This window comes from Haemaphysalis longicornis, unplaced genomic scaffold, assembly GCF_048455015.1.
Source record: "Haemaphysalis longicornis isolate Haplotype H1 unplaced genomic scaffold, Haemaphysalis longicornis Haplotype H1 scaffold_103, whole genome shotgun sequence".
Lineage (NCBI taxonomy): Eukaryota > Metazoa > Arthropoda > Arachnida > Ixodida > Ixodidae > Haemaphysalis > Haemaphysalis longicornis.
In genome coordinates, this window is record NW_027526207.1 from 2,516 (window position 1) to 146,694 (window position 144,179).

General features: G+C 46.3%; 2 protein-coding genes across 2 annotated transcripts; both read right to left on the reverse strand.

Moving 5' to 3' along the window:
* Positions 1 to 6,480: 6,480 nt before the first annotated feature.
* LOC144160529 (venom metalloproteinase antarease TserMP_A-like) lies at positions 6,481 to 86,728 on the reverse strand (the record flags this gene model as incomplete). Its single annotated transcript, XM_077691798.1, is given in 10 exon segments — positions 6,481 to 6,589; positions 9,247 to 9,296; positions 53,286 to 53,428; positions 61,238 to 61,309; positions 63,925 to 64,058; positions 64,136 to 64,210; positions 68,876 to 69,002; positions 70,281 to 70,370; positions 70,453 to 70,616; positions 86,517 to 86,728. Coding segments are annotated over 10 exon segments (1,046 nt in total), but the record flags the coding sequence as incomplete, so codon positions are not given.
* A 50,507-nt stretch (positions 86,729 to 137,235) lies between these two features.
* Positions 137,236 to 140,654, reverse strand: LOC144160533 (uncharacterized). The gene is made up of 4 exons (XM_077691801.1): positions 140,594 to 140,654; positions 139,680 to 139,980; positions 139,410 to 139,539; positions 137,236 to 137,280 (listed from the first exon to the last, which is right to left on the reverse strand). The coding sequence occupies exons 2-4, from the start codon at positions 139,976 to 139,978 to the stop codon at positions 137,236 to 137,238; spliced, it is 474 nt and encodes a 157-aa protein (XP_077547927.1). The 5' UTR covers positions 139,979 to 139,980; positions 140,594 to 140,654.
* Between the last annotated feature and the right edge of the window lie 3,525 nt (positions 140,655 to 144,179).

Sequence of the window (144,179 nt, forward strand, 5' to 3'; positions counted from 1 at the left end):
TCCCCAACATGGCGTCGTAACATTTTTCAGTCTTCTTGTAAGCCTACCACTCATGATGGAATAGTCCGCTCCGGTATCCACCAACGCACTCACTGTATGACCGTCGATTAGCACTGGTATATCTAAAGACAACCGACCATTATCATCAGGTTTCGCCGTCGCCGTTACTGCGTGCTGCGTTGGAGCCGTCGGTGGAAGCGGTTCAGCAACTCTTCCTTCAGCGACCTCGCCTCCAAAGGCCGCTGCCCCTAGTTTTTCTGAGGAGGGCTTGGGGAGGGTCCCCTTGGGGCACTTGTGTAACTTGAACGCCTTGGAGAGACCCGGCGTGGAGACGGCGACCTTGATTGATGGCGCTGCGGTGAGTGTACGGGGCGCTGTTGTGCAATGTACACTGCAATGGCGTGGAGTCTTTGGCCGGGACGCGGACGACGAGAGTCGATTGCAAAGCCTCGCAGTCCGAGTCGTCGGTAACGACACTCCCTGTACAAGTGTCCGGCTTCGCCACAATGGTAGCAGAGAGGATGCAAATCCGGAGTGCGCCACACATCCGTCTTCCTTCGTCGATCTCCAGCATACGCAACCGACTGCGCTGACTGTAAAGGCATGCGGGGTCCGGGTCCAGAGTACACACAAGGAGCTGCTGCGGAGTTCGCCGACTGCATGGGGATGATGGGTCCGGGGTACACAAGAGGAGCTGCTGCGGTAACAGGACGCCGGAGGGCGTCTGCATAGCTCATGTGCAGAGGGTCGGGAACCATCACTGGCGGATCAGGATGGACAGGAGGCGCTCGCAAGGCGAGTTGCACCTCGTCACGAACGACGATAGCAATAGAACCAATCGAGGGGTGGTGGATGTCGCGAAGTTTTTGTAGTTCCTCGCTCACTATTGAGCGAATCAGCTCTCGAAGTGCATCAGGGTTCTCGAGCGCGTTGGCCAAGCCACCGGAGTGCGACACGAAATTAGCTTGGCGCTCATACAGGCTTGCACGCTGCCGTAGCGTTCTTTCTATCATACTAGCTTCGGTAATAAATTCGCGCACAGTCTTTGGCGGGCTTCGAACAAGGCCTCCAGCTGTTGTTTTACCCCGCGCATGAGGTGTCGTACCTTTTTCTCTTCGGCCATGGCGGGATCAGCTCTTCTGAAGAGGCGTTCCATGTCTTCCGCGTACATGGTCACGCTTTCGTTCGGGAGCTGAACCCGGGATTGTAGCTTGCGGTCGGCCTTCTCTCGGCGGTCGCTATTTCCATGGGCTTGCAGACACTCGCTTCGAAATTCCGTCCACGTCTGTAACCTCCGTTCATTATTCTCAAACCACGTGCGCGCACCATTTTCTAGGCTGAAGTACACGTGTCTTGACTTCGCCGCGTCGTCCCACTGATTAAAGGCAGCTACTCGTTCAAACTGGTCTAGCCAGTCTTCCGCGCCTTCAAATATTTCGCCATGGAACGATTTCGGGTTCCGAGGTTTCTGGAAACTGATGATGGGGGTTGCCATACCTTGCTGCTGGGTTTGCCATGCACCGGTCCTGGCTCTGGTTTCGTGGAGAAGTCAAAACTCTGGCGACGCTCCTTGAAGCCGCCGGCTCGCCCGGTGAACGGGAGTGTCCACAAGTTGAGGCTTCGAAGGGCTGGCATTGCGGCTCTTCGATGGCGTTTGAAGCATGGGATAGGATTACCCCGCACATCCACCAGTTTGTCGCGTAGACAAAGGCGAATAGGCCCAATCAAACTGATTTTTTTGGGGGCGAACTTGGGCCCGCAGACAAGAGAACAAAAGGTGACCTTGCTCGCTGCTCGGCGTCTCCCACACCCACGCGCCCAGCGTCTTGGTCAACCTGCGTCCCGCACGACGCAGTCACGCACGACGCGGTCCAGCCCACTTGGCGATCATGCGAGTGGTGGCCGGGTGTATAACCGATGGTTAGCGCGTCGCGGCAACACCGGCGTGTGCGTGTGGACGAGCGTAGCTCTGAGGCGATAGGCGAGCATGCGGCAATATGTTGAATGCACTGCGGGCTGACATCTAAAAGCTGCTCACCAAAAATCAATAACTCCGCTCGAAAACGTGAAGAAGCAGGTATTTTTGGAACAACCAGAGAACATCCCAGTCTATTTATACAAGTCTCCTCAGTTCTCATACTCTACCGAGAAGTAGCAAGATCACCAAACCTACCCCTCAAGTCGAAACCGTCCATTGAATCTCTCTTCCAGTTAGCTCTTCAAACAGCCCGCACACAATTAACCATGAACTTTAAACACCCCAAGAGGACCACAGGAAACATAAAAAATAATTGAGCGATCAACTGTACAAATAAGGTTCTCTATTCAGTGCCTCATAATGGAGCTGCCCTCGCCTCACGATTCCAATGCACCGCTTGGACAAGTACCGTTATATGCCTTCGATAAGCTGCAATGAGCAAATCACCAAAAGCCCTGTTTAAAAAATGCAGACGTTTTTTAATAACCGCTAACTATTCTCAAACAGAACATAAATAAACAGAGACATTATACCTTCTGCTGTACGAAGCCCGGCGAAAAAGTCAGCTGCCAGGATATACACATACGTTACCCCGTTAATCCGGCACTGAACTCGCCGCAGCATCACAGCAATCACGACAGCGTATAATTTAGCCAGCTATGCAGTGGAAGTAGTGCACTCATCCTCGAGCGGCCATTGAGTGTGCTTCGTAGATTACTACTCAAACATCAAAGAAGTTGTTGCAGCGCACGCGCACCTCCACATGATTAAAAAATCCTTTGTGGCGACGGTTCGTTACAAGCAGTCAGGCCATTGAAAAAGCAATTCGACTTTAATTGGCGTTCCACTGCAACTTCCCATTTTGCTGGCTATCCGATTTTACTAAATGATGCCTTCTATGAACGAAGCACCACGTGGGACTACTCATCACCTCACCCGCGAGAGAAACCGCTGAGGACGCTGCTGGCGCTTCTAATGTACCGCTAATCAAAGATTTCTACATCAACATAGCGTCACCGTGTGGGCTTCGCAACCAATGAGGCCACCTCTGAATCCCATCACCAGAAAATAGATGCCATGTTCTACAACATGGGGCAGCGCTAAGCTACGCATCATATTTAAACTACTTTGAAAGCAGCTCTGTCAACGGAAAAAAGTGAAGAAAGTAGATTGGAGCACGTTGCGATAAACCCTTCTCGGCTCGTCTCTCCCGCCTTTACCCAAATATTTTTGTTACAATGTTTCTATTCATAATTCCGAGCATAGGAAAAACTCAATTGTGCCTCAAAAAGTCCGTTATGAACAACCATGAGGCAAGCCTCTTAAAGCGAGTTGACGAGCTCGTCCACACTCACCGGAGCAAAGGTAAACGGCACAACGACTACAGGAAATGCGGAAGCAATCCGACAAATTACAGCTTACCAAAAGAAGGATCAACATTTGGGCGAGTTGGTACTGGTTATGTATCATCTTGACGAAACAGCGTAAAAAACGTAAAAAAGACAACAGCGTCGTCCTGTTGTCTTTCTCTCCTAGTGTCCCCGTTTTTTACGCTGTTTCGTCAAGATGATACATTACCAAAAGAAGTTGGTCAGGCATGTTCGAGGACTCTGTATGCTAACCTGCCTGATGAGAGACGCATTCGGGCACTACGGAAACTTCGCGGGAGCGTCAACCTTTGAAGCAAATAAACGAATTCCAGCTATTTCGCTTTGACGTGAACGCACAAGGCAACCTCTAGCGCGTGAGCCGTCATCAACCTATGATACCACGAAAGAGGAGACAACTGTTGTCATGGCCGTTGAGAAAGGCGTTTGATTACGGTAGCCAAAAATCGAATATAGAGAAACTCCTTAAGGCGCATCCCTGTGATAACAAACGGCGCGACTTCCACTAGTGATGCAAAACTGTAAAAACAGAAGAGCTGGCAGCCCCTCTCTGTTTTTTGGCGTCCGGGCTGTTGCACGGTACATAGATTTTGGAACTTGGCGCTTAATGTTCTCTGCTACTGGCAGGCCCGCATGGTTTTGTCAGCAGGCTTTTATATACCTCCAAAGATGGACCGCATTTGCCCTCACTAGAACCCACGGAAACTCGGCATATTTGCTCCTCACTGGATTTGCGAACGCACGTGAACTGGCTAAAAGAACAGTACGCAAGAGGTCACGCCACAAGACGCTGGACAGAGTTTTCTGGAAGGCCTAGCTGGCCGACGCCGGGCGCTTCTCACGAAGCCGACGCTCCTCTGCCCCTGGTGTTTTTCTTGGTAATTGTTGGGACCTCCTCTCGTGGCGGAAGCCCATGACCAGGCCTAAACGACGCTGGGCACTCCTTACGAGGCGCACACTCACGTGCACTCGGCTGGGGTAAGTTGGCGGGTCATGCTCCATGGCGAAACTGGAAGCTTAAACAGCTGTGCTGTTAAAAGATCAAAAGATAGATACGAGCTTTCCTACGGGCTTTGCTAGCGCACGCCCTGGCTGGCGACTCACTGCTTATCACATAGCGTGGTGCCTAATGGCTCTATTTTGAGGCGGGTGCTGCTTTGTATAGCCATGACTATAGTAGGGTGACAATTGGAATTCTACACGGCTGCCCGCATTACCATTTGTGCGGACAATGTCGCAGTATATGCTGAAGGAGCTGACTCTGATTCCCTTGAGCCTAAGCACTAGAACTGCAAGCCGTGGCATATGGCCCAAGGTGATTGTGCCCGACCGGGGATTTCATTTTTCTCAGAAAAAGATCCATCTCTTGTGGGTACACGTCTGAAGAACACAATCTCAATTTGATGTCATACGATGTCCCATCGAAGATGATTAATCTAAGATGATCAATCGGAGATTATTCAAAAGGTCACTACAGAACCCACTACCCCACTAGGCATACCAATCTGAAAAAGAACAGTGCCGGAATATGCTACAGATAGTAAAGCTTAAGTGGTAAAGTCTGCTCCACACCACCCGCAGCCTGTGTAAAAAAACAATACAGTGCCTCTCAAGGCCACCCGACTATGATCAGATATCTCACAGTCGGCATTCTGATGTACGGGGCTGGTGCCTACTGACTCAACACAACTCACACAAGAGCCCTCAAACTGTTGCACAGGGCAATTCGTCTAACCATCAGTTATCTCCCCGAGGCCACATCTAAGCCAGAACTGGAACATACAGTCCCCCTTCCTGTCATTGATGACACCATCAACTTAGCCAAGGAGTAGAGTGAATAAAACGTTAGCACCCCACGGACATGGCCTCGCTGCAAAGAAAAAGCGCAATCCACGAACTCCCTGCTTTTCCCCACCCATACTGATCCAGGGGATTGACCGGAAATGGAATACACTGCACAAAGCAAGCCAATTGGGCGCATCAATCGTGCATTCCACCCACCATTTATCCGACGCCTTCAGTGAGGACGACTCAAAAAGGAAGTTGGTACATAAATACCCGAACGTAAGCTGAAATACCATCGAGCTTTCTATGACGTGCCCGGACGTCTTCGCTCTTTTGGGGTATCACACCATGTGCAACAGCCAAGCCACGAGCCTCGAAGCAGAACTGCATGCCGCTAACAATTTCATGTCGTTTTATGCCTGTGATACAGATTACACTCGGCTCCCGGTATCATTACGGGCTCGTACCAAGCATTGCAGAATTTGAACGTTTACATCACCGCAAATCCCTGTGCCCATAGGGTACAATACCAAACGCAAATTCAACAGCGGACAAAACAGAAGTCCGCATTGACTAGGTTCCGCGCATTGAATCCTCTTTCTCGGGCATCCAGGATGCCCGCGAGGATGCTCAGGAGAGGAAACATTTTCAACCTTTTCTGGGTAACCATGAACAGTCGACACGGCCACCTACACTCCACCAGCGACGCGACTACATCAGTAAAATAAGGGCCGGCGGAAAAACAAGTCTGCGGAGGGCATTCAACCACTTTTATAGCGCTGCCATGCTCCACGGAATCTTTATGTACAAATCTTTCACAGGCACCGACTACTTAAGGGAAATGCATTATAAATGGCAGAGCCCACATTTGACCACAGGATGCTTATACTGTAACACAATTATCCTAGCAAATAGCACCCAGATACCGAGGTCCTGTCTGAATTTTTGAAGCACCGAACATCCACGGCACCACAACTGCACCATTAAACCGACCAACTTGGTTCTGGATAACCCCACCAAATAGCACTTTGCTCCTGCAAGAGCGGCTAGGCACGAATTGCCTAAGCTGTAGCCTCACCGGTCGCACTCGCGGTGGACTATTTCGCTGGGACACCAGTTGGCATGCGCTAATGCCAAGAATTGGGCTGAAAAGAATTGCTGATCAGCGCTACAAGATGTAAAGCAATGAAATCCAATCACTCCCTGTTTGCCTTAGGGCTTAAACTGTTCTCTTCCGTTTCCCTTCTAGATTTTATGCCCTTCATCACCGTTTAATGAAATGTTTTACTGCTACTATTCCCTTAAAAAAGAAAAAAATGGTTGGCTCACATGTGACCCATCTCATGCGCCATTACATGTACGCCTTTGAACGTCGGAGGCGTATCTTCTCCAACACCGACCTTTAAGGGTGTGCATGCACCTCGAAGGTAAGCTTGGCCTGAAAACAAAGAGAATAATTCCAATAAAACACAAACTGCGCTCATTATGTTCTTTTATTACCACATGTTTGGGAGTTCGTTCTGTAAGTATGGCAACCACACACAGGCTCCGGGGCTCACTTTAGAAAATCTACCGAATGGTTCAACAAGGTTCTTGGCTTTTGGTTAAAAGATTTCTTGCGCTGCACTTCAAGTACATATAAGATTTGCGCAACATGTATTTGCAGTGACGGCGGCGCAAAACTCGTATGTTGTTTTAGCATAATTTCCGAGATGTATGTGCGCATTCGCTATGCTCTCGGTAACACGACAAAATACTTATTTCCTTTAATTTTTATAAGAACAATAAAGAAATCTGAAACTGTTACCTTTGAAACCGGTTTCTTCCACAGACGCATGAGGTGCAGAGGCCTTTATATCTGTATTACAATTGTGTTTGCCGTGTTCGTACTATGACAAATGAATATCGACGTTCAAATCCTCCGCCTTAAATGAAGTATTCCGCGAGGAGGTTTTCAGTTTTGTGACGCCATCCTTATTCGCGCGCTTGTCGCCGAGTTAAATGTCGTATCCCGGGGCATGGAGACGCGGAAAATTGCCGTGGAAGTACCAAGTTTCTCGGTATATTAAACAAAAAAAGTATTTTTTGCGGGCATACAAGTGCTCACTGAAGTCATATCCGCCGTGTAAACGACATCAGTAAAACGAATACGTACGAACGCCAAAAAAAGTTCTGTGGTCACGGTTGCGCTCGGACTTGAACCCACTATCCGTCTCGCCGCATTTTCTTTTTTGCTGGGCTTCGACAGTAAGACAAGACGTGAACTCAAGAGTAAACGTACATAGCTCTACGAAGGCGTATTGGCACTTCCCCTACCAACCTAACTATTAAGACGGTGCTGCCGTCTAGTAGACGTGAACGAAGTAGCAAATCATGACGCTGACAAAGTTCGACAACCGGCGCCCCGCACACAGCATATAATAGGGCGGAGCCATCTATTGAACGCTGTCATGCCTCCCATGTTGTGCCAAAATGCTCACCTCACAGTTGTCTACGTTTCCCACAAAACCAAGCAAGTAGAAAAGCGCGAGTGAATCTTCGCGAGTACACCTCGTCGCTGCGAAAACTATACTGCAGTCTTACTACAGTGACTTGCTGCGTCGGTGCATAAGCGACGCCAAATGGCAAAGCCTGCGTATACGCATGTCCACCATGGTAGCGAAGCAGCACGAATCGACGCAACCTAGCCGACGTAATCTTTTGTGTCTGTCTGATCGTTTTTTCTTAAACCATGGCAGTTCGAGTAACGTATCTCTGCTTGTCGACGCCAGTCACCTTCAGTGCTCCTTTTTCGGTCCAGGTAGGCGGTTGCCAACTACACCTCGCCAATTTTCAAGCATTGCCGCCCATGTTTGATCGCAGATAAGACCTCAAATGCCAGGCTTCTGGTGGGGAACACAAGCAATGTGACCTTACAACAAATTTTGTAGTTTTTGGTTTGTTGTTGTTGTTAAAAAAGGTTATTTTGAGCTTGTATATGTGGGAACGCTTCCTCATTCCAAGAGACCCTGCGACAACCCTGCTGTCTCAAGGCTGGAAACCACAACCAGCTGGGCATCCAAGCCAGCGATGTTCATTAGGCTCTTCCACAGCGTATGTGGACGAAGCCTTGTGCAAACTGACGGTGAAGAAGGTGAATCACACTTTCTTACAGTCATCAGTGAGCTATGAGACAGTCTTATCACTCTTATAGCCTCTCAGGTATTCATTGCAGAAAATACACGCCAGAGGGAAGAGCGTGTCATAAGGTTGAAATTATGCGTTTCTCACGCAGATTATATATAAAGCCAGCATGGAGAAAAACCCCGACTAGTTTGCTCATGACCTGACTCAAGGATGCTCGTTTATCTATTTAAGTAGAAGCGTAGTACAATAAGGGTTCGAAGGTGAACGAATTCCCAACAGGGTCAAAGAACACAGCCGAAAACGCGGAAGCCCAGGCACTTAGAAGACAAAAGAGTGGTGGTGCGACTTGGAATACATACATTTAGTAGAAAATATGACAACAAACCGCCAACCATTTCCTAGTCGAACAAACAGTCTAGTAGTTTCCAACAATAGATTATTTTATTGGTCAGCGGTTGGATTAGTATGTGATGACATATGTCCTTCATTACAGTCTCGCTGTTAAAGACCACGTGAACACGATAACGTGACCTGAGCTTTAAATTCGTATTCGTAATTCTTTAAATATTTCTCTCTTTACAATTAAAAGTTACCAGGCATTGCCGTAAACGTTGCTGTAAGTATAATGAATCTACAATAATATATTTAAACAATCTTCGTATACATTTCTTTAACAGTGTTTTTTACGAAAAGAGGTGTTATGAGCTCCGCAACATAACCAGAAAATTTTTAAACGCACGGTGTTTCACCTGATGACTTTGTATATTTGTTATGAGCCAGCCTAACAATTATGCTAAAGAGAATGAGTTTGAGGTCACAACACATGCGAATGATTCTTCATATAGTGCATTTGCGTTCGCTTTGATCCGGAAGGTGTAAGTACGGCCGTAATATTTCCGACTTTTATTTATGTAATGTACCAATAAGTCATGTCTGGAATGAAAGTAATCCGGCATAAAAGGTCCTTACCGGCATTTTTATACACGATTTCGTGAGGATCCACTCTTGCTAAGTCTTTCCTACAGAGGAGAAAAGTAATGCTGAGAATCATTTCGAAACAGTTTGACCATTGGAGATATGATGCTATTTTGGTACTTTTAAAGGACTCACTGTGAAGGAATTTTAACACTGGAATTTTGCGCAGGGAATGTTATGGCTGCTTTTGCATTTGGTACAAATAAATTGGGGTAAAGTGTTCCTAGAAGTCTGAACTTTATAGGCTCAGTCGCAAAATATATTTACCTGAGCAACACTTTTAGTAATGCGCACGGTAATAATATTTGAACACTAAGAAAAGCGCATGATACTTCTGCGTTACAATGCTGCAGTTCCTATAATTCATGACGCGCAAGTTTTGCTGAGGTCTACAAAATGTTTCTTTAATAACGGTCACCATGCCTTGTAGGAATATTCATCTTTTCCCATGAACTGGCCACTACCAATCGTCGCTCTGTAGCAATAAAAACGCTGTCTGTTCGCTTTTTTTTCAGTTTAAAACCTATAGGCGTACTTAAATTCGTACTTGATCATATCTATCCCGGTGTAGGACAAAAAGTTGGTACGTACATTGGATACCGAGAGCTCCTAAAATAAACATAATAAACAACCTTATCATGTGTTCTCAGTAACCACCGCAGCCGAAATGTGCAAATTAACTTCTGTTTTATCTAATAGACAACGAAAGTCTGCCAAATAAGTACTTACAAAATTTACCACAGCCGCAACTTCTTCAGCAAACGTGACTGATTTCTACAAAATACCGTCTTTAGATTCACATGGCAGGTGGCATTTTATAGCAGCATAGCGTCATATTTCATAAATTGTAGCACTGTTTAGAATAACCTGGTCACGCAAAAGCAATGGAGCAGGTACCATTGGACGTAGCAAAGTACAAATGCAGCGTTGACAGTTAAAGGGGAGCCGGCGGCGGAAAAGCGAGTTTAACGGCAACTGCCAGGAACTAGTTACGTTATGCGGCATATATTTTGAGGTTCACCCATACTTCAGGCATTATTTATCTTTATTTATTTGTTTGATACCAAGAGCACGAATATGGCAGCAAAGTGGGGCCTTACCAGAGAACCCAACCTCAAATTGCAACAGGTACAGTACTGTCAAAACAGACCGTGCCGTGCTTACTCAATACAACAATAAACTCAGGTTGACAGTAATTTCATTACTTTTATTGAGGAAAATCCAGTAACTTTAAAACCTAATAGAATACACATCCTACATTCATTATAGTAGGTTTTATTTCTATTCAGACAACTTGATTTGTTTTCATGATTATTTGTGTTCAGCTCAGATACACACATTTTGAAATAGATGGTTCTTGAGCCATCCTTGCTTTTTTATCGCCCTTCGCCCCTCACGCGGACCCCAGGACCAACGCTCGCCAGGCAATGTAGGGCATGCACCGCCATGCTTTTAAGCACTAAAACAACCAAACACGAGGCCCGGGAACCGGCGTTGGGCGTCTGAAGTCAGGGTGCCGCGGTGTGCAGGTTCGGCACACAACTCCGGGGCTTGTCCGGGTTCGAGGTTTCAACCACTCTTAGAAGTAGGGGCGGTCGATTTGAGCCTCTGATTCTTGCGGATGCCATGAAGATTGTGTAAAAGAAAGCTGAAAACAGCGGCTTCGATACAGAGTAGTGTCGCTCCACCAATGCAAATGCGAGTTGTGGCGCTCGCGCAGAAAATATCCGCTTGTTTATTCTTCGTCATCGTGTTGGTTCATTTTAAACCTATTTTGCCACCGCTTCAGCGCCAAGGAACATCGTTAACGGTCGCATAATGTTCCCTGCAAATGTGGACGAGAACTTCGCGGATAATTGATATAGAATATTGTCTAAACTAGGTTAAAGTGGTCAAATCATGGCATACCAATGCTATATTGAGGCAACTTGTTTTCTGGCCCCTTATTGTCAAACAATATAAAGACGCAGCTTGGCGTTTGCCGCTGTTAGCGAATTTCAAAGTATACAAGATTGCATTACGTTCCCGACCAATAAGTTAGTACGTTCTTCGCGCCCACTTAAACGCCAATTAGGTTACTTTGCAGCATGGGCGACCACGAGCAGCTTTAGAGTTCTTGACATCGCACAGTGGTGTCTTAAAGGGAAACGGTGAGCGCGTGTATGCTGCGCTCCACGAAGCGCCGGCGCCGAGACGTTGCGAGACTCGGAGACAGCCGGCACATGCGCACTGACCACACGAGACGGGATAACCCGCTCTGCCGACTGCTACAGCGCTCCGCTGCGCCACTAACATCTAGTGCGCAATCCCTCAGCTGTTTCAAGCTGAGCGGTGCAGCGGAGCGCCGTAGCACACGACAGAGCGGGTTCTCCCGCCTCGTGCGGTCAGTGCGCATGTGCCGGCTGCCTCCGAGTCTCGCCACTTCTCGGCGCCGGCGCTTCGCGGAGCGCAGAATACACGCGATCGCCGTTTCCCTTTAACAGTGAACCCCACTCTACCTTCAAGCGTAACAGCGTAAGTGCATGTAGAATACGGTTTTTTCTACGTATCGTCCTACCGTATCCACATTTCATCTTAACCTGAAGTATAATAATTGTATACAAGCTTTAAAATGTTCTTGTAAATATTAACGCCACACACGTTCACGCGTATAATTTCGCTACCGTTTTTGCGGCGGTAAACGCAGCTACATGCACGTAGCCCAGAAAGGCAAATTTAGGACAATGGCGCTAGCTATCTTATTCATGCTTATGTTTGATGCAAGAAAAGTAGTCCCTGGTTGTTTTTTACATTATTGCAGAAAACGTGCAAACCAGCTATGCCTAAATTACATAATGTGTTCACCGATTGTTGTACCAAGAAAGATAAGTACACTTCTCAATTGAGACTTACAAGATTATCGCGCCTTTATTGTAGGGCGCAAATAAAACGCTTCCTTATCATCGCGGTACAGAAGCCACAAACATAAGTCATAGTTACTCATCTCGTTACAAAAGAGAGCATTTCAGAAGTAATTATCTATCAGCTAAGATACATACTTTTTCAGTAAGCGTAAGACCTCCAGAACACTCTTTGACGTCCTTTTTCTTTAATTAACACGTTTTGTTCGTTACGATGTGTAAGAAGTGACGTCTGTACATGTGCACACCATAAAGGCAGAAGGATTACAATTCTTTCAAAGTGGGAAACGGTTAGTCGCTGCCCCTGTGTTCAGGCCGAGAATGCCAGGAAGACTGTCAACAGTAAAGTTACCACTTGGCTTATAACTCGTATTAACAAATATCACGACCACACATTACGACAAACCTTAACCAACATCACGACCAAAGCAAGCTGGGAGTGAACTACACCGTATTTTACGGGAGGAATCATTTGCTACTTCCTTATAGGTATGTTGCGCTCGCATATGCCAGATAAAACAGACGTTCACATATGCATTGAAATATATAGCAAGTATGTACGATAGGTGTCAAGTGCGGGACCATGATATTCGCAATAAAACATGCGTTCTATTCCAACATTTTATTCCATCCTATCTGCTGCCCATTGAGGAATGCTACGAACACCTACTACCCCACCGCTGCGAAATACTCCGAAATACTGCGAAAGACCGCCCCTACGAAATACAGCGCCCATTCCGCGGGAATTTATAATTTGGCTTTTACTAAAACAAAACATACAATGAACCATTGAATGAAGTCATACTTTGGGTGGAGTTGCTCTTCGAAGTACGTTTTCGAAGTTACACTTGTGTCCATAGCCACAAGAAATTCTCAAGCTGGCACAGAATAGCTTTTGAGCGAATGTAAAAACCTGTTGGGTCTGTTTAAGTTAGGAGTACAACTAAATATGTTGCGAATGTCCAACATCGTTGTAGACGTACCCACAGGGGTTTATTGTTGAACCAATTTCAACGCTCACCAGAACGTACAAAACGTGTGCTCGTCTGTCTGTTGGATGTTTTTTGATTGAGGAATTTGTTTGCACCAGACAATCTTTCTGACATTATGATGCGCCCCTGGAATTTTACATTGTTTCAGGGAAATTCGAATTCTCGTCTGCTGATGTCCGATGGATTTTCGATGGATATCTGAGTTCAAAGAGCCAAGAAGAAGCTTGCCTTGACCTTTTCTTTTGTTTTCTGCACTGGCGCTTTGTACGAGGAAAAAAAAACGGCCGGTAATACTGAGTGCGAGGGCCTTTTCACCACAATGCATGATACTCGTTTTCATGGTAAAGAGGACCGGAATGGTGTTTTGAGTAACAACTAACTTTTCAGAGCGCAGTCGTTAAGGTTTGTGGTAAAAACCAGCTGTCCCAAGTATAACTTTGATACGTGGAGCGGAACGCTCATCCTTTCATCGTAGTTTCTGGCCCGTTGCTCATCCTTCTCTGCATGTGTGTTAGGATTATGCCGTTTAAATGCACGTACGTCATCGATTCTGCAGTTTGCATCACAAAGCAGAGACCCTGCTACTGGACGGCCTTTTTCTCAGAACTCCAGCGAAGAGAAGAGTCCTCTGTTCAGCGTCAGTTGGTTGCCGCAGTACCTGTGGCAAGTTTGCTCTTACCGAAACATGCTTACATGCTGTATTGATGGTCTATATTTACCTTTTTTTATTTATCACGGCGCTTCGTGTTACCAGACAGTTTGTCAAAACACACGCGTACCCTGCCTAATGGCGCCGCAGGTTTGCTCTGCGCATTACGATTAAGGCGGTACATCGTGGCGGATAAAACGGCCTGAACCTGCGCGTTTCCTGCCTGCTTTTTATGCCGCTTTGATGTGTATTTTGTACATACTGCCGCCAGAAATTACCGACACATTGCAAAAGAAGGCCGTACAAAGGTGTGGCAGTATGTGCAACGGCATTTTTGGATAAACAGGGCATGCGTTGCGGGAAAGGGAAAGAGACAAGTACGATCGTTTCCGTGCGGCAGATAAAGAATTGCTAACCGGCACATACATAATCACGAATTGCCCCTCCCCCGCATTAAACTGTCATTTCGACGTACCACCGATAGCAACCACCGCAACAGCAAGAAGAATGGGGTTAAGAGGAAGAAATGCGCCGCGGCAACAATTTGCGGTTCCAGGTTTACAGTATCTCAATATTAGTCTCCACTTCACGAAAATGCTCAAAGGGCATTTTATTACATTGCTTTATGAGGTTCTAGGTGCATCCATGTATCGGTGGGGGGTATTTAGGTACCCCTCTAATAAGGCTAAAAACGCTTTGTGTTCATGAAATGGTGACCGTGATCCCGGAGACGCTCCCTTAGTAATGCAAAACAATTGGGGTTGTTTTGCATCATTTCTCTGTACCTTACAGTGTAGTGCACTGAATTGGGTGACTTTGAAGACACTCAAGGTGACCAGGCAAAAAGAAACACGGTAAATGCAGCTTATTCGTCCCCACTTTTCTTGTCATTTGTTTTTTCTCGCGCTGGGCATCACTGGTGATTCGCATTACCATCTTTACGCATTTTGGATTTTTGCTTGGTTTGAGTGTGTTCTGAAGACTTCTTTTTAAAAACACAAAACATTACAAGTAGCATTACCAAAAATTTACAAGCACCGGAATACTAAAAGCTATCATTTATTACATAGTAGGGAGCCAGATATCTAATCATTGACATGTAAAGCAGCGGCGAAATAATCCGAAGTGTCTACAAAATCAGCTCAATAATGTGTTGTATTTGAAGGCAATAATGTATAACTGCAAACGGTATACCGACACAACAGCACGCGACGAAAGGGCACGCGACAAAACAGCACGGCTACAACAACACGGCGTCAAAAGGGCACGCGACAAAACAGCACGCGACAGAACAGCGCAGCGTCAGAAGGGCAGAGCGTCAAAAGCGCACACGTCAAAAAAGCACAGCGACAAATAAGCACAGCGGCAAAAGCGCACGTGACAAAATAGCACGGCGTCAAAAAAGCACACGACAAAACACTAAAATAGTTTGGTGCGATGGTGCAGCTAGGTATTCTGACGTAGTGCACTGGCAGGGCGGGCTCGGGCCGGGTAGCACGCATTTTCTCGGGCCCGGGCCGGGCTCGGTTTTGGATCAAAATATTTTCCGGCCGTGCCAGCCCGAGCCGCCCGGGTCATCCCTGAGGCCGGGCAATCCTGTGCCGCAAATTATAAATTGTTGACAACAAAAACATTTTTGTTCATCTTTCAGGTTAAGTGAGAATAAAAATAGGTGAAGTGTAAATTCATTACGGCACTGTTAAAAGATATGATAAAAGACGATGGCACTTAGAAAACCTTCACATCAATAAAATATCTGGGACCCATCAGTATAGTGGGAGAGAGTGGGCCAGAGAACGACGGCCCTCTAGCCACACAGTACAACGTGATTGTCTTTTCCCTTTTCTTTTCAAACAAACACAAACAGAACAAACGCGACCTACAGTTTGCACTATGGGCAGAATTTGAAGGACCAATTTTTCAAGCAGAGCTAGCCCATGATTTCTTACGGGAAGAATTTTTTTTAAGCCATGAAGAAAGGGAAAAAGGAACCGAAGCGCCGATAAAATATTGCTACCAACGTAACTAGACGAAAATACTAAAATGAAGAGGTGAAACCGGACGCATCGTCGGCACAAATTTCAGTCAGTAATGAAACAGCGAAAGCTGCAGTATCTGCTGAAGGATTGCAACATTACCAAAATCATCCACTTGCTCCGAATCATTTAAAGTATCATCGGTGTGTCTTGATTTCGAAGACTGGCAAATGAAGTGGCAAATGGAGTTCACAACTATACTGAAAACCAGTTTCTAAGTAAGGATATTGAAGTTGTACAAAGTTCGGTCCAAGTTTAATCGAAATTTAAATCGAAATTAGTCGTATTCGCTTTGTGCTTACGCTTTTTAAGCGAACAGCAAACTTTTTCGAGCTCATGTTTATAGCCTGTCGGATTAGGGAGGGCATTTAACAACAGTCTGGTGGGCTCAGCCTTATTTTATAAAATTTGCCGGGCTCGGTTCTTGTTCGGGCCCACATTTTAGAAGTTTGCCAGGGCCGGGCTGGGCCTAGGCCCGGGCCATGTCTCTATTGGGCAGGTTCGGGCCGGGCCTAGAAATTGCGGCCCGGGTAGTGCTCTAGTTAGGGCGCAGCTCGGGCCCGGGACGGTCCAAAAGGCCGCGCCCGGTCCGGCCCGGCCCGGGGGCCGTGCCCAGGGCGGGTAGTACGCATTTTCACGTGCCCGCGCCAGGCTTGGGCTTGAAAAAATTTGGGCTTGAAGAAATTCAGGGTTTTGGGCCGAGCCGGCCCGGGCAAACCCTTAATCCTGGCAGTCGTGTGCCGCAAATTTAGAATCTTGACAACAAAAATTCGGCTGATTGATCGTTTGGGTGAAAGTAAAAAAAACAAAAAGCGGAGTGCTGTCAGTCTGTCGCGTGGCGATGCTAAAAAAATAACAAAATGCCGTATTGTACTTAGGAAGCCTTCAAGCCAACAAAAGAAACCGCACGGTCTTCATCAGCATAGTGGGAGAGAAATGGCCAGAAAACGAGAGCACTCTGGTAGTAGAGTACATGATTGTCTCTTTCCTCTGTTTTTCAAACTAAAACAAAAGGAACAAGTATGACTTGGACATGGCACTTTGTGCAGACTGTACCACCAAAGATAAGCAACGCACCCTTGGGTCTTTCTTAAAGCTTTTTATACCCATACCTTTTTGCCCATAAAGCGACTTTTTGAGTAGAAAACTTTGTGAGCATGGGAGGAACAAAGGTCTACTTGGAAAGACACCAGGTGCAAACCGACAACGAACCTTGGCAAATTAAATTGAGAGAAGTACAAGTTAAACTAGCTCTTGGCAGAGTGTGTTAGCGTCAAAAACAAGTAGAAAAAAGAGAGTTCTTTAGGAAACGAATGGAATGAAATAACGAAACGTGGAATATCTCTCTAAGAAATGCATAAATAAAAATATCCACTTTTCTCAGCATCATCCTCATTGCGCTTTAAGTTCGAAGACTGTCGCAAATGCAGCGCGTGTTTTACCAAAATTTTCCGTGAAGATACATTTTGTAAGTCAGGATATTTATGTTGTACACATATAGGTCTAAGTATTGAACAAGTGTAAATTCAATATACTCCCTGTATGCTTATTTTAGGCTAAAATGAACAAACATTGAGGGCTCATGTTTCGAGTCTGGCAGACTCGGGCTGAGCTTAAAAAACATTGCGCGGGCTCGGGTTTCTTTTATAAAATGCCTTCGTGCTCGGGCCGGGCTCGGGCTTTTATCTTAATGATTTGTCGGGCTCGGGCTTGCAGCATTGGCCGTGTCTCTACCAGGCGGGGTTGGGCCGGGCCTAGAAATTCCGGCCCCCGCCCTGCTATAGTCTCTATCATTCAAAGATTGCTGCCCTCTACCACTCGACCAGCGAATTACGCGGTCGTTTGGGGCACGCGTTCGCTCAATTTGTTTTTTGTTTTTTTCAACACTTCAATTCACGGGTATGACTGGGGCACGCGCGCCGGCTCAAACAGCGGCCGTGTTGATTTTCTCGCACCATACGTCCACCGGTAATACACCACGCCCAGTCGCGGAAAAAATGGTCCCGGAAGAAATGGCCCCGGAACTAATGGTCCCGGAACAAATAGTCCAGGAACAAGTGGTCCGAACTTCAAAGTATACGAAAAAAAGGTCCCACCACTACTCCACCTATGCGTGAGCGCCTCTATAAGAGAAGGAGGGAGGGGGTCAGTGTATTTATATTTATATGTTGGTATTTGTGCACAATGTATTTTGCATCTGTCTATTAAGTTAAGTCGACATTTATTTTGAAAGACGCTTAGATGCACGTGAAGACCTGCGCTACAGTGAGGTTATGCGCCAAGGGGGGCACACAGTAAGGTCGTAACTATAGATCTCCGTGGCTTAATTAACCTAAATTGATTAATTAACTTTTTAGCGGCTGCAGTAAGCAGGCATGTTTGTATTGAAAATTTAGAGGCAAGCGTGTTTCCACGCAGTTCCATTTGGCAGAATTCTTTTAGCGCATTCGTACTCTGAGATGTCGAAACGTGAAGTTTAATTGCCGTTCGCATTATTACGAATGCAAGACAGTAAAGACCAGCGCAAAGCTCCTCCCTTTTGTGACGCGCCTGCTTTGTACGGTGTTTAGTTCGACAACGAGGTGGAGGCATAAGAAAAAGTGATAACTGGTACCCTCTCAGTCTTGGCTGGCGTTATCGCAATCTGCAGTACTCAGCTAGAACCGCAATTGAAACAGAAGAAATGGGAGGAGCTTTGCGCCGGTCGTCTCTGTCTAGCATGCGTAATCATGCGAACGGTAATTAAATTTCGCAGTTCGATATCTCGGAGTACGGATGCGCTAGAAGAATTGTGCCAAACAAAACTACATAGAACTTCTCAATACAAACATTCCTACTTACTTCAGCCACAAAAAAATAATTATTCAATTTTAGTAATTAGGCCACCAGCATCAATATTTAGCACCTCATTCTGTGTCCCCCTGGACGCATAACCTCACTGTAGAGGTGGTATTGACGTAAAATTAAACGCCTAATTTAAAAAAAAACCTATCGACTTAACTTTGATCACCCTATATAATAAATTTGGTAAGGCTGAAGTTACTTGAGTTAAATGCTGCATACAAATTTGTCGTGGTACGTGTATGTTCTCCCGCGCTTCCTTTGCTTTTTTCTCTTTATTAAAGCTTGTGAAGCGAGTCCTACTTGAGCCTTTGCGGGGAGCCCCTATCCCAAAAGGCAGTAAATTTCAGCGCCATTTTTGTGCTGAAATCCGCTGAAAGCGATGGTTTGCGCTGCTATCCCCGCTGAAAACCGCTTGTGCTGCTTAGCAGCGTTTCAGCCACGCTGTCAAGCAGCGTCACGCGCGCCGGAGTGGCGTAAATGTGCTGAAATGTGCTGCAGGCGCTCGAACCTCACTTGTGAACAGCGCACAGCGCCTTCATGCTGCAATTGACGTGTCGCTGGCGGGCGGTACGCTGGACCCAAGCGGTGCTGCCACTGCAGTGTGCGCGCGCGTGCTGTGCGGTGAAGCAAAGAAAAGCTTTGCGTGCGGAGGAGGAGGAAAAAACTTTATTTATGCGAGACTTAGGTGCTGATGTCTGGGCACCCGCCTGGTGGGGGGTTTCCTCTAGGCCGGGATACCTTCGCCTAGCTGCGCTAACTTTGGAAAAATGCGTTATTACAAAATCAAGGCGCCTAACTGACCAACATTTTCAACTTTGCCCTTTTTGCTGTCACAGAAACACCAACCGCTTACCACATAGTATTCGCGCGTGCGTAGGTGCGTGATTACGATCGAGACAGTGGGGTTTGAGGCACTTCGTACGGTTGTACCCCTATCCATATATTTGGTATTGCTAGAACTAAAATTATTCGCTGCAATCAAATGAGAGCGCGTCCGCCGCCATACAACGCGCGATGATCAATAAGCAATGATTATACCCTAGTTACACGGGCACTGTTTAACCACGGTTAAGCAAAGCCACAGTTTGCTACGTTAAACGACAGACGAAACTGCGGTTACCCCGCTAACCATAATTAGCGCAAACTGAGCTTGTCCACCTCAGTTCGGTCACACTATGCGCAGTTTCCGCAGCCGCAGTGTTCAAAATCGCACAAGTCAGTTCGGACGTGGCGGCCCGCATCAGCGGAGGCGAGAAAAATAACAAAAAAATTCCCCCGCATTTCCCCGAGGGGGAGAATGTGAAAGTGCGAATGCACGGTTGTCGGCCCGCTTGCGGCGCTTGCGCTCGGCCCCCGCAGCCCACCGCCTCGCCGCCTTCTCTTCCATCTCTTCCATCGAGTTTGTAGTATCACGTGTACACCACGCAGTTATCAAGCCGCTATAACACCGCTGAGTCGCCAACGCACGCCGCTGACGACGTAGTTTGAATGCGTTAAAGATATAAGGCGCGTCACTAACACTGATATCAGCGTCGTGTCCGTGGCTTGGTCGGTAGAGCGTCGCGCTGCGGCCGCAAAGTCCTCGGATCGAAACCTGGCGCCGGATGCTGTTTCTTTTTTAAATATAGAGGAGCACTGCGGACGCCGCCGCCGCCGCCGGCGGTGGATGATTTGGGGTCGCTTATAAAGTGCATTCGCACTTAAAAATTCACCTGGCGTTCGGAGCCTAGGAGGCGAAGGCACTCAAATAACCGGCGTCCCAAAGCTGCCCCCAAGAGGTGCTTGCGTTGTTTGCGTCGCTCTCGCAATCAGCGCGACTGCCCGTCAGCAGCGGCTCGTTTCGCGATCCATCATCCACCCGATCAACTACGACCAAAGCCGTGCTAAATTTGTAAATTCCGCGCGTCGTCCGCCAAAACAATGGATGAAGCAGGCAATCGTAAAGCATTTTCAGCATTCGGAAACGGTCGGCGCGCACGTCGGCCGTGCCTGCAAATACGCCGGCCCGACCAACGTTGGCCCGACTGCCCGCACGGCACTGCAAGCGGTTCGAACCGGCCCAGACCACGGCAGCAACAGCGTGTCGCCGCTGTTTGATGTCAATCTGATCGCGGAAAAAACTTCCACATGTCAGAAAGTGGATGTTAGTGTGGTGAAAAATTGTGCTATGGATTGTAATTCACAATTGCAGAGATAGCGGCTATCAAATATCCGCAGCGATGCTAAGCCTAAAGTTCCCAACACCGATCAGACGCGAGCAAACCAAGCCGGTAGCGAGCTGTTGGGGAGGCCCCTCTCCTCGCCGCGCGCGAGTGTGTTTGGGTCTGAAGCAACTTTCTTAACAATATTTCCTTTTGTCTACACTGCTTCTCTGTTGTTTTTCATCGTGAGATGAAAAGTTGGTCAATTAATTTTTGTTACGCTCACAACCAAGTGACCGCTGTCGACACTTGTAATTTCGCGTGCAACAGCCAAAACCGTTGTTTACGATAGCCGCGATTAAACGTAATTACTAGGAAGAGGGGAACCGGGCAAGCGTAGGCGAGCGACCAGATATTGCCACAATGAAAAGAGGACTTAAAAACTGAAGTCCGTAGCTGCGACGGCGAAGCTTAAGGTGGGGGTAGCGGCACCCTGATGGACGAAATGATAGCTGCCACAATTCATTACTGGGCTGCGCAGTGAAGTGCAAGAACGCGGCGGCCGCACAATTATTCGCCAAGCGCTTGTCACGTTGCCTGGCTGCGCTAGGAAGCGGCGTTTCCCCTCCTGTCTTGTTCGTGCTCCGTGTTTTAAACAAAGTTGTTGCATATCACAATGAGTCACGCACAACAGCTTCAGCATTTACTCCATCATATCCACATCACACAAAGTCTGGTTTCCAGTCAAGCGCCTGTGGGAACTACTGCATGGCCTGTGAGTGCACGGCGAACACGAGAAGCCAGAGAATAAAAATGGATCAGAATGATGAAAACTTACAATTTTCTTGCTTAACGGAATGTTCTGAAGGTTTGAACAAGAATTATGTCCTTGTTTGTAGAACCCACCTGCTGAATATATGTAACGACAAATGTAACAATGTCCTACATAGTTGAAAAGTTATGCAATGTGTACTGTAATACCATCACACAACATACCGATGAAGCCGGTGTACCATGTAGCACGCACCATGCAATGCGTACCGCAAGAAATATGTAGATATTGTAGCATACATGATGTCAGGAAGAAGAAAACGCAACATAGAGCACACCAAGCATACGGCAGATTTTTTGAACGATCAAAACAGCAGTCTGAATGATTTTGGCATGCAACAAGTGAGCCTTGAACATTTTACTTGCTATTAATACCTGCCTACTCCACGTGATTGATCATACTGGATTTATGATATCGTACAAACTTTCCAGGTAATGAACTTTATTATGGCATTCTTGAAATCTTCTATGTCAACACATTCAAGATTGTGCAAGATAGAGTAAAAATGTGAAGCATTTTTTTTTTGTTTTTGGGACAAAACATTAAAGGTACCGGGCTACCATACGTGTTGCTCTTAACTGCAGTCTGCAACACAGGTATGTGAATGTAGTGCAGGCACTTCATTTGCTTCACAGAACTGGAAACAGGCCTTGCAAACACCTGTCTGCTGCTTCTTCAAAGGTGGGGACAAGCTTTTTATGCATCTAGGTTGTAGACACCTGTAGCCCAGAAGTTACTAGAAAAGTTCTTATATGTTAGAAGGAAGTTGTTACTACAGGAGACCAAGTCTTAACTGGCAACTTTTTCAAGATGCCATACAGTAAAAACCTATAACTTGTAGTTTTATTTATTTTAAAAAAAATCAAAATTTTCATTTTTAGCCTGCTTCTACTCATTCAATGTATTGAAAGGCTACATAATATGAACTCAGTCATTCAGATGATTCATACTTTTCACTTGTCCACATTGGAAAATATCTGCTGGTTTTGCACCACCAGATAAATATTTGGGTCCATTTATCATTATGAGAGTAGTAAAACTTAGTATTCAAAAAAGAAATGATTTGCGGGTGGTAAACACACATTACAAATCAAGAAAAATCTTAGTGTAGATCAACTGTCTGAACCATAATTAGTATTCAGAGGAGACCGTATTCAGAGTTTGGCCATTTTTAAAACATTCATTTTTGACGTCACTTCATAGGTTGAAAATGACCAGTCATGTCATACCGGCACCTGCTTGCTGGTTTTGAATCAGCAGTAGTCTACCAATAAACTAGTTGTGGACTTTTCACCTCTGCTCTGTCTATTTTGTGTAGTTCAAGTGTAAAAGTGTTTAAAAATGTGATTCACATCCATGCCCAACCATAACGTGCATTGTCTCCTTGCCTGGAGTCGTATAAATCAGAACTTCTGGTCATTCAAACATACTCTCCAGGTCCCCTCAAGTTGTAAATAATGTGAGTAGACTGTACGTGCAAGGCAGAATCGACAAGAAGAGCATTTTTTTCCATGAGCAAAAGTTAAGGAAACTGAGCAGCTGCATTTGTTAGTTACCTTCAACAGTAGCCTCATCAGCTATTCGCAGCACGGGCTTGGTATTAAACTGCAATGTGCAAGTCCCCTACATCTTTTTAATGTGGTTATAGGGTACGTCTTCTTTTGGGGTGTTGCTGTAATTGTCAGCTGACAGCTGCAAGCGGATTGCTTGTAAACAGCTACATGTGTGCGTGTGTTCCCCTGAATTTCTTCCAGTCGCATCTCTAGGATGTATCTTCTGTGTACTTCTGTGTGCATCATCTTCCATTAGTGTTACTGTGCTTAATGCACTCTGCATGCAACTATTGCTTGGAAATTTCTGAGTTTTAGACATCTTTTCGTTTTTTATAGCATCACCGATAAACCACACCGGTGCTCACCTGGACGCACTGGTGCATCTTTTTATCCTCGACAAACCGCACCACTGTGCACCATCTGTCCACTATAAACCGGGGTGCATCGCTGTGGGGCAATTTTTGGTTGTCCCGTCGCGCACCGAGAGAGGCGACGGAGTGCCAGGGTGCAATCCCAACAGGCATCGCAAACAACGTTGGCAAAGTGGCCTCGTCCACCGTCTGCTGCACTGACAGTGCATCAGCGCACTTGTGTGAAGGCGGAATCAGCTGTATATTGCTGACACGGATGAGTTGCTTATGAATTCATCAGACAATGATGCATTGTACTCAGTACGGGATGCTAATAACAGCCAGAGATTGCAAATGAGCACGCCAACATACTGTACCATGTAGGAACTTTTTGTACTGCAAGGAAGGCTGCAGTAAAAGTACTTTTGCAGCTTTACATGTTTTCTTCGATTGAATTATCACGAACAGTAACTGTAGTGCCTTGACCATGAATGGCCCAAATGCTTTGCCGTAGCGGAAGGGGGGAACGTGTAATAACAGGCACTCACGTTCTGGCTCGCAGAAAAAAGACGAGAAGAGTGGAATTACCTTGTTGCATATGAGTGAGGGATATAAGTTGTATGTATATATCATTGTTAGCTGTTGTCATCTGGCGTCATTTTACATTTTTTTACAAATGCTTTTATGAGTTGCTCTAACAGCCCTAGAGCTGGCGCTAGGGTAGAACCAGTCAGTTTGTTTTCGATCACTACTCAGTGCCGGTGCACACCATCATGGGGTACTGTTCACCCCGCCGGTCCTAGGGGCAACCCCAGTGCATGTTTATCAAGGATGCTATTAGTCAACATTTGTGTGTTGAGTCCTCTACTTTCTCAGTCAGTTACCCCTCTCCTCACCTTACCACACTTGGAAGCACACCGGTACTCATCCTAGGGCATGACACATTACGCGTGCTGGCACTTGGACAATTTCGTCGACCATTCAGTGAACCATTCTTAAACCTTAAACATACTCGGAGACATACACATATAGCTCTCGCGCGCCCCGACGAGGGCCTACGTCATCTTCAGGGTTACCGTTGCTCGGCACGGGCCCCTGCTTTTCGAGCGCCCGTTGACCTGCTGGACGGCTCAAAGTTGTTGGTCTTGGTCGTGGCTCTTCGCAGCTGCCTGAAGCCGCGGCAGATCGTTTTTGATCTTGCTTCCTCTGGGTATGTGATGCAGTCCCACAAGATGTGCCTGTGGTCTGCTGGCTCCCTCTGACAGACCTTGCACTGGTCAGTCAGGTATGCCTCGCGGTACATGCGATGCATCAGTGCTGGGCTCGGTAGCGATCTCGTCTGGAGCTGTCTCGGTAGTACCGCCTCCGCTCGACTGAGCCTTGGGTGTGGGGATGGGAGAGTCCTGCGAGCCATGCGGTAGGCCTTCGTGATGTCATTGTAGTTCGTTATGTGGTCCTTGGCTTCGAACCACGTCGGACGGTCAGTCGCCGGGGCGCGGTTTGTTAGCACTCACGCCGTTGCGTGTGCCATCTCCTTGTGCGTTGCAATTTGACGCATTCGCCACGTGCGTCGGGAACCACTTTATACGCACTTTTCTGTCTTGCAGTTTGGCCGCTTGCAATACGCGCTCGGCCTCCCTGCAGATTTGGCCTTTGGTGACGTTTCGAACTGCCCGTCTCCAGTCACTCAGCACCGTGTGGCAGTCTGTGTTGGCGATGGCCACCTCCCCACTTGTTCTGCTCCGGTGCTTATCACGCTCGTTGCCACCCTCAAAGCACCAGTCGACACCTCGATGACGACTGTCGCGAAGGCGTTCGTGTCGCAGCCATCTGTGGTAGGCTGCAATGTACATGATGTGGCTGATGATGAAGGATTTTACGAGCCTGATTAGGCTCTCCTCTTTCATGCCTGCCTTGGGGACGAGACTCGTTTGAGAAGTCGCATCGCGTTGGCCGCTTTTGCTGTGAGACGGGCAATGGTTACGCCGTTTCTTCCGCGCTTTTTTTATGACCATGCCTAGGATCCTGATTTTGTTGACCTATGGGATCACGTTGCCGGATTTGGTCACGATTCGGATCTTTCATATTTGCATTGCCTGGCCTTGCCTCTGCTGTTGGCGGGTGGGAGTATTAGTAGCTCCGATTTGCTGGTGTTCTATCGCATCGACAACGGCTTGCAGCGCGCCCTGCGCAGTGTTCCCTGTGAAATATTTGACTGCATACCACAGCATTCAGTGACATATCCAACAACGTATAAGAAGAGGCTGGACGTAGACGTTTCGGTTCTGAGTATTCACACCGCCATTTCAAGATATGTTTTGGCTCATACCCCAGCAAGCACGGTTGTTCATTGCTTCAGCCTTTAATGCTTTTCGTTGATGACAAACTGAATTGACGATACAGATGTCTTAGAGGACAAGCTTTAAGCAGACAGGACTTTTTTCAATGAGGCCATTTGTTTTTGCTTTTTTTATATTGCAAGCATGCCTAGGTTTTTTGTACAGGGCTCTTGCTGTGATGGTGGTCAATATTGTTACAGGGAGCATATATAGTCATGGTCACATAGTCAATAATGTCACGGAGCATAGTGGTGGGCAATACCACTATGCTCCGTGACAATATACTTGTCTATTTATTATTTTCCACGTGGTCAAATGGTACCTGGTAACATCAGTAGATTACCTCGTGCATCTTCCATTTCAATTTCGTTATTATAACTAAGCAGTAATTGCTTCAGTCACGGCTGTAGAAGGCACTGCACGTTGTTTGGATCACACTTCTTCATATAGTTGCCAAATGCAACAACGGTATTGTTAAAAGTAGCTGCTTGTTTGGGGGCTGCAGCTAAGTAATTATTTGTTAGGCGGCGTGTGAATCAGGTGCAGCAATTAAGACAAGTCCCACGGCAACAAATTGGCAAAAAGCCGGAAACAAAAGCAAGAATTCTGGCACTTGCGGCTGCCCTTGTTGGAGTTGAACCATCGAGAACGGCTTTGGTGGCCTTTGCAACATCCCCACACATCTCGCAGGATATCACAGGTTTGCACTGCTGTCAGCGGTCGTCTTGCACAACGAGTTTGCTGCGCTTGACGTGTCAGGAGTGACATCGCTTGTAATAATAATTAGCATGATGCGGCTTGTCTGTAAGATGGGTGCGTGACAAACAAGCGTTATCAAAGCCAGCGACGCATATTCCATTTAAAACGTGGCTTTCGTGGCTTGCAGAGAAGTCGGAGATGATCTGCGAAAGCTTTTCTTGAGTACATACGGTAGTTTTCGCGAAATCACTTGTAGCACAGTATATGTGGCCTCGGGTGCAAGATCGGTGCGTGACAAACAAGCGTGATAATTGCCATAATTTCTCAAATGCGGGCGAAACTAAACACAAGCGACAACAATCACTGAGGATGAAAGTAACTGTATAAACGTCTCGCTTAAAAGCGTGTTCTGCGCGGTAGCTCAGTGGTTAAACGCTCGACTATCACCGTATCGCCTAGAGCGCCTGTGGTTCGAATCCCCGCAAGGCAATTCTTTTTTTTTTCGCACTGAGTGTTTTATTATTTCTCCCCTCTTCTTTTACAACAGCAAGCGCTTGCCACCCCCTACCTGATCTTAGAGTTAAAAGTTATCTCCCACAAAAAACTACCATGAACTAATTAAACAAAGAAAGTCAACTTTTTTATTACCATCAGCGCAAATTTCTCAGGGTAATTTCATGCGTATTTACTTTTGCTTCTAAAAATCTCAAATGGGATATTTAAACTTATTATATCTGTTAAAAACAGAAGGATTATTACCAATATTAGCGTACAAACATGACTTTCGTTATAAAGAGAGCTGTTATTACTGCAGTCTCGCAACTACCTCTAACTTTGTCTATGTTTGTTTGTATGTATGTGAGCTGCCTGGTGCTGGGGCTCGTTTTGTTCAGTTTTATAGTTAGATTTCTCGTTTATGTTAAGTCATCTTTATAGAATTTTCACAAGGTTATGTCTGCTCTTCCGACACACGCGCGTGTTGGACACGCGGGGCCGGGTAGAACGCAGGTGTTACGATCATCGCCGTCTGCTTCACGCGTCAGTGATGGATAACGTTGCATCCGAACCAAGTGTGCTGTTCGCAAGCTGAAGACTGCAGTAAAGAAGGATTTTGCGTTGGAAACGTCGTTTGTAGTACGGTAAGTACTACGCGTTTTTTGCAATGAGTACTTGTTTGGAAGTTATGTTTGTTATTTGTGGATCAGAGTTCACTAGACCCTGACCCGCCGCCGTGGCTCACTGGCTACAGCGTTGCGCTGCTGAGCACGAGGTAGCGGATTCAATTCTGGCCGCGGCGGCCGCTTTTCTGATGGAGGTGAAAAGCAAAAAACGCTCGTGCGTACGAGATTTCGGCGCACGTTAAAGATCCCCAGGTGGTCAAAATTAATCCGGAGCTCTCCACACGGCGCGCCTCATCGCCTGCGTTGCGTCGGCGCGTGAAACCCTACCATCACAGTTCACTAGAACCCCCCCTCATTTGCTCTGAAGGCTTAGGTGAGCCTGCTGGATTTACCGGTTCAGTTATCGCGACAGTCAGCATCAAATCATGCTGAAGCTGGACCTTAACTACGATAATGGCGCTGTAGTACAGGTCTACACTTTATTTGGCATCACGCGATGCTTTTTAACACCGGGGCATGTGTGTGTGTAGCCTGTCTATCCAGGATTGACCGCGGCTGCGGATCGAAGTATAAATTTAGCGTGGGCTGCGCAACGCCGTGGCCACTACACCCGGGTGGACAGCCACGTTAGATTAAAAAAATAACTTGGACAGGAGGTGCCCCAGAAATATTTGCGAAAAAGCTACACTTGATTCCGTCGGAAGTAGCTTGCGGGGAGTGTGGGGTTTGTTTTTAGAGGCACCTGTATCGTTGTAAACTAGTGCAGAAAGTTAAGCGAGTTTGCAAGGTACCATTATCCGAAAACCGCGGGCCACCCAGAAACTAACAAGGAATACTATAGGCGGTCACTCAACTCAAGATTTATTGTTAATTATTATTCGAACTTAACAAGACAGGGAATGCAATGGAGGAGCCTCTACCAGCACACCCCAGCCCCTAACGAAGGCTAGTGATACCGATGGATGGACTGCGTGTGTCAGGTGGGCTCGTGCACTATTGGGTGAATAAGGCCCACCTAGTCAAGGCTGTCAGCTATGAAGTGCTCAAATTTTGGCTGTGCAAAGAAAAAATAATACTAACTGATGCCCAAGCACTTCCTGCTGTGGCACGCTGGCTTCACTCAACAGTGCACGAGTTCAGCGCAGCTGTTTCTCTCCAATTGCAGTGTGCTTCTTGGTGGGTCGTTCATAACGCGCTACCCAGCACGGATCCTTCAATGCGGCAGTGTGCGTAGCTGGAGCCAACGGTTTGACAGATATGTGAGCACGAAGGAACCGCTTATGTGTCAACAGTCGTCAAGTGCTGCATCGAAGTTGCTCACCACAGGATTTCGTGGAATGCAAAATTTTGTCAGCAGTTCCGCATATTCGAAAAGACACTTAACCCTTTCACTGCCATGGTTTTCTTATAAGTGGTCAATTATGGGAAATTTTACAGTAATGCAGTATGATTCTTTGCAAAACGTGAACAATCTATTCAAGGTTGCACTCAACTAGTTACCGAATAATTACCTGTTAATTAGGATGTCAAGATATTTGGAAAACTTTTTAGTGTAATGTTAGAAACATTGCACCACACTAAGCGGAAGCTGGCAGCTGACACACAGATAGCAAGGCTCCCTTTGGTGTTTTGGTCGTACCTGACTCGCCATGGCCAGTGCGGCCATGCCACTGAGATAAGACAAAGTAATATCCGTGCTACACGAGCGTTTCGAAGGCTTTTGAGTCGAATGTCATTTGACTCAAATGACACCTTTGAGCTGCTACACAACGTTTTTCAGTCATTTGGTTAAAATGGCATTTGAGTCAAAGGAGCACAACAACTACATTTGAGAGTCTCAAAGGCCTTTGAAACACGAACGGTCGTACCCTCGGGCTCAGTTTCTGCAAGCCGTAATAACAAAACCAATTATTTACGAGTAAAACTTGGGTGTTTGAAGTGCAAGATCTTCACAATTTTTCACTTGTTTTCATTCATTGTCACCCGCTCTACCATTACGAGGTAACTTAGTACTCTCAATACCAGAAGTGCGAAAAAAGACAAAAACTGGCTGCATTGTGCATGCTTTGTGCGTGCTTGTAGATTGCTATAAATTTAATCACGAATAATTGCTTTTTTGCCCATTTTAACTCTAAAATTACATTTTCGCCAACGAGACATGGCAACAGTGGCGACACCAAAACATGGCGGGCAAACGCGGAAACTTTCAACTGCCTTTGAGAATGGTCGTGTAGATCGACAGAACTCCTTCCAGTTCGAATGACATTTGAAATTTTGAAGGTCATTCGACTGAAATGTCCTTCAAAACGCTCGTGTAGTACAGGTATAACTCGGGTGAAGAAACATCCGATGCAGTTGTTGTCTGAACTTTACCTGACACGGTTTAAGAATTTCTGTGGCATATCAATGGATGGCACGGCACACCCACAATATTTTTTAAACGAGTTGTATAGAAGTGGCAGGGAGTTAGGTAAAGAGGCAACGCAGATACACGGGTGTACGTGTGTGTTTGCCGTAATTATCTTGGGAGTGGCAGTGAAAGGGTTAGTAGGGTGTCCGTTGCTAGTAATTGCCAGCGTGTGAATAGAGTTTTTTCTATTACTTACCACTTGTGCTAGCTCAATGATTAGTATACAAAACCGCACCTTTTAGCTCAAGTTAAAAACACCTCATGGTATCAATAAATCCATAGCACTCTGCAGTGCATCTTACTGCCCATGTTTATAGCTTCTGTGCACTAGCCCCAAATTTGACTTCAAAACCACAGCACTTTGACTTGACTGCAGAATATTACGTCACATGAACGCTGACAAGTCTCTCATGCTGCATTGTCTGAGATAGCGCATGCCTTTTGTAAAGCTTATGCAGTGCATATTTGCGTACATGCCTGTCTTTTTCCTCGGTTTCAGTAATCACCCTGCGAAATAACCTCGAGTGCTGCAATGTGCCACATCAAAACACACCATGTTGGGCTTGTAACCAGGTGCGTACAATTGAGGACCGTTGAATACATGTTAAAGTGCATCAAAACAGATAACTGGGTGAGTTGGTTTAAATTCATGTCACTGGCACAAAAATAGAGATTAAAAGACGGAGGTAAAAACAAACAGGCCGCCAATCACGACTGGGATTTACTTTAAAAAGAACAAACATATGTACACATTCTCAGCGCATGTCAGGGGCGGATCCAGGGGACTTTGGGGGGGGGGGGTACGCACAACCAAATGCCGTGATTCGTTCTCACTTGCTCATGAGGTGCTTGTTGATCAACATATTTCAGACAACCGTGTGACATGTTTAAAAAAGTTTTCCTCCTCGCTGCTGCACTGGAATATTTGAAGGGAAAAATTGTTTCTGGGGAGAAAGTGATTTGCATGGAGTGGTTGCATTAGTTACAACAAATGAGGGGTGCTTTGCTCGCCTAAAAAATTACACGGGCCGAAAGATCACTTCCGAGGGGAGTGACAGGTGGTGGGGTAGAGTAGCTAGTGGCTTTGGGGTGGGCGGTTGGGTGGGCGATTGTCCCTCCTCCCCGCCCTTGGAGCTGCCACTGGCGCATGTCACACATTGATGCTACGAATTGCACCACATATTCCTATCTAAATGCACTACTTCTTGCTGTGATAGTCTTACAGATGGCTGGATGATGCATTTGTCACCTCGTTTTCTGATTTTGTGGCCTTCAAGTATTTCCTTGGCTCTTTGATCTCTATGTTTATGCAAGCAAGTGGTAGTGCCAAACTTTGCCGTGTATTTATAGTCATCACAATGGGCGGCCAGGTGTGAAAGGCTGTCTTTGTTATTGGTGGCACGCTCGTGTTCTTTTTGTCTTACATTCACACATCTTCCCATTTGTCCTATATAGCTCACTCGACCAACAATACAATATCAAAAACCACCCTTGGCTGGGACTGATGGCGCGTTTGAGGGGTGATGGTTATCCAAAATGCGCACTCACAATAGCCTGCGAAAAAAATGCTCCAGATAGGTGAAAGCAGGTGCTTGAACATCCAGCTTGCATCAGGAAAAAGAAAAGAATTGGGAATACGTGTTGATTCCGAATGCACACAAGCTTTCACACAAGCTGAAGAATGTGGCGACAAGATATGGGTGAGTGTGGTGTTTAAGGCACCAAAGAAGTTGAGAGGCATATTGCAGCCATCAAAAAGAAAGCTCAAACAATGGGCGCAACACGAAGCGAAGGCGGTGGCATAAAACCTCAGACCCAGCATATTAGATAGGCCATGGGTTGGTTTATGATATTGCATTATCGGTTCAGTGAGCTATCTAAAACAAATGGGAAGATGCATCCATGTAAGACCAAAGGAACACGAACAGACTGTAGTGGCGTGCACTTCATTTTCTAGCAGCGCCACTTTCATCATCTGCATCATCCCACGATCATCGTAAGTGGGGCTTGCCCGGGCTGCGTGGGCAGTCCTACGCGCCACAGAACACATCGAACGTCGACTCAGCATCTGGGCGGCCCCTTGTGCTGGCCGGGCCTACGCGACCTAAATAAATGTGGGAAGCCGCATCCACTTCACGCCTGCTTCCTACAAAGTGGTGACCCGGCCTTTCCGTGCCTGTGACCCGGCCAGCGGCACACCGACATAGCGACATGGGGGGACCCGCCCATACCGGAGGTCGAGCCGCGCAACCTCCGAGGTTGGTTTATCAAGCTTGAGGCTACGTTCTCGCGGAACTACGTCACAATACAGCCGTTCAAGCACTCCATCCTTTGGGAGACGCTTCCGCTCGAGCTCCGCTGCGTCCTCGCCCTACCACCGCCCACAAAACCCCCTACGACGACTTTCGCGCTGACGTGCTCGCGCACTACGGCCTCACGGACGAGCTCTTTCGGCCTGCAGGAGATGAGGTACCGGCATGGTCCGCTCACGCTTCGCCGCCGCCTGCAGCACACGAGGTACCCGCACGGCTCGCGCATACTATGCCGCCACACACGGTACCCTCCGTGCAACCCAGCACAGCGATGTTCGCTCCCACCGACGCGGACACCTTGGTCTCCGTCTCCAGCGTGGCAGCTGCACCTTTACTGACGGGACCGGCCGACGACGACACAGTGGACGCTAACCAACCACAGCCTGCCTTGTGTGCTCCGACCACATCCCGAGAAGGCACCCCTCTGTCGACGAGCGGCAGCCGACGTCATTGAAGACGCTCACTGGCCGCAACCGCCCGCCATTCCACCTCCTTCCATGGCAAGGACAGTATTAGCAAATTTTGCTTCTCCTCGAGCGACGTTGAGACAGAGGCATTCCCAACAGCGCCGTTTACAGAAGTCGGGACTATTGCAAGGGCGTCCTGCCAGGCAAGACACATCCTCTGCGCCTACTCGATGCTGCGAAAGTCCTGTGTCGCGCACGCTGATAACGTCATCCCGTGCCAGTTCCTCTGGTCCTGACACTCGGATCAAGGACGATGTCATCAGTACACCTGCAGTCCCTGCGTCCATGGCGGCCCTCAGCACACCTAGGTGCATCGAGAACACCGCAGTCTCGGCTGAATCGACTGCACTATGGTGTGAAGCAAGTACCTGTTTTTGCCATGCCCAGCTTCCTCAGCATCTCAACACATGTGCAGAAGACACCCTTTTGGACGGCTCGAGATTTCAATTGACAAAAAACCCGGTGCTCCAGCTTCGGCGCCACAGGCTTCGTAGGCAGTGGTGCAAGCACTGCTTTCGTGGCTACTTTTCCACGTCGGCACTCCGACGACGTCCAACAGCGATCAGTAAGCGCCGACCTCGTAACTATGCACAGCGCACACGAATATCATCTGCGTCATCCCACGAGCATCATCAGCGGGGCTTGCCCGGGCTGCGTGGGCAGTGCCACGCACCACAGGACATATCAAACATCGACTCAGCAGATGGGCGGCCCCTCGTGCTGGCCGGGCCTACGCGACCTAAATAAATGTGGGAAGCCGCATCCGCTTCACGCCTGCTTCCTACAAGACAATCACGAACAAAGGCAACGTCTTACAGTTGGCAACCTATTTTGATGAGTGTAAATGCACCGCAAAATTTGGTGCTACCACTTGCTTGCAAACATAAAGATCAAAGAACCGGGGAAATACTCGAAAGGCACAATCAGAAAACAAGGCACCAAATGCGCCGTCCAGCCGTCTATAGCACTCTCACAGCAAGACGTAGTGTATTTAGGTAAGGACATGTGATGCAATTCATAGTATCAATGTGTGACATGCACCAAGAGTGTGTATATGTGTTTCTTCTTTTCAGAATAAATTGTAGTTGTGAGTGGCACCCTGTTTGGGCTTACATCCGTCTTTTTTTTCTGTCTTTTTTGTGCTTAGTGAACATGGTTGTTTAAAGGAGGGATGCATTTTGTGATGTCATGAATGCAGATTGGACGAGACTTCTTTAAGGACTCGTGGTGTTCCAACATTGCTTAAATGAGTGCTAATAGGATGCTTACTTCAAAAATGCCACTGTAGGTGTTAATGTACCACATGCAGCTGTATGCCACGTGCTCGTCGTGAGAAACCAGCTTCCTCACAATGACATGCACATTTAGTGAAAAGTGTGAACAGACCTCTCACATAAATCGTTTTCTATGTATATGTAGCCTGACTTGAATGAGAAGCCCTTTTCCAAATCGCATACCTTCAGTGTGTTACACATCTCTCCACAAATATACAAGCTCTTGTTGCCTGCACTGCTGAACGGTGTATACACTGGGCTTTTACCATGAAATGGCACTACCTGCATGGCGGCTCCAACGCCATGAGTGCGGTTGCACTCTGCCGCACGGGCAGCACATTGCCCAATGCGAAACGTAATTTCTGGCGGGGTGTTGGCAAGAACGTTCGTGTGGACGGTGTGTTTTCTGCGTGATCCGTGGGTTCACGAATTCTCTGTCGTAAGGAGTAGCCAGCATTGTTTTGGCTTAGAAATTTCGAACTGCACTGTTCACGCCTCCTACAGCTGCAGATGGTAAGCAGGCCGCACAACAAAAACAAGCGTGCCATTTGTTTTCCTTCTGTTTTCTTCCTGAATGTTAGGGAGGGGGTTGAGAACTTTGCGCAGCGAATGCAACCGTCAAATGGTTGGACAGACACAGCGGCGCAGATAACGCACCTGTTTCGTGCTATTTCGGTATCATTACCATGTGCTTCTTTCCTTATTTCTTGGCTTGCTTCAAACCGTAGCTCGAGTAAGGCAAATTTCTCTGTCCATGGCTGCAACGATATTTTATGTGATGACAGCGTGTAAGATGAGCCACCCAGGCATACTGCATGCATATTGAATAGGGAAGATGGTGAGGTGCTGTGGCGACAGTGTTCTGGTGCGTCGCACGCATGAACGTCCTCCAATAAAGCTTTGCTTTCATGCACAGGGTCTGGATGGGCACAATTGCGAGGTAACTACATGATAAAATTAGTTGCAGCAGTGACGACAGATTTGATGAAAGAATTTCAAGTGTTTTCTTTTCGGTGTAGACGAAGCGGAAGTTATAAGCCGAACAAGATCCTGGGACACGCTTTGACTACATCTTCGTCTCTGCGCTGTCTTTGAAGTATTCAAGCTGTGCACCCAGCGTCAAGCTGTAGTGTGTTACCTCTAAACACCCTTGGTCATTAAAAAAGAGGCAAATGCGACAAAAGGGTTAGATGCCCACAATTAACTGAGAAGCGGCATTGCACGCATGTAGGCGCGTTCACCTCAAAACACTTGCAGTAGCCTATGTTAAGGCTGCGTGCCCAGTTGGGTTCGTCTCAGCCATGAAGTACACCGGCTACATTAATTTATAAACATTGTAGCACTATGTAATGTTTCAAACATGTGACGAGGCGCGAGGTGAAAGCTTAGACACCCATCATCCTGGGGATCAGCTGAAATGAAACGGGTGCAACAGATTTGGGGCTAAATAACTTCATTGCAAATTCGTCGAATGAAATCAGACCGTCTTCAAGCACCCCCCTAGTGTTCACTTCAAAGCAGAAAAAAAAATTAAAAAGAAACGGCTTGTTTGTTTTTGTTGTGCGGCCTGCTTAGAGTCTGCTGTTGTTGAAGGCGTGAACAGCGCAGCCTGGAATTTCTAAGTGTGAACAATGCTGGGTACTCTTACGACAAGGCATTTGCAAGCCCACGGATTAGCAGAAAAAAACACGGTCCACACGAACGTTATTGCCAACACCATGCTCCAAACCACATTTCATGTCGGGAAAAGCGCTGCCCATGCTACAAAGTGCAACCACACTTATGGCGTCGGCACCGCCATGCAGGTAGCGCCGTTGCATGGTCGGAAGTCCAGTGCATACACCCTTCAGCAGTGCAAGCAAGAAAAGCTTGTATGTTTGTGAAGAGATGTTTAGCGCACTCAAGGTACGTGGTTTGGAAAACGGCTTTTTATTCAAGTGAGGCTACGTAACACAGAAAATGATTTACGTGAGCGGTCTGATTACACTTTTCACTAAATGTGCATGTCATTGTAACTGAGGAATCTGGTTTCTCATGGCGAGCACATGGCATACAGCTGTATGTGGTACATTAACACTTACAGTGCCATTTTTTTAAGTAAGCAGCTAATTAGCTCTCATTTAAGCATAGCGCTCATTTATCTTTAAAACGAAGAATTATGCCTGTGATATTCTTCAAACTCAATGCAGGTGATGTACTGCATTTTGCCTCTGCTGTGGCGTTGGAATCATGGACCGGCGGTCTTTTTTTTCCACCTGCTGGCGTATTCAGGAGTGCTGGTAAACGTTTTTCTAGGTAAGTAGTAAGCCCTCCCACTCAATCGGAATTCTGAAATAACTTTTCGGTCAGATTGGAGAAAAAGCTACATGGCGACGGCCTTTGGATTGTGTGTTGGGTCATGACCAAAACGGCCACTCTGCCCATCCATGGGCTTGAAGTGTTGTCAAAAGGGAAGACAGTTTCACCGTCGGGGGTGAGCTCTCAGGCTTGCTGCGACAATTCTAAGAGTTTGTTGAACACGTCCCGGTGTACTTTTTTGGCGGTGCCCTAGTGGATAGGGTCATTGGCCAACATTGAGAGCAGGATGTTTTGTGTCCTCTTTGGTGGCCGCCAGAAGTTCTGCAGCTAGACACCCCTCTTTACTCTGGAAAAACACATCTTCATGTGCACCACACATTAAAATTGGTCTTATCAATGTAGTTGCACTACATTGCCCTCATTCTGCAGTGATTCTGCGTACTCATGGCACAACAATGCAATCCTAGTTCGCTTGTCCCAAAGGGGCTGGGGAAAGTGCTCCAACTAACTCCTTATTCCGGTAGCAAGAATAATTTCAGCAGTTTGTCTCAACTCGTCTTGGCGTAGCCAACTTCAGCAAATAGCTGTGGCAGTCTAGCAAGTGCTCAATGCTGGAGGAACTATTTTCAAGGCGTGGCATGGCTTTGCTGAGACCAGATTGAATCTGAGAAAGAGTGAAAGACGGGTAATTGTCAGCAATTTCAGTCACCGCTTGCACGACAGTCTCGTGGAAAGTTTTTGCTTAACCACCACGCGTTTTGTCAGTGTTGCGGTCTGTTGCTGCAATAAATAGCCATTTTGACGTTAATGCTGAGCACATCACTGAGATGTTTTAAGTCGCCATCGCACCAATACACGTCAACGATTCGGGCTGGATCGACATTTGAAATGGAATTGTGCTTCTTCTCTTCACCAGCAGCTTTCTTGGTGTTCCATGAAAACGTGGCGTTTTTTATCCATTCTGTGAAAAATATCTTACGTGTAGAGCTTAACAGACAGTCACTACCTGCGAAGACCAGGAGAGCGTCTGTCAGTGTCTCGCGTCTAAATCGCCTGCTCACGTAACAATACACAGGGAAGTTCGTTTGGTAAAACACAATTCTTAAATGCCTTTGTTATTGAATTTTCAATTAATGTTTTTTCACAGTGTTAGCTGTTGTTTTATAATACTGGTCAAGAAAAACTGTCGGAACGTCAAGGCAAAGCTCCTTGAGTAGGAAGAGTCGCTGCACAATAAGGCACGATAGTGTCTGCAGCGATTCTTCCTACTCAAGGTGCTTTGCCTTGAATTTGAGGCTTGTTTCTCAACCACTATTACAAAATAGCCAACACTGCGAAAAAATGTTGATTCAGAACTAAATAACAAAGGCATTTAAGAATTGTGTTTTACCAAAGGAACTTCCCTGTGTAATGTTACGCGAGCAGATGTTTTAGATGGCAGGCATCGACTGAAAGCTCTTCTGGTTGCCGCATGTTAGTGAATGTCTGTAATCTCTACGCATAAGATATTTTATGAAGAATGGATTAAAAAAATTGTTTTCGTGGAACACTGAAAAAGCTCCTGGTGGAGAGAACTACAATTCCGTTTCAAATTTCGACCCAGCCCGAATCCTTCACGTGTATTGGCGCGGTGGCGGCCTGAAGCTTTTCCCGAGATTCTTGGCATAAATGTCAAGACAGCTACATTTCTTGCAGCAACGAACCGCAGCACCGCCAAAAAGCGTTGTTGTTGAACAGATTTTCGATGAGGCTGTCATGCAAGTGCTGACTGAAATTGTTGACAACCACCCATATTTCATGCTTTCTCGGATGCGGTCTGCATTCAGCACTGGATTGACAGCCGTGGCAGTTCGCTGAAGTTGGTCTCAGTGAAGCGCCGTGAGTATGCAGAATCGTTGCTGAAGGTGGGCACGATGGTGTAATGGGACTACATTAAAGAGACCAATTTTAATGTGTGGTGCACATTAAGTTTTGTTTTGCCTGAGCGAAGAGGGGTGCTCCAGCTGTAATACTTGTGACGGACACCGAAGAGAAAACAAACATCCTGCTCTTAATATTGGCCAGCAGCGTCATTCACTGGAGTATCGCCAACAAGGCACACTTGGTCATCTTCGATGAATTTCTTGAAGAATCATTGCAGCGTGCCCGAGAACATGACCCCAATGGCAAAGCCGTCTTCACCTTTGACAATGCTCCAGCTTATTGACGGACTGAAGTGGCGACTTTCGCCATGACCCAAGACAGAATTCAAAGACTGCCGCTGTATAGCCTTTTCTTCCATCCGACCGAAGTTTTTTCAAAATTAAAATTGAATGTGAAGGCTTACCTAGATGAACCTTGACAAGCACTCGTAAATGGTTCAGCAGGTGCGACAAAATGCTGGTCCATGCTTGTGAATGCCACGGAAGGGGCAAAATGCAGCATATCAGCCACATTGAGTGTGCTGCGTATGGGAGGCATGATTTTTCGGTTGCTTGCGCTGCATTGAACATGTAGAATATGCAAGCACCTTCACTGTGTCACTTAAAATGACACGGTTGCAATCATGAAATGGCACAGGACTGTTTGCTTATTCCTTTTTTTGCCTAAATTAGGCTTGTTCAACGCAACATTTAAAAATCCTGCTGTAATTTTGAACTCCCAGTTAGTGAGAAATTTCACCTAAGCAAGTCACAGTCATGAACACGTGATTCTACAAGACAATTATGAGTTGGTAAACTAAACGTTTTAATTTCGTCTTTGGAATGCTACCTGTGCTGTAGGAGGTGCTTTCTTTAGTAATATAAATGTTACATTGTACGTAACAGCCATGGGGTGTCATTCAAAGAGCTAAATATAATGGCAGTATGTGAGTGTGGTGATGCGTCTATCTTGTAGCTACAGTGAAACTCTTTATACTTGGGTACAAGCTAAGAGCAACGATAGCTCTTGTTATGTATCACTCTGCCGAAGTGACAGATCCAGATGTCAACCTGCGCTCTTGAAAGGCAATGGGCTCATGCACGGCATCGTCTGCTTTGGCTGGGTGAGCTCCTGCAGCCCTTTTTATGACGATGAGCTCATGCTAGCACAGTTTCGAGTCTGGGTGGGAGCTTGCTAATACAGACTGTTGGCTGATGGGTATCAAAGGATTGTTGGTCAAGCGACATCATTGGCCAACAAACATGTTGGAAAACAGACAATGGCCACATTGGCCAAAAGACATAATTGGAGATCATTGGCCAACAGCCTGTTTGCCAGTGGACATTAGGGTTAATGGGCCTTGCCATTTTTTAGGTCTTCAGCTGCACGCAATGCTGAACAAATACCCTCGCAACATTCCATGTTAACAGTGAACCAGGGCACATAGCTTTCCATAATTGCATGCTTTGCACACCAGCTTCAGGCATTGCGCCATTTTTCTAAAACATTTTTTTGTGGTGCTACCTACAGGCATAAATAGCAAGTAACCACTTGAATTTTTTTACCTGCAGTATTTCTGAAAAGCTACATCTCATTTTTGCCTTGTTTTGTTTTTCTTTTTAGGTGCCAATCGGAACTTGAGGACAAAGGAAGACAAGGGACGTTCCTGGAGCAAGGTACATCACAAACAGCAACAGCTCTACGCGGTTTATGGGCTCCTGTTTTGGGATCCTGCATAGTCGTGAAGACAGCCTTCAAGCAAAGGATCTTCGAATACGTCTGCTGCGTTGTATATAATAAAAATGAAGCCTGTGTGCATGGATAATACAGGTCCATGTCAACGCGCGAGAGTTGGCAACATAGAGATGTCCTCTATAAAGATATGAAGAGGCAATAAAACGGAATGTAAATTTCTGAAATATCCTGCTGTAGCTAATCCAAAGCCAGCGCGCGCGAATTTCAGCGCCATTGTGCTGGTCCGGAAAACGCGCGCGCTGGTCCGGAAATCAGGCGCGCGCTGAGCGCTGCCCGCAAGCGCGCTGCCTTTTCGGGTAGGGGCCTATTTACTGTGGCAGTATTATTTAGGTTATGTGAAGTATCGAAAATGTGAGTGCGCCGGTACTGCTGAATATGAGACAACATAGAGCTGTACTAGTGCATCACCCTCGCCGATTTATTGCTATTTAAATAAGGAATTTTACACGATGAATGGTATATTTCGTCAAGAAAGCTGCTTTACTGCGCTCTCCATCTGAAAGGCTTGGATATATGCTATTCGGATAAAGCAAAGCGGCGCTAATAAAGATTTCGGACCTTGATTATTTGGCTGCTTGCAGCTTAGATACTTTTGTTTTTTCTCTAAAAATATGCAATGTAGCTATTAATACGCCTCGTATCTTGCTGCAAGGTTTAGAAGACTGCTGCTAACATGATTTGTTAATTTTGCCGGCGTGCTGCGGGAGCGTACAATCGCTAAAGGCAGCAGGTGAGCTTCATCGAAACTGGTCACCCACCATCAACGACAAACTTTATTGTTCGGAATTACATTTGAGTACAAATATATGCAGTTTATTTGCGCAAATAGAAAAACATATTTTCGCTTTGTCTTCCTGATGGCTTTACTTTCCCAAAAATTGCGAGAACCAAAGACAGTCACTTGTCATGGTTCAATGAAAAGCCAACGATTCATGCAAGTTGATGCACCACGCCGCCAGACTTGCCTTTTTGGGACGGATCAAACAGGAAGGAGCGCGCGGAGGGCAGTGTAGGTGGATCGCTTCGGTAGAATATTTCTTTTGCTTGAGCTGGCCCTCGTTGCCCTCTTTAGAAGAAATTAGTCATGGTGCTGAATGTTGTGATAGGCACGTTAGACCAGCGGCCCAGCCGATGGTGTGCGAGGTAGTCGTAATCAGGCATGCCCATATCTCGGAACTCTGCCTGTCACCAACCTCTCTTACTCGCGGCGGCTCCTCGCGACAGGTGCGCCTTCCTGGAACACGGCCGGACTCAAAAACTATCTTCGTGAGTGAGAAAGGAGCGTGGAGTCCGGCCGTGCCTGGACTTAGTTGCTGTTAGTGTAGTTGCTGCGATAAGGAAAACCTCGGAGAGAGGTGGGAAGAACTAGCAAAATTATATATAAGTAGCGAATGTAACGCTTTAATAGTTATAATAGCGTAAGTAGAGATAACTTGTAGTGCGTAATTTTGATAAACACAAAATAAATAAATAATAAATAAATAAAATGAAAGAAATAAAAATTAAGAAATATTGCAAACTACTAAAGAAATAAAAATGTATTTTCAAACATCTACAACTAAGAATGAAATGAAAAGCCGGGAAATAACGGTAAAAACACAAGTAAAAAATAACAAAAAACAGGCCAACTGTGTTAAGCCATGCATTTGCATTTGCGCAAATGTCGTTCAGTGCAGCATAGCTGGTGTTTGTTCCGCTATAAACTAAAGGAAGTAGAAGAATTGTGTGTACCTAAACTATCAATAAGCGAAACAGTAAATGACCCTTGGTTTACTCGAGATGTAAAAAGAAGCTTAAACAAAAAGAAATGAGCATACCAGAAAGCGAATAAAACGAGTGACCCCGACGACTGGCTTAAATACAAGAGTACAACCAGCGCGTGCGCGGATGCAATTCGCAAGGCCAAAAATGATTTCTATAATTGCACGCTCCCAAACCTTTTAAAAACGGACCCTAAAAAATTTTGGAATGTTATTAATCCAATGAACAAAACCTCTGCCCCACCCCTCACAGGTGAAGATGGCAAGACCTTGCCTGTTGCAGAATGTGCTGAAAAACTGAACGCCTACTTCTCTCAATTTTTAACTGCTGAGCGACCACTAGATAGCTCTCTCGATTTGCCGTCAGTAACCATTCCACACCCGTTCTCCGCTATCGTAATCACTACGCATGGCGTAGACTGCACAATATATCGTTTGACACTCAAGACTAACCCCGGACCAGACGGAATTAGCGCGAAACTTCTAAAATTAACAAGTCCCTTTTCGTCATATTTTCTTTCTTTGATTTTTCAACAATCACTTCATTCAGGATTCATACCAGAAGATTGGAAATCAGCGCATGTGACCGCAATTTTCAAATCGGGTGACAATACAATTCCCAATAACTACAGGCCAATTTCACTAACATCAATCTGTTGTAAATTACTCGAACACATATTATTCACGCATATAATGAACCACCTTAACCTGAACAAATTGCTCTTAAATAACCAACATGGGTTTCATAAAGATCTATCCTGCCAAACACAACTCTTCCAATTGGTAACCGAACTTCATTCTGCTCTAAACCTGTCCCGTCCTGTTGATGCAATTTTCATTGACTTCTCGAAAGCCTTTGATCGCGTGCCACATAAATGTCTGTTACTAAAAATTCGCCACCTCCAACTTGACCAAAACACAACACGATGGATAGAAGAATTTCTAACCAATCGTTTTCAGACAGTCAAATTAAACAATCATATTTCTAACCAAACACGTGTTTCATCTGGGGTCCCTCAGGGGTCTGTGTTAGGTCCCCTTTTATTCCTGATTTACATCAATGACATAGCATGCAGCCTAAAATCAGCAATTCGCCTGTTTGCGGATGATTGTGTAGTATATAGAGAAATATCTAATCCAGACGATACAATTATCTTGCAATCTGATCTGATTAAGCTAGAGGAATGGTGTAGCCGCTGCCAAATGGAAATCAATGTAGAAAAAACCAAACACATAATCTTTAGTCCTACCCCCGAGGCAGTTCTTGCTAACTACAAAATAAATGATACTCCAAAAGATTTAGTTCAATCGTTTAAATATTTAGGTATGTTCTTCACGGCGAATTTAAAGTGGACCTGCAACATAGAATACATAACTACTAAACCCTTAAAAAAACTTGGCCTTCTCAAGAGGCGCCTACATTTAGCCACCAAGGAAACCAGGTTTCATGCATATAATTGCCTTATCCGGCCCTCACTAGAATACGGTTCAATCATATGGCATCCTCAGGGCGCAAACTTAAATAACCTCTTGGAATCCGTCCAGAACAAGGCAACCCGGTTCATCACGTCCTCCTACTCGCGTTACCAAAGCCTATCTTCTTTAAAGGATTCACTTCATCTTCCCTCGCTTGCCACGCGCGGAAAGTTGGCTCGACTATCTTTTTTTCATTCTTGTACCACAGTAGCACGCCGTTTTCCCAGCTTCATATCATTCCACCGCCTCATATCTCCGCCCGGTAGACCACATTTTCAAAGTTAAACCAATTTTCGCTAAAACAGAAAGATATAAAAACTCTCCTTTAGTCCTTGCAATCGCAGAATGGAACTCGTTACCTGCTCACATCGCAGAACTGTCCGATTCATCATCCTTTCAACATGCACTCAAAACCTTCCTTGAAGTTCTTTGATGTCGCATAAATCTTTTTTGTATTTTTCCTTTTTTTTTCTCTGTATCTTTTTTGCCCCCAGTAGAGTGTACTGTTTGCGCTCTTTTGTTTTTGCTTACTGTTTTAAGTGTATTTCGCGTGAAGCCCTTTTTTCATTCAATGTAAAGTATTGTTGTTTGGCACTGTTTCTGGATTGTACTTTCAGTTTCTCGATGCAATAGTCATGTACACCATCTCTGCCTTCATTTATGTTCTGCTGGGAAAATGTACTGTACTTTTGATCATAACCCCACTCTATCCCCCCCTGTGTAATGTCCATCCGAACCTTTAGGGTATGTAAATAAATAAATAAATAAAATGCATACTATAATGAAGCCATGGCTCACTCACAGTTTTTGTTACAGAAGGCAATACAACACTTCAGCAAGATGGAACATATTTAAACAAAGAGCCAACGTAAGGTTTTGTGGTATCATTTTGCCCGAAGAGGTGCCCGGGACCATTTGTTCTGAGGTCATAAGTTCCGGGACCAATTGTTCCTGCACCCCACCACGGTCAGACGGGGCTGGCAAGTGTCCGCGCACCGGAATGTCTGTGCATCGAAATGTCCGCACCGAAACGTGCTGTACCGAAATGTCCTACCCCGAAATGTCCGGATCCCTGTGTAGGACATTTCGGTGCAGGGCATCTCGGTGTAGACATATCGGTGTACGGGCACATCGGTCCACGGACATACCGGTCCACGGACATTTCAATGCACGGACATTTCGGTGTTAGAAGTTTTCGGCGACTGAATTATCGGGTGCTTGCTAGAGTTTGAAAAAGCCGTTTTTTTTATTTCCGCATAACGGGGGTTATGAACAGCAATCTAGTGAAGTGGTTGCAGTTTTATGTTGATGCCATGTTTGATTTTTGCCAGTTATTCTTAAAAGTCGAGCATTTGTAATTTGTATATTTTTGTTTTATAGTTCGTTCAAGAAACACATGTCATGCAGACGACTGATCGAATTCTTTTGTACATGTTTTTTTTATTCAGAAAAAGTCGTTGATTTATATTCGCTCTTTTTATGGCAAGCAAATTAGCTAACGCATTTGGGCGGTGTTCACTGCGGTATAATGCATTCTTAATGATATTTGCTGAAAATAAAGCGCACTCTCCCTTTACAAAGAAGGCAGCTTTACAAACACTCAGTTGCCCGCAAAAATGCAGAAAATCTAAATCTTACATAAAGGTTTAAGTAAACTGCGTTGTCACGATGAACTGAATTTTCAAACACTGTTGTCCCTCGCTTTTTCTCCAGACAATCCTGGGATATTGTCGTGGAGGAAGAACCAACATTTTTGAAAGCACGTGCACGCACTGTACGTCCCCGCGCACGCCCTGGAATACCGGTTTGTTGCTGTTGTATCAGGGGAAGCGGGGGGGAGAGGAGGCCATTGTATAGTCCAGCGCAGGGATGGTACTGCCCATTTGTTCCTCTTGGGTGCAACAAAAGCCGACCCCCCACTCGTTTTCAGTGAGGAGATGGCGCAGTCGAGGTTACGAACGGGGGCAACTGCTGACGTGTGCATTTTAAAGGAGGGATTTTGAACAACCGTGCAAATAACGCGGTTGTTTTGAGAGGGGGATTCTTAGAGTGGCAAAGGGTGTTCGGGTTGTTTCGTGGTCCACAGACCACAATGTCCGTGCACCGACATATACATTGAAATGTCCGGATACCTGCTGGAGGACCCCCTTCTTGCTTGTTTTTCCAGTCATTTTCATCCCTTAAAGGGACACTGAAGTGATTTGTAAACATTGCGGGATTACTAGTGCAAATTGTAGTCCGGAGTCCCTAGGCCCTGTTTCGACCACTCTGAGCGCGTTTACGCGAATTTATTTAGTAGAAAAATCAATTCGAAAATGCTGTCCTCCTCTTTTTACGCTCGTTCATTTTCTGTGGCGTTTTCGTGTGACGTCAGCAGGAGATGAGCTGGAAAATGGCTGCGCTACTGCACGGTTCGCCGACCAGCCGACCTACCGATCGAGTCAGTCGGCCCAGCGTTTCGTCCGCCGGCCGCCGACGGGTCGTCGCTATTCGCTCGCTCAATTGAAACTAAGCCACAACACCTTTTGTGAATGAAAAAATGTGCCTTTCCTTATTTTGTTAGTTTGTACACTGTGTCAAACTCAGAGTCCGGGTCGCTTCACACAAGCACTGCACAAGTGCACATGCGACGCTTCGCTGACTTTACGCTAGAAGGAAAATCTAAGGCCAATTGAAGGCGGGAGAAAAGTCAGCTAAGTCAATATAGGTACTAAGAAAACAAAATCACCTGAAACTTTTACCGAACAGCGGAAAACTAGGGAGCAGGATGCACTTTTTGCGCTGGGTAAACAAGCACAGCGGTCAGCAGCACGACCGCACATCTGCGAACGCTTTTCCGTCAAAGAAATGCAATTGCTAGACGTGAGATATTGTGGAAGTTTGGGGGACACTTACTGCAGGAGTGATATACAACAAATAGTCACATAAAGTACTTAAAATGCTTAAAATAAATAAAAGTGTAAACTGGTCATACATTATAAACCTTATATATCCAAACCGGCCAGCGCCGGCTCTATTCCCCGTGCCTCTTTATCGCCAGCCATACTTGCGGGACCATACGAATAATGTTTTAGACCGTGTCAAGCGTATGTGCGTGCCGCCAAATGCTAAAACGTTTTTCTTTAAGCTTCATTCGCAAACGCTTCCAGTTAAAACATGGCTGCGAGACAAAGGAATGTCGATCCCTTGGTCAGACAATTGCCGCTTGTGCAACCAACCAGAAACTATTGACCACTGTTTTGTGCTGTGCCGTGACGCGGTGTTTTTCTGGGACGTTTTGCAACGGACACTAAAAAAGGACATTGACATCACCCCATACACCATTCGCTTCTTGCCATTTGAGGACGTTAATCGGGTGCCGTATGACGTTTTTGTGCTCCTAGGTTTGTTTAGCTTGTGGAAGTGCCGCATGACTGATCGGCATGCTGAACCCCCTAGGCCGACCAAGGTCATTTTTCGGGAACAGGCGGCGTTGGTACGGAGCGTTTACGTCGCGCAGAGTGATCCACCAGAGTGGCTGCATCTTTTGGATGCGTGCGTTTGCTTGCCTGAGTTTTGAATTGGTGCCGACCTTTGTTAGACTGACGGGCTTACCCTTTTCTGTCTGTTAGTGTTTATATTGTGTGTCAATTGTCTTGGCTGACTTCTCTCTAAAATTTCCATGTATTAAAAAAAAAAAAAAAAAAAAAGGCTCGTGGCCTAGCGGTCTGAGGCGCTGGAATTTGTTTTGAAAGTCGCAAGTTCGAATCCCCGAGGGTACAAGTGTTTTTTTTTTTGTAAGTTGATTTTTTCGTATGCGGCCGATGTTTTCTGAACTGAGTTCACCATTTTTGGATCGTAACGTTCACTGCTCCACGAGTGAGATCGGAGAACGCGCGCCTACTGACAATGACGCGCTAGCGAGTTCTCGTTGGCGTGCTGTTGCCACAAGCACCGACTGCTTGCGGGCAGTGGGCCCAGTCCTGAATCAGCACATCCTTGGCCTGGTGCGAACTAGCTTTTTACGAACAGACATGAGTGAGGCAAGCTTCGAATATGCGGGAAAAGCGCATGGCATTTCAGAGTCTGCGGTGACGCGGAGGGCGTTCATCCACTGCGTAGGCCTCGTCTAGTGATTTCTACGATTCCAAGCCGCCCTGGGAGGTTTATCTTAAACATTTGACAGCCGACAACATGGCAGAAGCGCGGTACGGCGATAATTGAGAAATCGAGAATGCCCATCCAACAACGCCATCAGATGTCAAGCATGTTGTTTTACAGAACCGAAACCGAAACTTTTGATTGCTAACCTTGGGCATCGTCCAATCACGGTGCCCCCCCCCCTCCTGACGTCACAGCCTTTAGTTGGTGCGGCCGCCGCAAACCGCGCATAGTAGTTTTTCTTCTTTCGCGCTTTGCAAAATAATTACCGATTTGTCAACCGGATAAACGATGAATAGTGTGTTAATTTGAGCCAGTCTACACAGTGCAAGCAAAAACGGGAGCTTGACAAATTCACTTCAGTGTCCCTTTAATTAGTGGGCACGACATACCCATGTTCGCCAGCTCAAGCAGCGGCTATGTTGATTTGCTCGCGTCATATCATTCACGTTCTTTTTTTGTGCGGTTTCCGTGACCCCCGAGGGGGACACTGGGACTCGTTGCGGCTGCACCGACGATGCAGACGAGATTGAACTCTCCGGCTCATTAAATCATGATTGCTTGTGCCATCACTCGTTTATTACACCTTTGCGTATATTGCAAGGCGATGACTACTCTCTGGCAATCCGCCAGCTATCGGCTCAAGGCGGCAGGCCCCTCTGGTTAACGTCTTCATCTACACTCCCATTTTCCCACCGCATCAGGTTTTTCCCTCCAAAAGATCACGACCCACACCAATACAGTGACGACCGTCACTGGCCCGCGGGGCGCCCGGAGCTCCTTCCTTGGAATTTGGGTTTATCGACCTTCCCCCTGCAAGCCGAGGCGCGCACGTGAAGTTGGCGAGTCTAAAGTGTCGTGTACAATAGCGTCTCGGGCTCTTCGGCCGCCACCTACACTCTCTTCCCCCCTTTCATCTGCGACATTTCGTAGGTACTACGAAAGCATACCCACAGACTAAGGCAAAACAAGCTGACCCATTTCATCTGGAGGCGTTGGTCCAATGAAGTTTTGAACGCCCAAGAATAGAAAAAACAACGTTATAAAAATTACTTAACTAAATAAAGAGTGTGCATCTTATAGCTATTCTAAAATCAACAAAGACAGAAAAAGAAAATCCCGAAAAATAATACTGAAAACATGATTGATATAGCGAAATTATAATTGCGCGTGTTTTTGAAACAATGTCTTCTGCGATTATTTAAGGAGGATCGCTCGTCCGTCCTTTTTTATTGGTTGAACTTTCTCTTAAACGATTTTTCAACACGCACTCATTTCAAATACGCAGGCCGTGGCGCTATATTACTCAGCTGTTGTCGCCGGTTGCTCAAAGCTTTGCTAAAAAAAATATGGCAATAAGTCGTTTCAAGAAACCAGTGAAAAAAAACACGATCATACTGTCACTGATTTGTTCTATGAATTAAGTCCTTAGAAAAAAAGAAATACAGAACAAAATTGACTGAGAGCTTCGAATATGTCGTCTCATATTCCACAAATAAATGTACATTTTCGGAAAGGCCGCATAACCATCCGCTGGCCTAAAATAACGCAAAATTGCGAGCAAGAACATCTCTAATAAATAGTTCAGAATGGCTTGCTTTCTAAATCGAATTATACTCTAAGCCGCTCTAACATCTGAATAAATCTAATTCAAAGAAACGAATCATAGGCGCCCACTTTCGTCATATAAACCAGAGAAAGCTAGGGGTTTCAGCCGTCTTCCTCATTAAATTACTTTTATCATTGTTTTGTGTCCTCGAGCCGTGTTTGCATATAGCATTTGAAAGGCAGCAACTGAAACAAGACATACATTTTTGCCATGTTAAAAAAAATTCATGCAACTATCCCGCAAAACAAAAAGAGCTGAGCCCTTCATCGTTATAAATTTGTTTTGAAAGACATAAATGAGCGGCATGGATACCTACTGTATACAACAAAATAATAACACAAGATTGCTGTCGAAACACCAACTTTAAATGCAGTAAGCGCGAATATAATACAACAACCTCGCTTATCTTTTGTCTATCCGCGCAAAAGACGCTTCTCTATGTGTACAATTTAATTCAACGAAACGTCTTGACAGAATCCTCCTTCTACGAAACGCGGTTCGCAAAGAAAGGGATTTTTTGGTGGCGGTTTATTTCAGCGCGTTAACTGATTGTAGGCTCACTTGTTTAAAGCCACCGCTATAGTTTTATGCCCACGCTGTGCCTTGAATATCAGCTGTGCAAGAATAATTTGCGTTGAATTGAATAACTACATTGCTTCCCGCAGTGTCTGCGTATATAGTGTTTAGTTTGCAACCTGCTACACTGAATGTCACTTATCTTAGGTTGGAGCCAATGATCTGATTCTGTTTTATTCGGAATCGATGTCTTGTATGTTAAGCCAATCATCGGTCACTACTTTAGGGGCGAAGCCTCTTAGGAGCTCGGGCTTTCTGCGTCTCCTGTCATTGCCGTCTTTGCAGTCACGGTGATAAAACACCGGAACACTCGTTTTACAACGACTCGCGCTAGAAAGCGGCATCACCATGGGAAAAAACGCTTACTAAAAGAACCCACCCGGACACTCGTTTTCCAACGCCTCGCACTAGAACGCTTCCTGCTTCAAAGAAACGAGACTTTTTCAGCAAAGCTGTATACCTTTAGGCTTTACCTCCCAACGGATTCATCTCCATGGGCAAAAACGCCAAGGCGCCAAGAATACTGTTATACACTGGATGCTTTGCCCCTTTCCAGGTTTCACGTGAGTGGAGATAGTACGGGATTTTTTTTCTTTCGCAAACACTGTTCGCTATTATGTTCAAACTTTGTGTGTTGGTTGCTGTCTCTTCTTATCCTCGTATCTAGCGAATTTGAATTTTGCAGTTTTTTACAAGGTACGCATTCGAGGGAACATCGTATTTTTTATATTGTGAATATTTCGACACTTTAGGTTTATGCAGTGTAAGCCATGCTATGTATTGAATCCTTGGTCCCAGTCAAGCTATGTTAAAGCTTTTACTCCTAGGAACCCATCTGGGTCTTTTAGAAAATAGGTAGGTACCTCGATTTACTGGTTTATTCAGAGGAAAGTTTGGAAGCCAGTAAACCCCGGCTACTCCATTTAGCTGAACGAAAGGCCATAGACCCAATTAAAGAAATCACAAGTACACGACAACGTACACAAGGTTCCCGAGGATTAGTTGGTCCTTCTGGGTTCGTAATCTGGAATTCTCGGCGAAAGGCTTAAACTACCCGTTATTAGTTTGAAGGGATACCTGTTGAGTTATAGAATGCATTGAAGGCACGGAAAACCTTATTTTGACGCCCAGCGTCAGGCCGTATACCTAATACTTTATGTACCCACCATGATATGTTTAGGTACGGCTGTTTTTTGTAGTACAGTTCACGTTTTAGCCGGGAGTATATTTGGCAGTTTAAAATAACACGCTGGAAACATCTGCCTTGTGCTCTCCGCATGCCCGGGATGGTGAATTTTCACAGTCCTTTTAACAGCAGAACTAGTGAGGCCAGGCTTTGTCCGTCAGTGTCACCAAAAAGCCTCGAAGCCTGAGAAATAACCGTGGTTCGGGAGGGCATGAAACCAGAAACCAGAAACGCCATGAAACCGGAAACCTAACACTTTGCCACCCCAAAGGCCCGAGGGTAGCACGGTTGTACCGGCTGCAGTGAACAACACAATAACAATAATTGGCAAAAAAAATCCTGGGCCATCTCCACTAACGTGAAACCTGAGGTGGGGCGATGCATGCAGTGTATAAGTGTATTCTTCGCGCCTTGGCGTTTTTGCCAACGGAGATGAAACCAGTGGTGGTAGGGGTATGCAGCTTAGCTGTAGAAGTCTCTTGTCTTTGAAGCACGAAGCTCTCTTGCGCGAGGTGTAAACGAGTGTCTCGGTGTTTTTTTGTAGTAATCGTTACGAAGTGCTCCAGCGCGAGGGGTAAACGAGTGTCCCGGTTTTTTATTACGCGTTACGTTCTAGCGCGAGGCGTAAACGACTTTTCCTGTGTTTTAGCACCATGACTACGTGACACGATGATTACGACGACGATTACGACGACAAAGACGACGACAGGTGACGCCAACATCCCCAGCTCCTAAGGGGCCCCTGCCCGCGGTCGGTATCGAACTTGGGATGCTCCCATTATGGATACTGATTGAGCATCGCATTCCGGGCGAACCGCATTTCCTTTGGGTTCGTAGCGCGGGCGTTTACTTCAGACCTGGCCGCCAGTTTTAGCACGGGCGTCCCACTTTGGAAAAGATGTGGAAGCCTGCGGACGAAACGATCCGGGCCTGCCAGTCTTGGAGACCTTTCAGCGGCAAGTTCGGAAATAAATTTGAGATGCAGCAGACTGGTCTCTGACGAAGAGAGGGGGCCGCCAGCTCTGCTTCTTCTCTTGAACTGCAAGCTGCACCATTTTTAAACAAGAAAAAATGTGTAGGAAACGCCGAGTCACAAAGGTGGAAGAGAGCTTCCACATATTGTAGCACCTCTACATTCAATCGGAACTGCAAGGGGGGAAAATGTAAGAACTGTAATACGCAGAGACTTCCAAAAAGTTTTGTAGGGGGTCTCAAGGCAATAGCTTGTTATTATTATTATTTTTATTATTATTACAATCTGGTATTACCCCCCAAAATTGAATGGCTACTTCAAAAACGATTAGTGTAAGGGATCGGTTCTATAAACTTTGATCTTAAAAAGGAAAGAAAAGCCATTTTTAGTTTCATATAGCCCAACTTTTCCTCTTTTCTTTTTGAATTTTTGGTTATATACAAGTTTGTTTTCTCTCGGTGTCTGAATAGTTTTACCGAATGACGGCCCTGGCCTTTGCCGCTTTCATTTCAAACATCCTACATAGTGTAAAAATTAACGCCGGAACATGTTTTTCGAGAAAGAGTAGCGGAACGTGAAGAGAACCTCCTACAGAGCATCTTGCGCCCTCTATAAGGTTTGTAGACGCTTTAAAATCTAAACAATTGCCCAGTTACGAATTCCATAAAATCGTGCCCTTCTGTCGCTGTGCTGTTTTGACGCTGTGCTGTTTTGTCGGTGTGCTCTTCCGTCGCGTGCGCTTTTGACGCCGTGCTGTTATGTCGGTGCTCTTTTGTCGCGTGCCCTTTCGTCGTGTGCTGTTATGACGGCGCCCCCTGCATACAACTGAAATTCCTATCGCGACTTCTGGACAGTGCTCTTTGTTATCCTGCACAGTACTAAAGAACCGTCGTGGTCACCATGTCTATAATCTACTCAAATTTATGCTAAGACTTCATCAAAACGCCGAATTATTAGAAAATCTAAAATTACAGCCGCGGCTTCTCCTAACAAACGCTATACTAGGTAGCAAAGGACGTAGCAAAAATGTGTTAAGAATTTAGGCAAGCTACTCTACCTAATAATACTAAAGTAGGATGTCTAAACGTAAAGTACACAGTAAGACCGCATTGAATGTGGTCACGCCTTTGCCGCGTTGGCAGTAAAGTACCGTAAAAACTTTTATGATGATGTTCCACAAAGTGCAACAAAATAACGCTAAAGTGCGGGAATTCTATGAAGCGTAATGTGGTATTCAGTTCACTATTCCTAGAAGTTATAAAGCAATTTTCGTAAATAGCGCTACTGTTTTATGCCCAATAAAAGCATCCGACATATGTGCAAACATTCTTTTTTAACTTAGGCCTTGGTTTGTACGCTTGTACACGTGCAAAGGATAACGTACGTTTATGCAGTTTGTGTGTAATAGCCGCGTCAAAAAATAAAGTTTTTGTACTCACGCTGTTAAAAGGTAGACCAAGTCAAATAAGTGGTATTCGGATTTCTCTTGGACGTAGCGATGGAGCGCCGAAAGCGTTGCTTGTGTATCTAGAGCTTTCGGATCCCCTTCAAGTGGAATGAGAATGGCCGTTTCTTGGTAATGCTAAATATGCAAGGAATAAAACGTGGGCAGTTTAGGAAATATATTGGCTGATTTTGAGCAACAAGCGGCGGGCCCCAGGGTAACTAGTATTTCACCTTGCAGGTATACCGATCATCAAACTCTCAGGCCATGGTACACTTTTCGTGTTGTGCACCGGGTCATGAGCTGATCGTGATGCTCCCGAACAAAACAGGCTTGCCGTTACTAAACTGCCTTTTCCGGTACAATAAAAATTTATTCCTGTTATTCTTGGGAAGCAGCGTTGAACACAAAAATATTACAGACGAATAGGCTGGGCAAACCAGGCAATATTGTCTGACATGTGATCCTGCTTGCTAGGTGTTCTCCAGAACATCAAGAACATGAAGCAGGGAAAGGGGGGGGGCGGTTCAGGTGTGTCTTAATCTGACCCCTGCATTATTCAATAATTGCGTAGAGCATTTCTACGTGTGTCAATGAACAAATCAAGCGGTCTTGTACAATTTTCAGTCCTATTTGGTTTGGGCTCCTGCAATCAAATCGGTTCTGTGAAGCACCAAGACAATTTTGAATATGCTAGGGCTAGTCAGCGCAGCATCTTAATGTGTGCATCCACAGTTGCTATGTCAGTGCGCCTCAAAGTGCAGCTGGCGGATCGACATGGACCTGCATGAGCTTTAGCCGTAATAATGCCCTCCTACAAATGTACTTCCCTGCCATAAGAAGTTTACGGCACATCCGTTGATAAACACCGGTCCTGTCCTGTCCAAGACGTGGTGGGACAGCTGCCCAAGTTGTTTAAATGAAGGAAGACGAGGCTCAGGGCGGAGTCATAAACACGCATTCTCTTAAAACTACCTCATGGCCAAGTAACTCCATTGCGGATGCTACGACGGTCGCAGAAGGGATGGGGTATGTCCGCTTCGGTCTGGATAATGTTATGCTACTCACCAGCATTGGCATAGATGTCATTCCTAGTGAAGTGCAATTGAACCTTCTTTTAACTATTGTACCCTGCTGTATTTTACAGAAATTGCATCTCGCAGTTACGACGTTGCTGTAAAATTTTTATACATCGCGATAACTGGCTACAGTCAGGCGTTTCAGATTCTCAAGCGCGCAGCATTTTTGTGACGAAAAACGGCATTCTATGACAGGGAAACTTTAAAAGGTCTCCGCGCCAACCTAAAGTAAAACAAATGGCACCAGCAATCGATGCAAACGGGCCGAATGGCGGCAATTTAACGCGGATTTAATGTGAGAGCGCATATATTGCGGGAGGTCCGTTCATTGGTCCGAACAGGTCGACTGCGCAGTGCGCAGTCGACCTGTTCGGACGCGCTTTTTTGGTGCTCCGACAACAGCGTGCTTCTACAGCGAAGGACAGCGAAATGGCAGAGACAGCGGAGGACAGCCGAAGCTGAGTATTTACCAGCACGGTTCTTTCTAGTTGTGTCGGGTTTTCAGCCGAGATGACGCGTAGAAAGCTGGTACAGTGTGGTAGCTGTCCAGGGCAAGTATGTGCAGAGGAGTTTCAGCGGTATGGCGGCGAGGCAGACGAAGGGGCAGGTACGTGTCGGTTATGCGTAGTGGTGTCGCGGCTAGAGCGCGTAGAAGCGGATAACTTGGGGTGAGCTAAGCGTGTTGCAGAACTGGAGGCAGCGCTAAGTAACGAACGCGATGAACGGAGGGCCGTTGAGGGAAAGTTAGAAGCAGCTGAGAGGAAGCTAGAAAGGAGCGTCATTTCGCCAACAAATGACGAACACCTCGGCCCATGCAGCGAAGCGGAGGCATGCACCGAGGTGACACCGGGGGTGGAAACAACGAAAGGCAACAGCTACTCCCACGTGCTGCAAGTTAGGACAGCAAAACGAGTCGATAACCCGGATACCAGTAAAGAGCGGCACGTGGCAGATGATAGCGTGGTAATCATTGCGGGTGACTCTAACATGAAGAGGAGCAGCGCTGCCATAGTGTAAAGGGTAAAGGTTGATTGATTGATTGATTGATTGATTGATTGTAGGGTTTAACGCGCCGACGCAGCGCAGGCGATGAGGCGCGCCGTAGTGGAGGGCTCCGGATTAATTCTGACCACCTGGGGATCTTTAACGTGCGCCGAAATCTCGTACACACGGGCGTTTTTGCTTTTCGCCTCCATCAGAAAAGCGGCCACCGCGGCAAGGGTAAAGGGGGATAAGCGTGTGAAGGTGGGGTGTTTCCCAGGTCAAGCGATGCAGACGGGGATGACTGCAGCGAAGGGGCAGCTGGCCTTGTCTAGTAAAGCTAGAAACCTTGTCGTGATTGCCGCGGGGCTTAACGATGTTCTAAAGAGAGAGGAGGGAAAACTTGGCCAGGAGATAGCGAAGGGGGTAAAGGACCTGCGGGCGACGGCCCCAAAAGGATCTCACTGCAGTCTGCACCGTGCCAGAGGTGGTGAAGCAGGGCGTTCACACCGAACGGGCGGTACTCGCTGCTAACAGCGAGATCGTGAGGTGCGGCAGAGAACTTGGGCTTGAAGTGATAGACGTCAAGAGGGTAGTGGGCAGCATCGGACATAGGCAAGCTTTTCAGTGGGACCGGATTCACTTCAGCCCCAGGCTAGGAAACAAGGTGGGGTGGCGCTTAGGTGGGAGAGCGGTAGCTTTTTTAGGGGGCCCCGCGCAGCTAAGGAAGGCAAACTAGGAGACAAAGGGGAAGCAAGGGAGACATGCAAACTCAACGCTGGTAGGCAGCCTGGCCTAGAGCTAAACGGAGAACCTACAGACGTATCTGGGAGCGTTGACGGAAGACATTTAAGTAAAAACAATGGAGCAAACAATTTTGTTAAAGACAAAAACAGACCCCGTAAGCGGAAAGGGAAAAACAAATGGAATAAATATTTAATCAGCTACATAAATATGCAGGGAGGCAGAGAGCCAGATAAGTGGGTGGAAATTCAAAAGCAACTTCAACGGGAAGGAATAGACGTGTACGCTTTAGCCGAGACTGACCTCCGGGACCTAGAAGCCCCACCTATCAAAGTCAATTATGTCTGGGAAGGTTACAACAGGACCACAGGAATGAAGAAAGGGGGAGGTGTTGGCATGCTCATTAAACAAGTGACCGACTGGCAGAGAGTGCATAAAAGCTGTAAAGAGCATCTATGGGTTAGAGGCACCATAGAGGGGGAAAATACATGGTTAGGAGTTGTGTATCTGTGGACCGGATGTAGTGCTAGGGAGGAAAATGAGGAAATGGTAAACTGTTTGAGAAGAGATGTAAACGAGTTCAAAGATTCGGGCGAAATAATCATAGTTGGAGATATGAATGCCCATATAGAAGGTTTGGATGGATACACAGACCACAACGGTTCTCTAGTGATAGATGTATGTCAGGAAAACCGGCTTGTAATAGTAAACACGGAAAGCAAGTGTGACAGACAAATACGTGGGAAAGCGGTTACAGACAGTCCACCATACTCTACAGTTTAGTGTCCGAGACAGTATACCGGAGGCTGCGGGAAATGAGGATAGATGAAAATGGAACAGACAGCTTAGGAAGCGACCACAAGCGGTTTATCTTGCACTTTGGAGGCGCAACCCGGACAAATGTTGAAATAGGTACAACAGGAGGAAATAATTTGAATAATGAACAGTTAAAGATCACCGCTGGTAGATTGGAAGATGAAATCAATAAATACCCATGCGAAAATTGGGATTACGACGAAATGATTGCGTTCATAAAGGGTAAGATGAATGATGCCAAGCAACGAAACCGATGGAAATGGAAGAGAAAGCCGAGAAGCTGGTGGAATAAGCAAATAAAAGAGGCTATTGACCAGCGAAGAAAGGCGTCCAGAGAACATAGAGAAGCAAAAAGAACTGGTATGGAACCGGAGGTAGTGAAGGAGAAATGGGATATCTACCGTGGGAAAAAACTACAAAGAGAAAACGGTGCAAGCAAAGATCAAGCAGAAAAGCGAACAATGGATTGCAGAAATACGGAAGAAGGACAAAAGCGCATCCAAGAAGTTTTGGAACCATGAAAAATCACGAAGCTTAAAAAACGATAACCATAAAAAATTCCTGATTGATGAGAAGGGGGAATATTTAGAAGGAGAGCACGCGTTGGCGCATATTCATCGAGTGATTAGTGAGAAGTTTAGGACAATAGTGGTAGGGAAACCAGCACCGATAACATCAGCACCAAAGAAGACTGCGGAAAGGGAATTAAGTTTGAGCAATCTTGATTAGAAAAAAGCAGAGCAAAAGGTTTCCCCCCAGACAGCAGTAGGCCCGGACGGAATACCAATGCAACTGATAAACCTGCTTGGACCCAAAAGTAAGGAATCGTTTATGAGGGCAATAGATGAGGTGATAGAAACCAAACAAATGCCAGAGGACTGGTTAGAAAGTAGGATGAATTTAATATATAAAGGCAGAGGAGACAAAGCCAGTATTGATTCATAGAGACCACTCACAGTAACGTCAGTGGTGTATAGATAAGTAATGCAGGCGATAAAATCAGAAATTCAAGCATGGGTGGAAGAAAATGAAAAACTTGGGGAACTGCACAATGGATTTAGACAAGACAGGCGACTGGATGACAATTTGATCGTGATAACGCAATGCATTGAAATTGCGAAAGCACAGAATAGACCACTATGGATTACGTTCTCGGACATTAAAGGGGCATATGACAACGTAAACAGAGAACGGCTGTGGAGAACACTGAAACTCCAGGGATTAGATGACAAGTTAGTACAGTTCCTTGTAGCAATCTATAAAGACAATAGAGTGCACCTTACATGGGAAGGACAGAAATGCGCCCACCAGGTCAACATCCATCGGGGACTGAAACAGGGATTCCCTTTGAACCCAATACTATTCATGCTGTACATGGCAGGGTTAGAAAAGAAACTGGAATAAAGTCAAGTAAGGTTTAGCCTAACCCATATGCTGCAAGGCGAAATGGTACAACAGCATATTTCGGGAATGTTATACGCAGATGACATTGTTCTTTTAGCTGATAACCAAACCGATATGCAGCGGCTAATAAATATTAGCGGCCAGATAGCCACCGAACTCTGGTTAGATTTCAGTGCAGAAAAATCAGGAATAATGGTTTTCAATGATGCTACCACTGATGTAGTGTCTATACAGCAAGGCGAATTACCTAGAGAGTAAATAAAAATTTTTGGTAGTGTGGATAAACAAAGGGAATAACTACTTAAGAACTCACGAGGAGCAACTTAAGGTTAAGAGAAAACGAAACTCAGCTATAATGAAGCATAGAGCTCTGTGGTGGTATAACAAATATGAAGTAGTAAGAGGAATGTGGAAAGGAGTAATGGTTGCAGGTCTCAGGTTTGCGAATGCTGTACTCTGCTTAAAATAAGACGTTCTAACAGGCCTTGATGTAAACCAGAGAACGGTAGGACGTTTGGCTTTAGGCGTGCATGGAAAAACAACTAACGAAGCAGTTCAGGGAGATATGGGCTGGGCGTCGTTTGAAGTTATAGAAGCTCAGAGTAAAATATGCTTTGAGATGAGGTTAAGGGCAATGGATCAACGAAGGTGGGCAGCTAAGCTTTATAGGTACCTATACTTGAAAACCGTGGACACGCAGTGGTTAAGAAATACCAGAAGGCTAACGATGAAATACGGGAAGAGCAGTGGAGAATCCAAATCAGCCACGGTAACCAAAAAAGAGGCAAGGCAGGTCGAAACGAATAAATGGACGGAAAAAATGGAAGCTAAAACGTCATTAGAGATGTACAGGGCAGAGAAGTTGAACATAAGATAGGAAAATTTCTACGATAATTCCCAGGGCAGTGCTTTGCATTTTGAGGCTAGAGCAGGTTGCCTGCAAACTAAGAGTTTTGTAGCGAAGTATTCACAAAATGATGGGGTATGCGTGGTCTGCGGAAAAGAAACAGAAACTATGCGGCACATAGTGTTAGAATGTGAGGGTATCCATCCAAATCTACATGAAGGGAATATTGGGCTTTCAGAAACCCTAGGATTTAAGGGTATCAGAGAGGAAGTTAACTTCAAGGCTCTCGAGGGGACGAAAAGAAGATTAGAATGCTGGTGGACGAAAAGCAGAGAGGGGAATATTGCCTAGGACACTTACCACCTGTAACAGGGAAAAAAGTATTTCGGGCCTAATAAGCTTTAGTGCCTGCCCTAAGCAGCGCTAGTATTAAAGCAAGAGTGTAAAACATGGTTATATTAGTCCTTTTTGGTAAGATGACATGTCATCGCCCCGCTTCAAAGGGGAAACCAATAGCAATCATCATCATCATCATCATCATCATCGGTAAAACGAAGAAATTGTCATCTTTGATTTCCAACGCTATCACCGGCATCAAATATTTCACGACAATAGTCAAGGTGGATACTTAGACTCTCAAACCATAGGGTTTTTGGGGAAATATCTCCCTGTCAGCCTCCGCAAACGCTGTAGCAGAACGTATTTTGACGGTGAGAACGGTAGTTGACTCTTGGATTGTATTTGACCAGCTGGCTCGCATTGCCTGCAGTCGAAATTGCGCAAGCCGGATTACTCACAGCATTTAACTCAGCATCCGAATGCTTCACTCGACGCATCATTTGGACTGTCCATGCAAAATCTGCCGGTTGCTACCGATATGTCAAACTAAATTCGAACCAGAAAAAAAGCGTCCCAGTACCTTGTTATATGACTACTATCAAGGTTCCGCTCTCGTTTGGCCTGCTGATATCGAAGAGGTAAAACAAAACAATCAGGAACGTGAAAGAACCTTTCTTGCCAGGCAGGTAATTGGCACCAACCAAGCCTTGTCGATGTCTGAGCAAACAGCATTCGATGAACCAGTAGCCCAGCTCATAAAATGAACTCCTGTATCTTAGCTCTAAGCTGCACCCAACTACGTGCTGAAACAGGCCTTATAAAGCATACTGACAGAGCTCTATCAAAAGCGCCAAGGAGAAATTAAACATGACTTTTTTGTTGAAACACGCATCACCAGTCTAAGGGCATTGATACAGTGTATCAATATTCCACACAATAATGCACAATATGCCCCCTCCTAAAATCGTATCTCTGAATTCCAGCAGAGAATTGCATTCCCACCCAGAATTTTGCAACGAAACTGCAGCACTTATAAAAAGCTTCCTGATTCTCAAATCCAACATGTATGAGTTACTAAAAATACAAGCACTCAGCCACTAACTGCATATGCAACTTACATTACACATTTATATTTCATGATGGCGTAGCAAACCAGAAATATTCGCTGGTATCACCGTTACATAAGCTTCTGTATTCGTAAAATTCCACTTTGGTACCGAACAGATGTTTTCGAGGCCTGACAACAAACTGACAACAAATTAGTTGTCGTTATTCCATGTAAAGCTATTCAAGGTTTTGGTTAGAAGTTTAGGCGATGTCATTACGTGGGTATGTGGGTTTCTGTGAATTGTAATGGAGACAGTATTATGTTACAAAGCAGATATCTTGTACAAAGTGCAATTCTAGAACAATTACGCTCCAATTTGCGACCGCGCGTGATGCATGTCAAGCTATAGCGAAAATTCCCCCCCTCCCCCGTAACTGTGCCCTCATTAATTTACAGCATAGCGTCATGGACTACCTCGAGTACCCACTACTGCCGTAGTCAATAAAGCCAAAATGCATGTAAGAATGTTGGGCGAGTAAGGTTCTAAACAAAGTTTTAGTGATTTTTAACATTCCATTTGAATATCACTGCCAATCCCAGATTATTGCAAATCAAACAGAAATGCAGACACCTTGCGGGCACACACGTATTTCAATGCAAAGAAATGTGAGTGGCGTTTATTTTCTTACCTGCAATATTTCTACTCCTACTAATCTGTGCCTTACACGGGGATTTGGAACACTGAGGTACCTTAGATTTATCTGAAAAAAAAAAAAACGATAAATGCTGCTCAAACTTAATGTAGCGGAAGTAATGGCGGAGTATAGGTTCATTTGTGTTTCCACTGGCCTTTAGTGCGAGTGATTATACAACATTACCGCGATTTATTCTCTAAGGCACACTAAATATGCTGCAAGAAACACATCTACGCACACCGCCTTAACGTATACATGGTGCGCGTGGAAACATCCATCTACCTCCTCCATTCAAATTGAGCCCTAGTACCTCTCCTATAAATACCTGAGTACTTTTATGACACGTACTGTCTCAGGCTGTGGTTCCGAGGAGTAAAAGCACAGTGCAATAATAAACGTAAATGTCGTTACGTAGTTACGTTATTTCGTTACGTAAAAGACACACACGACGGCGCTGACTCGCCACTGTTTTGCAAGCGATGAGGCGCACCGTAGTGGAGGGCTCGGGATTTAGTTTGACATCCTGGGGATCTTTAACGTGCGAAGAAATCTCGTACACACGGGCATTCTTGCTTTTCGCCTCCATAAAAAAAGCGGCCGCCGCGGCCGGGAATCGAACCCACGTCCTCGTGCTCAGCATCACAACGCCTTAGCTACTGAGTAACCGCGGCGAGTCGTGGCGTAGTAATACAGGGTTGTGAGGAAACAATTACTCCCACCTCCCCTCGCGGGAACCCCTGTGTAGATGCGACGCATAGGGGCTTCCGTTGTTGTTTCTGTTAGGTTGATTCTCCCATCGCGTGAAACGTGCCGTGAACCCCCTGCCACGGCTATGACGCAATGTGGCTTGGCTATGACGCAACACAATCCAACACAATCCACTTTAATCCAATCCAGTCCAATCCAAGTCCAATCCAAGCCAAGCCAAGCCAAGCCAAGCCAAGCCAAGCCAATCGGATCCAATCTAATGCCCCAAGCGAGAGAGTGTTCGCTATCGGAGAGGAGAGGGGGTGAGCGGCGGAGAGCGCAGCTTGCGCGGCGAGGAGAATGGGGGAGGGGTGTGGACGGTCAACAACAACGCCGTATGGAGGGACAAGGCGAGTGAATGAGATGCCGTCGCATCTAAAATACCGCATTTGTAAGCTCCCAAAGCAACGAAGAGACAGTTGTAGTTACCGAACAGAACTGGTTAAGCAATCTTAAGTCCCATAAGTGATATCTTTTTCGAACGGTAGGTCGCTTCTTGTTTAAATGGCGAATATTTGGGACGAAGCGTCATAAACTCTGACGTTAGCGTTCTGTACTTGAGGTAAGTATAGCGGACGTGGACCCTCTGAGCCCCGCCGCACAAGGAAAACTAAAACTAACTCAGAGCGCTTGTAAATAAGTAAAATCGACAGTTTGGCAGGTGAGTGCTGTTACGTCGTTAAGTAGCGCTTGAAACAAGAGAAAAAGAGAGAACACACACACGACGGCGCTAACTCGCCACTGTGTTTGTTGCGCATGAACACAAATGTATATTCAGAATGAACCCATGCCCAGGTCTAGCCCTCTACAGTGCGGTTTGATTACCGCGAGATTACAATGTTTACACAATTACGGTTTGTTAAACACAAGATTATAATGTTCACACTCAACAAACAACGCACAAAACACCCAAGGTTATTCATTCGATAAGAGAAAAATCATTTCCATGTAATGCCACCGTGGCGTGGCTGACCCACTTTTTATGGTTCTTTCTTATATAGAAAGCTTCAATTATCTCTCGTGTCAACTGGTGATTGTTCTGCCACAACACGCTGGTGTTGTCAAACAGTGCACAATATCACACTCGGTTGTTTTATGTGTGCGTCGCGCAATGCCGAATAATGTGTACATGAGGGTTGTTCTGGAGTGATTCCACGTGTTCCGTCAGTCGACGTTGATACACCTGCCTGACTAGCAATATAAAGGTTATCATATGATAATAGCACTGAGTACATTATTTCCGTGTTGCAGGGAACAAATGGCAAAGCGCGCCTAATATCGCAACAGCTGTCAGACTTCTGTCGTGACAACTTCCATTCTACCCGTTTAGAAAGCTTGCCAAGCTCATTCGGAGCCGAAAAAAATACTCTAGCCCCGTAAAGTTTGGCAACATTTTTCAAGCCATGTGATAAAAGGTGCATGTACGGGATCCAAGCGGTTTTTACTGTGGCTGCCGCAAGACCTTCTTTCGTTGATTCCGCAGTCGCACAAACCACTTTTATTAACGTCTGGGCAGTCCTGCGCAATATGTTCTCCGGGAAACCGGTGACGTTAAGCCTGGTGATCTGTCCCTAGAAACTGTTCTCCGTATGCGGCAAATGACGAATAATACCCCGGCATTACACAGAAATACGAAGTAACCCACCAAAGTTTCACAACACTTATAATGAAAACAGGAATTAGAGGCCTACCACCAAGGTTTATTACTGCCTTGAAGGGATGCATATGCGGACTATCTGGGTTTGGCAGCAACTGCGGTCAAAATAGGTGTTGTCTAAAACCCGTTCACACTCCAGAGGCAAATGCAGAAATTATATTAATAGTTTTTTATCAAGATGAAGTAGGCGCCTAGAAATGAAAATTACGCTATATAATCTCGCGTCATATGGTTTTATCAGATCTTGAATTAAGTACCCGTTCTCAAGTTTACTCACAGCATTCACCGTGATGGCTATGTATTTTATGATTTTAGTGGAACTTGAAAATCTCTGACCAAATGATGAGTCCACGAAGACTAAAAGCTCCGGGTAGATTGTGTTGTCAGATCTTCCAGACAGTTTGCCGTATCCTGAAAAATACAGGGGCATTTAGTAATGCATTGGCTACTTCCCGTTGGATGGAGCTTTTGTTTTGCTCGCTACGTACCATCATTAGGTTGCATGAAGTCCATTCTGTCTGCACTGCTATAATTTAAAATGTCTGCAAAAGAATGTAAATGGACTGCCAATAATGGCAAAAGCTCACATTAAAATCTAGGTTTATGCAAGACATCGCTACAGTATTTTTTTTTCAATTTCAACGTCAGTTATTTTGGGACATGCACACACGCATGTAGTTATGCCCACGAAGCGTGGCAAAAAGAGGCTGCTAACTCGTATTAGTGATGCTCTTTTGGCTGGACTTACCTCGACGAAATAAGCTTTTAGATGCAAGGCATGTCTTACACTCGGTCTTTCCTTCCATACGACGTGCATGCGTCCGCAACCCTCCTTCTTTCCCCTCGCCTGCCAGCTGCGTTAGCGCGTTCTCCTCGCCATGCCAGATGTGCGTTAGCGCGCATGCGCGTCTCTCTCTCATCACTCTCTCTCGCGGAGTGGCTATATAACCGCGGTATCTGCGGCGCACTCCTCAGTCGCTCCGTCCGTCGCTCTCGCTGCTACTGCTCCGACTGCTGCTCCACCTGCTGCTCCGATGTGTTAAAATGGACACTAACATGCCTGCTACCGCGGTTGGCTGACGCAACCGTAACCAGCTCCAGCGAATTGAACCTCGTGAGATGCCTTGCATCACCCAAGGGTTCCCCTCGCTGGAAGATGGAGAGAATTTTTTTATAGTGCGCTACACTTGCTTATCCCTTTGCTTACCCAGAATAAAGTATTCCTTGCCTAGAACAGCTACACAGGCTTTAGAGGGACTTATGATCACACTTTGGGGTATTCTCCTCACAAACCATGCGTATTCCTAGAGCTGCTCGGCGTTTGGAGCCAAATATACTGATGCATATCTATGTACACATCTATCAAAAAAAACGGAAGGAGATGTGCAAGCGAAAAATTCACTTTTTTGCACAACCGTTTCTACTTTCATATTTACGTCCTCAGGACACAAAATTCAATGGAGCCAGAGAATGGGCAAATCGCACTTACATTGGCACACGCTTCAGCTACAATAGTAGTCAGTGACTCTAAAACGGCTGTTTGAAGTTTTATTAAACGAGCCACAACGATAAAGGCACGGTTCCCTCTTGGTAAATTCCGAGAGCTGAGAACGGCCTAAATTTTATGAACACCTACGCAGTCTTCCTTCCCGCAAAGAGGTAGCTCACAATACGGTTAAATGACCTGCCTGAAGCCTCCGCTGAGTAGCCTCCACTGAGACCTTGAGAAGACTTCCTTGTCTACTACCGAGAGATCACTAATTCCACATTCAAACAGGCCGCATACCATCGTTCTCATTTATACCTAAATAAAACTATATTGGTGGTCTGGTGTCTTCTCCAAAGAAATGCGTATCAATCGCTGCGGCTGGCACTCACTACTACTGTGACCAACATTCAGGAATATGCACGCTAAAGAAGGTCAAGGTGGACTTGTCATGTATCCGAGCGTCTTGCCTACGGCGATTCCAGAATATCGCGCAATCAGGAATTCTAGAATCAAAATATGGTACAATCACGAGAACAGGTTGCCAGCCCCGCTAGGCTCCGACGCAGATGAAGAACTCTGAGATATACAGTTGGTTGAAAACATTTCCAGGGCCAAAGAGTTGCTGGCTGCCGTCATGAAAACAGGTTTATTCCTCACAAACTCATCGTTACCACCATCATCATCATAATCCCCATCATCATCATCATCTTCTTCATTTTATGTAAGTCCACCTAGTCACAAAAGCATCACTTATTGACTTCTACCAGCTCCTGTACTGCGGGTCCTGAACCCACTCCTGGCCTCTAATTTTTTTATTTCTTCCCATCAGCTCGTTAACGAACTTTCTCTTGCCTAACGCCCGACTGTCCGTAAGTAATATGTTATCCAGGTGGTCAACCCATTGTTACTTGTGAATAGATATCCAGCCCCAGTCCCTTTCTGTTTCTATGTTTCTTAATTCGAACTATATCTTTAATTCGAGTTTTCTGCATGAGGCGGGAGCGTCGTTTTTCGTCCCTGAGAGTTACCTTTGTTATCCTTTGCTCCATGGCATGTTGGGCAGATCTAAGTTTGCTTTCTAATTCTTCAGTGCGACACAAACTTTCCGCTTCAGATTGCATCGCCGGTAACACATATGGGCCCCATGCCATTCTTTTCAGTGACGAAGGGAGGTAGGTTATTTTTAGTTATTCGGGACTGCTTGCCCAGTGAAACTCGTTCCTTATCCATTGTGCGCCGGATTTCTTTGTCGTTGTTCGGATCAGCCTTTAGAACTCGTACAAGGTAATTACACATTTCTTATTGTCCAAACGTTGCATCACCAAACCTTCATTGTGGAATTTTAGCAGGTTTATTTATGGTTACATTTGACTTTTATTCATATTTGTTTGTAACCCGCCAGCTAAGTGTTCTTATTGCAGTGCCTCAAGCATTCTTCAGTTGCTCTGCCGATTCACTGAGAAATACAATGTCGTCTGGAAGCTGACACCGCTCATGTATTCTTCGTTTATCCGAAATCCTGGGTTGTCTCAGTCAAGCTTCCTCAATATCATTTACAGAACAGCTGTGCACCGTTTTGGTGAAATGGCTACCCCCCTGTCGAAGTTCCTTTCTGATGCGGAATTGCTCGTTTTTTTTTTCGGGAAGTGTATCCTCACCCTTATGAGCTCTATCTATAGAACTTGTAATGGTTCAAGCACTGCGGCGGTGCTTACTGTATCAAGCGCTTTTTTTTGGTTTTTAAATGACATGTATAGGGGCTTATCTTCCAAGGAGTTTTATGCTACTTATATTTTTACGTGAACGTGATATATTCAAGATTATTTCTTACAAACCCAGCTTGTTCGTTGCTTTCATGAAAAATCAATTACGCTGCTTCTACGGTTAACTATTACTTCGGTAAACAGCTTGTATACAACTGAGGGTAGGATGATGAGCCTGTAATTCTTAAGATCTTTGCTATCTGCCTTTTTGTGAATTAAAAAAAATATGTTAGCACTTTTTAGGATAAGGGCACCTTCAGTGCTTATGCATTAAGAAAATAGGTCAGCAAGTTTTTGTAGTACATTGTCGCGACTCTTCTTTAAAACATACAGGGTTATGCGTTGTTACCTGGAGCTTTTTATCTTTATACGACTTCGCAGGCCTTCTCTTTTTCATTCCTACTTACTTGTGGAACATCGCTAGCTAAGCTTATGGGCTCAGAACTTCCATCTGGTGTAACGTTGCTGGCGTAATTGTTGAACAAAAATAGGGTGGTCATGAGTGAGAGCGACATCTTACTCATGACCAATAAATTAACCTACAGCGACCTCTGGGCAAGAAAAGCGATTTTTGTCTTCAACAAACTTAGGTACGGTGGGTCTCTATAGTAGTGTGGAACATAACTAGGTTGCCTGAAGAACTTGCCCTCTTGAAGTCAGCATGCGGAATACCTATAACAAAATAGTAAAAGAGGAAGTAGATCAGAAAGAACCGCACAAAGTCGCCAAAAAAAATCCAGATGGAAAAACAGAATTCCGAAATAAAAAGGAGGTGGAAGACGTGGATACTGAGGGTGTATTTTGGGGACAAATTCGGAACGATGCAAAACAAAAGGTTATGTCGACCTAGCCAGGTCTTGAGGATTTAAGGTTAGTGTAGAGCTTGATATTCAGGTTACCAGTTTTTTATAGAACGCGTTTCTAAGCTACCATTTGGAGGGTTCTCTGCCGGACGGTTCTTGGCATCTCTACGGAGCTCGTTTCATCTCACTGCGACTGTATTTTTACACATTGGATTGCTTTCGTCTAATAAAAAATCAGAAACAAATCTAAACAACGTTTTCTCCAACTGCTGTCACTCCTGGCGCAGTGGCAAGATTTCTTTCCCCCAGGGGTTCAGTCGGGTCTGCCTACAACCTCGGAGGGTGACTAGCGCAGTTATATACAGCAATTTCTAAAAAAAGCACCGAGGAATTCTTGTGCTTTGTAGACTAACTGGTTATGGATCGCATGCGTAATCCGGAGGCTGTGGACTGCTGAACCTGATATGACCCCAGCTTCAGTTGACCTTCTTTGGTGAGCAGCACCTGCCATAACAAAATTGTAAAAGGAAAAGAAGGTGTAGATTCGTCTTGTGCTCAGAGTATGTTTGTCTTCTCCTTTCCATTTGAACCCTCGTTTGAGAGTCATTGCTGGCAAATATCCACAACTGCAATTTTATTTTTGTATTTTGCACTTTAAATAACCGCCAATATAAAAAAAAGCATGCCGTTTATATTAGATGACTGGACAGAGCCCAGCAAATAGAGCAAACGACATTTTGACATATGGAAGTTTGAAGCACCCGCTGCGTTTCAGTGTAGGGTTTACCATCGACCGTTGCTACGATCATCCGTTGTCACGTTCGCAGTATAATTCCCACTGAAATTGACAAATCCAGCGCAGCTCGACCGACGATGCCGATGGGATGGCGTATTGAATTACAAGGAATCAGTATAAACAATATGCATGACAGTGTCCAAGACATAGCGAGGTAGCTCTTGTGTACAAAGAAAGTCTGTATGAGCTGTAAATGAGCAAGCAGGATTAAGTTGACCGCGTTTAGGGTCAACACCTTCAGCTTATGAGATAGGTACAATAAACAAAGAGCTGTAACTTATTTCCATGTTGGCAATACGTGGACTTAAATAGGAAAACGCAATCATGAGAACCCACGACAGAAACCACAATTAAAAATATAACGAACAAGATTTTACCTTGTTCCATGTAGTTGTCCATATCCTCTTCAGGAATTTCTGACAGATAATGTGCCACGTGCCCGCTAGCAAGCCGCTCTTCATTTGGAGTTGGAGAGATGCGTAATTTTGGTCCAACCAAACCTTCCTGTAAAGAGAAAGTAGTAATAAGCTCATCATAGTGGTAACAACTGAAAAACCTGATGGTACTCTCTTCTAGTGTGCAAGAACACGCTGTTTGAAATTATTTCGTTCGAAACGCCATTGTGATTTGTTGGAGTACTACACGCGAAGAAAGCCACGTGCCTGTTTTTAAACTAACACGGTTGAACCCTTTTCGCATTTCATGTTTAGGGCTTGTCCGCCATGCTTCTTTGAACTGTTGGCGAAGGCGTTTTGAACCTACGTCATTTTGACAGGTTGTCTGTTTGTCCAGAGAACCAAAACCGCATTACAAATATTATTGCGCGAACACGCAGGATGCGCACTCTGGGGCATTGCCTGGAAGTTTTTATGTGTCGTGTGACGTCGCAAGGAATACACAAAATACTTCGAAAAAATTGGACGCCTTACCCTTGTTGTCCTCAAATGTTCAAAGTTAAGAAGTGGACTTTCGAATGCAATACTCCTTAATGCGAAATTTGGGCTCACCTGTGTAACTGTTCTGACTGTGCAAAATATGTTGGCTTAATGGATTTCAGACAAACCTATATGTATGGTTACGGAACCGTTTTATTTGCAGCAGCTGACGAAGCACAAGCACCGGATGCCTCGCTCATTGTTCAGCACTCACTCTGCGTTCGGGCATCGGCGGTTATAAGCCTCCGCTCGGGCAGCTTGTTTAGCTACTGCGGCGGACGAAGCGCTCGACTGGTTGCTTCACTCGCAGTTCAGCAATCAATCCTGAATGCTGCAGTGCGCTGAGGCAGCACTCACTCGCGGGTTTTCTCGACGGCAGCGATGGTGAGCCTCTGTGGAGGTGGCGTATCAGGAAGGGACCACGAACTGCGTCTTAGGAGGCGAACACACATCATCGTCACCCGCACGCTCCCCCTAACATTTTCGCCAAGCTTTGCGCTGACCAGCGTCTCGTGCGGACTCAGCAGATTGTACCCTCCCCCACCCGCTCACTTTCGTAGAAGCGTGTCGCTAAGGCGCCATGGCGAAACGCCCTTCGCTCACAATTTGGCAACAGTCCCCTCCTTTGCTTGCTTTTGCTCTTCCGTCTTGCCATTCTTCGCTCGGTAACAACGGCGACGACAATGCCGCTCAGACCAATAACGGGTGCCAAAAGGGCCGGCCCTAAAACTGTATGAAACTTTCCCTAGATCTCACTGCATTATAATACAGGCTGCGCACGTGTATGTCTCCTAATATGCAGGTAGAGGTAAATTTCAATATTTTACAAACGCATGTGTTTACTTACAACACGCAGGCCGTTTTCTGACGTAACTGACAGAGAAGCCAGGTTTTGGGGATCATGATACAAGTCCTCTTCTAACTGGGTGCCATCCATCTGTAACACACATGGTAATAAAGTATCTCCTGCATACCCTTTGAATGCTGTACTACTGAGATGCAACATACGTAACACTCACGTAATTGTGCATAGGACTTTTTCCGGAATATGTACGAAGCAAGAACTCGCTAGACAGCACCGAGCTTTTGTGAAGTGTAAGCAGTATGTCATTGGTTATTTTTAACACCAATCTTCCATCACTGTCGCGTTCCCGGAATATTTCAGGATACACAACAGAAACACCTAAGAAAAGTATATGAAAATACATTTGACAGTACCAAGGCTCTACGAAACAATGTTTATGAGAGACTTATTTAATCAGATCGCGCTTTTTGTAAAGAGCCGAACAAGCATATTCGCTTAAGGTTTTTTCTATTTTTGAGCTTGATATTAGCCATACCATGGCCAATTTATAACGTGAAGTAAATATGGGTTCTCATGAGCGCACGAGAGTGCAGTTCGATACAAACAATAAAATGGGGTGCCTCTTCTTTTGAAGTTACATTGCAGAATGAGTGTTTAACGAGTAGCGCTGAAAATGTACTGTGCTGAGTTATCGGAAGAACCTTCATTAATTACCCTGACTGGGCAGTGTAGTTCGGATGTCGATGAAGAGAAAAGTATCGCCTGCGTTTTTAGTGGCTTTACGAGAGGCTGTGCCATGATTATTTATGATATTTGTGCTTGGAAACTAGTGCACAGCGGCATGACCGGAACTCGTTTGCTGCTCATTCACAGCTACCTGCCTAATCACAAACAACTCTTTCGTATCGGGAGTATTGACACAAAGAAATATCTGTAGACGTCCTAGCGTTTCGATCTTGAGTTTAGCAGTTAATACCGATCTAACCTTTTGTGTATCGGTATTTATTGCGTGTTGTATGCTCAGAACTGTGCTTAATTCAAATTTGTGGGTTGGGAACATAACTTTCGTAATTTTATAACCTTCGCTCATTATTGTCCTAGTGTCTGCTGAACAAAGACTGCTGAACACAGACTGCACGCAGTTTGGAATTTTTGGACATTTTTTCCTATTCAACAACCCTCCATTTTCTTAGCTGGTTATCTCGTCAACCGTCTTGGAAAGCATGCTAAATACGCTGGTAATGTCGGATCACCGGAGCGAAGCAGCATTGCGCTCGTTTAGTACCTCGGAGGGAGACCACCTGGGAACACCCATTGCCAATGGCTTGCTCATTTGATATACTTTATTAGAATATGAGGCTTGGGTGCCGCCTAAAATTTCGCACTTGCATTTTCCGGTTTGCAAGGTTGGTGATCCATTAAAACTTTGTTGAGCGCCGCAAAAAGAACACAGCACGAGGGATACAATGACGAGCGCTACTGACAACTGAATTTAATGACCACCACTTAACAAATAAATAGAAAAGTATCACAACACGCTCAAATAACTATGAAGTTTATGACATCACTGCACATCCCCCCACGCACTCGTCAGGCACGCACGTGTGATAAATGTTTATCTATGCAGGCCAGCTCTTTCAAACTCAAAGATATGGACGTCGAACTGCCGCTGTGACCTATCCGCTACAGTTCCTCGGCCTCAACGATCTCTCGCGTGCGCTGATCAGCGTCTCGAAAAATGACGGAGCACGCGTCGTACATAGGCTCGCACTTGTCGCACTTTTGGCAATGAATACCCTAATTGCTATCGTTGCCTTTTCGTACCTTGTTGCAATGTTCACGTAGGCGAGTGTTGATGCACCGTCCAGTCTGCCCAACGTATGCTTTTTTGCATGTAAGCGGCAACTTGTAGACAACCGCTTCCGTGCAGCGCACGTACTGCTTTTGGTGATTGACGAGGCATCTGCTTTTTTTCTTCCTGAAAGGGCACGTTTGGCTGCAGAGCCTGGGCAGTTTATCAGGGGCCGACATGACAATTTTCACGCCAGCCTTTCCACGAATCCTTTTAAGGTTCTTCGATATGCGGTGCATATATGGTATGACGGCTACATTCTTGTCCTTTTGGGCCAACTCTTGCGGGTCTGACTGCGGCTTCTTTTCCCCCATCCGAATCAAATTGGCCCCTCCTAAAATCATGCTCTCAGGCTATTCTGCTGATGTAAGGCGACAGATTTGAGCATCAAAACTGGAGTTCTTGAGGTACTTGCACGATTTCTTCAGTGCGTTAGTAAGACACGTGCTGGCGATCGGAGTGGGAAAAGCAGTGACAGTTCTACCCCAATATGCTCTGCAACCTTGTACAACGTCAGCGAGGTTCGTCCTTCGTCAAGAAAAGGAGATGGCGAGAATACATTGCACAGATTGACTCTGCAGCCAAGAGTATGTGGCATTCAACCCTCTTCGGGCTTCGACTCGGTAGTCCCAAGACCCCACCAGCTCCAAGTAAGTCTGCCTTCACTGATGGCGACATGACCCTTCCGCAGTATGTGCATCACACGCTCAGCTTTGGACCGAAGTGTGCCGTGCAGCCAAAGGATTCTGCTCCGAAACTTTTGTCTTTTGTACGACGTGTGTCAAGAATTGGCGCCGGACAACGAAAAGGAAAGGTGGGTCAGAAGGTGTTGATGCGGTTTTGCGTTGGGGTCTTCTGAAAATAGGGTTACCCGTAAAGGAGGTTGCGATATACTTAAAAGAGAACAACCTGTGCGTGGTACAATCGGAGAAGAAGGGTGGTTTTGGGGTGTTCCCTCACACCAGGTTCTTCTCTAAAGCAGAAGACGCAATTTCTTCCGTATTTCGAACCTTTCCGCGTGTAGCTTTGACAAAGGTAAAAAAAGAGGCCAGAAAACTTAGCAAACACCTTAAACTGGATAGGTTGGCGAAGCAGATCGAGTGGAGCGCTTAGGCGGGCCTAGAAATGTTTTTCAGCGTAAGACTCATATGGTCGGCGCGCCCTTTCGGGTTATTGTATGTGAAAGACACACCTAGCAGAAATATATTACGGGGTTCTTGAAGCGTAACCTCGGATTTCTGAAAATAGATGATTCTTTTGAAACTACAAGTTCCGGGCAAGTGGAAGACTTTTTAACACAAAATTTAAGAAAGTGCTTCAGAGCTTTTTCTGTGGATGTAAAAGACCTATATTACACCCTCCCTCAGGATCTGATCATATCGAGCGTTGAAGGTGCCATTTTGGGGTTTGGTCCTGTACGTTTTTCCAGTGAATGTGGTGTCTCAATTCCAATGTTAGAATTCTACTAGAATTCAACATGTTCAGTGGAACGAGGGTGTGTACATACAAAAGAAAGGAGTATGTATTGGGTCCTGCGTTGGTCCGGCACTTCGTAACCTCGTCATGGTCACTTTGACAGTATTCTCCCATACAGATTGAAGGACACAGGAGTCATAAAAGTTTTTCGATATGTCGATGACTTCTTAGTGTTGCTGGAGAGTAGCGCGGAAGCCTTCCCTGTGGACGTGGCCAGTACACTTGGGATTTTTAAGGAATGCCTTTGGCGACTTGAAGTCACTGACGAGGCTCCTCAACAGGACAGCCTGAATTTTTTTGGTTCTGTGTCTGAAGTTTTCTACTTCACATGTGTGTTAGTTGTACGAAACCCGTTGCCAGAAACCGTTATTGCCGCTCACGTCCGCGCACACGAAACTAGTGAAGAGGGGCATCACCAGCACGTGTGTTACTAACGCGCTGAAGAAATCGTGCAAGTACCTCAAGAACGCCAGTTTTGAGGCTCAAATCTGTCGCCTTACATCAGCAGAATATCCTGAGAGCATGATTGTAGCAGTGGCCAATTTGATTCGGATGGGGGAAAAGAAGCCGCAGTCAGCCCCGGAAGAGGTGGCCCAAAAGGACAAGAATATAGCCGTCATTCCGTATATGCATTGCATATCGCACAACCTTAAAAGGATTGGTGGAAGGGCTGGCGTGAAAGTTGTCATGTCGGCCTCTGATAAGCTGCCCAGGCTTTGCAGCCAAACGTGCCCTGTCAGGAAGGAAAAAAGTAGATGTCTCGCCAATCACGAAAACCAGTACGTGCGCTGCGCGGATGGGATGGTCTACAAGCGTAGCGTCCTGGGCACGTTGGTGCTCCATTGTTAAATAAAATTATTGCGCTAAAAAAGGGCGACACGGACGGAGTGAGGTCCGACACACACAGCGCCGTGCGTGTCTGTCCTGACTCCGTCCGTGTCCCCCTTTTTTAGCGCAATCGTTTTATTTAACAATGGTCTACAGGTAGCCGCTTACTTGCAAAAAAGCCTACGTAGGGCAGACTGGACGGTGCCTCAACACTCGCCTACGTGAACATTGGAACAAGGTACGGAAAGGCAAAGATAGCAATTTGGCTATTCCTTGCCAAATGTGCTACAAGTGCGAGCCTATGTACGATGCGTGCTCCGTCATTTTTCGAGACGCGGATCCGCGCACGCGAGAGATCGTTGAGGCGGCGGAAATGAAGCGGATAGGTGACTGCGTCAGTTACACGTCCATATCTTCGAGTTAGAAAGAGCTGGCCTTCTTAGATAAACATTTATCACACGTGCGTGCCTGACGAGTGCTTAGGGGGATGTGCAGTGATGTCATAAACTTCATAGTCATTTGAGGGTGTTGATTCTGTTCTATTTATATGTCCCGTGGTTGTCAATAAAATTCAGTTGTCAGTAGTGCTTGTCCTTGTATCCTTCGTCCTGTGTTCTCTTTGCTGCGCTCAAGAAAGTTATAATGGATTACCAACTTGCTCGTACCCACACGTTGCTTAAGGTTGGTGATTTCATTCGATTCGTATTAAAGGAAATCAGTACTTTCCGGCGAATACCGTATTTGTAACCCCAGTTTGAAATGCACCAGTTTGTAACGCGCAGGAAAGGTTTCGTAGAAAATTCAGAAAAATTATGCAACGTCACCTCTACCGCGACCATATAAAAGATATGATACCGCATACTCCGGCGGAACGCATTTTATAAGACAAACGCAACATAACCAGCCAAACTGCCTTGTGGTTCATTAACTTACTCATGCAGCTCCTGCTAACACCACCACTGGAGCAGGGAAGATGAAAACTGGTTGCTATTTCACGTTCCCTGAATTTATTAATTTTGACGTCACCGGCATTGATTCATTCGCTGCAAGTTTATGAATTCCACAGAAGAGTCAATTTTCAAAATAGTCCGTTCTCCGCTCCGGCAAATGCTTTCATAAAAACATGGCTTTCTTTGTGTACATAATTCGCGCGCCCACGTCTTCAGGGATTGGCAGATCTTGCTCAGACCTTCTCCTACCCCCTTTTTCCCCCCACCGCCCCACTGCCGGCAAGTGAAATTACCTTGCACATGATGGGCGCTCCATAGAGGTACCCCTTAGGCGCTATAAAGACTGAAACGAAGTGTTAATTGTAGCAGCGAATGGGTAGATGAAAATGCAGTCACGCGGTGTTGCGGAGTGTTTTGGGTTGCAGTGTGTTTGGATGGGAGAATTCGTCTCTATTGCAAGGCTGATGGCCGCTTTAAAGTCGATCTCAGTTTTGGGCCTGATTGTAAAGCGGATACAAATTTGAAGGCTAGTTTTAGAAAACAACGATCGCATGCGTTAGAATCAGGCAAATTGGGTGCACTGGTTAAACTTCACGCTTTATTCAGTGTCATTCAAACTAATATGTTACGCATTGGAGTTTAATATATTATACGCGCATCACCATCCCGCAGCACAACTAAAATAGAGAGCTTAATCACACTCTTCTTTCCCACACTTTTACCGTTTATCCTCTTTTGTGCACCTGATAATTCTGTCTGTAAGAAGTAATGTAGGATTTCTGTAAAGCAGCGTAATTCTATGAGCACAAGCATGCCATATGACCGTTGCCTGAAGTCTTCAGCAAGACGTCCGTGGCCGATTTTATTAAGTTTTTAAGGATTTACTAAAACCAAATTTTTCATCAAATGAGAAAAATATTACGGGCAAAGTTACAGGTATCAAAATGTATAACAATTCACTCACCTAAATCAATGCAATGTATTTTTATCCCACTTTGAAGAATCCTTAAGCACGTAACTAGTAAGTTCGTTGATGATGTTTTTAGGATTTTTTCCCATCCCCGACGGTGTATTCCTAACAGCTGTCTGTTATGCTCACCTTACTTCAGACTTTCGTGTGGCTACAATAGGCACTACTGGCACTTAACTCTTATTACCAGCGTCGCTCCCCTTGAAAGATCTGACAATACCCTCTCAAAACACAAGTGCGGCCCTGTTTTTGCAGGCTTTGCTCCGTGAGTCGGTGTTACTAATGTATCACATGGGCGCTAATTCATTGCTTTGGCTTTTATTATTCTCTCTCAGCGAAGGTTTTCCCAGTTAGTTGACGGTGATAGCAACAAAAGGAGGCTACAAGGAGCACGAAGATTGCCAATTGTAGCCTCTTGAAGAAAGTGCACAGTTAACGTGGGGGAAGTCAGAAGACTGCAACAGACAAGTTAAAGCTAGGACTTTGCTTCCCACCATTTGCGTTTAAAAACACCACGACAACAGCGGTAAAGAAACCGAGATACTTGGTAGGGTTGCATTCTTTTATTAGCCATTAGAAGACGTGGAAGAGAAAGAAGGAAAAAACAAGCGCTGAATATCAACTGAGTTTCTTTGTAGAAAACAACACTTGTATGCACACATCTGGTCATGCGCAATCACTGCGCACATCAGTAAAACATCTGCATATTTTTTAATCGCCGTTACACCGGCCTCACCCTCCTCCCCCTACTCGGAACTGAGCTCACCAAAGACCTTTGTTATGTATATGCCAGTCAGATAAGGAAGTTCGTCTGGGAAGTGCAGTGCTCGAGGGGAGGGGGGGGGGAGGAAGAGTAAAGGGGGCAAAAAACTTTGCAGTAGCTTCGTTTGTGTCCGCACACATCGCGCATGACCAGGCGTATGCAGTATAACGGAGAATACAGCCGTTTGGGAACTGTTCATCATAGTGTTTTAAGCGTTCACAAAACAGGGTAGAAGGCAGGAAAAAGAGATGGCACAGCGCTCTATGCGCAATATAAGTGTTTCATATAGGGTGCTATATAAGATGTTCATGTAAGATTTATGTTCATATAGGTTTCTTTCCAAATAAACTTGGTAGATAATCACTGCCTGTTTCCTCCTTCCTTTGTCTCTGTCGTCTAAAGGCTGCTAGAAGTATTATGAAAGTATATCACAGTCCCCAAGTTAGTTCCAATTTTATTGTTTAAGTCTCTGTATTGCAAAGAAAAGGAACAGCTTTGCTATGTAAATTCAGCATTTGTTTGAGCATTGCACTAATGCTGAAACAACAAAAAATTACCGTCACTGTCTAAATAATGTTGAGGGAAGCGCGAACCTTTCTGACATCAAAACAGCACCAAAAGTGCATCAAACCAAACACTACTAGTGCATCCATTGAATAGAACGCCAAAACTTCCAACATCCAAATCGCAAACGAAAGACAAAACCATGCAACAATTTAGCGCGCACTAAATAGGCGCATCAACGGACGATAAAAATGTATGCCGATATGTGAACGAGATGAAGGTATACTATAGCACTCTTTCTTCATGAGCGATGCCTGCAGAGGAAGGTTGCCGTGATGTTTGCCTGAAAAACAACAAAGCTATTTTCTACATCCTTGTCGTTCAGGGCCGTCATTTCCATTGTAGAAGATTCCAGGCTCAGCACGGTATGAGTTCATAGCATTGAGTTTGCGTAAGTGTGGGCACCCTGTACACCATGCACCGAAATTATCCTGAGTCAAGCCCGGGCGCCCACACAAATAAGGCATCTAGGGTTACGTCATGATAACAACGGCCGAGACGGACGAACAGCTTAAGTGGCGCAGAAGAAAAGACGGTAGTCGTTAATATTTTAGTCGAACAATCTGAATGCAGACAATATAAGATACAGAAAGGAACAGATGCATTCATCATGGCCGTCTTTCTTCATGCCGTGCCTCACTATAACTCCATATGTCGTTGCACGGTACGCTGAAGGCAGTGGGTGTTCAGGGGTCGAGATATCAAAACTCTTTTATCGATGCCGTAGCTTTATTAGTAAAACTTCTACTCTACAGCTGCCTTGTGTGGTTCAAGGTGCTCATTGTCCAAGTAGACGGTTCCTTTTCCGCGATTTTCAAGTAATAGTTTCACACAATGAAAGCCCGGTTTCGGGCACGCACCGCGTGTCTAGAGATCTCATCATGGCTTTTCTGTCGATCAACCGGTGTATGCGGTATGCAATAAAATTTTTAAAACACGCCATCGGTATCAATAAAAAAGCTTTCGCTTTGATAAAAGTAGACGACACGTACTGGTGGCACTGCCGAATCGGGAGAACGCAAAGCTTGGGCGAGATAGAACAAGTGTTTGAGAGTTTCTTTCTCTGCTGCCGTGGGAGTCGGCCCATGTGGTCTGCTGCACAATGGATGTTTCTGCTAGCACATGTGTGTTTCGGCCGATTTCGCTCATCTGGAGATGAGTTTTAGGTACGCGCGACATTGTGGTTGCTTCACGAAAAAAAAAGTTTAGTGAGAGCCGGCAATGGCTTAGCTTGGAGATACACTTCAGGTGTCGTGATGTCTCAATGATATCCTCTTTTTCCAATTACACCTCACAAAAAGATTGGTTGGGCTCGAGAAAAGGTTTTCATATTTCGTAGACTTTCGAAAACACGTTCGTGACCATTGCTCAGTATTGTAGCAGATCAACCCGGCCAACTAGCACGGAAGCAGCGAAGGGCACTTGCGAACACATTTTCTATCTGGTTGCGGCATTTTGTTGTCGCTGCTTTGCTGCGCAACCAACATTTGGATATTTGGCAGCTAAGCGGTAAGCCTCTCGTTGGTTGGAGAATTTCCTGTCTAAAACAAAAAACTCAGGCAGGATCCAGCAGTTCTCGCTTAAGACTGACCGCATGCATCACGCTAGGTAGCATCCTGCATTGGCGCCAAGATAAGCACAGCGCAGTTTTTTTTTTGTAATCAGTAATACAGCGTAAGGTTCAGCATCTGTTAAACCACACAAAGCAATCATCATATCGTAAAAAACAGGATAATGCGCCTTCGAAGAATGGGAACCCCCTATGTTTTCCTGCTAACGTTTACGCTAGCAGCTTCTCGCGATAAGGGGGATGGCTATTTTAATTCAAAGTCGAGTGCATGCGCCAGGCTCTGCGGCCAGAGACGCCAAGCGCGAGTGTCAGGCATGCTGAGACGACGAGAACGATTATATAGCCGCCCACATCAGCGTGTGTAATGGTTTACGAAAGCTTGCCTGGACATTCAATTTTGCAGGGCTTGATGGTGCTCATTTTTTAGCATTTATTCGTCTATACTGCATTTGCGTGAGTCTCTCTCTTTTTCGGGCGGTTGGTCAGTTTGCTTCGGCGCACCAATAATATGCTCTTCGCTTTTCTCAGCCATAAACACTCTGAGCCGAAAACAGCAGTTCTCTTTTCTCCGAAAATTCTTCCCCTTCAATCGGCAAGGAAACAAACGCGTGAGAGACTGGCCGAGGGCGCCACCGACAGCACACATAAAAAACGAACCACCTAAAAACCTCCCAGCAAGCAAAGAAGACAGCAAGCGTTTAAGAAGCCACGGCAACACAAAAACGCCCAGAAAAGCAGCTACTCTCGAGTATGCTTGACGGCGGTCATTTCAGCTAGCTGCTTTGGCGACGCCGGTTCTGAGTCATTCAAACATTTATTCCAGCAAAAGACACGTATCCCTTACCATCAACGGAAGGGCAGAGAAGTTTGCGATTGGGGCCGTTGCATAGTTCCCTACCTGCGAGTAGGGCCGGGTCAGGTTTATTCTCTTCACAGCAGATGGCCATCTATGTCTGTTATAACCAGATATCCTATACGTACAGGAGGTCTATAAAACTAATATGTGGTTCTAACAGCGTTTGCTCCTCTCAGTGTGCTGTTTTGTGTAGTGGGGTGAGCTCTACAAACTGTAGTTAAATAATAGTATTCTAGCAAAACGTTATAACAACCTGTGAAACTCACATTTCAGCCAAGGGCCCGTTCTCTTGATTCAGCGAAAAAAATTGACTATCAGAGTAATAATCCCTCATATTAAATTGTAGGGTAGGGGGTCGAAGCAAGGTGCTGACATCTCATTAATTTTGTTCATAAAGGGGCCCTAAATGGAATGAAAACTTTATTCGAAATATCCGGGAGCTCTTAGCACGCGGTAAGTTTGTTCAACGGGAAGCGCTGCTTCTGGATTATGAATGTTGAGAGGCGCGAATTTCAAATTACACGCTTGTCGCTTTGGTGCAACCGCTGTTTGGAATACGTGAATGTGCAAGAAAGATACCACGGAGAGAAGGCGTAGGCATGCTTATTAAACAGAGTAAATAAAGCCTTACGCGTGCTTCGCCCTGAAGTGTAACCCCGAGCCGCGTGAGGGCATAGCCATGGGTTTATTTCTTTCTCCCGCATATAAAAATGACTACTATTAACGACGCAAATTCAACTAGAGTCTTAGTGACTTTTACAGAAAAATGAATGGGGCTTCACTGAACGTGAAAGTTTTCGGAAGTGCGGAGCAATGATTTGCCATTGCTTCCCTTGTGTTATTGTTGCGAGAACATTCTGTTTATATTCTGGTTATTTGTGTTTTCCTGTGGTTTTCCTGCGGTTTTCTTTTCTTTTTCTCTGCCTTTTTCTCCTGTTTGTGCATGTTGCTTTTCTTTTTCTGTGTCTGCCTTGCCTTTTAAGCCGTTTCTCTGGACCTTCCTGAATTTACCAGCAGGAACCGCGGTCCTTTGCTGTTGTTTTCCCTTGACGAAGCTGGGAATTTGAAGAAGCCGTGTTGATGCTTGACGAAGCTGGGTCATTGCCATTGCACACCCGACTAGTATATTGAAGACAGTTGAGTTTCGCTCGTCGGGTCGCTCGCCAAATACCAGTCGAACATATGGTTAACCCTTAAACTGTCTTTTAAATGACGCCGCTAGTAGTGCAATTTACATCGGGCAACAAATCTTCGCAAGTTCGCCGTTATGAAGTACTGTCGAAAATGCGTGGCAGCAGCGAAGCGCCAGAATCCGTGGGCAAATGTAGCAGTCTTACGGAACCGAATTGGTGGTATAGGCGCTTAAGTGCCAATTACGCGTCCTCAAAGTTATTGTTATCGTCCACGCGCTGCAAGCGCCAAAGCTCAGGCTGACGTCTCCGAAACTAGCTCGCTACAGTAGGCTACTTGTCCACCGTCCAGGAAGTTCGGGAATTGTGTGCGCCAGTGAGGGGAGTAAGATGTGTCGATGGTTGGAAAATCTGCAGCTTCCCAGGCTGTCAACATCCGAGGGGACCTTGTTGAGACGGGCCTCGACGTAGGCAGGTTTCAGCAGTGCAATAAAACTGCCTCTTGGCGATCATTTAATCAAATAGCACTGACTTGGTCGTCGTGTGAAAAATGTTGTACCCCTGTTGTAGTAAGGTGTAACAGGTGCTAGTACAGCGGATATGTCAAGTAAAAAATTGCACCATCTTCTCGCAGGACAACCCTGACTAGTATGCGAAGCAGCCGTGGGGGTCGATTCAAGTGCCCATTAGTTTTCAGTTCGTCGTTTCCGTTAGGTTGAGGTACGTAGCTGCCGTTATATTTACCGTTTGATTTCCATGGTAACTACCACACTTTTCACTTACCGGAAATACCAAATATGAAATTCCGTTGACCCCATGGCTGTTTCGCATACTACTCAGAGTTCCCCTATGGCAAGATGGTGTAATTTTATTAGAGGAGGGGGTGTTAGAGTGGATAAGCAAAAGAGAGAGAGAGAGAGAGAGAGAGAGACGCTGTACGTGGTATGAGTTTGTCTTTATTTAAGCATTATCATCATCATGTTCAACGTAGGTGGCGTTGAGCCGAGCATGCGATGTGGGGATGTGAACGGCACAACAACAGCAAGAGAGGGACATAGCCCCGGCCATAAGATGCTTCGCATTTAAAATGAGAAAGTAATTCACTCTGCGATGGCGGATACCCAGAGGAGCTAAAGTGACAGGGAATTTTGAAAAAAATCATTGCGGACTCTGGACCGAAGTCTTGTCTGAACAACCGTTCCTCGAGGGCGGTAAATTTTGCGGATGGTTTGGGATGGGTTTGTAACCCTTTCGTGCTGGAAAATTGCGGCACAGCACCTGTAGCAGACAGCGTGCACGTCCCGCGCAATTGGAAATTTTTGACGTCTCAGGCGCCCGTGAGTCCTGACACAGTCTCCACAATAGCCAAAGAAAAACAAGTGAATATAAAACTTAAGAGCGGGGTCTTTCTTCTGTCTCCGGTGAGCTCGGCACATAACGCTTCAATTTCCGCTCGTGTGAACACCTCTTTGTCAGCAGCCGTAAACAAACAAACGCACTACAAAGCCTGGCACTGTACGCACCTCGCTCTTCAAAAAGAAGTGTACGAAGTGGCGTTTGGAGTTCCTTTTAGGGCATGGATCAAAGCTGCACAGAACCCTTGCCCAAACGAACTCGGACATTTGATCGGCCAGGTTACGCAAGATCATGAAGCAGAAAATTACTGTGGTCAGTAGGTCGAGGTGTACGTCTGCTCAGTTGGTTGGGCTGAAATGTAGGGATTTCAGGAAGTGCAGTGGCTGGCCGAAGGACCCTAAATGAGGAATAAAACTCCGGAAAGCCGCATGGCTTTAGGTTTACGCATTTACACCCTAAGCAGATGTTACGATGCAGCATGGCGCGTAGGCCAAAAAAGCCTCAAGGGAATATGTTGCACCCACTGCTCTCGATCTCGCCCTTAGTAATGGCAGCCGTGAGTTTGCACATGCAAAGCTCGACCAAGCAATTAACGTATGCATGCGTGGTGAGCCTCAGTACGGCAGTGCATAGTGCGGGGAAAGGAATCGAGGGCGGTATAGAGTGTGCAGTTGAATTTTTGACTGACATAAATTGTTAGAACCACAGCAACCGAAGGAGAAAATCATTCGTTCGAAAGAATTCTTCGGCGACTGTTTTTGCAGCATTGTTCAGAACGGCAATGGCTTGCGGTAATCGTGTGAAGTGTGTAATTATTGTCAGAATGTCGTCGCGATCGGTAGAGGTGGCAGTCGGTTCAAACAAATCAATATGATCGTGATAACAATTGCATCGAGGTGGTAAAGAAAAGCTGCGTGGAAGCTTTCTGCGTCCGGCCACTGTCACAGTCTCGACAACTGTCTTGCACTGGCGTAAATCAGAATTAAGGTTCGGTAGACCCACCAGTGCATGAAATTGCACTTTGGAGCTTTACCGCTCGGCTGTCACATTTGTTGTACTTAGGGAACAAAGTTTATGAAACAGTAAACGATTCGTGGGCACTCTTCCTTTGGGAGATACGCTCATTCTACGATGATTTAGTGCTTGATGGCAGTAACCCCACAAATGAAGTCGTCAAAAATGAAGGGGTGACCTGCAGTGGGTAACATATCTGACAAGACTGAGCCAGGCCGAAATTTATGAGGCACGGGTTAAAATGCTCCAGATAAAATGGCCGCGTATGTGCTCACTTCGCGCCAAATGCCATCGAAGGACAATGTTCATTTGCCGCCTCTGCACCCTAACGCCTCTCTTCTCCCCCGTGCCTTCAGTCACGCTCTTCCTTTTCCTGTCGCGATAAACCTGAACTCTATTCGATTTTCACGCTGGTGAGGATGACTGGTGGCATTCCCTTTGAATCGGAGCGTCGGTTGTCAGCAACCGACTTGCGTTTTATTACGCTTACTTTCCATACTCCTAGCTAACCTAATAGATTTGCTTCCTCCCGCCATCTGCCCCACATCCGTTTTAAACTGTCATCGCTCCCACCCCCCTTTTTTCTGCCCCGCTGTTCTAAATTGTCATGCATATGATTACTCCGCTTGCGTACCCATGCCTTCCCTACTTTTCTTCTACCACAACTCCAGTCGCCTCTTGGTCAGTTCTATGGCCTCGTAGTTGAGGTTCCCCGTCGCCCCAAATCCCATAGCCTCCCCCAGCGTCGTTTCCCCCTCACCCCGCGGTGATTGTAGCTGTGCAGCTTCTGGTCTTTAGTTTCGCGATCACTGCCGCAGCATGCACATGTTTCATGCTGCTGCGTGTAGATACCCGTGTATGCCCGGGTTCTCGTGCACCCCGCCTGTGCGTCGAAGAGCAATGCACTGCCTCTCGTATTGCCATGTAATCCTTCCTTCTTAATTTCCAGTTTCTCTGTCCCATGAGTCTCCAGGGGTTTTTTTTGCTTCCATTCTCTGTGCCTACTTTGTCGTCTATGCTGCCTTAACCTGCTTTTTAACTGTTGCGTAAGCACCACTTTTCCCTACCAACATTCCGCACCGCTTGGTCAGCTGTCTGGTCCTCCGCTTCCACCGCGTGTCCGTGCTCCTCATATACAGGTACTTAAACACCCTCGCGGCCCATTTTTTTGTCACCCCTGTCACTAAGTCACTGCTAAAGCTATCTGCTCTGTGCCTACCTCGCCTCGAAAGACGACCAGCCCTTATCCCCCGTACCGCATCATTTATAGTTTTGCTGTGGGCCCCTAGGGCCAATCTGCCTTCCGCCCTATGATTTACCTCCAGGCCCGCTTGGGTATCTGGTTTTATGCACAGAACCGAAGTTCCGAAAGTTATTTCTGGTACCATGACCCCTTTCCGGACTTCTCTTACCACCTCATATTTGTTGTATCCTTATATGGCCCTTTGCTTCATTGTAGCCGCGTTCTGTCTTCCTTTCGTCTTAAGGTGAACCTCATACGCATGCGTGGAATCCCCTGCTATCTATTGGACTCTTTTCTTACTATTGAACTTTGAAAGCTGCCACGTGGTCTACGCTCTTCACCTGCTCCCTTTGTATTTGTACGTAAAACTATTTCCTATCATTAACATCAAGGGGCCATTGACTTAAAATAAAATAATACTGCGAGTTAGAGTTGTATATCGATGTATTCCCTAAAATAGTACTAATGAATTTCTTTTGGTTATTAATGCTGAGAACTATAAAATGTGTTTCGGATATTTTAGTTCAGAAACTTTTTCTTTTCATAGAAAGTTATCGTTCAAGCAACCCGTTTTGTAGCCGGAGGGCTTAATCGAGGGATCGACCGATACAAAGACAGACATACAGACATACAGAGAGATCAAAATTTGGGTGCTTAAGTAGTCCATAAATACTCGTTTTAAAAGTTGCTCAAACCCAGACCCTTCAAGTCGACGCTGCCTACGCCTCGGTTCATCCTTGTGCTGTTGAGCAGCTAGGAGGGGTCTATTGCTCATTCCGGGTCAGCGTCACTGTAGGCGCTCGTTCTGGTATACTGTAGAGGTGTCTGTGCTACTCCAAGTCAATGGTTGGGGGCACTACCAAATTTGCAGGATTACATGAGCGGCAAGCGCCGACGTTGTTGCAGCTTACAGGTTGCTATATAATACACTTAGCTAAATGTACCTGCGTTAGTAAATGTTGTACGCGATACAGTGTTTATACAAGTTTTTAAGCTGCGGAGAGCGGCGTGTTTTTGCTGCTTTTCCTGGTAGATTTGTACTTTTTAAGACATATAAAACAATGCAGTACGAGCCATCCTGCTGCTATATTTGCCCAAAGTCTGGAATGGGCTAAAGAACTCCCCCCTCCTCCCAAAAAAAGTGCAATGTCGCTCTGGTGATTCCCCAAACGGTATGGCAAAAGGCGAAACCACCAACGAAAAACGCCTATTCACTTTGTGCACATGGCCTATCAGTAAAGCTGTACTGGGCGGCTGTTACTTTACGTACGACCCGTGGCGTATACAGACTTTGAACTACTGTGCGACTGGTCTTTGCCCTTGTCACTTCCACGCGGGTCCGCTAGAACCGTGGCCTACGCTGCCCATCGTTGCAGGTAGATCTGTGATTCACGCAGCAGCTGGCAATAGCTCGCTCCTGCCAACGGTCACACTTTTCCCCCTGCTCGCGCACCACCTCTGTGGAAGCGTGGTACGACTCCAACGATTCCAGTGGGCGCCGAATGCTGCCACTGAGGATCTTACTCGCTGGTAAGGCCGGTGAAGAAGCCGGCGTTTCTGCGCCAGGGGCGCTACATCTCGGGTAAAAGTCAACAGCTAGCCTTTTATTAAGAGTCCAATTGCACACGTCTGCTTCTAACCAAACGTGGCTGCAGTTACGCAGATATAACAATTACAATAAAACATCACCCAAATGCAGTACTTACCTTCTTGTAGAGCAGAAGCTGTGAAAACCGCTTGCATTAAAACCAAGAAACTGCAGGCTTTGTGTGCTTCCGCTTCCCTCATTTTTTTCGCAAAGAGTTTCTGTGAGGAAAACGCAATCCTTATTTATCTGCGTAAAAACTAAAATCTAAATATTAATTCTGATGTTTGCGCATGGGCGTCAGCGTCATTTTGTGCTGCAGCGATCGCCTTCTTCATTTTTGCGCAGTTTGCGTTGACACAGCATTCAAAGATCATTATGCCCTATTTCATAAAGAGCATAGTGTGTCCCCTTATGCGGGAAGCGATTTCCGGAAAAAACAAATGTCCGGCAAGAAATTACCTAAATAGATACTCTCTAGACGACCTCCGAAAAACAGGCTGCATTGACTAATACATCACAGCATTATTTTATGCGCGTTAATAATGCATAGCCGAAAAGCACTACGCTTCTGGAAAGTTCAGAAGCATGGCCCACCATTATTATAATGTGTTTCCATCACTGTAAAATAAAATTTTTACAAAAGAATAAAAATTTTTTACGTCTTTTCTTAAGCAGAAGCATCTCCCAGTACGCAGCGTTTCCGGTATCAGAATATTACTGCAATTCATTTTCCCGGAGAAAATTTCGTTTTACATAAGCATTTAACGACTCAATAATGCAAACACCACATACCGTGAGGCATACTTTGATTTCCTCATTGCTAACAATGCAAGCTTATGGTACTATGAAAAATATTGGATGAAAGTGATTTTTTCTTGTGGGGCATCTGACCGCAACACTTTTTGCTACATTATTCTCCACAAAAAATGAAAGCGTAGGTTGTGACTGCATGTATATCTCACGATGAGAAAATCCTGTAGACGTATGGGCTACATCTCAACTAAACCCAACATATATTTCTGTCAAGCGCCCGGATAACGAGTTGGGGTGCAACTATTCCTCACAACAGCATTTTCTAGTAACTCCATGTCACTGCCGTCTTTCCGCAAAGTTGCCAGCTGCACAGTTGGTAATCACTGTTTTCACAGTTCTCGCGTCTTGTTGCGCAATAATTTTGAAGTAGAAGACTCCCCCGAGGAACAAGCGAATGTCTTATGTAATTATCTTGACTTTTTCAGACATATAATCCTAGGTGTGGAGTTGAATTTTCAGGATTTTTAGGTTACATACCTAAATCTGAAATTTTGCATTGTATCTGGCCAAAACAAAATTGGTCATCTGGTCACAGCATACTGGTCACAGCAATATTGCGCGTGAAATATGTAAAACTTTATGCGTTGACAGGTATTGTTTATGTCAATGCCCATACCGACGCAAGTATGGGACGTTGTTTTCGAATTATATATCCCCAACATACGGAAGGGGCTATTTTGAATTAGTTATTATGTCGAATAAAGCTCGAAATCAGAAATAATCTGCAAGGCAGTAGCAAAAATGCAATTCGTTAAAAATACCTTATCATGATTTTTATGCATGTTTGCCGCATAAAACGTACGCCGTTTTTATAAAAATTTCAAATAACCACTCAAACAGCATACCAGTTGATTCGGTCATAGAGATATTGCCGCGAACCATGCATTGGGTTTGTTTATTTGTGTTTTGCTTTTACCGCCCGGCTGCGCCGGTCTGTGTTATCTCCGTGCCAAGGGAAGCGCGTGTTCCATTCTTTCTTTCTGTGCCGCATGTGTTATCTGTTCTGATAGGGAGAGCATTCCGATCTAACGTGAACATCCCGGAATAATCTTCTTGCATCTACAATGTTCTCGATGCGAATCGACGGTTCCAGAACCACGCGCGCCGAAAGATAAAAAGCCTGCAGAGCAGACGCCGGGGCATTCGATTCTGCGACGCTCGCCGACGCACGTACGTCACTTTGTTGACCACTGCTTCGCCGCCTCTGTATTCTTTTCAGTTGTTAGGGGAGCACAAGTTCGCTCAAATAAACTTGTTTCTTTTCCAAACAACTGCTTCGTCCTTGGCTACGTGACATCTGGTGGAGGTGCGGGGTACGCACCCTTCATGCCCACTACAACCTCTGGAAGCCGCCAAGCCAGTCAAACAAGAGCCAGCCTCCGCGTGCAAGATTTACCACCCGAGTTCGGTCTACTACCGGAGAAGACGAAGAAGAAAAACGTCGCAACCAGCACCATGCTCAACCAAGGCAATCCTCCTGTCGTTCTGCAGCAGCCACGGGAACCGCCATCATTCCGAGGAGCCCCCGCAGAAGACCCAGAAGAATGGTTGGAGAAACTGGAGCGCGTCCGGAAATTCAACAGGTGGGACGACGCAGAAACGTTCCGGCACGTTTTCTTTTACTTGGAAGATTCGGCTCGCACTTGGTTCGAGAACCACGAGAGCTTCTTGACAAACTGGGCTCAGTTCAAAAGCGAGTTCACTAAGACCTTCACTACCGTCGTGCGGAAAGAAAGAGCCGCCCTTTTGTTGGAAACACGCACGCAACACCCCAACGAAGGTGTCGTGATCTTCGTTGAGGAGATGAAGCAGCTATTTCGCCGCGCGGACCCCGAAATGACGGAAGAAAAGAAGTTGCGCTTCTTAATGCGCGGAGTGAAGGAGGAACTGTTTGCTGGACTTGTCCGAAATCCGCCCAAAACCGTCGCCGAATTCGTGACCGAAGCCAGCACCATTGAAAAAGCCCTCGAAATGCGTGCTAAGCAGTATGACCGCAACTTTGTTGGCGCGGCCAATGAGAACGACTTTGGCAGCACGCGGATCCCGGCCGACAGCCTACGCGAGACTATCCGCGCAATAGTGAGAGAGGAGCTGCGGAAACTTCTCCCAACGCCGCCGCATCCCCAAGTCGCTTCCCTCACCGACGTGATTAGAGAAGAAGTGCAACAAGCGTTGGGAACTTCTACGCCATCCGAGGTACCCCGAGAGCCACAAGCTATGACATACTCCGCGGCTGTTCGTCCACCCCGCCCTGCTCCAACACGCCGTCAAGAGGCCCCGCCGTACCGCCGCCCACTGTCACCCGCCCGACCCCCGGTAGCCCGAAACCAGACGCCGAGGAAGACGGACGTATGGCGAACTCCCGATAACCGTCCTCTGTGCTACCACTGCGGAGAGGCCGACCACATTTACCGTCGCTGCCCATACAAGAGACTCGGACTGCGTGGTTTCTCCGTCGACGCACCTCGCCCTCTCCCTGGCCAACGACCACGTGAGATCGACGAGTATCTGTCTGAAACCAGCCGTGGCCCAGCGCGTTTCAACCGTTCGCCGTCGCCCTACCCATACCAATCGCCGAACCGCCGTAGCAACGCTGACTTCGCCCGTGGAAGGTCCCCCAGCCCACGCGGGGGAAACTAAAAGCAGCAACTTCTGGAGGTGAAGTTGCTCTACGGCGAAAAACCGGAAACCCTCCAACGACGCAAGGACGCGCCGAAGACAGTGATTCACGACATGCCCTCATCCCGACGACCCGACCTAACCCTGATGAGACTCCCGAACACGACGACAGCTATACGCCGCGACGCTTACCCGACCTGACCGAGACGTCCGCTGAGAAGACATGGACAACGACGACGCACAGTGCCCGACCGTCAACACGCACAAGCCGAGATGCGACGCCCCGACGCACCCGGAACTCGAGGAAGGCGGCATCCGACGTCAAGGTGTCCATCGACGGTTTTGATGTAGTCGCCCTCGTAGACACGGGAGGCGACTACTCCGTAATGAGCGGACCATTTGCGTCTAAGCTGAAGAAAGTTATGACCAGATGGGACGGTCCGCACATACGCACAGCAGGAGGCCACATCGTGACGCCAAGTGGAACGTGCACATCGCGCGTCACCATAGATGGCACGACGTACCCTGCAGTGTTCGTCGTTTTGCCCAACTGCTCCCGCGACGTAATTCTCGGAATGGACTTTTTGACAGACAACGGCGCAATAATCGATCTCCAGACGAAGTCGATAACTTTTTCCTCCGACCACTCCATGACGCCGGAATCGAACCCCGAACACCGTGCAGCTGTAAGGATCGCCGATGATCACGTCACCCTGCCACCCCGCGCAAGCTTGATGATCACCGTCTACACTGAAGGTGCTGCTCCCGACGTCGACGCTATCGTGGAGAGTGACCGAAGGTTGCTTCTTGACCGCGGTGTGTCTGTCGCAAGAGGCATTGCGCGGTTTAAGCATCGCAAATCCCACGTTTTGGTCACCAATTTCACCGAGGAGTACCAGCATTTAAACAAGGGCGCTGCAATTGCGTTCGTCGAAGAAACGCAACTAGCAAGTGACGTGATAGCAGTCGCCGACTTTGAAAGCGCACCCGACGATACCTTCAAGCTTCCGCACCCCTTCGACGTGAATCCGGCGCTACCGCAAGAAGAAAGGAACAAGTTATTGGCTTTGCTGCGTCGCTACAGCGAGTGTTTTTCGTCGAACTCAAAGTTACGTCAAACACCTCTGGCGAAGCACCGGATAATAACCGAGGATGGAGCCCGACCTACCCGACAGTCACCGTACCGCGTCTCTTCCCACAAGCGGGAAGCCATCCGGACTCAAGTCGACGACATGCTCAACGACGACATTATACAGCCATCGAAAAGTCCGTGGGCTGCGCCGGTCGTACTCGTGAAGAAAAAAGACGGCACACTGAGGTTCTGCGTTGACTACCGGCGATTGAACAAGATCACCAAAAAGGACGTGTACCCCCTGCCACGAATCGACGACGCCCTCGACCACCTCTGCCATGCGAGGTACTTCTCATCGATGGACCTCAAGACCGGCTACTGGCAAATTGAAGTGGACGAGAGAGATCGAGAGAAGACTGCATTCATAACCCCGGACGGCCTATACGAGTTCAAGGTAATGCCGTTTGGGCTATGCACGGCACCAGCAACGTTCCAAAGAGTCATGGACACTGTGCTAGCTGGCCTGAAGTGGCACACCTGCCTTGTATACCTCGACGACGTTGTGGTATTCTCCCGGACTTTCGACGAACACCTCGCAAGGTTGCAGTCAGTACTCGAGGCCATCCGTACGTCGGGGTTAACGCTCAAGCCTGAAAAGTGCCGCTTCGCGTACGAGGAACTGAAGTTTTTGGGCCATGTCGTCAACGACGCGGGAGTCCTGCCTGACCCGGCGAAAACTTCAGCCATAGCGAACTTCCCAAGGCCGAAAGATAAGAAGGGCGTGCGCAGATTTCTTGGACTGTGCGCATACTACCGGCGCTTCGTCGCAAACTTCGCACGCATTGCAGAGCCGCTCACGCGCTTGACGAAAGATAGCACCGCTTTCAGCTGGGAAGACGACCAAGAAAAGGCATTCTGCGAGCTGCAAAAACACCTGCAAAGCCCGCCCGTGCTCGCTCATTTCGACGACAACGCCGAAACGGAAATACACACGGACGCCAGTGATATAGGCTTGGGTGCCGTCCTTGTCCAAAAACAAAGCGGGTGCGAAAACGTAATCGCCTATGCCAGCCGTGGTCTGTCGAAGGAGGAGAAAAACTACTCTGCCTCCGAAAAAGAGTGCCTGGCTATTATATGGGCCATTTCAAAATTTCGCCCATACGTGTATGGCAGACCGTTCAAGGTTGTAACAGACCACCATGCGCTGTGTTGGCTCGCCAATTTAAAGGACCCCTCTGGCCGTCTCGGGCGGTGGAGTTTGCGCCTGCAAGAGTTCGACATTACAATCGTCTACAAATCCGGCAGGAAACACTCCGACGCCGACTGCCTGTCCCGCGCCCCTGTCGACCCACCACCACAAGACTCCGATGAAGACAGTGCGTTCTTCGGGGTTGTTACGGAGAGCGACCTAGCCGCCCAGCAGCGTGCCGACCCCGACTTGCGAGTAATGATCGACTACCTCGAAGGACGTAACGTCGCCGTGCCTAGAGCGTTCAAGCGTAACTTACCAGCATTCAGCCTCAGAAACTCCGTCCTCGTGAAGAAAAATTTCAGTCCCGGAACAAGAACGAATTATCTACTTGTCATCCCCGCAGACCTTCGTGACGAAATTTTGGAAGCGTCCCACGACGACCCGTCTTCCGGACATCTCGGCACAGCTCGCACTATTGCAAAAATTAAGGCGAAGTACTTCTGGCCCCGCCTTACATCCGACGTCACCCACTACGTTCGGAGTTGCCGGGACTGCCAGCGACGAAAAACGCCGCCGACAAGACGCGCCGGACTTCTACAACCGATCGCCGTCCCGCGGAGGCCCTTTCAACAAATTGGAATGGACCTTCTAGGCCCGTTCCCGACGTCACGATCGGAGAACAAGTGGATTGTCGTAGCGACAGACTACATGACGCGCTACGCAGAGACCGCCGCTCTTCCGCGGGGGACTGCACAAGAAGTCGCCAAGTTCTTTATAAACCAAGTTGTGCTGCGACATGGAGCCCCTGAAGTCCTAATCACGGACCGCGGAACGGCCTTTACCGCGGAGCTGATGCAAGGAATCTTACGCTACAGCAACACGGATCACCGAAGAACGACGGCGTACCACCCCCAAACGAACGGACTAACAGAACGTCTGAACAAGACAATTGCGGATATGCTGTCCATGTACGTCGACGTTGAACATAAGACTTGGGACGAAGTCCTCCCGTATGTCACGTTTGCGTACAATACAGCGACGCAGGAAACTACGCAGATGACACCGTTCGAGCTTGTCTACGGAAGACGACCGACTACGATGCTCGACGCCATGCTTCCGCATGTAGAAGACGACGACCTCAACGCCGACGTCCAAGGATACCTTCAACGTGCGGAGGAGGCCCGCCAGCTCGCTCGAGTTCGTATAAGGGACCAGCAGCTGGTGGACGCCGGCCGCTACAACCTCCGACGCCGAGACGCCGAGTACCAACCAGGGGATCGTGTGTGGGTTTGGACTCCCATCCGACGACGCGGACTGAGCGAGAAACTTCTGCGACGGTATTTCGGACCCTACCAGATTCTGCGACGTGTTGGCCAACTTACCTACGAAGTGATCCCCGATGGTGACTCCGGCACATCACGACGACGTACGCGGCCCGAAGTCATCCACGTGGTTCGCTTAAAACCTTTCTACGAACGATGACGAACTTTTATTTTCATTTTCGGACTGTCGCTTATGTTAGCATCGGGTCGATGCACTCTTAGAGGGGGGGTAATGCCGCGAACCATGCATTGGGTTTGTTTATTTGTGTTTTGCTTTTACCGCCCGGCTGCGCCGGTCTGTGTTATCTCCGTGCCAAGGGAAGCGCGTGTTCCATTCTTTCTTTCTGTGCCGCATGTGTTATCTGTTCTGATAGGGACAGCATTCCGATCTAACGTGAACATCCCGGAATAATCTTCTTGCATCTACAATGTTCTCGATGCGAATCGACGGTTCCAGAACCACGCGCGCCGAAAGATAAAAAGCCTGCAGAGCAGACGCCGGGGCATTCGATTCTGCGACGCTCGCCGACGCACGTACGTCACTTTGTTGACCACTGCTTCGCCGCCTCTGTATTCTTTTCAGTTGTTAGGGGAGCACAAGTTCGCTCAAATAAACTTGTTTCTTTTCCAAACAACTGCTTCGTCCTTGGCTACGTGACAATATTGTGCACGCATTCTATATTTCGCTTTTATGAGGTAGTCTACAACATGAGTTCAGTAAGTCGATGACACCCTGGTCCAAACCATTATATTTTACCAATTCATATTTGCAACTGATGCAACATCTCGGAAAAGAAACAAAGACCCTCAAGTTAAAACGAGTGTGTACGAATTACAACGCTGTGGTTGCGTAAAACAGAAACCGTCTTTGTTTTTGGTTGTGGCTTATCGTTCCTCGCAGTCATAATTTAGACAAACGAGTGCAAGAGAACATAAATTCTTTCATTAACAAATTTAGCAATGTTGGGAAAAATTTCGCTTGATAAAATAACCAAACTACAGATTTATTTGGGCGGACGTTGATTTTGTGATGGGGCTGAAATGGCTCAGGGGAACTGCATATAGCATATGTATATGGCAATTATCACTGATAGTTTACCATAATACGTGGTGACATAAAACATCCCGAAGCTTGGTAGGCGTTTAGGCAGTGAAACGTCTTCTACTGTATTCCGTATACAACCAATGATTGACGACGTCAGCCGTTCTCTATAATCATACGCTTTAAGGCTTGTATTGACAGGAGGCGGGTGTCCAAACATGGGTACATCTTTGTGGGGGACTAAGCCATGTACCCAAAACTGTGTAATAAAAAAGCTGCCTTAAAGGCCACTTAAAAAAACATTTGTTGCAGGATATGCTGGATAAATTAAGGCGAAACTTTTGCTTTTCCGAGAAGCATAACGGGTAGTTGGACATAAAAAAATCTTGCAGAGCGAGCCAGAAAAAACTTCAATGTAGGTGTTCGAAGGTAGTATGAGACATTGTAATAAACATGTTAAACGTGGCAAGCTGCAGAGTAACGGCAAAGCAAATGTTAACGTTTGTTCTGCGGTAACTTACTGTCAATATTGCTGTCTTCTTATCGAGTATATTCTGATAGTGAGAATGAAACGTAAGAGCTATTTTCTGTAAGCTTTGACGTAAAATTTATCTTTGCTTTGACGGGACACTCCTCAACTTTTTCAAGCGCATCGGCCTCTGCGAAAAACGTGGTGACATGACCGGCCGGCCGCAGTTCAAGCTTGAAGATTTCGTATGCCATAAAATACTAACGCCACTGAGTTTGAATGCCACCACAAAATTTTATAAAATAGCAACTCCCGACCTAAGGACTGCTGGCCAAAACTTTTCAATAAACCTGGGGAGGGCAAAGCTCATTGTATAGTTTATTCCAGGCAAAATAAGAATTTTGAAGTCTCGCTAAAATAGCCTTTTCTCTGAAATGTAAAAAAAGACATTTACTTAATATTGAATTCAGAGAATACAAATACACGCTCCGTATTATATTTACATGGCACAAGCGAAATGGCAGGCAGAACAAAGGTCGCAGTACAAATACAGGCTATAAACAGTCCGCTAAGCACCAGGCCAAATATGTGCATTGCACGTATTCGCTTGCCTGCTTAGCGAGTTCTGCTTGACGATTTTGTGGGCGCTGTTAAGTGGAAATTTGCAGCACGAACATGTCTCATTGATCAAAAGAAAATCTGAATTGTATTGTTGTAAGTTTCTAGAACAAAAAGTTTGTCTATGGCATCCAAAAAAACCTTTCCGAAGTTCACACAAGCGAAATTACATTTTTTTTTTCACTTCCGCAAGCGTTTGTGGAAGATAACAGAAAGCAGTTCAACGTAAGTAAATATGGTTTCGTGAGATTTACAAGACACTTCAGTTGCCTGTGTGAGGAAAGTGAGTTGCTTTCAGGAAGATGTGGAATGTCACATCTCACCTAACGCAATATTGAAAAGATTGAAAAAAGAAGAAAGACAACAAATAAATTTTGAATAATGTTTTAGCACGCCTATTTTTGGGCCAGCAAAGCAAGAATGCTCTGTAGCGATGTTTTGAAGTTACTCAGGACAAAATGTGGCATTATACATGCGCACATAAGGAGTTAAAAACATGCCGGGCTTTACTTGAAACACGTATCGTCGTCGCCCTCAGCAGCTCGACACATTTGTGTCTATTGCTGTTTTTTAAACCCTAGTAATCAAAAAGGTGACGACAAAAAACACATGATCTGCGGTTTTTTGTCTTGCTGAAGAAGAATCTCTTCATACCCACGCACTTCGCTTCTTACGGGATATGGTTTGTGAACTGGCATCCGCAAAAGCCATATACACTGCGCGAGAATCGGCCAGTTACTGTTGAGAAACTAATAAAATTCCAATAGAACAAAGGTGAAGCCCCTTTTATTGTATTGAACATAAAAGAAATTATGCGCTCAATTACCGCCTACCTTTCCTGTCCTTTAGAGATTCAACTATCAAAATGATTACAAGTGAAAGACCTGATTCCGCCCTAATGGGATCAAAATAAATACACCGCTCGCTTTACACTCGCTAAAATGTGTTTTCAAATTCCAGATATGTTCTTGTTGGTGTAAGTAAATTTATATTGACTGCGTCTCGCATTCTGCGGGTTACATCAGGGCTTATTCTTCGGAGCATGGGCTATACGTAGCAAACAGCCTTCTTTCAGCGCCTGAATTCAAGCGTCGGGTCGACGTGCAACACACTGATTCTCATACGTTCATGCGATCAGAGACAACTCATGTATACGAGGTACTTTTTCCAAAACACCTTCCCTGGAGTACAGGGAACAAAAATGCCTTAGACAATCTTCATTGTGAATGGCCCGCCAGAACTGCCCGATCGCTCGAACACATACGTGTTAATCTTCAGATTGATCAAATGAGTGCTTACGCCCATCTTAACTGAATATATGCCTTTTCAATTTACATGTTATAACAAAAAACAATTGATTAACTACGAGTGATTTCCCTCTCACGCAGCGTACCTTCTTCCAGAAAAACGAATCGCTTCATCAATGTTATCGCTTCATCCATAAGATATGTAACACCCAATGACAAGGGTGGTACAAGGGTGTTACATCATTTAGAAGTGCTGTTGGTTGTCGTTGCGGCAGTGAGCTTACAACATAAATAAAAGCAAGAATGTTTTTTGCGACTTCTAGGAACGTATTTTAAAAAGAAAGTTGCTGCTAAAGCAAAACAAAACGATGCGTGATGGACTAGCTGAATAACGAACGGTGTATGTTTTCCCGCTGTCCTCTGGGTTGTTCCAGAAATTACGAAGGCTCAGTAAGCGTACAATTTTGCTATGAAACGCTTCACCCACGGAGCTTTAATAGTTTTGAACGTCTTCGTATTGCTTATGCCGGAATACATCATTTCATCGGCCGAGACAGTTTCTGCTTATCTGCATACTTTCCACCAACGATTATCTTCAAAGGTTCTCACCTAAAAATAATGCAAGCAACGACAAAGGGCAATCATTGTTGCTTTTTTTTCTGACTGCCACCATGCAATCCCATCGGCGTTACTAACGTTGACAAACGTAAGCCACCATCCTCTCGTTCGAGCAAGTAGGAGCAACGACAACACTGGCGGTAGGCTCTCTCGAGAAAATGCTTTCTTTATTCTAATAGCAGGATCAGCCCCGATTGCTGTAAAAAACGTTTCTTGGCATCCAGTAATACAACTCCATTTCTGCACAAAGTTTTTTACCCGCATTTTTCTGAAAACTTCAAGCATCACTTTGATTTTTTAGAAAACAACTCGAAAATGGAGATGTTCGAAAAAGCAACACGAAGGATTAAATGCTTCACCCAGGCGTTGATACGTATGATTCAAATAGTAGAGACAATTCAGGATCTGTCGTGTATCTATGTTTCAGAGGACGTCACATGTAGCAATTTAATCCACTTTGCGATCGGAAAATCTTATGCCAACGCTGCTGTACCTATCTGTGGGAACGATGATGTATCCATAACACTTGCGCACTGAGTTGAGTCGGTTTGAGCCTTTGTCCTGTCCGCAAAGAAGCAGACGAGTTTGCAACATCTAAAAATAAAGAAGTAGTATGAGCAGCAATTGGTGCATGTATATTTGAAAGGTAATGAAGCCAACTACCGGTTTGTTTAAGAACTGCTCTATGAAGATAAAAGTGACACATTTATTATAGCATGCCTGCAACAAACAATAGCCATATAAAAAACACAGACATTAGTCAGGACGCCCCAGCAACTTCGCGACAATATATTTGTGACATAGGAGGTATTTGTTTCGTCGATTGACTGCTGATCACCCAACCACAATCAAGGACCTTGACTGGTCATTTGTGGTGTGGCCTTTAGTTCCCTTTTATCATGTTACTGGAAAGCTAGCGATAACAAAGCCGTAACGATGTTGTTATTTTTGCCCATAAAACGCCATTACTGCCCATGACTCGACACTGCAGCGCACAATATAAATATATTGTTTTGTTTTTGTTCAGTTTTTGCGGGTTAATATTGTCTTTTGTTGCGCAATTGGGAGTGCGTAGGCTAAGGAAGGTATATTGTTATCAAACTTAACGGACCTGTATTTTCTCTTCACCTTGTTGGGTACAGGAAGGGGTACCCGAGCCGAGCTCCGTCGCCTCCGACATACGTTTTTTAGCGTGGTTTGAAGCGAGCGGCCAGCCAATGTTGCAGCCGTGAGGAAGTCCAGAAGCCGTAGGAAAAACGTAACTTGTTTACTTTATAGCGAGAGGTGAGCCAAAGCCAAAGAACAATGCCCCAACAGGCGAGGTTACAGTACAGGACTCGAGCAGAGTGACAGCATTGATTCACTGCTCAAGCAGGAATGAACTATAGCGCTTGGGGGCGGTCGTATTAATATCACAAGTAGTAACGGTCGAAACAAGCGTTCCCTCTAGATTGTGCACCCGATACGACGACACAGAGACACACAACACCCTTCCCTGAGTTCGTGAGCAGTCTGCAAGCGGCGCCCGCTGAGTCCGAGAGATGTGAGAGAAGGGGTATCTGCAGCGGACGAGGGGTTTCGGTGTCAGTGGGGCAGGTCTATACGTACTGCGTCGGTACGCCATTGAAGGTTGATCGCGCCGATAGATAGGCGCCAGTGACCCAGACACGTCTCAGCTTGAATTGTCGGATGCAAGTGTGAGCCCCGAAAAAGGGGACCAGCTTGAAAGGCGCACGCAGTGAAGGATTGGCCGCACTGCTGAGGAGTGTTGAAACAAAGCCCAGCGCGGGCTCATTCGTAACAGCTTCTCCACAGGGGGTCCAAGATCCCGATGGATAAGGGTGTTCAACCGTTGTCCGGAGGGATGCTTTCGGACAGAAGTGCTCGCCAGATGATCGACTCCCGGCCTGGGCTATACGACACCGCGCTGGAGCTTCACCGCGGCCGGTCACTGGATGAATAGTGGCCCACCAAGAACGTCTCTGACTTGGTCAGGCAGGCAACCCAACAACACAGGAAGACGCAGCCGCATCGTCGGCAAGTGCGAAGAGAAATCCACACTGAAGCTCTACCAGATTGTGGGCAGGCCAGTTGGTACATAACTGAGTGACAAACAGCGCAGAAACCAGACGATAGGAAGATCACACAAACACGGCGCTGACTAACAACTGAAGTTTATTGTCGCATACAGGCAATCAATAGGAAAAGACAGAAAACACGTGATATACAAATCTAGGAATGACAAATACAAAAACAGAAGATACAAAGACAACAATATCTGCTATGGTACAGTGATCTGTACTACTGCTATACTTGCAGCAACCAGCAAAATTTATATCGCAGCTTCCATACAATCTCTCCTAGCTACCAAGAAATTTGATTTCTTTCCCAGTAAGGGTGACGGAGGGTGTGCTGATGCAATCATGCTTAGGGTTGTATATTTCCCGTGCTTCTCTGATCTCCTGCCGTAGCCTGTTCTGATACCTGGCCACCACGTGGCACTGCTCAAACGAAGGCGAGCAACCTGCGCAGTTCACAATGTGCGCAGCGAGCGTGCTCCCTGTTGCTTCTTTTGCTTTTTTGCATTTTACGTCGCTCTCGAAGCCGATCATTTAGGCAGCGCCCCGTTTGACCCACGTACGACCTTTCACATGACAATGGTATCTCATATATAACTTCTTGCCGGCACTGAACGAAGGGCTTTGCATGTTTCTTCTTGCACCTGTTGACCGCTGGGCAATCGCTGTTTACTTTGCGACAAAGGCTGCTCAATTTTTAGGTCGGGCGTAGGGCGGTCGTGTGTAGACCTTGTTTTCTCTTCTCCCGAGAAATTGAGCAGCCTTTGGGGCAAAGTAAACAGCGATTGCTCAGCGGTCAACAGGTGCAAGAAGAAACATGCAAAGCCCTTCGTTCAGTGCCGGCAAGAAGTTATATATGAGATACCATTGCCATGTAAAAGGTCGTACGTGGATAAAACGGGGCGCTGCCTAAATGATCGGCTTCGAGAGCACGCGTGCGATGTAAAAAATGCAAAAAGAGCAAAAAATGCAACAGGAAGCACGCTCGCTGCGCACACTGTGAACTGCTCAGGTTGCTCGCCTTCGTTTGAGCAGTGCCACGTGGTGGCCAGGTATCAGGACAGGCTACGGCGGGAGATCAGAGAAGCATGGGAAATATACAACCGTAAGCAGGATTGCATCAGCACACCCTCCGTCGCCTTTACTGGGAAAGAAATCGAATTTTTTGGTAGCTAGGAGAGATTGTGTGGAAGCTGCGATATACATTTTGCTGGTTGCTGCAAGTATAGCAGTAGTACAGATCACTGTACCATAGCAGATATTGTTGTCTTTGTATCTTCTGTTTTTGTATTTGTCATTCCTAGATTTGTATTTCACGTGTTTTCTGTCTTTTCCTATTTATTGCCTGTATGCAACAATAAACTTCAGTTGTTAGTCAGCGCCATGTTTGTGTGATCTTCCTATCGTCTCGTTCCTGCGCTCTTTGTCACTCAGTTAAGCTCTACCAGGCTTTTAGTTGCGATAAAACACGCTAATAAATAACTGCACTAGTTATATTTTAGCCCAGCAGTACTTTAGACAAGCACACAAACTTGAAAGCTGCATTTCGCGATGTTGGAAATGTCCCACGGAAAAAATTGTAATCGTAAAGGGAGAAACCTGCTCCAGAAAAAACAATACAATTGAAAAAATCAGGCGTCTACAAGCCACTTCTCGCGCTAAGAGCTGCGATTTCAGCTCTCGTCATTGCCCTGAGCTTTCCCTCTTTTGAATCACACCTTAGGTGCATCCGCTCTCTGAAACCGACTGCGACCGGTCGAGAGGACATCGGCCTTGCAAGACGTGTCTCGAGCGCGCGGAGGACGCTGCCCTATTTTCCACCGCTCGTGAAAGACGTGTGCTTTCTTCATCGGCCTCTCCGATGGCCACTGAGACCCGGCGCACAACGTGCGCGCGGAGCTGCCATTCGGCAGGCGCGCATGAGACCTCTTGTCGCATTTGTTTGCGACACTCTCGGTGAGCGAACACCGAAGGGTGTTTCCGCTGTCGTTTCCGGCTGTCAAGGCCAATCTAGGTACGGGAGGCCCGGTCTCAGACGACGACTCAACCCCAGGCGACACCTGAATGGCTCCGTGCTTGGCTGGCCGTTGCCTAACAGTGAGTATCTGAGTGTCAAGGGGAACGCTAGCGACTTGCTCCGTTGCGGCGGCGTTGTTAAGCTTAGCTGCACCGTGAAAATTGTCCAGTGTCTGGACAGCCGGCTCTACCACAGCGTAGCTCGGTTCTGAAATCGTTGTTCAGAGAAACACCTTTCGTTTCAACGGACTCGTGTTGCCTCATTTCGCTAACTTTACGGTTTAGGCTTTCCCACGGAACGTTGTTAACCAGCGAACTGCGCACGTTCTGGTCAGTAGCCGTTTTGAAGTCCTCCAGTAAACCTGAGCACTCTGAACGCGACGACGCTGGCATATCTCCGCTCACAGAAGGGGCCTTACACACAGTGTACTTACGCTGCCCTCTGTCGTGAGCCTCTGGAAATGCCCCATCCTCTCTATCTGTCTGAGTCTCGAAATTCCTCTCAGAGGTGGCGACACTATCGTTAGTTGAGTCATTTGCAGCGAGCTCAACTGATTCTTCCCACGGCAGTTTCTCGAAATGATACCCCTTTTCGCGTAACAGCTGATGCGACATGTTTGAGAATAGGTACCTGCATTTCGGAAGAAGTTGTGTGGATACTGCCGCCTGCGTGACAAGTTTACCAAACAGAGCTCCGATGCTCACCTTAGCAACCAGAAGGCGGACGTTCTCGCTCCTGTTCTCGCTTTTTCTCTTCGCGTTCCTCGCGCTGGCGCGCAGCCTCTGCCTCTGCAGACTGACGTTTCGAGGTCTCCCTGCCATTAATCATCTCAATGAACTCAGACAGCTCGTCATCGCCAGTCCCAACAGCGAGTGTAGCCTATATCGCCTCTGGCTTTCTCAGCGCGTCCGAAACACCCAAGCGCAACTCATTTCCAAGCTCCAACTGCGGTTTTTTCAATGCCTTCAAATTCATGGCCGGACTGGAGAATTGCTTTCCCACTGCTCGAAAAATGTTTTGTGCGAATAACCCACGCGACAAAAACACACGCCCTACCAGCTATCCTCAGAAGCCTGGTAAAACTCAGTGATGAAACGTCGCGCACTCACCATTGACCGCCATGTATTCTGCGAAATCCGAAGCCGCCGTGACGTCCGCGGTGTTGGATCCCGCACCGCTGGCTGCAGGTGTTAGGAAGTAGCAATTCAACCGCTACCAACCAATTGTTGGGTACGGGAAGGCGTACCGAGCCGAAATCCGTCGCCTCCGACCTACGTTTGTGAGCGTGGTTTGAAGCGAGCGGCGAGCGGCCAGCAAATGTTGCAGCCGTGAGGAAGTCCAGAAGCCTTAGGAGAAACGTAACTGGTTTACATCATAGCGAGAGATGAGCCGAAGACAAAGAACAATGCCCCGACGGGCGAGGTTACAGTACAGGACAAGGGCAGAGAGAAAGCATTGATTTACTTCTAAAACAGGAATGAACTATAGCGCTTCGGGGCAGTCGTAATAATAGCCACAGCACTAACGCTCGAAACAAGCGTTCCCTCTAGATTGTGCACCCGACGCGACGGCACAGACACACACAACACTCTTTCCAGTGTTTGTGAGCAGTCGGCAGTAGCGGTGAACGCTGAGTCCCAGAGAGGGGACAGAAGAGGTCTCTGAAACGACGCGGGGCTTCTGTGTCCTTGGCGCAGGTCTCTACGCGTTGCGGCGGCACGCCATCGAAGGTTGATCGCGCCGAGAGATCGGCGGCAGAGACCCAGACACGTCGAAGTTTGAATTGTCAGCTGCAATTGTGAGTCACAGAAAAAGAGGGCCTGTTTGAAAGGGGCACGTAGTGGAGGCTTCACCGCACAGCCGAAGAGTGCTGAAACAAAGCCCAGCGGTGGGCTGATTCGTGACAACGTCCACTTGACCTTTTGATGCCGAGTGTTCCTCAGAAGCAACAACTCAATATTTTTTTCTGCAGCACTTTGTGGTTTTTTGCACATTGCTGTTTAGCGACGGACAAGGGAGCCCGGACCTTTCAAAAGTGAAGAAGAGATGGCAGAACGTACTTTCGTGAGTTAAAAAAAATGTTGTTTTCTCGTGTAAACTCGCATAGAGTTCGGGGGGAGGCAGTGGGTTAGTGATGGCTAAACAAAATTGTGTAATTTACTTGTTATTACAAATGATAGCAATACAAAATTTACGTGATTGTCTTCAGTTTAACCATCAATAATGGTAATCTAGGTATCTCTCTTGTTAAAGTGATATATGTGCAGCCAGTGCCCACTGTGTCCCAGGGCCCAGTTGGTCCCAGTTTCTGTCGTAATGAACCAATTTTTTTACTCACTTGATATTTGTGAAGTCGGAACACTTTTGAGAACATAAAAACGTAGCGTACTATTAAGCCAAAATATAAAGTTTTGGGCATGAAAGGGTTAACCCGTCTCCCTGAATTCAAAACACGTTAATGCCTGTTTTGTCTCACTGATGAAAGCTGGGCGCTCCTCATAATCCAGACTGATGATGAGTGCAGTTCCGGACAGACTGTATGCTTAGGATGCAGGCGAAAGTATTCTTGCACTATTTAACGCATATCAAGCGATTATTCTTTTGGCGGTTGGTGGTATGTACAAGACCGGTAAACGTGTTTCCGCTGTTAGTATATGAATAACATAACTTATTGAAGTTCCTGCTGTTGTTCACAACGACATTTTCCAAACTCCTTTGCAAAACGGAGTTGTCATGAACGTAATGACTGTCAACCCGAGCCGGCTAATTTTTAAGCTGCAGCGCTGCTAGTTGCACCCACAGAAACTTCAGAATGCAACATTGCAGTTCTTCAGAAAATCAGACAGTTGATTTGGAATTGTTCGACTGCCAATGTATAACATCTAATCATGGACACTGATTTGCGGGTATAACATCATTGTACTGACAAATTTATGCGATATGTAAATCTCAATATTGCAAGACTTTAGTGTATTTTAAATAAAAGGTTAAGCGTAATGAGGATAATTTTCCCATTGGCCGCAGTCGGAGGCAGGCTCCAAAGGAATCATTGGATTCTCAAGCCTCAAGATGACTAGCGTTGCGGCAGTCAAAAAGATAGCCATGAAGACCTTAGTAGCACCGGCCGAGCAAATGCCGTGTTTTAAGACGCCTGAACATATTTGATAATGTAATCCTAAGAAAGTTTTTGTTTTACATTTCGTTTGAAATACATATCGGGGTTCGGGCCGCCCAATCCACGGAAAATGTAAACTTTTAACAATGGACTGATATAGTCGTGAAGAAGCATCTAATTCTTATAGTAGTACACACACAAAACACAAGTTAGCCTGAATGGGAGTTTTTTGGCTGGAATACGTCTTTTAAACTCCTCACGGCAGGCGGCCTTCTCCCACGTGTGGTAGTATGATTGTGGAAACACTTCCAGTTTACACCGGAGGCCACAAGCCGTCGCAAATAGGCGCATTTACCACGATTGTACCTCTTCACAAAACGCCGTATCTAGCTGTGAATACTGCGTTTGTCCCAATGGGAGTATTGAAAACTGCCACGCCTCCTCCATTTCCTTCTCCTCCGCCTTCCCCTTCCTCCTCTACGCCTCCTTACAAAATGGCTGCCAGTTGGTGTCGTGTATCGTGTGAGCTCCAGCGTCCCCGACAATTTATTGTCGATGTGAACTTGCGGCCGCACGAATGGATGTGAAGTGCTTCACAACCACCGAAGATCGTTGCGAACATTGTGGGACCAGTCTGGATTGACGTGCGAAGGACTGCAACGTCGCCTTCGGGTCACCGACCTTCGAGCCGACTGAATACGCCAGCGAGCCGACGTGAGGCCTAAGTGCAGTGCTCGCTGAGAGTGCCTAGTTAAAAACAACGCGGTTGTGCCTCTGCGAGGTTGCTGAAGGTAAGATTTGCACGTTTGTATTGTACCCAACACTTTGGGAGACTTGTGCCCCTTCTAGTGTCAAATAAACCCAGCGCGCTTCCCGCGTCACTGCACGGGCAATTCTCCGCCACTGGAGGTGAGCGTTGTGCGTGAAAGACGGCGCCATGCCCGGAACGTCAGTGGGGAGGCTGAACTGTGTGAAAGCAATGCGTATTTGCGCGGGTCTCCTCAAAACACTCCTCATTCACACTCGCGAGCAGAATGAAAAGTGTCCGCACTGTGAACCACTGTTTTTTTTTTTTGTAAGGCTGTGTCTGTGGCTTAGAGGCAGGCGAAGGTGAAGTTGGCCGGTCAAACGTCGCGGGGCGGCCGCTTTTCTTGAGAAGTACGTGTAGTGCCAGCCGCGCCTGCTACGAGGAGGGTGACTGCCGCGTGCCGCCGGCGATTAATTGCTTTCACTGGAAAGGGAGAAGGTCGGAGCCCCGTGGGAGCTCTCCGTACGCTAGGCGCGTGTAACTATAACTAGCAAACGCCATTCGAGGGAGCATTTTGTAGAGTCGACAGACGATTGTTTTTTTTTTTGCAGGTGGGGCAGGCGCAGGCGTCACACAAATTTTTCCTTAACTTTGGGTGAGGGGAGAGAGGGGCAGTGCGGGTAGTAAAGCCTGAAGCTCGCTCCCAGAACACTACACGCAAGGAAAAGAGGGAAATGAAGCATTTTCAGAAGTTGGTCGCCACAAGGGTCGCGCACCCTTTTGAACTGTAGAGCACTTCGTTTCGACGAACTAGCGAGCGCAGGTGTCTCGGACGGAAGTGCAATTTTTCGTAGCTTTAAATAAACATTGAGACATTACGGAAAGTTGGACACAAGAGTGACAAGTTCAGTGTCTTCACGGTGCCATTTATTTTTTTTTTCAGGTCAGATGCCCAATATGCTTCTGTATTTATTGCTGCAGATTTAAAGCGTTTTGATATCCCTCTAATGCATGTGCTGCTGTGGCTTCCTGGGGAACGTGCCAGGAGAACGCACTGGGGAACGTCCTGGGGAACGTACCAGGGAACGTACCAACTATCCTAGCTGGCCATTCTCCACTATCATATGGCCCAAATATACCCGCGAATTCGGCACTACATACGGCGATCCCGTTCCCAGCCGAACCCATGGATCCCAACAGGGATGGCGCCCCACTGGGTAGTCGGCAGCACGTCGACACCTGTAGCGGCGGAGCCTGCACTTAACCCAGAACAGGTGACCTAACCTCCCTTCTGCGTCTGGTTAGCAGCTTTGAAGACACAATTCATGTTCATATAATTACCTTTTCTCATCCTCATTTATTCGTACCTTTAGATGTATGCGCTGCAGCAAGATAAACGCTCCCTACAAATCGACGGCATATCTGCTCTCTTTTGCAAGTGTTTTGGAATCACAAATGTCTTCTGTCGTACCTGCAACATGAATTCTGTTCCCCGCCCGTCTCTTGCGCTCTTCCTCTTCAGTCTTTCTCATTCACGATAAACACCGCGTAGCTTTGATCGAGCTACTTCAAACCTCAGGCAGTCGCACAGCTCCCGCGCATCTATTAGAACTCTTTGTTAGTGTTGGACATAGAACGACGCACCAGGCTAGGATCCGGCGCGGGCTCTTTTTGTATTTTGGTGTAAAATTATTATACTGTACGCGTATTTTTATGTAGTCGGCGAGCATCTATTTTCTAATAACTGAAACAAGGCCTTGTACTAGTTATGTATTGCTGCCTCTCCTCAAATATTCCCATGGTTTTCTTTTTGCTCAAGGATGTGGCGAAGTATTAAGTGTGGTACAATATTTAGTGGTTTGAAGCGATTTTTTCTGGTATAAACGTTTTTCGGAACTATTCTTTTCTTTTTCGTCAGGTGGCTCAGTGAAGGGAGAGTAATTGAGCATGCTCGTCCCCGCAGAAAAGGAGGTGCTTGCACCTTAATTTATTCACCAACCAAAACCATCAAATTAAGAAAACCATCGTACTAGCGAACACTAAACAGAGACAAAGGTAAAAGAGGTGACGAAACACACGCACCATCATGCGCCTGTACTAAAGGTAACTACACCTTGAGCTCCTCACGACGCCAAAACATTATCCGCTGCTTTGGCAACGGTTATTTTTGTTCCACAAACACGGACACAAATTCGGGCTAGTGAGAGAGCCATACAAATTTGAAATGGCGGAATTCGTTACCATTGTCGACTGCGTACTTGGGGGAGACAGAGATAGTGCCCAGTCAATGCCGGCGCGGCCGGTAAGTTGCCCGTTTCGTTTGTGTGTATGCTCCCAGTAAAGCAACAGCCCGAGCATACTTTTTCTGCATATACCCTCTACACATAATACCAGGAAATTTGTTTTGAAGCAAGATTTTAACTGTGCTGCAAGAGTAGCAGGAACAAGACAAGTGATGGAGGCACCACCAACGACACGGCTCGAACTTTGACGTCCGCCTCACGGAAGCGAGGAGATCCATGAAGTACTTAATTGCGACCGTGGCACGCCCCGCGACACAAAGCGTCATGGCACGTACCAGGCTGCTTTGGAAGACTTTAACTTTACCGTCTACCATTTACACGGGCGGTAAGTTTCAATATCAATCTTTTTATCTTTTCTAACCACAATTTGTTTTGGACTGTTATTCCAAAGCAATAGGCCGTTTTTGCGAAAAGCAAACCCGGCAGTACCTATATAGTGCACTCAAATTGTTTCCAAATGCCAAAATGTGTGGACAATGTTAGCAAGAATGTCAAAAAACTTGAAGCGAACACAGCCTAAATGCTAGAAATGAAGAATTTTATAAAACATTACTGAAGGAACCACGTATATTAGTTGGCAGGAGTAGGGGCATCAAAGTGCTAAGGAGCGTCGTGTGATACACTCCGCGGCTTTATCGAGATTGAGCAGAAACTGCCGCATGAGTTCCGGGATGACATCCGCATAAATAAGATATTTGAATCAAATTAGAATGGTGCTACTGGGCGCCTTTGTCTCCAGTTCCAGGAAGAGGGTCGGGTTCGAGTCGCAGCCATCAGCGCTCTTCAGTGCAATTGGCATTGAGCGCTCCGCCTGCAATAACGAGGTCTGCCGCAGCAGTCGGTTCGCTGCCGGGCGGAATGAAAGTGCCCACCGCCATTTGTGGTGATTTTACTGAACGTTTTGGTCTAGTGCAACTCCCGAATGCGTGCTTTTTAAGCACTCCTTTCCATACCGACACTACGACATGACAGGGCCGCCCAAAGTAATTTTTCCGTAAGTGCCTGGAAAGTACGCAAGAAAATACAAAAAACTTTCTGAAAGTAAAAACAAGTCTCCTTGCTCGGACGGCATCGTCTCAATATTTTACGAGGTTTTCGCAAAAAATATACCCCATTCTTTTTACTGTTTAAAAAAGGCAGAGTGAGTTGGTCTATTGCTTTTTGTTGTAAAGTATTCTGGTTCCATCCTCCCCAAAACCAAAAAAATGGAATACTTTATCAGCAGCAACAGACAACCCATCAGTTCGATTCGTATGGACAGACTATAAACTCTCGTGTTGATCTTAGATGGATGTTTCAAAACGCCTATTCTCAGTGTCTAACTCAAACATCGAACCTGCTGCTTCAGGGTACGTTCTATAAGCACCGCTGTGCATCAAATGAGGACCTACTGCGGCTCTCCAGAGATTGGCTTTATGCCTGCTGTCGTCCGTCAAATAAACCTGAGAAAAGGCTTCCATGAGGTCGACCAATCATCATCCCCCTGCTTCAAATGTACAGAATAAGGCAAACAGTAACAGATCCGCTTAAACCCGGTTACTCTCACATGACAAGAGTAATGTTTCCGCGTGCACTCGGACCTCCCATTGTCTTTGCCAGCGATGTCCGATCTCTCCCTTATCCTCGGCTACATATGTGCATTTGCTGAGTCCGATGATTGCCATTCCCGACTCTATCAAATTCGATTTCCACCTTGCGCGGATGTAGTCGCCATCACGTACGCCCAAGGAGGTTAAAAAATTTTAACCTCCTTGTGTACGCCCACCGGTCACAGGTGTTGGAGAAGGTGGGCTGGCACGCCGCTTTTCCCGCTTCTCCGAAGCTGAAGTGTACCAATTATATATTATCGGGAGGCCATGCTTTTCTCCACCTATTTTGTCTGAATGTAAATATTTTTTAGGCTTAGGGCTGGTGGCCACCACCGCTTCGAGAAGTTTTCTATAGCCCAATCTCCAAAACTTGTTAATACAACAATACAAGCTTAGTAGATGCTCGTGATGATGTATTGGTGGTGATACGTTTAGGCACAAGAGACGAGCCAAAATTTCAGCGATCTTTTGTCACAAGCTAACTGTCCTTCCTTCCTCACTTCTTCTGACCATATGTACTGGATACGTTCACAGCCGGATTGCCTTCCCATGAGTCAGGGCTACCAGCGGTGCCTGCCTTCGAAAGATTAGAATGATGAAAGTCAATCAAGCAAACCGGGAAATCATTCAGGTGGTTTTGAATCCATAACGTGCCTCATTGCAAGTGATGCAAAAGTTTCCAGCCTAGATGCTAGCTGCCCGTTGGTCGAAATTTTTCGTGACGTGTCTGCTCAGAAAGGTGTGTGAACGGTCTATGATTCAGATAGCAAAAAACAAGCAAGCAAGGTATATCACGCGCAACTACTGCTTAGTCACCACTCCGAGCGCGAAAACAGAAAAAAACAACCGGAAGTGAAAATTAGAGTAAATCAGCTCTTACTTGCACAAAAGATTCCGGCGTGGTGGGTGCGACCCTGAATATGGAGATGATTTTCCCCGCTCGAGCGACGCGTTCCTTATGAAGATGGAATTACGAGCGGCCCAACGCCTCCGTCAAGTGGTCAGAGGAATAAATAAAAGAACTTGTGTGGAATGCCCAAGCATGTGGTCTTGGTTCCCTATTTTGGGCGTTCACTGCGACCTTTCACACCCTGTGGTGGCACAGCGGGGTAGAGTAGAGCAAAGGGTGTATGTATGTGACTCAGGACGGCTGTACTGGGTATAACCTGCGCTGGGAGTTGACGAAGCGACGTTAAACCTTCGGAGTGATGGATGAGTGAACGGGACCATAACTGTGTTACCTTTCTGAACGTGAGAATACTATACCCGTCGATGTGACTACATAGATGGTTTCGTACGCCTGAATGACAAATGCTACGGCTGTAGTGTGGGGCGTGTTCATTCCTCCAAGTCCTTTCTGAGTGGGAACCACTGCAGTTAGACCGTGTGGAAAGGTGAATTTAAATAGAGGATTTTATGTGTCAGGGACTCAATGAGCCCTTTGGCATTTCCTCTCAAGATCTATTAAGAAGCCGCCCCCTTCCCCTTCCGGTAGAGCACTACGTGAGTATCCGAAACTGAAAAGTTACGAGCCCCTGACATGAACCCGTCCCGCCTGCTGCCGATCACGTGGACAACGCCAGCAGGCGTGACAAGGCGGGTGCCGGAAGAAACCGAGCGTCTGCCCTAACGTAAACAGTAGCAGGTCTTCGCAGTCCAACTACTTCGGCATGATGGGACTGGCAACCGAACATCTGTTGGATAACGAAAGATGCCTCAATTAGCAGTAAAAATAGCACAGGGAAAAATGGACTTGCGTTTGATCAGCGATATTCACGGACCTAGGATAACTACTTAACGTCTGAGTCTTTGCAGGAAATTATGGCTTCACACAATTTATAAACCAAATATTTTGAATGTTGCCGGCTCCCGAAAGTGGAGCTGTCAGCTGTCGAGAAAAAAGTTCACCCTATGTTGCGGGCAAACGTTTGTTGCAAAACATAGCTAGTGCTTTTTTATGCGATAAAAAACGGAATTTTAGTGCTCAACCTAATTGTAGCGCTATGTTCTTGTAAATAAAATTTCTTGCTAATTCTGCATGGCGTCTACCCCCTTTGGGCTGTGATTTGCAAATCGATGCGTTAATTACGTATCAAGTTAACAGTTTCTTGACCACAGTGTTTAGAGCTGAATTTTTAGGTGCATCAACCTTCGCTGGCTCGCCAGTACATGGATAATTCTCACTCTACTCATTGGGTATGCTGTGTAGCGTGTTCTTCTGTGAGACTTGTAAAAATGTGGGTTTATCTACTTCTTCGCGCTCTTAACATCTTAAGTTTGTCTTTAAATGCAAAAAAGAGTGCACGTGCGTTCACGATATCTGCTCTGCAAGCGTTCATGTGTAAATCTGTATTTCGGCTTTTGTTTTAAGTGCGAATGCACTTTATAAGCGACCCTGAATTCCGTTGACCGCCGTCCGTCCACATAGCAACAGCTGCGGGTGCGCGCGCTCCTCGTCTTCCTTGGCAACGGGGGGAGATGGCACATACCCACTTGGGGGATTGGCCAGGAATCTCCTCGTCTTCCTTGGCAACGGGGGGAGGTGGGCGCGCGCTGCCTGGCCGCTGACATGGCACATACCCACATGGGGAATTGGCCAGGACTCGGGCGTGAGAAGGGCTAATGCACCCGCTTAAAGGAGTACTGACACGAAATTTCAAAGCTGAGATCCGCTCTAGCAATCAAGTACAACGACAACACAAATAGGTGTCTGTGAATAAATGCATCTTTCTTTCTTTGTAGTTGTGTGTGTGTGTGTTTGTGATCTCTCTTTCGCGAACATTACCGAACCGCGCAAATTCAACTCGTGCATTCGCACTTTCACATTCTTCCCCTCGGGGAAATACGGGGAAATTTTGTTCTTTTTTGAGTTGGCGCTTGAGAAAATAACGCAATGCAGTTAACTGAGAAATTTGAAAATTTTGTTTCGACAAAAACGGCTAATATCGTCATACGGAGTACTAGCAGAAGGTCACATCATTAATAAGGGCATATATGTAGAACATCATTACTAACATACAACACGCTGGAACATGCGCTCTCCGAACATTCGTGCACCTCACGGTTACGCTGCGTGGCTTCGGTAAATATCTGAACAGAGAGCACTGAAACTGATGATGGGCGAACACGCAGTAAACGATACGAACCGAGGAGCAGCCATTTTGTTTGTTCATTTCCTGTACAGTGGCTACTTCCCTTGTGAACATTAGTGCTTTCCGTTTGTACATGTACTAAGAACTTCTGTCATCCGAAAGAGTTAGTCACGGCCAAAATTTAGTGCGGAATTTTAGTGCTCAAGCTAATTGTAGCGCTATGTTTTTGTAAATAAAATTTCTTGCTAATTCTGCATGGCGTCTACCCCCTTTGGGCTGTGATTTGCAAATCGATGCGTTAATTACGTATCAAGTTAACAGTTTCTTGACCACAGTGTTTAGAGCTGAATTTTTAGGTGCATCAACCTTCGCTGGCTCGCCAGTACATGGATAATTCTCACTCTACTCATTGGGTATGCTGTGTAGCGTGTTCTTCTGTGAGACTTGTAAAAATGTGGGTTTATCTACTTCTTCGCGCTCTTAACATCTTAAGTTTGTCTTTAAATGCAAAAAAGAGTGCACGTGCGTTCACGATATCTGCTCTGCAAGCGTTCATGTGTAAATCTGTATTTCGGCTTTTGTTTTAAGTGCGAATGCACTTTATAAGCGACCCTGAATTCCGTTGACCGCCGTCCGTCCACATAGCAACAGCTGCGGGTGCGCGCGCTCCTCGTCTTCCTTGGCAACGGGGGGAGATGGCACATACCCACTTGGGGGATGGGCCAGGAATCTCCTCGTCTTCCTTGGCAACGGGGGGAGGTGGGCGCGCGCTGCCTGGCCGCTGACATGGCACATACCCACATGGGGAATTGGCCAGGAAGCGGGCGTGAGATGGGCTAATGCACCCGCTTAAAGAGTACTGACACGAAATTTCAAAGCTGTTCTTTGTTCTTTTTTTGAAATTTTGTTCTTTTTTGAGTTGGCGCTTGAGAAAATAACGCAATGCAGTTAACTGAGAAATTTGAAAATTTTGTTTCGACAAAAACGGCTAATATCGTCATACGGAGTACTAGCAGAAGGTCACATCATTAATAAGGGCATATATGTAGAACATCATTACTAACATACAACACGCTGGAACATGCGCTCTCCGAACATTCGTGCACCTCACGGTTACGCTGCGTGGCTTCGGTAAATATCTGAACAGAGAGCACTGAAACTGATGATGGGCGAACACGCAGTAAACGATACGAACCGAGGAGCAGCCATTTTGTTTGTTCATTTCCTGTACAGTGGCTACTTCCCTTGTGAACATTAGTGCTTTCCGTTTGTACATGTACTAAGAACTTCTGTCATCCGAAAGAGTTAGTCACGGCCAAAATTTTACGTGGCGTTGTTGGAGTGTAACAAAAATTTATAAATTGAAATTATTAGGGTTAGACACCCGCTGTTGCGAATGAGTCTGGAAGACCAACTAACTTAAACGACACCTGACGAATTGTGGGGTTTAAACCGCCGCTGCTACAGCTTGGCTATGACACGCGCTGTAGTGAAAGGTCCATATTAATTTTGGCCACTTGGGGATCGTTAAACAGCGCCGCAATCTCGACACAGGTGCGTTTTTGCGTTTAGCTTCCATCAGAAAAGGAGCCACCGAGGATGGAATCAAGACAGCAGAACGACTTTGCCGCGGAGCCAACGTGGCGGGTTACTTAAACGTCTAGCTAAGAATTGTGTGGTCACAAAAGCTCTATTGTGCTGTATGGTTTCCCTGCACTCTCGGGCTCCTTTTATCGGCTTTCTGATTTGCAATGGGCGAAGTATTTATTGATCGCGACTGCCGTTTAACGTCCCTCTCACTTTGTTCCGCTGAACGTTCCAGAAAGGCTTGTGTAAAGCGCGCATTCTGCCTGGATTGTCCGAAGAAGCTGTATTGCGTTGCTGAATCGTCCGACGTTCTAACTTCATATCACGGTATTATTTTAAGCAGTTTTAAGGGCTCTTGACAAAAAATGGTTGAACAGATTACCCCGTTTGCGAAGGCAACGGCACAGCAGTTTGAAATCCTCATAGATGCAAGAAATCGATCAGGAGCTCATGCTTACTACTCGGTAAGAGAAAAATGTCTTTTTTTTGTTTTCTGGACGAGAACCTTGTTTTACTGTACAGTGTAGATAATTTGAGAACGATTTCGTGATCCTTGCTATCACTATTGGCCTGTTTAGTGTCCGCAAACTTCCAAAAAATGTTTTACTACACCCATTTGGTTGCAAAATCACTGTAGAAACACAATCTTTTATTTTCTCCGGCTTACTTCGAAAGAATGCTTTAAAGATGCCGCATGACTTTAAGTTTACTTCACAGCAGCTTGCCGTATACTTTTGTCGGTAAGGTAATGCAATTTGTTTTTCCGAAATTTGGCATATTTTCAACCAACTGCAATTCTCTGAAGTGGCAATCCCAGCAATATTTAGGGCAGGGCAGGCGTCCCAATAAAGTTCCCTCTCTCCCTCTCCTGGTGTTTAAAGGAACGGGTATTGATTATCGTTATTTATGTAATAATTTTTTTTGTAAAGCAAACATTTTCGCGCCAGTTAATATTAACCTTAAAATTATCAACATCATCGTCATCATCATCACCACCACTGAAAAAGGGTCCCCATTATCCACCCCCCACTAGTGCCTAGTTACAAATCTTCCCCTGAATGTATTGCGCTGTAGTAAAACTGGGTGCGAACATTAGCGTAAACGCAGTCTTCGAGCTTATGACTGATAAAATTCCCGTATAACGTCTAGGCGCATTAAAGGCACCATTTATTCAAAACAAATTAAATTTTTAAAAATACTTGCTGCCGAACCATCAAGACGCGCATTGGGCAGCATACGGCAACCTTCGGCGTTGTACCTGGATCAATTACATTTTAAACAAACTTCATGATTGGCAATTCAGCAGCTGTCAATTAGATCACATGCCACAAAGTAACCCGTGATGAGTGTTGTCAATATTTGTTTTCATTCGGTAGCTGAAAAAAATATTTTTCTGTTCGGCCGAGCTAGCCATTTTTTCGTCGCTGACGATCAACGTTGCAAATCTTGGAGCTGGCTTTTATAAAGCTTTCTCTTGTTTTACAGACAGGCTACGATTCTTCTAAAGAGCGCTTTGAGCTAAAGTTTCCAAGCACATTTAGAAATTTTGACACCTTTATTGTGGCATTCGAGTTCTTCTCCGACGAACGCAAGTAAGTAACCTTAAACGCGCTCCTCACTTTGAAAGAAGCGAACGAATATATTGCAAGTTACAGCATCTTCGTTGTGTAGTCACTCCAGCAACAATTTGCCTTCAAGAAAAGAATATTCAGAAGGTGTATTGGGAAAACACAAGAATAGTTATGAAGAGTATACATGCGTCATTTGAGGTCGCCGACGATACATTATTGGTGCGTGAGTTCAGCAGAGTACCTGCAAACGTGCTTGGGGAACTGCAATAAAAAACATGGCCTTGCGACTGAAAATAAATAGAATAAATTGCTAGCAATGAGGAATAAGCATGCCGTAAACTACCCCTGTAGCTTAGGATATGAAGCCCTCGAAGAGGTACAAGAACGTAATTATCTCGGACCGATGGTTAGATCTGACCACAACCACAAGAGATAAACCCGGCACAGAATAGGCATGGGTTGCAAAGAACTCGGCAAGCCGTCTCAAAGTAATGAAAGGTAAGCTACCAATCTCAGTGAAAAGAAAAATACACAACCAGTAACTACTGCTTGTGAAGACATACCGATCTAAAGAAAGCAAACGTACACCGACCAACGACCCACAGAACGAATAATGATAGGAGTAACCCTTCGGGACAGGAAACGAGCTGCATCGTTCGGGGAACGAACTCGAGTTGATGATATCTTAGTTTAAGTAAAAAAAAATAAATTTACTTGGGCTGACTATACAGCGAGACAAATTGACAACCTTTGGAGAATGAGGGTAACAAAGTGGATACCAAGAGTTGGGTGTAGAACAACGGGAAAACCAATGACAAGATGGAAGGATTAAATACGGAAATTCGGTGGCCAACAGTGGACTCGAGCGGCGCAGGAAAATAGCTGCTGGAAGTCAATAGGAGAGGTCTTCGCCCTGCAGTCTCCCTGAGTATGCTTCTGATTATGATAATGAGTGGCCAGGATAGGTCCAAACGTCATACCACGAGCCCCTGAAGAAATAAAAACAAGAACACTAGCTATACTTGGTTGTACTGTGAGGAGGTTTTACTATAGTAACTTTGTCTACTGGCTTGCGTAGACGTTACAAGCGGGCAAGTTCCTCTTTGTCCGAGAGGGATTTGCTGCTACTCTACGAACTGGAACTTGAAGCGAGAACGCCGGCTGCTGCACGTTCTGAGGCAGCCGTTTTCTTTTGCTTTCAACCCCACTAGTACATTGTGCGCTGGGATCCTCCTTTCATCCCGCTGTTCTTCCTCCAACTGAACAACACTAGTCACTTCTATAGCCAGTTAAAAGAGCAACTGGTGATAACGGCAGCCGCACCGTACCGTGGCGAATGTGCAATGTATGAATGAGGCATTGGTGGTGGAGAAGGGTAGAAAACCTATCAAAAAGGCGCTTATTACGGTGAGGAGTAGCCACAGTGGCATGACGAGTAAATTCATTACACCGCAGACAGAACCTGCGGGATTTGACATGTACAACTTCGGTGCAAAAGCATTCAATCACTGCAGTTCTAACACAGGGAGTAAGCGTCACAAGTCGCGGCGCCACGCACTAGGTCACAAGTTCCAAACAGCAAGGTTGTTTTGGCAGTTTATCATAAACAGTGTGGTAGTACTCAAAGCTAACCACTGGAGGTCGCTACATTTAACAGGAAGAACCCGTTTTGCACTTACCTCAAAAGGAAGATATTCACTCTGAAGCGTTCCAGTGTTACATCTTCGTAGAATAGCACAGCGCATAGCGGGGCGTTGCATAAATCATGTTCAGGGAGCAGTGGCGTAGCCAGAAGTATTTTTCGGGGATGTTAAGTGTGTGATTGTGTCGGTTAATTGCTAAAGTTTCCCGGTACTGTGCTTGTGGTTTTCTATGAACGCCACAACTTGGAGCAATTTGTTTTCTAATACGGCTTTTTTCGTTGCGCAAATCGAACACGGGAAAGCCCTTCTCTAGTGGAGAGCAACCGTTCAGCCCTTATACCTGGCAGCATGCGGGGGGTTTGCAGCTAGTACGGCGGTACTCGGGAATCTGTCCCAGGTCAGGCGTGCGGCCAGAAACACAGTCGCGGCGGGACATAAATCTCTCCACGGATGAGCCGCGAACCGCGATATGGCGCGAAAGTGACATCCCTTTACAAAGCGGAACGTGCCACAAACGTGTTTTGGAATGTGTACTTCGCAGAAGTTATTTATTTCTGACCCTTTTGAAACCCCCTCAGAAACCGCGTCATGACGCGTCAAGACTTAGTTAACTCTTTTTCTTCTCGCGGCTTTCGGTGCAAATGTTTTTTTCGGGAATCGCCGTTTGCGCTACGTGGGGACATAAAGAATACTTGCGAGCATGTACGGGTAATGTGCAGATTATAAAAGCCGCCGTTTGACTGCCGAGCGGCGTATCAGCAGCCATAAAAGTATATTACAGAGTCCTCCGAAATTTCTTCGGTTTGAAATCAATGTGTTTTTTGTTGAAGGGACGAGAGAGCCCAGGGGGCGGTTTTCGACCTCCGATCTGCGATGTTTCTTTGTCTCTCGTAAATCAGTTGTAAGTACTTGTTATAAGTTGAAAATATTTGTGGAGTAGACCATCCTCAGCTATGTCCCTCTGATCAACGAGGCATATTCAACATCCACCATTGATGAACTGATCCCCTGTAAATACTCATAATGGCGGACCTGCTAACAGGGGGTGTTATACATCGCAGGTGTACAAAACGAAAACTAGGAGGTCCTGAGCCCCACAGCTTCCTTATTTTTGTTTTTACATCATGGTGTATCGATTCGGTGTGCAAATATTATAGGTAGGAAAAGGGGGAAAGGAAAGGAAAGGAGCGCGGCGACACTCAGAAATTTCGGACGTGCTCACACACCAAAACACCCCTACCCTCTATGGTGACGCCGATAAAAAGAGGGCAAGTATACTCATTAATTTGTGCCTCTCAAGTGCCTGTCGTTCTTTCTCATTGTGTTCCAGTTTAACCAGCTCGATGTTCCTACGGAAGGCAAACGCTATTGACACATACATCCAGCTTTCCTTTTCCGACCTGTACGAATTTTTATATATCTATGATAACAACACCATTTCCACGAAAGTAAACGAAATAACTTCTCCGGTCAAAGGGTTTCACGTTCTTGAGATTTCACCAGCAACTACGACTTTCGATGTAAGTATGCAGGAAGCTGGTCCTTTTCACTTAGTCTATCATCCGCGAAATTTTACGAGTGAACCCGGAGATGCGCTTCTGGAGTCATTGTTCACTAGTTCAAACAGTCATTGTTAACTCTGGGTGTCCGCGGGTGTGCTTGTAGACCCGGTAACTTTTTTTTTCTAGCCTCACTACATTTTTCTTAGCACATTCAGTATACGTTTCCCTTTCGCTCTACTTCGATGCACTTTCGTTTATTTGTTCTTTCCAGTCAGGCGAACGCGTGCTCCCTCGAGAAAGAGCCCATCTTTTTACATAGCGTTGCACACATTATAATAAACTCTTTGTGTTATGTAGTATGCGTGTCGTTCCGGGTGCACTGCGTGGCCCGAACTTGCTGCTACTCTAATTAGCACCGAACGCACGCATACCATTTGCAGAGTCATGTCAATGATAGCCAGTAATTATTTCTGTCACTGCAACCTTTCCTCCGATCCTTTTGCAGGATATTTATTGGTTGAAACTATCTTTATTGTACTAAATGTACCGGGTACGCAGCAATGGAAAGAATTGAGTGAAAAAACTTTGCCTTGGAACAATCTTTACTTCCGTCAGTGTCCCAAAACCTCAATGCTTAGACAGTGCTTAAAAAGGTTCCGCTTGTTTCAGGTCTTCATTGACGGCCAAAGGTATTTTGATGCCGAAATAGTCAAAAGAGATAAAGAGGACATGATTCATTTTTACACAGCGTACCCACCTAAAGCACAGTTTATTTTTTGGGAGACCCACTATACGTTCAAATCAGTGTTCATCACTTTTTCTGTAAGCAAATGAATTGTCTTTGAAGTGTCGGTAAATGCAATGGAATGAAATCCCACTTTGTGTGAATACATTGTATTTTCTTGCGGAGCATTCACGCTGCTGAGCGCATTATCCTGTTGCGACGCTCCCTTTCTGCGGCGTTTCTGTTTGCCTCTTGCTGGCTTTGGTGTAATCTATTTTTGATTGTAAGCATGGTGTTATCAAAACCGTGATAAAAAAAGCTACACTGCAGCGGAATAAGCAAACTCCTATCTTCTACATGTAAAATTATGTAACTAAACATTCGGTTTACAGTAGCAATAGCCTTTCATTTTTAGTCTGTATGTTTGTGTGAATGTCGGCCTGTCTGTCCACATAAAGAGAACTGATTACATCTTGTAGGAGGCATGATCCGCTATTGTTAGCTACTACGCTGGTCGACAGGACACAGCTTATACGTGAAAAGCTACTGAATAGGGGAAGTGAAGTGCAAACAAGTTCACAAATTGAAGGTCCACAGCACCAAAATGTCTTCGCACTGATGTCCACCACACAGGGTGCAGTCGCTGGACTTAACGCGCCAAACTTACATCAAGGTCACAGCAGTTAGCACACATCAGTTCACCTTTGCACTCACGGCTAGGAATGTTCGTTGAGGCATGTTTATCCTGATCGCCTAGGCTGCGCCAAGTCTTCTGACTTCCCAGAAAACTGAGAAGTGTTAAACATGATCAAGAGACTATACACCATTGCACGGCATTTTTGGCGACCTTGATTAAATGAGCCCACCAATGCCAGAGGAAAGCTTCTTTCTCCAATGCGGGCAGTTTCTGCTGGAAATTCTCTATAGCCGTTTGTGACAGGGCCGTAATATTATGTGCCGTGCGCGCTGCGTTCGTGCCTGCAACTCACTGGCGCCAAATAACTAAGTCACCGACACACAGCCGAGACCAACGAATGGGTCTCTAGATTTAGTCTGGGCTCCCAGCGTAAACTGAAAAATTCTGCAGATTAAATCTCGGAATGCAGCAGCCACACGACACTCAAGCTGTAAAGTTTCATTGCGCCCGCATTGTCGCTACCGCGTGGAGCAAACCACACCGAATGATCAAACGCGGGAACACGTCCGATGGCCTCTCCAGCCATGCAGCCACCCCAAAATTGCGAACGTGTGCATAAATCACCGCAGACGCTAACTGTTGCCGGTAGGCCCCGCGACACTTCTCTTTGTCGGTTATCAAACTGCCGAATAGCCCATTTCTCCGCATATTTTAGTTGCAGATGTGGCTCTAATACCCAACTCCGGGTGGCGTGACTGTAAGCTTCCTAGCGTTATAGCAATGTAGCTATAAAAAGCAAGCGGCTACCCGGCTGTAGGTCCAATAATGGGCTCTACATCCAACAACGCCCAAGCAGTGCCCAAGAAGTAGCGAAGCAGAGCCTGCCCAGCGTACACATTGTCATGTATAAGCGCGCCAGCACAGCGCAACGTAAAACACTTGACACCGTGTGCAGCCATAGTAAGGTAACGAGCCCCCACTTTGGGCTGGGCATATGAAGCAGACCTCGCGCAACACACTCAGTCTGCAGCCCATAAAAATTGCTCCAATCCACGCTGTGAAGGTGGTTGGAAAGCAAAGCCTTAAACGACACCCACAAAATATGCCCAAGCGACGTCGCTTGAATTCACACACTTGGCTCTACAAAGAGTGAAACGAGAGATTCTGCCCGCTGTTAGCTGAAATTTCCGGGGACGGCGTCCTGAACACAGTAGATGGTCTGGCTACAGCGGGGTGAACGCCACCGCTGTAGCACCGGCTGTGCGTCGGCGGAAAGAAAACGGAGAGGAGCGTGTTTCAAAGCCTGAGTCAGCGGATACTAACCTTAATGATGTGCTAGCTCAGTGCTACACCAGCGCGTACCACATGCGCAGATATCGAAACAATTCGGCATTCGAGCTTAGTGATCCCCACATATACCGATTAAAACGAGTTTTTTAACAAGTTTGAAAATTTCGAAAAAGCTCAGGGAAGTTTTATAATCTCTATTTATCAGATACATTTGTACCATTCGCATGTTGTAAAACCTCTTAAAACTCAAGAAAATTGGTATTCACCGATTTAGAAAGGGGCGTACCATTTGTGGTAGACCGTACTCAGAAGGTAGCGTTTCTCTACCGGCCAGACATCTGCATGTGGTCTCCACATTTTGTTTCCAACCCTGTATTCCCATCCTTAACGTATCTGTGGAGTACGCCCACATAATTCTATCGGGCCCTGGTTACCCAGCAGGTGCTGTTTACCCAGCTGTGCGAAGCAAGCATGCAACGGACGCAAAGCGCCAAAACAAGCCCGAAACAACTGTCGGTAAAGCAGACGACAAAGCCGTCACACCGACGCACCCGCCCGTACGAGCACTCACCTGCAGTCGGAGAACGCTGGGTAATATCCACCTATCGCCGCACCATCTACACTGTCCACCGTGAGTGAAAAGCGCCTCCACATGTCTACCCGCGTTGGAAGTTTTCTGTCCCGCATGCCACGAAAAACCCGCTGCCAGTTATGGGTAGAACACTTTGCTTCAAACAGCCGAATATGGTGGCCAGCAGACGGTAAGTCCGCGTGGTTGCCGAGCAACCGCCATCACCCACAAGAGCGCCACCGAACCAACTGCATAACAATACACCTTTTTGAGAGAGACATCCTGAAAGTTTATGCTGTAGCTACGCGCTTGTCACCCGTGGCTAACCGATCTTTCCACGTCTCACAAACAACCCTCCCTTAGGTGCTAAAAACTACACCTATCACCCTACTCTCCCCAAACACTTTACATAACCATCGAGGTCAGCAACTGGCGACCCAAAGCGTAGCGCTCTGGTTTCGCCCTTGTTCAGCAAGGATACAAAAATCAATTGAAATATAAAATAATTGTTGACAGATATTACGCTTATTCCAGGGTAATTGGGTATGCTTAGGGAGTCGTAAGTTGCGTTAATAATAAATGAAGCATTCATATGCAATGCTAATTGGTTCTCAATATTTGATACTATGGTATTACTCCCTACAAATAAACAATATTTCAAACGCGACTCAAAAGATGCATTGTACAAAATCAACCTAGTTTTTGTTGGCAATAAAAATACTTGGCGAGAAGTAATTCCTTCAATTCCTGAAAATTTCCTTCAGACACCAGCTACACGGGCATCCCAAGACCTTGTACGTGTAAAAGTAATACCAAGAATTTTAAAGCTGTCAACATACCTAATGATACCACCTATAAAAGTGGTGGAACATGTAAACACTTGCCGTTATCGCGGAAATTGTCTTTAGTTTTTTATTTATTAATTTTTAATGCATTACAAGAAGACCACTGGGAAACGAGACGAAAATGCTGCAGTCATCAGCATATATTACGCACTTTGAATGGCCAATGATATTTCAAATGTCGTTTATAAATATTTGAAACAAGAGTGGCCCCAAAATACCACTTTGTGACACTCCATGTGTTATATTTTAATTGATTGAAGGCTTTAACGCACCGGAGAAACGTAGGCGATGAGGCGCACCGTAGTTATTGGCTCCTGATTAATTTCGACCACCTGGGGATCATTAATGTCCGCCGAAATCTCGTACACGCGGGCGTTTTTGCTTTTCGCCTCCACCGGAAAAGCGGCCACCGCAGACGGTAATCCAACCCGCGGCCTCGTGCTCACTAGCTCAACGCCTTAGCCAGTAAGCCACCGCGGCCGGTCCATGTGTTATATTTAGAGCATCTGTGGGGCAGTGGTTAATTTGAACATACTGTTTTCGTGAACCTAGAAAAGGCCTAATAAGGTTGAAGTCATGACTCCGTACCCCAAAGTGTTCCACCTTTGTAATTACGAGGTTATGATTAAGGAATTGAAAGCCTTGTTGGTGTCAAAAATTATTTAGATTTAGATTTTAATATATTTAGATAAAGGCATGTTCTCGCGATCTAGTTTTGGTTAACGTATATTGACATTCTGTTCTTACGGAATGGTTGAGAACAATTTATGAAGACGCTGATCAATAACACGTTTATACCGCTTTGAGAAAAATGGAAGCAGTGATATGGCTCGGTTATTACCGAGGATTATTTTATCGCCCTTTTCACAGATCACGCCCGCTCTTTCGAGCTGCCGGCGGGAAAGTGTCCTGGGCTAGTGCGTTATTATACATGTATAAGTTAACCAAGGTGCAGTTGTAATGACACATAATTTAAAGCACGGATTGGAATGTTTCAAGCCTCAAGCTATTTGTAGCCTCTAAACTACGAATATTTAAAAAAAATGTCTCTCTCTAATTGTTGGTTCAAAGAAAAGGGATTCCGCCAATTTGTCACTCCAAAATTAAAGTACTCCTTAGTGCAGTTACCTACAGCTACTACGGAAGAGAACGCTGTAGCCAACGTTGAACCTTCTAATTCTTTTCCATCCATAGTTAATAGTGTAACAGTTTCACCATAGTTGTTTATTTGGAATCGCGTTTAGTCGCCGCTAAATTTATTAGGGGGGCGGGAGGGGGGGGGGGGTAAACGTGGTGAATAACGGCGTGAACGTTGGAAGTTACGAACGAACACCTAGACACTGAGGCACCAGTGCATGCTTATTGCACGCGCTATGCCAGCAATAGCTGCACTAAGGAGTGATTGATTGATTGTAGGGTTTAACGCGTCGACGCAACGCAAGCGATGAAGTGCGCCTTAGTGGAGGGCTCCGGATAAATTTTGACCACCTGGATATCTTTATTGCGCACCTAAATCTCGTACAGATAAGAATTTTTGATTTTCGTCTCCATCAGTACACCAGCCGTCACGGTCGGGAATCGAAGTCGCGTCCTCTTCTCAGTAGCGCTACGCCTGAACCACTGTGCCACTAAGACGCGTGCTGTTTCTCTGTTATCAGCCTAGATAGGCGGGGGGTCATCCAGGATTTACACGTATTTCTACAAGGTTGATCTTACAGATAGGAAAAATAAGTCGTCGGATAGCGATAAGAAAAGGGCGATAACTCTGCTGTAAGTGGTCTCAGCTGGTGTGTCCTTCTATACTAGATCCCTATCAAGCATTTAAGTACTATGCCTCGACAGGTCCAGTGTTCTTTAACTAATTGACTTACCGCGGTTTTTTATGATGAAATCTACGATCGCGTGCTTTTAAATGCGCAATTGAAGGTGATTACTGATATGAGCGGCCAAACGCCCAGGAAAAAGGTCTAGGGGTGATTACATCAGCGTTAATTCAGCAGGGAAGGAGCTTTCTGATTTGGAGTTGGTTCATGTACCATTTGTACGTTTCAATGCAGGTCAGCGACGAGCGCTAGAATAGCTTCAACAAATTTTATTGACTGCGACGAAGGAAAGGTGGCTCAGACTTTGGTGGCATAGACGTTTTTTGGCTTGAGATTGGGGTGTGAAAGGTTGCCGCTGCGGTTTTGGTCAGTTTGAGCAAGATGAAAGTGTCAGTGGTTCAAAGTATTTGTTCTGTAGCGTCCTGGCTTGACTGAGTGTATTTGTTTTTATAACACACATACATTTTCATATATGCAGGTTGCGCAGAGAGCGAGTGTTTCATATGTTTAGCACAGTTTGAATACCTATCGCATGTTTCCTACTTAACTCCTCCGCCCAGATATGAGTTGATTTGTATCCTGCGCACAGTTTGCAATCACTCGTAGTTGAGATCCCCGTGTGGCACGGGCAATATTTGAGTTTCTAGGCGCAGGTTGAGGAGATGAGGAGATGGTCTGAATATGTTTTTTCTGGGAAGTGTGGCAGTCATCTAAATGGCGCACGGTATGCGAGTTTGCGTTGATCTTTGTCAGAAGTGTCGCTTCCTTCCAGAAACTTTTGTCCGGGCGTTCGTGTGGAGTCACTTTCATCATTGTGGACGTAAGAGTCCTCTTCAAATGTTTCTGTATTTTTCCTGGAGCAAAGAGAGTAATGGTCTTTTGAGCATGCGCAACAGTGTTTAAGGATCTAATTGAAAGTACCGCTAGGCATATCACCAAGAGGATTTCCGCTTTTCTCTACCTGTGTGCAAGCGTGTAGCGAAGTCACAGCGATTGCCACGGTACTCCCCCACGAGAATTGCTGCGTTCGTCCTGTCGAACTTCCCGGCGTCGGCGTATGGAATGTTTTTAGATTTTCGGAGCTTTCCTCGTCATAAGGTTATCCTAGCTGTTTGTGTAGGTTTGAGTCTATGGTCTTCGGTAGTGGGAGGGCTTTTATGAAGAGCCGCTGAGTTGAGGACACACCCATCACGGCGTCCAAATGTTTTTAATTCGGAGGTGCGGCACCTATTTGGAAATATTGTTTTTTGTTTCCCTAAAGGCTTTTTTTGTGCTAGAAAAATAGCCTCTCTGATATATTCAAAGTTATTATGCGAAAAAAATTAGGATCTGAGTGGTCATCGTGAAAATTGAGAAGTAAGTTTGCCCTATAGGCTTGTGCTATAACGGTGCTTATTTGGCTGTCTTCAGTGCGGGGACATATTTCGTACGGGACGTTGACAAATGTGCGGGTCATGATTAGTTACTGCATAAGCTATGTCGTTTCCTTTTTCATTCTTGCTCTTCCCTGCATCGGCGTTTTACTATGTGGGCGGAATGTTAAAATATTTTTTTGTATTTTCGTGATTCTATGATCACCTCGGCCGCTTCTGTGTAAGGTCATGACGACGAGTCTTACGTGACAGTTTTCTGAGATCAAATGACGCCCTTCTTTTACGTTGTGGTATCCGTCGACCCCCAAGGACAAGACGCAAGCGTCGAGGGGGAGAGGAGCGACCATCGAGGTCTATGTTTAATGGAACGTCGAAGGGAACAGAAGACGAAGAAACAATGCGTGCGCTCGGGAAGCACGAGACATGACCATGCCAGCCAAGGGAGATTGACCTCAGTTTACTACAGACAATGGCTGGCCGCACCCGGCCTATGGCGGTCCATGGCGATGCGGCTGTGACCTGTACAAAGAGATTTTACATCTTCCCGGCGGCAGCCAATGTGGCGACAGTGCATGTAAAGAGTGCAGGCGTTGAGCTGGCGGCCATGGTACAAGTTCCTGCGCAGTCGGTGCGTACAGTCTGGAATACCCGATGGCAGCATGCACTCCAGTGTTGTTTCCGCAGAATGTTTTCAAAACTCATGTCGGAGTCCAAATTGAAACGAATGGCTCTTAGATTGGCGCAACAGAAATTGACGTGGGAGCGCTTCTTCGAAGATGGCGTCTTGAAAATACGTGGTCCCTTCAAGCTCGTTGCCTCGGTTATTTGCTGTGGCTACATGGGCAAATTCTCCGGGTCGGGGGGTGAGCTGTGCATAGAAGATATTCGCGAGGGTGCTTCCCACGACGCGTAAGGCATCAGCGGCGCGCTTCCCGTTTTCCTCGATGGGTTCTCGTCTGAGTTGTCGCTTCCTAGGGAAAAGTTCTGATCGTGCTTTTCGACCAAGTGACCTTTTTTTCCCTCTGCTCTTTTGGAATTGTCTCCTAGGTCAGTTGCCTGTTTGGAGGGAACAGCAAGTTCGTAACTTGCGCCGACAAAATACACGTTTTCCTCTGGCTCCTCTGGTTCTTCGTTGCACACTGAGGGAACGTGCCGTCGTTCGCAACGCGGGCCAACGATCTTCCTCCCACACTGTCGAGCGATGTGTCCATGGGTCAGACAACGGAAACTACGTCCGTATTTGGTAAGAAGGCTCTTCTTCTGTTCCATGGTTACATTTTCAGCTGCGCAAGAGGCTGCGCCATGTGAGGTGGAACAAAACAAGCACTTTCGTTTCTCTGGAGCGGCGGCATTTAGGAACGCTGCCGCATGCTCATGTTTTGAAATTCCTGTTCGCAGCTGTTCCCCCGTCTTGTCGTCCTCCTTAAACTTCGTTAGCTCCGACGAGTCCTGAAAAACTGCTTCCAGGTACTCAACTTCGTTTCCAAAGAAGTCCATCAGTTCATCAAACTTTTTCTTGTGGTCGATCGGTTGCTGCTGACGCTCCACCCCGGCTGACGATGAAGCAGTAGACGACGTCTTTGAATGCCGGTGGTACCTCAGGACCATGTCTCGAGGGAGTGCCCGAAGAAGTATCCCACGTAGCATGGCACAATAAGACTCTGGACTAGTCCCAAGTGCAGTCAAGCTTCTACAGTGTATCTGCACCTCGCCGTAGAGCTTTCGTAGTTCCGTTGCGTCAGTTGATGAGGAAACAGGTGGTATGTCAATCAGAGCCCGCAGGTGGTCTCGGGCAATAAGAGTCTGGTCACCGAACCGCTTCTCAAGTATTTGTCGCGTCATTGTAGCATTGTTCGGTCATGGGCAGTCCAAAAACTCATGCAGCCGCCGAGCTGGTCAGTAAGCTGTTCAAGTAACAAAAGTTCTCCGTCGCCCGCAGTTCTGTGTTGTTATGTACAACGGACTCGAATATACTCCAAAATCTCAACCAGTTTCGACGGTCTCCATCGAACTTCAGCAGTTCTAATGCCGGTAGCTTCGTTCTAGTGGTTGTGGTGTCGCTATGCGGCGGTCTCGTTAAAGAAGGCGAAACGAGCAACTCACCAGCCTGTTGGTCCCGAGATCTGTACTGAAGCACAGCCCTAATCTTCACCACCTTGTCGTTGTACGAAGTTGCGTTGGAGGTCTCTTCCGTGACCATTTCCTCTGTCGCTTCAAGGAAAATGTCGCGTCCAGCATTTGGATCGATCGATGCATGGCTTCGATTCTCTCCAAAGAAATCGCTGCGTCCATCCCTGTAGTAAGGGTGCCACTTCGGAGGCCGTCTTCTATCTCGGTCAAGACGGCGGAAAGCTTGTCTCGAAGGCCAGTTCGTCGAAGCAACTTTCGCTCGATTGAAGTCATTCTTGGTCCTTGGAGGTAGGTCCGCCGGTAAGTCAAGCAGAGGCCGTCGAAGAAAGGCTATCGGTCCTGCTTGTTGGTGTCGGCCTGGCAGACAGGAGTCCTGGGTTGTTTAGGCACCAAGTTGTGGGATCCGTCGACCCCCAAGGACAAGACTCAAGCGTCGAGGTGGAGAGGAGCGACCATCGAGGTCTATGTTTAATGGAACGTCGAAGGGAACAGAAGACGAAGAAACAATGCGTGCGCTCGGGAAGCGCGAGACATGACCATGCCAGCCAAGGGAGATTGACCTCAGTTTACTACAGACAATGGCTGGCCGCACCCGGCCTATGGTGGTCGATGGCGATGCGGCTGTGACCTGTACAAACAGATTTTACATACGTATTGCAATATGGCTGCTTCGCACCATTCATTGTTTGCCGAACAGATCTTGTGTCGTTGACAGAGCCGTGAACATTATTTTAATTAAAACCCACATATTCGCTTTTACTTTTTACTGGGGCCCACGTTATTTTTTTTTCTGCTTGTAATCCATGTTTTGGTTGGTTGAGAGACCCTGGCGTTAAACCTCTGCAGCATTTATGTGGGTGTCACAAAGCTAGCTCCGGCATTATAGTCGTTAGGACAGGCGCTTTGGAGGTAGCGTAAGTTGCGGGAACGGCTGGCGACAGTGTATGCTTAGCATGCGACTTCCCATGACGCGTACTCCTAACCTCACTGCGCTGCCCTGCCTTAATCGCATATGTTTTCTTTAGTCTCGGCCGTAGTATCATTGTCCTTTTTTGCCACGTGGTAGTGATCGCTGCTTTGCACTCAGGATTCGGGCGGGACATCGTGTCTGGTCGCCTCCGTTGTAGCTTTCTGCTGCAATCGATGACGTACAGGGCCATCCACTTTAGGTGCGAACACGGCGCAGCGTGGCCGCGCACCGCGCAGCGCCATCGCACAAGCCACGGCCGCGCATCGAAGCTAAGCGGCGCAGGCGCAAAGGGGCTTGGAGGCGGGGCTTCATGTCCTCTGCTAGCGCGGTAGCGCGCCGTGCTTGCTTTGCTGTTGAGCACGCCGATCTCATGGGCTTGTCATGCTTGTAGCGTATTAGCGCGCCGCGACCGCGTTGCGGGAAAGCCCACTTCTCTTACTGCACCACGTTTTGTGGTTTCTGCGTACGACAATGGAGTGCTTCCTCTTTTCAGGTTCTCGGTCACATTTTAAAGCGTGTATTGTTGCAAACGCTTCAGAAGTGGCTTGGTTTGCTTTATTGAGAGAGCTGTAGAGGAGGGCTACATATAATTTAAGCCCCCCGTATTTATTTATTATGCACTGGTATTACGCAGCCCACGGGCGTCTATGCATTTTGCCTCCGCAGAATTTTGGTTACAGCGACTGGGCTTCAATCTAGAGACTGGTATCGATATATATTGGCTTTTTTGTATATATGAATATCGTGCATCGTCGAGATGGTTCAAGCAGTAAGTCTCCCACGTAGCGGGTCACGCACCCAGTACAATCGTCTTACTCTCTGGCCGAGTCCTGGACTGGTCCCACTTTTGTCTGCTACATTAGGATGCATATGTCATTGTTTGCGCTACCTAGCTGGCTTGTGATTGGGAGACAGCGGCCCTTTCCTTTGTTGCCGCCTGCTACGTATCCTCATTTTTGGTACGACCCACTCTTTCTCGCAACGGGCCTACGTGACTAATGAACCTGTGGTCACCAGTTCTACGTTACAAATTTGTGTTGCACCTTCTTCGTTCTTCAGGTCCAAAACTTCTACATTCTTTTCTTTATCGTCCCCAAACACAGTGCCTAGCCAAACTCCACGAACTGAAAAATCACCAATATGTTTAATACGTTTTGAATGCTCTTTATAATGCAAACTATACCTTACATAAAACCAAACGCTTGCTGCGTAGACTGAACGTATTCTGATTTCTTTTTATATTTACGATATTTATTTCTGATTTCCATGAGTTCGTTGATCACATTCCAAGTCGCATCGAGCAATCCGCGAGTGCCTTCGGACTATACTTAATATGTGACATTCCGATCAAAAAGAAATTGGGGAGTTTGCACTCACGCACATGACTTGAATAGCGAAACTGTTGTAGGTGAGCATTGCCGGACAGAGTTAAGTTTTAATATAAGTGGTTATTTGCATACTTGCGATGCTAGTAATCGCCGTCATAAGCAACAAAGCGGTCGTCGTCGTCATCGCTGCGAGTGGTGGGATGCAAGTTATCCTCAGCATTGTATCCTTTCACTTTCTCTGCGTCATTGACTCGAAGCAGCGGTGTTGCGATCGCAAGTATTGTCGACAGGGATTGGCATACTCGTAGCCATGTCTACACTTATTCATAATGGTTTATAGCGAATGTGGCGGTCGCTGTGACTTCTCTCAAGCAGGGCATCTTTTAAACTTTAGCATTAGCGCTGTAGTTTTTTTTTTTACATGCACGGGAGTGGTTGGCGACAGCGCTGGAGGTTTATTCTTTTTGTTTGCTAAAGCCACTGCCCGAGCCGGGGACTGAGGGGGCTCCGCGAGGCAGGCGCTCACGAGCGCTCGACATTTTCTCGGTCCTCAAAGATTTTGCGAGTTTCTTTTTCACAAATATAGTGCGCGTGCCGGGGACGCTCGGTGGTCACCGCGAGGCGCGGGCCCACGAGTGCTGAGAATTTCCTTGGTATTTTTTTCTGCAACAGCGAACTGCAACAGCCAGTAACAACAGCCAGTTGCAACAGCCAGCAACAACAGCCTGTCACAAGAGCCAGTAACAAAAGCCAGTAACAGCAACAACGAACTGCAACAGCCTGTAACAACAGCAAGTTACAACAGCCAGTAACAACAGCACCGCTGTCAGAAAAGTGGACCGAAGGACATATCTGGTCGTACGGTCATCCGCTTTATCGAGCATATGCAGAAAATAAAGGTTTGTTCCTTGACCCTATTTACTTCTCTGGTGCGGTGAAGTCCTGAGAGAGAGAGAGAGAGAGAGAGAGAGAGAGAGAGAGAGAGAGAGAGAGAGAGAAAGAAAGGTTTTATTGAGCGACTGGGGTTAAGGAAGCGTGGAGGCCGCCAGTTGGAGGGCGGCGGCGACGATGGCAGCTCGTTCCATCAAGGCGATCTGAACGCCCGGGTCATAGCTACCCAGCGCACCCTCCCATTGCTCGTCACGGATGACAAAAGGGAAGTGATTGGAAGGACAGGCCTACATACAGCGGGGAAGTGTGGCGCGATCGCCACATGCGGGGAAATGAGGTCAGGAGTAGAGGGAAGGGTGGATGTGATGCAGCACGGCCGTGCATGGAAAGGAATGAACCTGAAGAAGTCACCAGGTGCGCGCTTGCTTATGGCTTGGACTGGGGAGGTGCCGGGGGATATTTTCGGCGGGCGAGGCAGTAATGCGTGAGTGTATCATGGTACTTCAATAGGCGGTCTCTGGCGGATGGGGCCACGTGGTAAGGAACTAGGATGGCTCCCGCTCGGATTGTGAATCCTCGAGCCACGTCATGGGGCGCCCCGTTTCCCCCGAGTCCCGAGTACGCCGGGGTCCATAGCAGTTTTACCGGGGAAGTTGGCGGATTTTGAGCGATACTTTTGAGTGCCAGTGGCAAAATGAGACCACGGGTGAAATTTAGAACGGCCATCTTTGAATCAGAGATTACGATCGTGGGGGTCGGCCTTTGTGACAGGGCTAACGCAATTGCCGCCTCCTCCGCCGTGGCAGGGCAAGGGGTGCGGTCTGTAAGGGAGCATAGCGTGGGTCATCCGGCCGATTCACGATGGCCAGAGCATAACCATTGTAGCGACGGTATTCGGCCGCGTCTACGTGTAATATATCTCGTCTTGAACATAGGCGTCGCTGAAGGGCCTGCGCTCGTTGCATTCTGCAACACGCATGGTACACAGGGTGCATGTTGCGTGGTACAGGAGCGACGGCAAATCCAGCGTGAATAGAATCGGAATAGGGGATTTTTGAGTGGGCAAAGCAAGGGCACGAATCCCGAGTCGATCTAGGATGTGCAAACCGGTTGAGGTAGTGGATAATCGTGCTTTTTGTCCTGTCAGGTGCGCCTCCACAAGCTCCTCGGCATTATTATGGATATCAGACGGTCTAATCTGGCAGGGGAAGAATACAGGTGTATCTGAAGTGCCGCTTTGTAGGCTTTTCTGATGAGGGAATTGATTTTCTGAAACTCAGCAGCACTGGCATGAAGGTAGCGGAGGGAGTATGATATCCCGCTCATCATGAAAGACTGAACGAGTCGCAATCTCTCACTCTCGCACAGCCAACGCCGGCAGTTGGCAATCCTTTGATGAGACCAATTGTTTGGACAACATGCTTAGTTAACTGGGTGGCGAATTGGGCACTGGTTCGATTCCGTTGTATGAGGAGCCAGAGAACTTTTAGTTTTTTAACTTCCGCGACTGAATAAACACTAATAGCAAGTGAGGTATCTGACGTTGTGCGGCTTCTGTTTTAGGTTGCAAAACGAGCACCTCGGACTTGTTAGGTGAACATGCAAGGCCTGCTAACTCTGCTTGTTTAACTACAATATTTGCGCCATTTCGTAAGGTCTTAAATGTGCGCATCACTGCCTCCTGATACGCAGAGAGCATGTTATCGGCGTACATACTGAAGCGCAGACGGGGAGCTTTCTGTAATTCTTTGGGGATATTTAGCAAGGCCAGAATAAAGACCATGGGCGATAACACAGCCCCTTGCGGCGTACGTATGGATGGCAAATTTTAGGTGTCTGATGTGATGTGTCTGATTTGGAGGATTGCCATGTGTGCCGTGAGAAAGCTGCGAACAGTTGTAATTGCGCCCTCCAGGGTTTACAAATTCTAATCCGCTCAGAATGGCGGTGTGTGAAACTCTATCAAAATCCTTAGTGAGATCCGAGGCCAGGATGGCCGCCGAATCGAGCCTACTGGAGAAAGTTATGACTTTGTGGGATAGCTGAAAGAGGGCGTCCTATGGGTATAAGCCGGGGCGAAAGCCAATCACGAATGCGGAAGCGCGTGTGTGGAAGTGAGATGATTGGTGAGACGCGTGAGGATAAGGAGTTGGAGGACTTTTCGAAAACATGAGGTGAGGCAAATGGGCTGGAGTTGTTCGAGAGAAAGTGACTTTCCAGGCCCTGAAATGAGGGTGATTTTAGCGTGCTTCCAATCTTGAGGATGGGTTCCCTGCTTCCAACAATGATTAAAGTAGGCTGTAGGGGCTGAAATGGAACTATCATGAAGGTTGCGAAGCATTTTGTCAGTGCTACAGTCCGGCCCCGGTGCCCAGGCGGGTCTTAGTTGAAGAAGAGCCCCCCGCACCCCCGACTCAGTAATATCAGAGTCCAGTCTCTCATTGGTGAGACCTTTATACTCCTGTGGAGGCTGTTTTTGACCGGTAGGTAGGTATAGGGAACACATTTTGTCCAGGCGTTCCCCATCCGTGCCGATAAAGTTGTGAATTATCATGGTGAGGCGGGGATTTTCTTCCGTTTTAGAACGACCGGGGTCATACAGGTGTTAAAGTAGGGCCCATGTTCTCTTCATGCCCAGGTTCTCTCTCATTCGGTCACATACTTGTCCCCACTGATCTCGGGCAAGACGGTCAGCGTGATCGCGGATTTTGTTGTCTAATTCTGCCAATTTACGGCGAAGTTTGCGATTGTGTTTTGTGCTTTCCACCGGCACTGTATGCTTCCGTATGCCGTCCACAAGTGTTGCAGACGGGAGTCCACAGCGTCTTATGGAAGGCCAGGATCCACCTTTTTGCTGGAGTTGCGCGCGTCGGTCAAGAACTGCTGAACCCAGCTTTGAAGGTTATTAGCATCTACTTCAAGTGCGGTATTTTCGTCTTGCTTCCGAATACGCCTGAATTCATCACAGTCTGTGACGTGTGGCTGCTTTGCGTGCGGCTTCATACGCTGAGCGAGAGTGAGCTCAATCGGAATGATATAATGGCCACTACCAAGTTAATAGTCCGTGCAGTGCCAATGAACATTGGTGACGTGATGAGCGATGGTGAGGTCAGGAGTGGAATCGTGTTGGACACTGTTGCCTACCCGGGACGGTTCGAGGAGATCCGTTTCTGTAGGGAGACGGTGCGCTTACACTTGATCCCATAAGAGGCGGTCTTTCTTTGTGCAGTGCGGGAATCCCTATGCAGTAAGAGGCGCGTTGAAATCACCCACATTTAGGAGCAGATGCTTTTGAGATTCTTTTTTAGCAAGGGGAAATAGGAGAATAAAATTGTCACTGTGAGCCTTAGGATTGCTGTATACATTCAGTTTGTAAACTCTGGTTGCGGAACGCTTAGGGGGGTAAAGAACGAAATCATGAGGGATTTTATTACTCTAGAATTCTAGCCTTTCGGCTGAGATATTTTGTTGAAATAAAACGGCCGTTTTGTGTTCATGAGAACTTTGGAAAGCTTTGTACACGGGTTGTGTAACGTTCGTGCCGGTTTTATGCAATGCTATGATGTCCGGCGGTTTCTCTAGCGTTTGGGTATGCATTTGCAAGTTACTGCGCTTTTGTTTATAGCCCCTGCAGTTCCTCTACAACATGCGTAGGGACCCTATGGTGTTATTTAAGGGTCTCGTCAAATTGCTGGGCGGCAACGGGGGCTTAGGGAATTGGGATATTAACTCCAGTGACAATCCCACGAACGTGCGAGGGCATTTCTTTGATGTTCGCGCGCAGCGTCGAGAAACTGGACAGGAGGGTTTGGCAGATATTAGTGTGTTCATTGTTTTGCTCGAGTAAAGCTGTCCTGCCAGAATTCTCGATAGCTTGAAACCGAGCCTCTATTTGCTTGTCTTGGTGGGGGATCGAAGGGGCGGAATGGGGGTTTTCCGTTGTCGCCTTGCGCTCCGGCGGAGGTGGGTTACTAATTGAGGATTCAGCGGCGTGGCCGTCGAGCTTAAGTCGGAGGGACGCATTTTCTAGGTGAAGCGTCGCGCTTTCCTGACGGAGTATAGTGATTTCTGCTCGTATGGCAGCGGGTTCCTTTAGTATATCCGGGGAGGGCGCAAGGGGTGGGAAGGCTGATTGTGACGAGCTCTGATAGAGTGCGCTAGAGTAGCTCACCTTCTTGAGTTCTTTCTCGCAGTTCGCTTGTTCTGGTGGTTGATTCTTCCGGACCTTGGAACTCCCAGGTAAGCTGTAGATCTAGTCCCGTGCCTGTCGGGGATGTGATCGATGGGTGTTTGCGAGCCCCTCTTCTCGGGAGTTTGGAAGGGTAGCGGCTTTGCTGCTGCCGGTGGGTCCGTGGCCCTGGTCTTTTGCTGCCATCTGGGCGTATGTGGGATTCCGTTTGCGCGGTTGCAAACGGTGATGACGGAAACCCGCCAGGAAAAGACCAGAGCTGACTGGTTAGCGTGCCTGAATATACGGAGCCGGGAGACCATTTTCGATACCAGTAGCAGGTTCCGTGTTTCAAAACAGGTGAAATTGAAGACCGTGCGCTTGCTGCGCTGTATCTGTGCACGGTGAAGACCCTCAGGTGATAGTTACCCGGAGCCGTTGTCAAGCATCTTCGTAGCAAGAGTCGTTTTGTGGCGCTAAACCTCATAACCCTAGCCATACCAGTCCTGCAATGCGTTCAACAATACATGCATTGAACTGGACAGTGTACCTGAAAAGCGGAAGCGCTCATTTGTCGTACGCAGAAGCTACATGACGCGGTGCAGTCAAAGAAGTGCGCTTTCCCGCTACGCGGCCGCGGCGCGCCAAGGTCCTACAAGCATGCAGAAAGTTAAGCGTGCTTCCCAGCAAAAAAATAACGGACGACAAGAAGCTCCTCCTTCAAGCCCCTATGAGCCTGCGCCGCTTAGCTTTGATGCGAGGCCGCGGCCTGTGTGCTGGCGCTCCGCTGAGCGCGGCTACGCTGCGCCATGTTCCCACTTAAAGTGGACGGCCCAGTACTTTCGCAGAGGCTTGGTAAGCGCGGCTAAAGGGGACGGCTGGCAGGCAAGAAAAAAACCAGAAATGGGCATAGTAACCCTATCGCATTATTAAGCCTTCTCATCGGTGCGACAATTGGTGTAACCGAGAAGATATGTGTTTGTTATGCGAGTAGGGCTCTCGATTACATTTATAAAACCGGCACATTGAAGGGTGACCATCATTTGCTGCTTAGCGGGGTTATGTGCACCCATATCTACATTAGAATCACCAGCAATGTAATGAAAAAATGTTTAGAATTTAGAAAATAGGTTTCGTGTTCCGAAATTTGGAGCAATGAACCGAACTTGCCATAATAAACAAGTTGCCGAGTTGCTATCTGCCGAAATGTTATGACGGCCGGACCGTATTGTAAGCATTTCAATATCGGAGCTACACGGCCAGCGGCCCGTTAACACGTCGAAGGAATAGCTCTTCTTTAGGAGTTTGGCAACGTCTGATGGTTCCGGAAAAACGAAGCCAGGCCTCGAATATTGCCGCGAACCATACATTGGGTTTGTTTATTTGTGTTTTGCTTTTACCGCCCGGCTGCGCCGGTCTGCGTCAGTGTCACTGCGGTCAGTGTCACTGACGTCAGTGTCACTGCGGTATCACGTCTCTGATAATATCATTTCTACGGCGCATGTCACGCTGTCAAGAAAACAACTCAGTTATCAGAATTATGTAGTGAAGACTTCATTTCAAAATAATTGTTTTGAAGTATCTAGCGTTTTTTTGTGTGAAACAGGCAATGAACTGATGTGTTGTAACAAGTGGTGTGTCGGTTATCTTAGTCAAATGAAACAGTGTGTGTCGCAATTCATAAGGCCGTTCAGGTGGTCTCCATTAAATCACCTAGTGAACAAATTCGCAATGTTTAATATTAATCTCTTTTTGTGCAAAAGCATTGGCATTCCCTGTTCACACATGCTTCGAGGAAACGTCTTTCTTTTTCGAGATAGCAGCGCCAGGTCACCTGTTGGCCGGCATCAAGTGCTCGTCCACATAGATGTTATGCTGAGCACCAGAGAAAAGCCGGTCTTAGAAGTAGTTAAACTTGCCTTCCTGGCTGTCGGTGGGAGCCCGTTCCGCTTAGTCCTGATTAGAAACCTCACAATTGCATCGATTATTTAGTTTTGTTGGGAACGCTGTCAGCAATGTGAAATTCTGACTGGTCAAGCGGAAAATGGCTAGTACTCTGTGACTCTCATTGCCATCGCATCTCCTCTGTCCGATGGTTGGTGGTAGCCACTTTATTTCTACGTTGTTAAGCCAGCCATTTTGCTCTAGCTCAAAGCTGTCTGTCAAATGCACGTTTTCCTGCTTTAGAGTGGCAACGTTGGTCGCCGGACTTCTTCACGTCGCACGTGATAGTTTTCGTCTCAGCCAAACATTTCTTAAGGTCATGAACTGTATCACCCATTTCGAAATGTGGACTTGATGAAAGCCATGAAACTTCATTGTAGGGGATTATGTTAATGGCATTTATGACTGAACGATGGCATACTACAGTCCGCAGGCACAAAGCCAAGGTGATGTATGCTGGCATGCTCGTAGACGTCGGCATGTCGGTAGCTGACGGTTTGGTAATAACGTTAGTGTCGATGGTGGCAGGTTGGGTGAGGTTATGATTGGAGGTATAGGAGAAATTACACAAATATAAAGGCGAAATGAAAGGAAAAGGTGCTACGAAATGCTTATTGAAAACGGATTTCACTTCTTGCAAAAAAATTTATAAAAAAAAGTTGCCGCAAATATGCACGCTTATAGTAAGGACTTGTGTTTACGGATCTGATAACGGATCCAGTAGGACAGCCTCCTTTAATAAAGGTAATTTCAAAGAGGGGAGTATTTCTCATGCGTCTTGCATCGATGATCTGTAAATGGTGGTTCTGCTCATTGAGGGTCTGGATGACGTCTTCTGGTGGTGGATGGCAGCATAGAGATGACTCCGGCACAGGTGTTTGTCTGTGCAGGCACATGTTACACGATGGAATAGATCTTGCATTCGGTACTGAGCGTGTTGAGTGATGCGTATCGGTCGGCGGGGTCTTCGTGAGGAGTACTCACTACGATGAAATTGGGCTGGTAATGCAAGCGAAGCAGGTGCTCACGGTTGAGCAGTAGCTGCGCTCGCAGCTGGATGAGAGATGCGAGTTGCATGGTTGAAATGCGGGGAGATTCAGGCCACCTCATGGCCTCAGGACTACCTTGATGTGCGAGTGCGTGGCTTAGTGCCTAAGGCTTTGTACTGCTGATCACGAGATCGCGGGTTCGTTTCCCGGCCGAGGCGGTCGCTTTTCCGATAGAGCCGAAAAGCAAAAACTCCTTTGGGTACGAGAGTTCGGCGCACGTAAAAGATCCTCAGGTGGTCAAAATTAACCCGGAAGCTTCCACTACTGCGCGCCTCATCACCAACGTTGAGTCGGCACGTTAAACCCTACAATCAATCAATCAATCCGTCAATCAATAAATAAATCAATCAATCAATGTCCCATTGCGGAGGTGGCGATTGGGGGGGTGGGGGGGAACGAACTGTCGGGGTGAGCTCGGGCTGTTTCGGTCATTGCCGGTTCCGTCGGTGGTTTGGAAAGCGGTTCTGTGATTGAGTGGTGCCATTGACGTGAGAGCGCGGTGTCTACGGCGCACTACGATCCAGCGGTTGGAGCTGGGGTGTGATTTAATGGGACAAGCGTCGTCGTCATCGACAGCGATATATATTTATTCCAGAGAGGGTTCTGGTATCGTATACGACGGAAAGGCGTTCGGCATGGTTAGAAGAGCGTCACTCGTAGGTACTTTGGTTGAGTTCGATGCAATTGTAGAACCTGCGGCATTCGGCGTGGCGTCGGTGGTCGGGTCGGTGAGTGTCACTGCGGCATGCCGCAGCTGCCCGTTTACGTCGGCTGCAGTGGTGGCCGTAGCTATACTGGGTAGGGCCGATGGCGAGGCGAGGTGCGTTAGGCTTAGGCAAGCGACCCACCTGCGGGAATCTTCTATCGCTGATTTGAGGGTTCGGGTGATCGAATGGGGATGAGGATGGTATCAATCGATGCCGGTTGACTTACTCGTGATAGTGATACCAAATTAGGATGGCAGAGTTGGTTTTTTGCGCAGATACGGCGGGTTTGCTTGAGATCCCCTACGAGGACGTTTGAGTAGTCTGGCCCCCTAGCGCCGTCTCCAGTTGAGGAGTGCTTGCGCCAGTGCCTGTGCAGGCGCTCTTCCACATTGCAGCAGTCAAGCCGCATGCGGAGCAGCAGGTAGCGGCCATCCCTGCTGATGCATGCAGGCAGTGGCCGTGGCGACAGGCCAGTCACAAATCGATGGTGGGATTGCACCGTCTGCACCATGCGTGCCAGGGTGGGGCGGGCCTCGTTGAAGTCAGTGATGTCCCAGGAAACAGGGGTGCGCACCTGGTGGGCCTCCCAGGCTCGGGCACCGGCGTCCGCATGCTTCCGGTGTCACTGTGGCCCGGCAGCCAGTGGAGCCGCAGGTCGCAGCTTCGGGAGGCCACCCGGTGGAGCTTGGCCGCAAGGGAGGGCTCCCGGCAGCCGCTGCTGTTGGTTTGCTGCTCGGCCGTGTGCAGGTGTAGCAGGGCAGTCCTGAAGTCTATGAGGATGACCATCCCGGGGTTGCCCTGTGGCCCCCTCTCGAGGAGGAGGTCGACTCCGGGTGCAGCCTGCCCAGCTCCGCCCGAGTTTAAGAGTGCCATGTCTGCAGCAGCGAAACAGTTCTCAAATGCTTTCTTCGCAGCAAGGGTTAAAAATTCTGGTATTTGTAAAGAAAAATGACACATTTATGTTTCGCTTGCTTTGCTACCGACATTCCTAAAGTGTATTTATGAGAGAAAGTGCAAAGCACATAATGTTTAATAAATTTATGGTCTATTTTCAGCCGAAGTTTGCCTTCGAGCACAAGAATTTGAATATCGCAATTGGAGGATATGTACTTTTCCACGCAAAATGGGGGCGGGGAGATAAGTGAGTTAACTTCTTGTTTATTAGAATAGTGCGGTTTGTGGTTACGATTTGAACACTGTTTGAATGCGGATGTCCTTTATTAACCTAACCACAAAATCATGAGAGATCTATTTATATTTTTCGCTTGGCTGTCGTACTGCGTGTCATTCGCTAACCGCAGCATACGAAATAGAGCTATATTCATTACTCAGGAACAACCACCATGGATTTGTTACGCTTTAAGAACTGACAAGCACCTTGTAAAGCACTTGCGGAATAACGTCGTGTTTGTAGTAACATGTTTACACTATAAAATGTTTGACAAGGGCATGGAATACGAAGACAGTGTGCAAAGTTGCTATACTCACAAGTTCCGGAACTGTCACAGGTTTATATGCTGTGTTTCAATTATTTGCATCAATTTGTAGTTTTTCAAGGCTCTCTGAAAAATTTAATTTGAAAATAGGTGGGTCTTGCTTCTACATTTATATTCATAAAACATTTCGTTGTTTTAAAAGCCTCATGTCCTATAGAAAGGCCCGACAAACATGAGCATTTTAGCATAACATAGACTACTGCAAGCTACAACTGCAACGGAAACTGTAGCAGAACTACGCGTAATTCGTCTTTGTTCTTCACACATAGTTTTGTTTTGCCTAATAGGCAGACTTTCTGAATAGTCCCCGAAAGCAATGAGTGAAATTGATTGATCATTCTTCGAGCTTTAAAGTTTAAATACCTCGAACGGGTTTGCAACCGGCTGTCGCACATATTTAGGGAATGTACGGAAATAAAGTTCATTCAATATGCTTTTTTTCTGCATTTATCAACTTTGTTCAAAGTTCTAGTTCCTCTCGCTTCAGACAGCGGGCCATGAGCTGGGGGTATTTACTCAATTTATCGTTATTTATAGAGTATCAGCCAAGGCTAAACTATTTTACTGGTACTCAGAATATTCCTGTAAGAATCCACACAGTAGTTGGCTATAGGCATCAGAATTGCCATCACTTCTACAGTAAGCTAAAACATTTGTAAGGTACAATCAAGATGCATGACAGCAGCTACGAATAGAAATGACAGGCTTGTTCAAATCTTCACCGTATCTTTAAAGCTGGTAGCATGTAAGCCATCGATATATACAGGGCCAAACCACAACTAAGGCAATGCAGATTGATTACAAACTCTCCATTACCAATGTTTCCTCCTTGTAGAAGTACGCTTTCTTTAGTGGCGATGATGCGCCAAAACTTGATTGCCACGAAGGGCGTCGGCTTGTTTGGCAAGGGAACATTTCACATCAGCGATAATAATTTACTTCGATCAGAACTCTGTTAAAAATAAACGAATTTATATCCCCTCACTAATAATGCTATCTCCGCACGCTTCACACAGAACATATATTGGTGCACACCTTCGCAATGACCATGCTGCTGTGAAACCAAACCCTTATATCACTAAAATGCACGATGCTGTCTTTTCTACAGAGGATAGAAAGCGGTTTATACAGTAGCAGGCAACCGATTTTCTTGCCAATAATAAGGTACACCGATATAATGTCACAAAAAGATGAAAATTCTCATTTGAACCAAAAATGACACTCGGACTTTTGAAGCAAAACATTTCCCTCATCCACGTGCAATCTCAACGTGGTCCATAGTTTTGCCTTGGAGTTTGGCCGCATAAGTGTTGCAACCACGGTCATAAGTCGTTCTTATGGGAAAAGAACGCTCGAGCATCTTAGTTTGTTATTGATATCTTCGGCGCCTCAACCACTGCGGTGGTGTGACGATAACCTGGCACTAAAATGTATATGGATGAAAGAAAATCAAATATCATCACCAAAATCTATCCCGAAATTCTAAATAACTCATAAACGTTCCTGCAGCTTAATAGAAAGATAGAGAAGAAAAGCGTTTACCTGAACAGAATGCCTCTAGGTCATGTGGGCAAGGGAATGTAGGAGGTAAGGGTGCTTGCGCCCTGTGACATTTTGTTTTTTTTTTAAATGAACCATGTGGGTATCTTCAGAAATCCTAGGTAATCCCTACACTACACGACTGGTTCTATCTGACCCTTGTCTGTATACTGCAAGATCGAAGCTGCTTTTATAAAAAAGTGTCAAAAACCTTAGTCGTTTTCACGCATTATACATACCTCGACGAAGAACATTATTTGCATAGTATATTTCGGCTGTGTTTCTGAGTTGTTAACCCATTTCTGAAGATTAACTACAAAAAAGTACCTGAGCTGAGCAACAAAACTTCATTTGAAATACTTTTTCACGCATATTACATGCCTCGACGAAGAAAATTCTTTGCATAGTATATTTCGGCTGTGTTTCTGAGTTGTTAACCCATTTCTGAAGATTAACTACAAAAAAGTACCTGAGCTGAGCAACAAAACTTCATTTGAAATACTTTTTCACGCATATTACATGTCTCGACGAAGAATATTATTTGCATAGTATATTTCGGCTTTGTTTCTGAGTTGTTAACCAATTTCTGAAGAATAACTACGAATAACTACATAAGCTGAGGAACAAAACTTCTTTTGAAATAACATAGTACAGACTCAGCTCTATTGTTCTTCATTGTGTAAGAGTGAAGTTTTACCATGACAAACGCCCCGTTTTTATGTCAGGTCTCATTATTTCCTCCAATCAACGGTTGCTTGGGATTTGATTTTTTCTCGACTTCTTAGAATTCTTTAAAAGCTTGATGTTTGCGAGTTGGTTTAACGTGATGGAAAATGGCTTAGGGCGCAAAACCTATCGGCACTGAAAAAAACAAACACGACACACAAAGCACCACTTCAAACTAAAACTCACTGTTGGAAATGCAGAAACAGTTTTTTATATAACTTTCAGTTTAAATATGGTTCCGGGTCTGCATTGTTTGCTTCTTCTCGTCGCCGCGTCATTGCGCCTTCGAGTACTTTTCAGTATAAGGTACTTGTAACTCTACCAACAATTTAAAATAAAATGTAATAAGCCGCAAGTCAAGATACTCCCGCCGTCTACCGACTCTAGACTGTACCAAAAAGAAGTAGCATACAGAACACATCATAGCTTATGGTTATTCTGTTATATCGCCTATAGAAAACAAGTCACTAATTATGTAAGAATGTCTGCAAGAAATATCATTGGTTGTGCGAACATCAACTATTCTAGTTCAAAGTGAAACAAATATCTGCAAAAAGCAGGCAAAACATACCTTGGAGGAACAAACCTGATCCTCATAACAGCGCCAATCAAAAATTGGACGGTTGAGTGCAATATGCAAATTGTGTACCTTATCATGTTTTCATGAAGCACGAAGTATAATGTCCGGGCAGGACGATGTGTGAATGTAGGACTCAAAAAACACGAATAATGGGGTATAAAATATCGCTACTTATTTCAACGAGTGCAGACGTATCTCAAGATTTGAAGTCACCACACGCAAGTACACTCATTAACTGCTGTGAATATGGAAATTTTTGAAGTCCACGCAATGAAAATATTCTCAGAGACAACTGCGTAAGCCAGCTATCACTACCACTACCTGTAAAAAATAAATATAGTTGAATATTGTGATTCCGGGTCCGTTGATAAGTTTCTTCCCGTAAAAATAAACTGTGAATTTTGACCCTTTTCTTAACGCCTCAGCCTTCGTCTTTATCGTTTTTCCGCCTTTAAAACACGATCAATGTTTCAAATTACAGAATCAACCTGAGGATTGATACTCCAAAATTCCGTGACCACATTCTTATGAGCGTTTCTTCTGGCGGGGAGGCGACTTGCCTTCTGAAGATGTACGAGGAGGGATTTGTATTCAGACGCGTCGACGACAAAAACGAAGCAACGCTATTTCGTAAGGTCAGAGAAATACCATTAGACAAGATGTACATCGAACCAATGCCGGAAAACATCATCAACTTAATAATCGTACGTACCACACCGACATTCCCCAAGTC

Excerpts from the sequence above, each read along its gene's own strand:
- LOC144160533 (XM_077691801.1), bottom strand. The coding sequence starts at position 139,978 with ATGGCACTCTTAAACTCGGGCGGAGCTGGGCAGGCTGCACCCGGAGTC. Across the intron at positions 139,540-139,679 it reads GAGCCTGGGAGGCCCACCAG|GGATGGCCGCTACCTGCTGC; the intron begins GTGCGCACCCCT and ends ATGCATCAGCAG. Across the intron at positions 137,281-139,409 it reads CAGACTACTCAAACGTCCTC|CATAACATCTATGTGGACGA; the intron begins GTAGGGGATCTC and ends TCTGGTGCTCAG.